The 137,474-nt window shown below is 37.5% G+C and overlaps 1 protein-coding gene across 1 annotated transcript; it reads left to right on the forward strand.

Annotated features, from left to right (window-relative positions):
• Window positions 1-24,245: 24,245 nt before the first annotated feature.
• On the forward strand, window positions 24,246-118,491 carry NEBL (nebulette). The gene is made up of 27 exons (XM_075728155.1): window positions 24,246-24,311; window positions 24,408-24,479; window positions 30,980-31,084; window positions 33,240-33,350; window positions 39,797-39,907; window positions 47,631-47,732; window positions 49,321-49,422; window positions 56,316-56,423; window positions 58,524-58,628; window positions 61,475-61,579; window positions 62,631-62,738; window positions 63,717-63,827; window positions 69,417-69,527; window positions 70,209-70,319; window positions 70,660-70,770; window positions 71,111-71,221; window positions 72,091-72,195; window positions 75,325-75,417; window positions 80,357-80,449; window positions 80,835-80,918; window positions 82,836-82,928; window positions 85,253-85,357; window positions 86,487-86,658; window positions 91,240-91,332; window positions 92,299-92,427; window positions 112,591-112,706; window positions 118,315-118,491. The coding sequence occupies exons 1-27, from the start codon at window positions 24,246-24,248 to the stop codon at window positions 118,489-118,491; spliced, it is 2,910 nt and encodes a 969-aa protein (XP_075584270.1).
• The last annotated feature ends 18,983 nt before the right edge of the window (window positions 118,492-137,474 follow it).

Below are 137,474 nucleotides of genomic sequence, written 5' to 3' on the forward strand. Positions count from 1 at the left end.
CAAGAGTAAAGATAAATGACCATGTGGATTGTCAGAAAAAGTTCCTATTTGTTGTTGCTAAGGCTAAGTCATGCTTATTTTCCTCTGAGCAAAAGCTCATCTTTTACAGCAGTTTGGGCATTCATGGCAAGAAAACTGGTCAAAATGTTACAGAGCAGATAGATTCAAGAAGGGTTTGCCTACACTTGCCAGGAGTTAGGTGTGGCAAACCCCAAAATTTATAGAAGTGCAACACTTGCTGTTCTGCAGGGGTCATTGTGCATATAGGGCTGGTGGCTGACCAGAAGGATGCATTTCAGGCTGTGGTGTGACAGTCATCTTGAGCTGATCTAACGTTACGTTGCTGTTTAAAGAGGCGCTACTGCGGTCCGGTGTGATGGTGCCAGATACATTCCTATCCATCTGTGCTGTTAACAAGTTAACACTTGTGAGTTGAGTGACAAGACAGGGAGAGGACCGGATCGCTCTTTTAAGTGACAACCAGGTTCGGAATTGGTTTAAGAGAATTGTGAATCTTCATTCATACGTTTAATATTAGCTAGGAGGAGCTAGGAAGCTTACTGGAGCTGGGTAGCAAAAGTACTTCTCATACTGCTGAAAGTGATTTAAAAGCCTCCATGCAAAAGGTTTAGTGGATCTAATTAAATAATAATACAGTTGCTGTGTATCTGGAGACAGTTTCACCAAAGGCGAGGTTGAAGAAGATGATCTAGTCCCTTTTTGTAAGACGTTGGGAGGCCTACAAGGCATATCAGACAAATAATTAAAAGTTTACAGCCTTTAGTGCTCCTCCACCCTTAATGTTCATCCTTGATTCTACGGGTGTAAGAAATTGTATTAGTGCCTTGAGAATTTTTGTTCAAACTGTGCCAAAGGTGTGGTGCATCACCGTGTGCAGAATTAATGCTGACAGAAAGAAATGTGTCCCTCACATAGGGTACTCAGCAAATTCTCCTGAAATATGGCCTGGTCCTTTTTCATTGGTCTGTACATAGGCTAAATGTGGATCCTGCTTATAAGGACTGTGAACCCCTAAGAGTTTTCTAGTGACCTTTCTCCTGCCTTGCTCATGTAGGTAGAATTCTGCCCCAGTGTGGAACTGGAGTTCTCTGATAACTCACTGAAAGCACCTTGAAGTTACAGAAAACTTTCAGTTCTGGACATTTCTGCAACTTCAAAAGGCTTTCTGGCTTCCAAGCACCTGCTTTGTGGTGGGGATGATCAGTATATCGGTGAAATTGCTTCTGATGGCTACAGGGGATATAGAGCTGTACAGGTGCTTGAGGCTGGAGTTCTTCAGGCAATGGAGACTGAGACATGGGAGAGTAGACGTGTCACTTAGGAGAAAATTGTTCTCTGTAGCAAAGTTATTAAGAATTTCAAAGGGCGCTAAAGGTCTAAGTGCATTTTCAAAACAATTCCTAGTTCGTCATGTTCAGAAAAAAAAATCACATATATTTGCTGATTGCTCAATGTCAAGGATGATGCTTCTAGTAAAGTTAAGGATATTCAAATGTTACCTTCATTGTGTTACATCTGTCATTTGTGCCTTTATTCACTTGTCTTTAGTATTGGATTCTTCCATTCTCTTTGCAGAAAATGCTTCCATTTTTCTACTTGAGTTTTTAAAACTGCCTTTATAAGAAAAAAGTAAAATTTAGGGAAGAGTGTCCCTTTTTCCCCCCCTTTTCATGAATGGTGAAAATAAGGGAGATAAAAGACAACGGAAATAGAAGCTGAGTGTTTTTCCATATCTTTAAGTGGTAAAAATGGAAATAAAAAAAAAAAAGTTTGCCAAAGACTGTATTCACACAGTTCCTTCTTGCACTTTGGTTTGGTGCCAGTTACAATAAAGAATAAAATTTAGAAGAATTTTCGTGTTTAATTGGTCAGTTCAAAGACAATATGTGAGATAATACTGGAACTGTATTAAACTTCTTAAATGAAAGTTATGCTGCAATTTTAGTGCATTTCACTACAGAGAAATATTGTCCTATTATAATTTGGTTTTATGTAGATAATGGATGAAATTCATTTTGCAGAGACTTCTAATTTTGTTTTGGTATATGAAATACCACTTTGTATATGCCTTTTGGCATTTTTAATGCAAATTACCTTTTCATCAAATGTGTTTTTTTGTAGTACGAGCTCTGATTTTCAAAATATTAACATTCAGAATAAATGAATGCATAAGTATTGAATTTGTGCAATTAAAATGTTCTCCAAGAAGAGAGAGGAAGTGGTTTAAGAGTGTTCTGAGATGCTTATTGTGCTTATAACTGTTGCAATGACAATAGATGCTTGTGTTGACCCTCTGTTACAAATTTAATTGCTCATAGGGATATAAATTTTCCCTTAGAAAGCAATAAAGAAAATGTTTTTATAGAATCAGAGGCAAACATTGAGACATCCATTGCATTTTGCACATAATGTAAAACATTCTCTTGTAGAGATGAATAAAAATCAATTAAATTCCACATGGTAGTGGCTGGGGTTATTTGTTTCTTGTGAGCCAGAATCAGAAGTGGGCATCAGGCTTTTATTTTCGGCACTGTTAGAGGATGCCTCTAAAGTCCCTGCTGGTTGGCACTCTGGCTGTTTCATGCATAACTGTTGCAAAATGCAAGTCATTACTTTGTGAATCGTGTATAACCTGCTAGTAGTTTAAGTAAGTAGAATATGAGTCTTATATTTTTAGAGAGGCTTAAACCAGGTCTGTTTCTATGCATGGAGCAATCTCTGGATTATTCAAAATTGTAGAGACAATTTCTAGTAAATACCAATTATAGACATGTGTTTTTTTCATTCAAATTAGGTAATTTGCGTTTATAATTTCCTGTTGCATACAATTTTGATCATAGTGTTAAGCATTGCTCCTATGAGGAAGTTCATATGGGTGCACGATTTTTCCTATATTGTGAGATCTTTAGCACTTTGCATAAAGGCAGATCTTTACCTGTGTGGAGCTCATTGCAGGACCGTAGCTGTAAAGACTACATAAAAAAACCTGGCAACTATGAAAACAGAAGTCTGTATAATTCCTATGAGAAAATCATATTTTGCCACCTTCTAAAGATAAAGCAAAGTAGTTACCTTCTTTGAGTTACTTGAAAGATGCTTGGGCTGTATTCTGTTCCTGCATAGTTGTTGATATGATTACGGTTAAATAGAAATCCCTGTAATTAAAGGTAACTTGATCTCTGCTGATGCATACACTTCTATATAAGAATATAGACTTATACTGTGCTCTACTGACAGTGGTGGAAATCCCTAGGGATGTGAAAAGTTGTTACACAGAATTCCAAGCAGAATTAGAGCCATAAGTTCAGCTTCCTCTTTATGAAATATTTTTTTTGTAAAGAAAATACTGGAAAATGAATGGAAATAGATTGAGATTGCTGGAAAATATGAGGACCATGCCACAAGAAGTAAATTTCTCTTGTTCTTCCCCCAAGCAAAAACTCTGTAGTAATTGGAATGGACAGAATGAATATAAATTCCTCAGCCCTAGTATTTTGTCTAGCAATGCCATGGCCCCTGTCACTGCCAGGTCAAAATTTATTAAATGATAACAAAATAAGCATAGATTAAGGCTTTTCATTTTTAGATGTAGTTACAGAAAAATGCATTTGTGTATTTATGCTATATACTGTGATGCAGGAATTACTATATGAAATTTTATGAGTTTTCATAGGCCAAAATTTAAGATTATGTATCACAGTGGCCTCTTGGCTGAAAATTCATGATTTCAGGATTGGTTTCTTTTAAGTTTAACTGTAACTCTGAATATTCTATGTTTGTATTTTATTTTGGGATAATTAGAACTATTATTATTGGTTTTTTTTTTTTTTTTTTGCCTAAGCTTCCTGAGAAATGCAGACCAGGCACAGCCCTGGCTGTTTGTTGCTTGAGGTGTGGATGGGATATGGGAAAGGCTGGCTTAGGTCCAGAGGTGTGGGGATGGCGTGGAGGTCTTTGGAGAACTGACTTCGCAGCTGGCAGGGATTGCATGTCTGAAGAACAAAAGTCAGTGGGAAATAAGACCTTATCTTTTCTGTGACTGGTGAAAAAAACAGTTAAGTCCTAGGTTACCAATACAAACTTTCAGTCATAACTCCAGTTTAATCCAGCTTTGCCTGGGAACCTGAGGTTTTCGGTACTATGTTTTCTTCACTTTTAAGGAGTTCTAGTATTTTGCACTCCAGTTAGGTACATTGACAGGGGACTGCGAAAATGTAGTAATGTCATTTCCATTACTGGCTGAAGCTTCAGTAGTCAGTAGAACAGCCCCCACATAAGTATTTCTTTAATTTTACTAATGCATGTTTACAATGTCCGTTTATTATGCCTACTACCTGAGCCCAGGTTTAAGACAGTTTCTTTTCTATTGCTCTTGTAGAGGTTTTCAAAAAGTCTTTGTTTAACAGCACAGTGAAGGAAAAGCAATTACCTTAAGGTGCATCTAAACCAACTCAAGTAAACATTAAAAAAAAGGAAAGTATAATTTATATTTGCCTTTTCAATAGTGTTAGTGTTCATGTTTTTCTAATCTTTTGAATTATGATTGAAATGGAACACATCTTTTGCAGTATTTAGTGACTTGAATGACCTTTCAGTTGAGTTTGGCAGTCTGTGGTTATGTATTCAGTGTCATTTTGGCATTGGTTGGCATTTCTATAGAAAATATCATTACCAGTGGCTCTCTTCCTTTAGAGAGATGCCTAGAGGGGAAAATAAGCCTGCATTATAACTTAAAGAAATTACAGTGATCAATACAGAGTTCTAGTATCAGTGTGCAGTAGTGAATATTGTATATGGTCCAAATTTGTTTTTCTTGGAGAAAGCTTGAAACAGGTCCTGTTACTAAGGGGAAGGACTAGACTGCTTTTGGGCAACGTATGTTACTTATGTGTAACCCGTTCTGTGGAATATTAATAAAACTGCACCTCCTACTTGGGTGTTCCAAAACTGCTGATATGATAGTTTCTGAAATTAAACAGCACTTTTGAGACCCGCAGTTTACAGATCTTCATTTTGAATTTAACTTTTGTGACATTTCTCTGTTTGAGTTGGGAGATTTTTTTTTTTATATATACTTCATGGGGGGAAAAAATGTAGTGTTATATGGAATTATGAAAGAAGGAATTGGTTTCATATGCCACTGCTTGTATGGAAAAATGTTTCAAAAATTGGAACCTAGTCAGCAGAGACATGAGATTTATTCTGACATTAGTACGTTGAGATTATCTTCCTTTTGCCTTGTTTTCTCAAGGACACCAGTAAAATGCTGAGAAGGCAGAGAGCTCACAGTCATTTTGTTCCATCCTCTTTTTTTTTTTTTTTTTTTCTTTCTGTAGGCTTTATAGAAGTTTAGAAGTGTAAAAGGAGTGTAAGTCGGAGCAAATTTGCTTCTAATCCAAATCAGAGTTAGGACAATAAATTAAAAAAAGATCCCAAACTGGTAGGTAATGGGAAGAATACAGATAGACTTTGTGCTCTGGGATGTCTTGAATACAGCTGTAACTTTGAATTTCATATACTGTTGGCCAGAAAGAATACACTGGGAAGGAGGAAGCGCAGTCCTGTGTTCAAGGAGTTGGATATGTTTGCTGGTCTTCCATGGACTTTTCTGTGACCTCAGACAACTCGTAATCTTAGAATCATAGACTCATAGAATGCTTTGGGTTGGAAGGGACCTTTAGAGGTCATCTAGCCCAACCCCCCTGCAGTGAGCAGGGACAGCTTTAACTAGATCAGGTTGCTCAGAGCCCCATCCAACCTGACCTTGAATGTTTCCAGGGATGGGGCCTCCACCACCTCTCTGGGCAGGTGACAGTCTTCTAGGTGAGGAAGAAACCCTATCTGATACAGAGGCTGCCATTCACATCTAAGATGAGTTGGCATCCTATGATGAGAAATGCTATAGAAATGTAAATGGATTATTACGCTTTCATGTTTATTCTTAGCAGAACCCAAATTGTGCAATACAATTACAGAGCACAGAAGATAAACAGTGGTGGAGTTCAGGATTTGATAACGGCTGACATCAACTTGTATTTAGAATATAAGCTGCTCAGGGGGAAGGGAGTTTTGGCAGCTTTTAGGACCTAGCGCAGTGGAGACCTAATTGCAGATCAGAACCACTCAGCAATGTCTCAATAAAATCTGAAAGCATAGTTTGCAATTCAGCCAGATAGTATGATATCAATTAAGAAGAATATAAACATAATTAGAGAAATGGGGGTGCCAAAGTAGGAAAATTAACCATATCCAGAGGTACCGTGGTGATGTGGTGACACTGAAGTATTCTTGATTCATAGTTTTCAGACTTGATTTTTTTTTTTTTTTAATGGACAGAAAGAAAAAGGAGAGTAGTTAATGAAAGATTCAGAGAGGAAACAGGGAGAGAGAGCTGGAGGAAGACAAAAGCTATTGGGTTAGAATTAGATTAACGTGACTCTGGTCTCTTCCTGTCCTAATGCTGCATTTGTGCATTGTAATAGGATGTACCCAGGAAGGACTAAATGTGACCAGAAGTACAGTCTTCATTTTCTTTGTTTAAATTGAGAGCAAGCATGTTGTTAACAAGAGAAGGCACCTTCTGGGGTTCTTTTTGTTTAAGAGTACAGCATGATAAACGAAATACCCCTAAATCACAGTGTCAGTCTTACTTATTATATTTTAATATACCCAGTGATGACAGGGTTTACTTTTATCCTCTCCAAGATTTCATGTGATTTACTAAAAGACCTTGAATGAAGTCATAGTACTTGCCAAGATTATATTTTCATTGGAAAGAATGATGGTCAGCCAAAACAACATGTATTGCTGTTCGATATACTGGTTTGGATAGGAATAGGCTATAGTTATCATGTCTGTGACTCAGTGAGAATTGAAAACAAATACTATTTTTATTTATTTGTTTGTTTGTTTTACTGGATGTAAAGTAATAAAATCTATTAAGTAGTATGTTTGTTCAAAACAATGGTAAGCAAGTTCTTTTCTAAAACCATCGATACAGATGCAAGCAGTATAGCTCTTCAGTCATGGTGGCTCCATACCTTTTCCATGTCGAAAGTTACCATTAGTTTGTAATTTCTTATCTTCAGTCTAGTTTTGCTACAGTTATTTGTTCCCACTGCTGGTAACTCTCCCTTATTTCATTGCGTAGAGAGTTTCTCTACCAAATACAGTAGCTTTTCAGCTGTACTTAGCAGGGAGTTCAAAGGTGAACACTGAGGCACAGGTTTTACTATTAGACCTTATGGAGCTGTCCGTTGCATTGTTTGTCCAATACTTTCTATTCAAAGTGCCTACTTTTGTCTATCTTTGCTAATTGGAACTGAAAACTTCCATGTCAGTTGTCATCCTGGAACAGCTCTTCCAAAGGCTAAGGAAAATACATATAACGTTGCTTATGTTTTAAAAAATTATCCTTTTTTTTTTTTTCTTTGAATAACTTCGTTTTATTTTCTGCTGTATTTGCTAGTGTTGTCAAAAAAATGAAATGAGGCAGGAGAGGAGGATGATTTATATGATAGATGAGTGTTTGTCTATTGATCTCTGTGTAACTTGCTTTAGTATTATAGCATGGCTAGAATTTTCTATCTGACAACTATTCAGGATTGCCTCTGCGTTTGCTGCTGGATGTTAGGCTGCTGCATATTGGACCAAGCTGAAACATCTGAAATATAAATAGGGAATTTCTCTCTTCTGTACCATCAGTGCCTTAACAGCCTACAGGCTGCAGGTGATTCCTGTGTAAAGGAGACAGAAAACAAACTTGTGGGAAGATGTAAAGAGAGGACTGAAGAAAGCTGAGAAGGAAGAACATTAAAATTGGGACTAGCTATTGTTCAGTGGAGATGGAGGAAAGTAGAACAATCTGGACAAGGAAATTGGGACAAATCAGTTTGGAAAGAACTGTTAGTGTTTGGGGAAAGATACAGCAGTAATGTTAATTTTGACAGGGAGCTATTTTGAGCCTGGCAGGACTGGCAGGCTGAGATGTATGGCAAAGGACATGACAGTCCATTCTTAGTTTGGCAGAGATCTGTATGATGGGTTTAAACGCTGCAACCTGGGTAGAAACCACATGAGTGTCAGTACAATGCTAACTAATGGAATTCCTGCTTTCTCAGTTTTTTTGAAAATAAACTGGAAAACTGCATACAAAATACTGTAGAAAACATTGCTGCTGTGAGTGCAATGCCAAACACTCGTAAGGTTAGGTAGAAAATGACAAATTTCAGTTTGTCTTGGTATCCTCAGTTAAGACCATATGTATGGTAATGTAATCCTAAATTACATAAAACAATATTTTTGTCTATAATATTTTAATGTTTTTAATAACCTAACTACTGTATCTGCTGCATTTTCATTGTCAAACACTTGTCTTACCACACCATGATTATATATCCAAGACTGACCTTCCATTATAAATATGAAACATGAAGTTCATTCCAGCTTCTAACAAACATATCTTGGCTCAGCTTGGCACATCAAACTTATCAGTCATAAACTTTCTGCTCTTGGCCCATAATTGTTCCTGTGACTCCTTACCTGGAAGACTGTTTTTTTCTTAACTCTTATTATTGATTTTGTGTTACTTCATATGAACTGATTTAAAGTTGACCTAGACCTTTTAAAGTTCTTCAAAATGTGTAAATTTTCTGGAGAAGTATGTTTTCTTTTCACACTGCTTTTGTGAAGGGTGTTTTCTTTGTGCTAAAAGTAGAGCTCTCATCTGAGGAGTGACAATGTAAAACTGATGTCTTGAGATTGAACACATCTGCTTTTTGTGTACTCACAATCATGTGTTGATTTAATTTGGAAATGAATGTTCACTGCTTTCACCAATGTCTTTCTTGGTGCTGTTGCCTCTGTTTTATGAGGTAGAAAAGTATGAACTCAGCTGAGCTCACAGAGTATGTTTTTCGTAAGATAGCCTGCTCTGGTCATGGTCATACATTCTTTGTAGGAATAGTTGTCTTATTGTATGCCAGCATCTGCTTGTTAGGGACAGTCTGCACAAGGTCATTGACCAGAAAACAGTGGAATTAAACTACCCTGGTTGACTTTGCACTCGAGCATATTTGGTATATAAAGAAATATTAAAGATTGTAGTCTTTAAACTCTCACGTGCCCAGAGAGAGTGTGCTCCAGCTCAGATGTAAGGAGACTTGCACATGCGTCACCAGTGGAAGGACGATAGCAGTGGGAGAGGAATGAGGATGATGCAGGAACAGACAAGAGGTTAGCCTGTGCAAGCACTGGAAAACTAGTTTGCAGTTTTCACAGTGGCTGTCTTCATCTTGGCAGTTTTGTGAGAGCTGACCCTTCTTCCCCTTCCCCTTCACCCTCCTTGGCTCCTTGTCATAGAAACTCTGCATTGGTGCAGGCAGCATGCTTGTGATATTACCATTCTGATGCGTTAGACTAGCTCTGATTTTCACAGTATCATGGGATATGCTGTATGTTTTCTGTGTAGGTGGTCTCACCAAAATTACCTCTGAACTGGTGTATGGAGCTGCGGTAATGTCTGAGAATGGGCTAGTATGGCATAGCCCATGAGTTATGTTCAGACTAAATGAACTTGGGGAAGGGAAGCATGAAGTTGGTGATTCTTGAGGTTCCTTCAGTCTGGCCAGGAGGAACTTCACATTGTTTAGGGTATCCAGAGACTGGAGGCAGGATGAGAGTGCAGAGGCAGAGGAAGTGTAACAGTCACTCTGATATCTTGAATTGCTTTTGTACCATGTCCTGTGCAAAGCTGAGTATGTGGCAGCAGTCTTCAGTAAATAAGATCTGGCTGTAGGATTTAAGTAAAAAACATTTTTAACTGCACCGTACAGTACAAGAACATGTTATTGAGAGTATGAAAGAGTGCTGTATTTTCACAAATGTTTTCAGCTTTAGATTTTGGAAAAAGAATGGATGTTCTGTGCTGCCAGCTTTTCCTTCTGTTTGTTTCTTCCATAAATCTGAAACGATAGTGGGGACTTTGTGCAGCCAAGCACTGCTGTTGAATGGATGTTGGAAAGAAGAATGAGAAGCCACAGTGGTATGGAGGAAATCATGTGGCTACAGCTATCTGTAGGAAAAATAAACATCCTTTTTACCACTTCCCCACAAAAATGTTTTTGTATCTGGAAAAAGTATGGAGCTAAGGCGGATAGAATACTGAAAGGAATTAACATCTATACACAAAAGACATTGCTTCATGTAAATACAGCATTTAACAAATCGTTTCACCTGAGAGGAAAAATCAGCCATTACAGATGAATTTGGGAATTAAAACAAGTCCATGGAAGGGAATATAACAATATGGTTGAAAATTAAATTTAAGTTAAATTTCTTACAGTACTGTGTGCAGTCTAAAAAATATTGACAATAAAGGTAAAAGGAAAAAGAATACATAAACTTACTGAAACAAAACTGTAAATGGTGTATGGCTGAGCTAAGGACTGTCCCTGGTTATGAAATATTTTCTTAGGTTTTCGTATCTGTGCTTGCTTTTTTTTTTTCTTCTTAGGCAACATTTTGTTTGCCATCCACAATAATCCTTGTCTTAAACTGTCATTATATTGTATTTTTCCAGTTGAGTTTTGAGAGTAGAGGTGCAAAGAGACATTTTCAAAATCACAAGGCTTGGTCATGGAAAGCATGTTATTTAAGCTTGCCATATGAAAGACTTATTCAGTAGACAAAGATGCGCTTTAGAAATGTGTATTGTTGTAGCTGTTGCCAGCTTCTGATTCAGCAATGACATGAGTACATCTCTCCAAGAGGAGCATTTTTTCCAACAACACAGCATTCTGAATGAATTTTTGATGAAAGACTGAGCAGGAGTCATTAATATTCACTCGGAACAAAAGAAGAGCTTTGCTAATGTCAACTCTCACTCCATTTTTCTCTTTATTCCAAACACCGTCCATCATTCTGAACACTCATTCCACTGGACTGCCAGGGTAAATGCAGAATAAATTCTTCATGCTGATATGTTTTGAACAAACACTTCTTAGTTATTTAAAAAGACAAAGCTTTATTTATTTATTTATTTATTTATTAATTAATAGGTGTCCTGAAAGGAGGTGATGGGAAACTGAGAAACCATGTAGAAAAACACAGGGCTGTCCAATTAAACCCAGGATATACAGTCTCTTTGGTTCTTCAAACGAGTGATGTAGAGGAAGAAACTTCTGCATCCTTATGAATCTTAAACATCAGCAGAAAATATTTAGCATACTTTGATTCGAACCCTATACATTCTCTTTCATAATGAGCAAAGATGTAAAAACCTTTTGTCTTTTTCTGTTTAGATTTGAATCGACAAATAATGCATATTTCAGTATATAGCAGGTGATAGAGGAACATTGTTCCATTCTAAATTATTTTTTCCCATGGATGAGGAATATATGAATAGACTTTTTCCATACCAATGAGTACATTTACTGTTTTTGGCAGGATGTAATCTGCAATTCAGAGTGCAATAAACTGAACCATACTGTGGATAATACATCCTGTAAAAGAAGGAAACCTGGGTTTTAGTTGTAAACTGAGACTTAATGAGCTCATCTTCTATTTATACCTAACTGATTTTAAAGTTTAGCTAACTTTAGCCTTTTTTCCAAAAAGCCAGCGCCAAAAAAATGAAAACAAACCCATTTTTTGGACTCTGGAATACCTATATTGATTGCATTGGTAATCAGTACATATCAGCTACTCTATCTTTCTTTACAGTGTGCCTGAAAAGATCTCATCTCAAGCGGTTCTGAAAATAAGAATTACCATGATAGTGATTTCAGCAGTTTCTTGTCTCAATGGCTTAGAGAAATGGACTAAATAAGCAGATACTTTCTGAACTTAAACAAAACTTTCTGAAGTCTTGTGTTCTTCAGATTGTTGTAATCTGAATGTGAGTTGTTTCAAAGCTTGTCTGAAGTTAACCTGTTAATAATGAGAATTATTTTTCACAGATAAGATTATTTTTTAATGAATTATTGAAAGCATTTATCTTGAATTCAAGACAGTCTATAGAATAGGTCAGGTAATGTTAAACTATGTGCTGAATTTGTGCTAAACTTTAATCTTAACACTACCTTTGCATTGTACAAGTAAATATTCATGCTTTTGACTAAAACAGAGATACTGAAAGACAGAAAACAACTAAGCTATTGCTTCTCCGAACATAATGTTGCAGATGCATAGCCAATTATGCTATTTTACGTTGCTTGGGAATAGTTACATAGTGAGTGCTGAGCACCTGTAATTTTTTCTACCGGTTATGGATTCTGCCATTTTCATATGGATTCTGCCATTTTCATACATGAGAATTGTAAATAGCAGAGAATTTGGTCTTAAACATAACTCTGATTTGGCAGAACTGGACCCTTAGGGATTACTTTTGTGTGGTCCTTATTAATGGAAAGATGATGGCTATCTACATGAGACAAAAATTGTTGGTAGTGGGTTTTTTAGAACATAGAGGATGTTTATTTTTAAACACTCTGTTTTCTTTTGTGGCTAGAATGGAAGGGATGAGTAGTGGATTAATGTACATTATTAATTTCAGTCTCCAGCAGAATGAATTGTAATTTGTAGCGGACAGAAAATCTATGAGGAAGGTCTGTATTCTTGCATTGTCTGGAAGTCATTTTACACTAGAGGCAACGCATCACAGCAGAAATTCTGCTTTTCAAATGAAAGCAAAGCAGCAAAGACTGATAGACTTGAGCAGGAAGTAGAGACAAACCAAATTTTATGTAACAAAACTTGATTTTGATTAAATTGGACAAATTGCAGATTCATCTAGGTTTCTACATACAGACAAAATTCACTTATCTGGTTGCATAACTTGTATCTGTATCTGTATCTATTAAGTCATAGCCAGGCTAAAGATGACATATTTGCAGTTAAAATGCAGATAGGATAGAAGCAGCCTTCAAAGAAAAAGCTAATTGAAGTTTATGAAGTTAAATTTTAATATATTGTTTGACTCAGGATGCGACAGAGAGCGTATCTTTCAGGATCATTAAACCTGAGTGCAGACATAGTCTTTTTCTCTGTTTACTTATCTTTTTTAAGTCTTATGTTTGTATTTAAGGATTTTTTAAAATTCTGTGAGATTCAGGAGTTCTGTCCTTGAAGTGAGACTATGCTTCTTAAGAATTGTGTTTCAGAAATTAAGTGTTTCTTCCAGAGGGGCGTCTCACTTGTCTGGATTTGGTCTTGACAAAATGTTAATTATTTATGCTTCATTTTAAGATTGTTAGAAGTTTCATGTAAGGTGGTTTGTGTTGTCCTTTCTGAAAGTGACTAACAACTATGTGAATCTTTCATTTGGCAAATAACTGCTTTTATTTTTAGAATTTTTATCCAGAATGTTCATGAGCGCCTAACTTATACTTTTTAAATTTTAGTCTCTTAATTTGATTTTAAATCCTGATAGTCTCATAAGTGATATCTCCATCTGCCTCTGTGTCATTATGAAGTTACCCAAATACTATTCAGAAAAGCTACTGAGGGTGGTCCACGGGTCCATCATTGTAAAAGTTTTGATATTAAAAAGTTTCCGTCTCCAGTTACGTTGTAAGGTAAAGTCCTGTAATATGATTCTTAAATTAAGAAGTTGAAGATTGTGGCATCCACAAAAGATTTGGCCACTGAGGTGAGACTTGCACTGAATGTCGTCTTTAAAACTCTGTCTCATGACCTGTATGAGCAGAGAGCAGAGTCTGCAGATTCGTTACAGCATCGTGCAGGTACTCAGCATCCTCCCTCCCTTGTGTGGTTATCACGCAGTAGGGACAGGGTGGCTGGGTTCTGGCTACTGCTCCAAAGCCTGTTTGTATGTTTAATGATGGTAAAACAATAAGATTAAACTCATTATTAGCCTTACAGCCAACATGAGATTAACATGTCTTGTGCTCCAATATTAATTTTTTTTACTTCAGCTTGATTTTTAGCTGTAGAAAGTTCTAACATCTTAAAAAACCCCTGTGGGTAGCATTAGTCAAATACTGTGCTGTACTGGGTGTTAATATCCTAGGATTTAAATATAAGCTTGGGGAAGCTGAGTCTGACATATTTTGAATGTCTACACAGAGCATATTATAGCTGCATCTTCATCTTGCAGAAAGATGGTTTAAAAAAATTAAAAGGAAGTGAAGAGTGTAGTTATTTCTGAGGCTGTAGAATAGCATCCATGTATGTAAGATTAGGCACTTCCCACCCCAAGGGTTTGCAGTTTTGTATTACAGATTATCGTTATTGCGTACACTTTTCTGATGAGATTGAGAAATTTCTTTAGCTGTAGCGTAAAGCTGCCAAAATACATTTACTGCAGACCTGAAGGCGAATATAATTCTTGCAGAGGCAGCCTCAGGCTTTGGAGGTTTTTTTGCTGAAAGGCAGGCTCAGACTTCCCATGAGATCATCAGAGAGATAAAAAGACTAAAAGCTCTTCAAAGCTGGGCCTTAGGCCCTAACATAAATTAATTCTCTGGTGATGGTTTATGTATGTAAAAAAATGAATAAATATTTGCAAAAATGCAGTTTAAATAGAACCTTACCCATAGGCTTGGAGTTAACTTTTTAATATCACCTATTCTTTTGAATTCAACATTAAAACATCTTAATATAACTTCAATTTAGATTTCAGAAGGCAAGGAAGGAACATGGTATTTTCTCTCTATATGCCAGGTTTCGGAGAGGTTATCTTGCTTGTTTCATGCCAAATAGTTACTACCCATAACTCAATAGACACTGAAATGAATTTGCATAACAAATACCTACACTGTTATTCTAACTCTATGCTGCACGTTATCCCAGTTGCTTACTAATTATAATTTAGTATAAGGTCCTAGATGAAAGACTGCTCTGTGTTCTGTTCTCCTCCCACTTTTCCCTTTCTTAAGTTATATTAACACTAAAATTTGTTTAACAGATAGCAAAATGTTCTAGAAAAAACCCCTCATCTTCAGTGCTGTAAGTAGAGTATTATAAGTTAAGAGTTAGTTTATGCTGGAAATGGCTTAACAGAAATATCACTGAAAAAGAGCCAGGAAAAATCCTGCTGAGAAGCTCTATGATATCAGCACTAAAACTGTAGGGCTGGGAGTCAAGAAATCTTGATTCATCACAGGCTTCCCTTCTTACTGTGGAGATGCTGCTTTACTTCATGGCCCCTTGTTCTCCACCTTGTAAAACAGAATTATAGGATGATCATATATCTTCAGGTATATAGCAAGGAGCAGTTCTATAGGGTAGTTATTTATCCTGGTCTGAATTCTCTTTACGAAATTCCAGATGTTCAAAGGAGACTTAAGACAGCTTGTTCCCCGAATCAAGTCTGCTGCACCTCCCAAACCTCTGGCCGTACTATGACTGTTAAGTAGCCGTCAGCCAGCAACATGATCAGGAGCAGGCTTTTTGGTTAGGCTTAATTAGAGCTACCCATGGCTGTTCTTACTTAAGCCTGACTGCAGCCTAGTCCTCGAATGCCTGAAGACAGGGGGAGGACTTGGCTTGCTCTGTGTCAGTATCCTCCATCAAAGGCTCTAGCCCTGTATTTATAAAATTCTTTAAAATCTTATCCACAAGAAGCTGTATGAGTATAAAGTAGTTATTGCTCTTTAATGTTATTATAGCAACAAGCGATCATGCCCAAAGGCGGTATTTCTGGATAATTTGTAGTGTACAAAACGTTGCTATATTATTTCTTTTGCCTTCCTCCTCTCAGAAGGTACTTGCTGCATTATTTCACGTGGTGCAGGCATTAGCCTTCCTTGACTTGAAGAACAGTGATTCAGTGTGCTTTTAATGTGGTAATTTAGGTGTACTGTGTTATATGAAAAGCACTGTAAGGCTAAATTTTTATTATTAATTTATAGGAACAATTTTTTCCTATAGTAAAATGTGAGAACTGACATTTTAAATAAGTATTATGATGGTACTTTATAGATTAAGAGATTGAGACATATGCTCACCTAGAAGTACCAGTATCAAGATAACTGCAAGTTTAAATTCCACTGATGTCACTGGAATTGCTTGTTTTCAAGGGTAACCAGGTCCCAGGAATGACTATAAAGTAGCTGGAGCAAGAAATGCCAGTTTTGTGTCCACTACTGTTCTGAAGAAAACAATTCAGACTAGAAGTAAGATGATGCTGTAATGTGAAAGCAAATTATGTAAATGATAAAGCAGAACTGCTTTATGTATTTCTTCTTATTTTTTGTGAATGACGGAGCAAAACGAAGCCAATTTAAAAATAAGGCATTCTTCTGCTAAAATCTGCACCGTTTCTTTGGGAAATGCTAGATCAGCTTTTAATTGATCCATACAAAAGAGATTTCCATGGGGCTAAAACATTTTTAAGCTGAAATTTTGCAGCTAGACTGTGGAGCAAAAGGTAAAGTTTTATGTAACTTGATTTAAAAGACTAAAAAAATCAGATCGTGAATAATTTTAATCTGCTTCAGATATTCAATGAAATCCTTTCAAAATATGATGTGCATTTCTCTGAATATAAAAATATGTTACTAAATACAAGTCGACATTTCTAAATTAGGTGCTTGCCACTTCATCAATGATATAAGCAGAAATGTATTTTTCAGTGGATGATGGAAGAAGATGTTTTTATCATCTTGTCACTGTTGTCATGGAAACTTGTGTATATCATTGTTAAACAGAGTGTACGTAAGGATCTAACATTCCTGTGACTTATTATTGCTAGCTATTGTATTTTTAGTGTATTTTCTTCAACACTGTAGTCAATGCTTAAGAACTTGTAAGTTGCTCTCCTGAATTACAACCACGAACTCAATTACAGGATTAGGCTGTCCAGAGAGCCCTTAGTATAGGGTTCTTTGCTATAAGGTTCTTTTCAATACAGGGTTATTAACAGTTGTATTTCCAAATCCATTGTAGCCTAATACAAGCACTTCAAAAATAATATTTACTCTGTTCAAGCAGACTATTTTGACACAGCAGCCTTTCAGAAAGAATGAGCTATCCATCAGTCATTATAAACTCTCTGTCTTGAAAATTATGGATATTTTCTGAATGTGCATTTAATATATTAAGTGCTTTGTCTTCGAATACACTGCTAAATTCATGTTACAGCTCTTGTGTATAGTTGTCTTAACCTGTCATGCACGGAATGGTAGTCTGAGAGGGAAGCTTGACTATGACAATCCGGATTTAAAATCTCCTGGACACAAAGTATGTGTAACTTGTTTTCTTGTTTAAATCTTATGATGGGCACAATTCACAAAGTAGAAAAAAAAGGTAAACTAGGTTTTTTTTGGTTTTTTTTTTTTTTTTTTCCAAATGAGAACTATTTAAGAATCAGTAATTTTAAGCACAATAAGGGTGTTGTATGTTTTACATAATTACGGTTTTATTTTCGTGTTTTTGTGTCTGAAGGTATTTCAAAATATACCTATTCCATCAATTATTTGTGACTTGAAATTATTTGCCTTGATTGAAAAATGAAGTTACTTGAATAAATTTTTCATCATTGAACAAGTGACTTCTGTTACTTCAAATGTGTTCATTAAATTTCCTTTTTTATCCTGACCTGTTTGGTTTAATCTTTTCTCTTTTGGGGAGTTTTCTGAAGCCTGTTTTGAAATGTAAAAGCTATGATTTTAAATAATTGTCAATGAAGAACTTAGTTTTCCTTTTAGCGTTAACTGTCTGTAGCAATTGGATGCAAACTGAACTTACTTAAGAATCATAGTAACATGAAATGTTCCAGAACAGTAAAGTTACAAAGGTTTTTTTTTTAAAGGTGTGTGTTACTTATGGTATTGTTCCTTCCAGAGAGAGTATGATTGAAGTTCCAGTATTAGGTCTATCAAAACACAAGAAATGCAGAAATATGAAGGAGAAAAAACTCAATTAAATAGAAGTAAAATAAACCTCTGTGGTTTTAGTTTCTAGAAAAATGCATTCATTAAGTGAGGGTTATAGGCTGGTGGATGTAATTACAACTGAAATTAAATTTATAGGAAAGGTCCAATTTTCTCTTCCTGCTCTGGGAGATTCTGTCAGTTTAGCCAGTTGAATTCAAAGTAAGGCCACAAGAAAAATTCCTGGTAAATACATATGCCAGTCTATATGGCTAAGAAAATGCGTGCAAGAGTCTGTATATAAGCCAAATATATCTTTCTATTATTTCAGATTACAGTAAGCTGTATATGGATATATAGTCACTGAAAGTAGAAAGGGCGTATCTTTAGCTTTTTAGGATTTATTGAGGCAAAATAAAACTTTTTTATTACTGGCTTCATATCTTTTACTTACAATCATTGATAATTTCAGCTGTGATTTATAGCAAGGTGAAATTTCCAAATTCTTGTTATGTAGTCCTGGCTCTTTCTTCCATAGGATTTACGTTTGGGTAAAATGAAAATTTTGTGAATGGAAAACTTTGATCTATTGTCTAAACTTTTCTGCATTTGAGGTGTCCTAAGAGAAAAGCTGTAGTTTCCCTGTTGAATCCCTCTTCTGCTGAATGTGATTTTGCTTTTATGGATACCTCACACAGTAACCCAGTCCGCTGGGTTTTTTTCTAGCCATCTTCTGTAGAACAGCCTTATGAAATCTGAGCCACAAGCTGCAGGGCAGAGGGGTAGCTTCGATGTGTGCTGCTCTCCACCGGCTACAGGGGACTAGCGTGCAGGTCTCTCAACTACTAGCATACAGGACGAGCATGAGGGCTCCGGTTTTGTAGGTCGAATAAATATCTTGTCTATTCATTGGTGTAGTGGCACTAGTAAGAGGTGGGGAGTGCTGAAGAGTCTCAGCTGCTGTGCCCTAGAGCTGTTAGCTTTGGTGAACTCTCATACCTAGTTGGACACTTGACCAAGGGGAAAGGGGCTTTATTACACTTGCCAAGAATGGGAAATGCCACAGCTATGTCAGGTAGAGTGGATTAAACAGTTGCAATGCAGTCAAACGTGGCATCTCAGCTCCTGATGCATCCAATTGTGAAGAGAGCTGTAGGAGCGATAGATTTTTCAGGCTTCTGGTCAAACTGAAAATATTGCAGGGGGTGGAAGCACCAAATTCCTCCATTGGATTTAATTTCTTGACAAATGAAAAATTGGGGGGGGGGGGGGGGGGGAAGATGAAACTGTATATCCCATTTAGGAAATACCATCACTGAGGGTTAAAAACTATTGTGCAAACGTAGTAGGCAATTATGAATATTGTCAGAAAAATGAAGCTGAGGTTTTGGGTTTTTTAAGAATACATTAGTCTTTGAAAAAGATTTATGCTAGTTTATTTCAATGTATTGTTGCTGAACACAGCTAAGGTTACATCCGCGTGGCACAGTCTTGTGCCCTGATAAATACTCCCACTTCTGAATGGCTTCACTTCTCAGGATAATTAGCTGTGTGGGAGAGTTTATTAATTCAGGCAGTGTCATGCTAGCATAGCTACACTGCTTCTAGTAACTAGATAAGAGTGGGTATTACGATGTGAAACCAGTTGTACCATACATATGGAAATCTTAAATGCTCTGTCATCAAGATCCTTTTGGGTGAGACAACATCTCCATGAGTATGGGTTTGCAAAAAATGTCTATATTTATGTATTTATTAGGCATTGAAAATTCATTGTTTTCTGGGATTCACAAATCAGTATTCTAACATCTCGTTTGTATTCGTCTTTAAATATACCATTGCCACTCTCTGCTTTACCAAAACCTTAAATAACTTTAATTGAATGAAAATCTTAGCTTAGAACCATAAGATATTTGCAGGTTTTGAAGTGTTGTTGATAAATGTAGTGTTAATGATCTGACAGATACAAGCTTCTGGGTAAGCTTTTTCTCTAAATAGAACCATCTCTTGAATTTCTTTTGTTAATGTTAATTGGTATTTCATGCTCAGGGGAGGTTATAATTGGCAGGCTGGGATCCCTCGCTTTCTTTCTGTTTGTGATTGTGGTGCTGATAGCCTAACTATGAACTTCCTTGTGCAGGGCTGCTAGTAACTTCCAGTCTGATAGATGAGTATTTCTAGAAATGAGAAGTAATTGAATCTCAGCACTTACAAATGCCTTGTGTGCTTTTTGAAAAGAGACCACCAGCTGCGTTGTGTTGAATTAATTGTACTTATTTCAGTGATGTGTGTGCCTGTCCAGTGAGAACAGAAAATAACATTTTCATTTCAGGGATGTCTGTGGGTTGATTTTCAGCTCCTTGGAAGCAGGATAGTTAAAGCACTAAAACTCTGCCTCTGTTCTTACTAGGTTTTCAGTCCAGAATTGAAAGAAGTATATTCATAATGTGCATATACCTCTTACTATAATGCTGTGCAGATTTTCCAGATGAAATACCTTGGTCCTTAACTTGCAACGTATGTTCAAGTACCTCATGAGGAACTCTGCATTAAATAGGTTTGAGATTGTGATGTTTCTGGTACCTTTTCTAGGACAAGCACAGTTTCTGCTGTTCTGTGAAGTGAAGAAGTTCTTTCAGCTCAGCCCGACATATCGATATTGCAAATTTCAGAAGGCTTTTGGGGATTATGACAAAAAAGTCCAATGGTATTGTTTGTTCAGTGACAGAACTGAGCATCACTGCTAAATTGTTATGTGTATCAGGGCCAAAATGAGATGAAGGCCTTTAACTTTCTGGGCTAACATCTTCCAAATGTATTTCTTAAAAGATTGATAAAGGGACAAGGAGATGGTGGGGCTTTGGCCAGATGTGGACATAGCTGTGTGTGATTAAAGCAGGAAAGCTGCACAGCTGTGCATCTGAACCATTCGCATGCTGGACCAACCTGTACTCATGGGGACTTGGGCTCCTTTATACCCCAGGTTTCTTCCCCTTCTGCCTCCTCAGCAGAGATGTGTTTAGACCAAGTTCTTAAGTAATGTTCTGTGTCAAAACATAGTACATTTGACCAATCGAATAATGGCTCTAAGTGTAGGGAGATTTGGCTGCCTGCTTTCATAGGATAAACTATATGGGTTGCTTCTAGAAGGCTTGTCTTCTCTATCAACATTTCATACAGTGAAGGTTGTGTACTGCAAGTACTGTGCTTCTGTAAACAATCTAGACAACATACAGTTATTTTGATTTTGTTGCAGCTTCTTCAACAAAATAGCCTCATTCTTAAGGCTAAATTTGAACTGAGATGTGAAACGTCCATGCACGGTGGCTGGAAGTAGAAATGTGGAGCTATGCAACATTCCTTTACAAAATTTGAATGAGTTCATATTGGATACTTCCCTGAAGAACCCATTTCTCCCATTTGTGTGCATATTAAGATATCTATAATGCAATAATAAATTCTAATTTTGCCATGCCCTGTATGCATACAAATATTGTGTATGCACAGCTTAGCAGTTCATTACAGTGTTTTCTTAAAATTCTGTGCAATTGGATTTTGTTTAATCTGTGCTGTGTCATGCCAGAACAAATGACTGTGGATTATTCCATTATATACAGTGGAAAATGGTTCAGAAGTGTCAGTCTGGAGGTATTGGTAAAAATGCAGGTTTCGCAGGTGAAAAGTAATCTTTAATACAACATACTTCATAACTGTTTTGGGGACGTAAAGCTCAGCATTTTATCTAGGTCTTTATTCAGATTAGATTTAGTATTTTTAGAGTAGTTTTAAAAATATTTGTAAACATACACAAACATTTGCAATGCCAGACATGCCTGCTGATCCTAGATTATTTATTGCCTCTTAGGGAAGTAACCTAAGCTTGTTCTTGACCTGCAGGCTGCTAATAGAATCATAATGCACTTCTAAACTGTGCAAATCTTAAATGGTTGTAACAAATTCTTCCCTGAATTATATCTGGATATATTTAATTTTCAGGCTTGCTTTATTGAACAGTGAATATTATCTGACAGTATTCAGCGTTTTGAGGAGGGTGAAAAAAAGGGAGGCAGGTTTCTGTGACATATAGTCTCTTACTGCATCTGTTATGTGAAGGGTGCCATTTTGAATAACTTATGTATGGTTAGTTGATACTGTGATATTTTTTCCCTTACTCCCTTTGTGCATATTATTACATTTTTCTTTAATATGATGAGTTATAGCAGCTGTCTTGCAATCCTTGTATTATGGAAGTTACAAGGGACATAACATATTGAACGTTCTGACCCAGAGCATGCCAAAATGGGAAAAAATTAATTCTGTCAAAGTAGTTAAAGATCATAGAATAGAATATTTCAGTTGGAAGAGATCTACAGTGATCACATAGTCCAACTGCCTGACCACTTCAGGGCTGACCAAAAGTGATCATGCTAAAGAGAAAGCAGATCTTTATTATGAAGAAACCATTGCAGGAAACCCACAATTAATATAAAAATTCTGGTATGTCCAGCTGCTGAAAAACCACCAGATATAATGTAAGCATGTTAAAAGGCTGAACACCCCCCTTCTCCTCCAAAACCTGAACAGTTTTGACTTTGTCATTTTGACAATATTTGCTTTCCGGTGCAAAAAATAGCAAGAGATTTCCCCGTATTCAGCAAGCTTTGCAGCTACTAATAGCTCTTCTCTAGTCTCTTAAATATTTTTCAATGTCTCCACTTAAAAAATTTATTAAATGTAGAAAGGAAAGGGAAATTAACTGCACTGGAAGAATATAGTATTTGCAATATTATCACAAAAAAATCCCAAAATGAAGCCTTGGTGCTGCATTTCTGTCTGCACTTTTGTAGGTACTCTGTCTCCTTAAGATGTGATCCTTGAAATCATACATGAGTCTGTTGTTTAGGAATATATTTGCTGTGGCCATAATCTTCAAAAATGACCTGTTACTGTGGATACCCATCTTATAAGAGTAAACCATTTGTTTCCACAAGGATGAAACATCCTGAGCTCCAAAAGTAGTCAGCATAAATTACAAGGTAATTCTCACCTAAACAGATCAAACTTCTAGGTTTCAACCTGAACTTCAGCAATGCCAATCCAGATCTGAGCTTTAGGAGCTTATATTTGAAATAGCAGAATGGAAAATCTTGAAGCTTTCTGTACTATTAACGTACAAAGAATTCTGTCTCTTGATTATTATAGACTGAAAGCAGCTTGTGCCTTTGTTCTTAATATTTTTTTCATATATTCAGACCTTAACTAAGTCAAATGCTGTGTTTTTCCTCTTCTTTGAAATGTTTCTTTTTCTAAGGAAATGTGTGTTTTTAAATAAGGACATTGTGTTTGGGCACAAGTACTTAAAATTCTTTGAAGAGGTTTTTTAAGAGCACACATTCCTTATATCTTTGCCTGATTGCAAAGCTGTGTAGTGGTGAATCACTTTGCTAGATGAGGTTCAAAAGCAGGACCTGTATAAAATGAGACACATAAAAGCTACAGTTTGGAAAGAATAATAATGTTAAAATGCTGGTTACTCCAACTGGTCCTTAAATACCTCCTTGCTTGTTTTACAGAAGCAAACACCTTGACACTATATCCATTGACATAAGGATGTCTTTCAGTTTCATTGCAGCTGGAGTCAGTGACTTCGTGCTGAAAAAGGTTGGTTTTGAGACCACAGATCATGACAGTTTTTAACAGTGAAGGAACACACATGTTTGTGTAAATACATAGCTGTGTATACTTGTAAGTATACAGACATGTTTGTATGCACAGGTTTAACCTGCAGCTGACATGATGTGGAAAGCATTCAAGGAATTTTATAAGCTTTGTGGAAAAACATACTAGCAGTTACATCTACTGGAAAACAAGAATAATGTGGGTTTTTTAATCAAAAAGCTCTATTATTGGACCAACAAAATAAGTTTTTGTGATAACTAGTTTTGGAGCCATTGATGCCTTGATTCTTAGAACTGGGCAGTTTTCCCATAAACTTAGAGTCAATGTTCCCCTATTAAGTCTGTTAATTTTACTAAATTAGTTATGTTATGAATTAACTGCAGCACACTATTCTATTGTGTTCATAGTCATTTTAAAAATAGTTGACTGTGATAGGTCATTTAATTATATTTTATCTGTAAGAAAGCATTAGCTCTGCTGCGACTGATAGCTAGCAAGGCCATCTGCAGTGTCTTTCAGTTCACTCACACTGAATTGTTCAGATAAAGACTGTCAAGTGCTGCCTAAATAAGGAAGGAGCCTTGGTAGCGTTAAGTGCAGTGGAGGACACAAATGAAGCATTGATTCCAGGCATGCTGTAGGGTCTGAGCTGTTTCCTGCAGTGCCGAACCTTTTTAGAGTTTTCATTGTTGTTTTCTGAAAAGTATTAAAATGCGAGTATCTGTCATTCAGGATTTCAGGGAAGATGAAAATGAGGATGGGGAGGAAGAAGAAAAGGTGAGTTAAACCCCAATAGCTTTGAAAAGTACTTATTTCCTTCTATTGTTACCCTTTTAAGACAATAAACCTGGAATGATTGCCTTTCTCTTATAGGTCTTCCTTAAGCCTGTTATTGAGGACAGAAATATGGAACTGGCCCGCAAATGCAGTGAAATAATAAGTGATGTAAGTGACGGTGACTGTTTGCATCCTTACATTTGCATTTCTCTTTCCAGGGGCTTTATATTTACGATACATATTTTTTCAGATATGGACAGTGCAGCATGTGCCCATCCAAGGATCAGATATAAAAGCACACAAAATAATAGAAAAACACAGCCTACTCTGGTGCCTTAAATCATCAGCCACAGAAGGATGAGCTTTTCAGAGCACTTGGATGGTACAAAGCATAGGCCCTAGGAAGGAGGATGTTCCAATAGTGTGTCTCATGTGGAGGGTGTCTCCCATGAGAACACCTTCGCTGATTTCATCAGGAAAATGCAGTATTTTTTCTAATTATAGCCTAATCCTATGAAGTTTGATTGGTTAGAATAGAACTGGGTGCCAATATATATAGCTGTAAGGAGGGAGGACAAAAATAAAACGGATGAATTTTGAGTGTTATCTATTGGTCTGTGGTGATAGATGCTCAAAACTGCTTAGCATATTATTATTGACTTGAACTTATAGGAAGAATCCACTGAAATGATAGAATATCTTTAAAAATTATTTAGCTAGCCAATTCTTGACTTAGTTACTACAGATTTTTAAAACTGTCAATCAGGTATAGACATATAAACATCACAGATCGGATCCAAGACATTTTAAATTGGAGTAGGTCCAATTGCATCAATGTAACAGCATCAGATTTACCTTGGTAGAAGTTTATTTCTGTGTCCCTCTGGGAAGATGTGTCTGAGTAACTTTGTCCCTGAAGAGTAACTTTGTGAATGGGAGTTGAGTGATATTTCTCCTGCGAGGATGGTGGCTGGCAGCAGAGGAGACATTACTGAGGAGAGAGTGACTTGCTTTAACAAGTGTTCTTCTAAAGAAACTGAAAAATGACATCTGGCTCATGCTGTGTTTTAATCTGATATTTAGATTTGGGCTGTTACTGTTCAAGGTGAATGAGTATGTTGATTTTATGAGAACAGAACATACAGAATCTACACTTAAGGTATAAATTATTAGGGGTTACAGATCAGAAAAGAATAGGTAACTCAGAAAAACAGTATCTGGGATGTGTAGGTGTTACAGTGCTGGCTTGAAAGTGTGACTTGACAAGGTAAAAATTTCCTCTTTGGCCATACATTGTCTGGTAATACTTTAATTTTCACAGAAGGAGTGCTGAAAATTGGATAGATCCTTAAGAGAAGCTACCAAGATGGCTCCCTTGTAATCACGAGCTAATTTAGGATGTAGTAGAGTTTATTACTGTTTTTACTGATGGATATCTATGTGCTTTCTTTGGGAAAAGAATGGCATATGGTACAATAAGTGCCTGTCAACTCATGTAAAGGCCAAAATGAAAATGGACCTGGAGCACTTATCCGACCCAAAATGCATTTATTGCTTCCATGCAACTTGTTTCTAAAGATAGTTGCTGTTCTTAAAGGCAAAAACTCCGTGAAAAATGCTCAAGAAATATTTTCTTTAATTGAAAAGGGATTATTACTGTGCTGTATACCCATTAGGAGTAGTGTTGGCTGTGGTTGTTAACCAGTAAATGGAGTGGCTGTATTTTTTCTGATTTTTCTGCAGGGGCTTGGGAGCTAAGGTGAATAACTAAGTCAAGTTGTGTTCCTGAAGCCTATAATGCTTCAGGGATGTGGGCTGCTGCCGAAAGCTTGCGATGCGTTTAGCTTGTAAGTGTGTTAGATATTCCTTGAGATATGTAAGGCATAATGGTAAAGTGTCATGAATGCTTTCAAAGCAGTATTAATATGCAATGGTCCAGACCAATTTAATTTCAAAGAAGAGACTGTGTCTAAAAATGGCATCCAGTTTTGGGGCCCTATTCAGCCTCTGCTGAAATTAGTAGGTGTTTCTTCATTGGCTTGAATGGAATATGCGTATGTATAGGGAGTGAATCTTGTTTCCCAGAATTTTTGCTATAATTGGAATTTCTTATGACCAGTGTGCTGGGGGGTAAGTTCCTCACCCCGAACACTTCATTGTGGAGGCCAGTAAACTGCAAGGAGTTTACATTCTTGCCTTTGATTTTTCACTCATTAATGTTCAGAACTTTTGATATATTCTTTATCCTTTTTAGCACGAATCTTTGCACTAACTGCTGTTTGTGTGGATGTATTCTTCGTGTACATCTGTACATTTTATGTGTACAGTGGTTTAATGGGGCTTGCAGTTTGGCCCCATGATGACCTTGGGACAGCAGCCTGTGTCCTTGCTGACCACGAGACTGGGTGACTGTCCTTTTCTGCCGGTGGAGCTGTCAGCACAGTTCCTCCATCAGAACGCAGCACCAGGAGTGCTCATGACTGAGATAGTGGCCGTTGCATTACATTCGCCCTGCATTCTTTGCAGGCTGACTTTAATTTGGCAATATGGTTTTAAAAAAGTGTTGTGATGGCAGTCCTTAGTGCATGCGTAACTGTCAGCCTTGAACTGTACGTAGGGGAAGTTCTGAAGTGTTTATGTGCTCCGGTTCTTGAGGAAATCCCCATTTTCATTTGAGGTTGGCAGATGTTTGTTCTGTGGCTGTGATACCCCCTGGATTGTTTCTCCCTAAAGCCATTTCATTTAGTCTCCCTCCATTATGCAATTTTATTCCACAGATGTTTTCAAAACTGTCATGTGTGTTTGATTTATATGAATTACCTTCCTTTCCAGGCCTTTTCTCTTCCATATTGAAATTGAGTCTGTCCATTTGCTTATATTACTTATATTTTGGTATATTTTAATCTCTTTGTTTTGATTGTGTGGTGTGATGTTGTGAATAGTGTTATAAGCAGAGAGGGGAATTGTTATACGAATAAAATGGTCATTGACCAAACTATCATAATCCTTTTTGGGTGGGAGGCAGACACTCTGCTCCCTGAAGATTCTGTTGAATTTTTGTAATGTACGGTACCAGTAGCAAAAAGTAATAGTACTGGCCATTGAATGCTCCTTGTACGGAGTCCAATGTTGCTTTAGCATGTCTCTGTTATAAAGCAAAGGCCAGAGACCTAGAGTCAAGTGCAGAAACAGAGTGCCTTTCCACTCATACCAATAAGGTTGTGACCACCTAATTCATGGTGGAGCTGTTCCTCTGGACACACCGTTACTAGTCACAGCCTCTTACTCAGGAGGACTTTGAGGTCCAAATTGCTGGAGACTAGTAAAATACTGTGGGGCAATAATACTGTATGCTTGCCCTGTTTTCCTGCTTTTCTCCAGGTTTCTGTGGATACAGAGAAAGGATTTGTATTAGATGGATCTGTCGTCTGACATAGCTCTTAGTCTTATGAGAGATTATAAATGAAGAAATGTAGGGTTGGAAAGGGAATCCTTAGTGGAAAAAAGTTCTCATTTGGTCTAACATAAGAGCTAGATAAGAAGGTTCAGACCTTTTTGTGGCTTTTCTAAGCTTAAATGGGTCTTTGAGAGATGACAGTTCTATAATGGATCTCGGCATGATGACTGTCAACATGGTTACTTCATTGATGTTAAGATCTTAAGAACAGTTTTTTGAGTATGTTCATATTAAAGTTAGATTAATATGTGCCCCTGCATACAAAGGAAAGGTGGCTGCTTGGATTAAGCTGTTACCGTCAGAGCCTTTCCTTTAGCCCGCAGTCTCCTCCTGTGTTTCCCCCGTGATAAAGGCTGATGGAACAGGCCACTGGTGAGCCAGGAAGCTTCAGCCTAAAGGTTGGATGTCCTTGTTTTTATAAAGTTGATCTTGCCATATAACATCCATTAAAAAAAAAATGCAATTTGAGCTTACTATTTTGGTGGTTGTCTAGGAATTTTAATCCACTTTTACTGGATGGCTGTGCTGCTGGTCAGAGTAGTTTTATGATGAGTCAGGAAGAAGAAAGGGATCAGGAGAGAGCTATTAAAAATTGGGCCTTTAGTGAGCTATTGGACTTCAAAAATGTATCAAAGGAGCAGTGGTGGCTCCAGGCCATCATTTGCAAATTTTTCCTATTATTTCGTTTTTTTGCAAGTCTTAGTAGATCTACTCAACCTAAACAGTGTATTTTGTGGTGAAGGGTAGGTCATTCACAGGCAAAATTTCCTATTCAGTATTTTAGACATTTGAATTTGTAACCCCAAACTTTGAAGAGGAATATTAGCTTCTCTGCCTATTCCTTCCAGCCGTTGGTTATGTTCAGTCATAGACAACCTCTTAAGCCTCTTGCTTACATCATTTACAATAAATAAGCTTTTTAAGTGCAGATGTCATGACTTCATTATACTTGTTGCATTTCATCTTCCATCTTTCTGATTCCAAGCGATGCAGACACTTCTGTAGCAGAGTGGAGTGGGTTGGATCAGAGTTGGACCACACATTTTGTTATGTTTTCTCTCTAAATTGCTCATTTGAGCCTGCATGCATTTTATGGCCTCTATGGGTTACTATAATAAATATGAATAATAAAGGAGTAAGGAGGTGGCATTAGTCCTTTTCTGCTTTTGGTTATTTTGAAAGCATGACTTCTACAGCAGAATAGCTTTGATTGTTGTCTCTAGTCATATCGTGTCATCCCCCCTCAATTAAGAGATACCTTAGGAAGCTTTCATGTTTGATTTTTTAATGTAATTATTGCTCTATAATTAAAATGGATGTAATTACAGTCAGCTCTCAGATATCTGTGGGTGATTTATCTAAGTTGCAAGCAGTAAGACTCTCCATCTCCTCTACCGGAGTCTCAGCTTTACAGGAGTTTCTACTGAGAATGCCATCAAACCTAACCAGTAGACAGTCAGCTCTGCAGATTTCCCATGTCCCTTCTCAGCCGTATCACTGTGAATGAACATAATTCCATGAAGCCTTTTTTTTAAGCTGTTCATATGCACATACATACACATACTTGCAAGTATATGCACGCATGTTTGCCCATTGGACAGTAAGTGCCTGCTCACGTTTTATCATAAAACTGCCCTTTTTGTGTACTGCTCTGTGATTACCTAGGAGTATGGTGTCACACACAGGTTACATGAACCATTGGATTTGTGGGTCCCTGAGTAAAATTATGACACATGGCAATTTTACACCTGTTTTTCACCAAGCAGTTTTTGTTTAGAATACACTGTAATCCACAAAGGCAGACAATATGATTCGGTAATGAGATGTAGATTTCTTCAGTAGTCAAAATGTGGATGAGCTCAGTAATGACCAAAATTATTTCCTGTGTGAGGATTATGTAGCCATCAGTTTGAGATGAATTTGGCATTATCTAATCCATTTTGCGGTGGACAAAAAGTTTGCATCAGAAGGTACAGGAACTGATTCTGTGTAAGCTGCCATCCTTCTCATGAATTTTCCAAGTCCCTGTAGAGGAGTGTAGACTAGAACTTGTGATATCCATTAAGGATTCAGAGAAAGAGGAAATTAAGACTGCATATTTCTGTAATGCTCAGATGCAGATCATATTGCTTCTGTCAGTGCTTGTCAGCAAGTCTAGAGTGCATAAATGCAAGCTGCTGTTATGCAGAATGTGAAAATGAGGTTAGAGAAATGGTAGCAGATAATAACCGTGAAAGCTTAATACTAAATAATTCAATTTGCATTGAACTAAACTATTCTATGTACAAAGAAAGAAATGTCACTAAAAACATTTAAGGCTATCCATGTAAAGTGTCTATCTTTAAAACTTATTTAGTCCATCTCATCATAATTCACTGTCTTTCTTCATGTAGTTCTTACATAATAAAGGTCCCTACACATTCACCATGTCTGTAGATTTTATCCTTCTCGCAGTCTGACTAATACAAACAGTAACTCTGACTTCATCAACAGTCATGTGGTTATTATACCTGCCCGTATTGTTTGCCCCACGGTAAGAAAAAGGTTGGTTGTTTAAAAAAAAGACTTGTGCTTTGGCTTTTTTGCAAAATATGTCATGGTTTTTTGCTACAAAAATGGTTTCCTTTGTGCATAAACATGATTTAAAAAATGGCTCAGTTTAAAATTTGTTTGTTCTTAAAGAGGTTCTGTTATTACTTGCATGTCATGACTTGGGGTGCTTTGTAGGCAACGATTTGGCAGTGGCCTTCTGAATTTATTTATGTAACTCTTGCATTCATAATGGGGCATTTGATGATGTTATACAGATTCTGTGCTTCCTCGGTCTGTGTTAGAAGTTAGTTTAACAATTTTATCTTTGAGATCAAGGAACAAGGAGATGAATTACTCAATTCTCCTTTCTTCAGAAATACTGGAACATCTGAAACAGTGGTGAAAATGTGCTCTAGATGTAGAGAAAAATAATCTCTTTTTCATCTTTATTATTAAAGAGTTCTGTGACTTTTACGTAGCTCTGGTACTACTGTGTGTGAGAACTGGGTGTTTCCCTTTTATGGCTTAATTTGATTCAGCCTGAGGTATTTACAAGCCACCCAGCATAGTATCCATAAATAAAATACTACTACTACTACTAATACTACTACATAGCCATTGTTTATTTTTCTGTTCTTTTTTTTAAGAAAATTAAACTTCTTTTTTCTCCTCTTTGTAGATACACTATAAAGAAGAGTTTAAAAAATCTAAAGGCAAGTGCATATTTGTACCTGACACCCCACAGCTAAAACATGTAAAAAGTCTTGGTGCTTTTATTTCTGAGGTAAGACCTAAAAGAGTGAAGAATTCTCTTTGCTTCTTATGCTTCCTAAAAACTCTCTCAATTGAATATGGTGTTTTTTAGCAGGGGAAGGATGACTTACTTCAAATAACGATTCTGTTTAAAGCTGAAGTGACTCAAAGCACTGTAATTAGTGTGTACTGTATATGTGAGTAATAATAATTTGGAATGATGCAACACTTTTATTTTGGTATTCCAAGATATTTTATTAATGGTTCTGAGGCAGTCCTAGCTATCCCATTTTATGTATGGATAAATGGAGGAATAGGAAAAGGATTTCTTGTTGCTTTTTCTGCAGTGACGAGGTTTGCAAATTATACCTGTGCATAGTTTCCCTGCTGTGGAGAATTCACAGCCTGATATCAAACAGAAGGAGACAAGGAAACTGTTACCATGTTGTCACCTCTGTCCTCCTTCAGCAAGGGGACTGGGGCAGACATCAGGTCAAAGCCATCGGCAGGTCGCCTGAGCGCTTGCATGCATGTATATGCATACCCATGCCAGAGTTTTTAGGTCTTCGCCTACACACAGACACGGACACGCAGCTGTAGTGGCAAAGAAAGAATGGCAGTTTCCAAAATGCCAGAGCGGAGTTTACTGCCAGCTCTTCATGTCCCAGGTACAAGGTGTCATAGGATTGCATCTCTGATTATTTTCCACAGGTGAGAACAGCAGCAGGAGTTTTACTTGGCAGAGAGTTGCTTTTGCTAAGGAACTGCGGGTTCTGAGTGATTTTTCTGTCACTGTGATCCTTGGAAGACTTAAATTTTTGGTGCCTCATTTTTTGTGCTTCCTTTATGATTATGATATAGAACATCCCCATATCCCTGTCTGGAGTTATGTAATTTATAGACCTTCTATTTTCTGTTTCTGATCTACATCAGTTTGCTGTGTGGCTACATTCAATATAAATGCATCTGATGAATATTTTTGTTATATTTATCTTTATATTTTCTGAGAAAGAGTGGCATGTCCCAAGGGGCATAAATGTGATGAAATTATATGTTCTGAGAGACTATTGTAGTCTACAAAAACACAATATAGAGGGAGTATTTATCGAATCCATCTGTCTGATTCCAAGGAAAAGCTGCTAATTATTAGTCAAAGATTTAGAGATACAAAGATATTTCAAAATTTTAAACCCCGTATGTTTTATGTTATCCCGCTGTTGAGGACTCTGTTTGCTTATTGCAGCGTTACCTGAAGCCAATGATGTGATGGATGGTTTATCTTGTAAATTAGTGACCTCTAGTGTCCCATAACCTGTTTCTGCAAAACTTGAACACTGAAATTCTTAACGGCATGTCTACTGCAGTGAAAAAGAGCCCTCTGTTTTGGGAAACAGCAACAAATGTTACAGCAAATTATTGATATAGATATAAAATACATATGGGCAACGGGTCTTTAATGAACAGCTGTATATTACACAGTAAATTAATGACATTAGACAGTATCATTTAAGGTATCTTTGATAGTTAACGATTCCTTTCGCAGCAATACTTGACATTATTGTTTTATGAATTTGAAAAACTTAGATTTGAAGGAAAAGCCTCCCAGATTTTGAGCTATTATTCTGGCCTGTCTCATAAAGCCCTTTTGTGAGGTATTGCTAGTACTGAACACTGGAGAAAGTACATGATAAATAAAAAAGAATTTAAAAATTAGTCTGTTATATTAAGTAGAAATGATGGCAGAGATGCTAACTTCAATGTTCCTGTCCTTTCCAGTTATGTTTAATTACTGCTACTAATTAATTGGTAAGATATTTTTTGTTGGCCTCTTATTGCTCCCGTTGTGTAAAACCTGGGAAAACGGAAAGAAAAAAGATAGTTTTGGCTCTTGGAAATGATTTGAAAAAGGATAGAAAAATAACTGCCTTGTTTACCTTATTTTATACTTCCCCCCAAATTATTGAATTTAATTAGGAGATACTTTGCATTGCTTTGTGAATTAGACACATCCACCTGAAGTATTTTAAAGTTATTATTTAAAGATCTGCTTTTGCTTGAAAGTTTATGACAGCATTAGATTTTTCCTGTTTGAATGGTCTATGCCATTTCGTTTAATAGAAAAAATAGGTAGTATGATTACTGTATCTTAATTTTTGCATTATACGTCACATTTTTCTCCCCTCTAGGTGAAGTATAAAGGAGCTGCTAAGAAAGACCTTTCCAACTCTCTCTATCAGCAGATGCCAGCCACAATTGACAGTGTATTTGCAAAAGAATTAACGCAACTTCAGAGCAAGGTACAATTTTAGAGTCACAAAAATGATTTTTAGATGAATTGTGTGACAGAATATGACCAATTTGAACAATATATTTGAACGGCTACTTGATTGCCTGCTTGATTTATTTGGGTGAGTTTGTCATCTAGAGTTTATCACCGGAACTTCTTAACTTCAAGAACTACTCACTTTTAAAATGTTAACAATCTGACTTGTTATGTTTGTTAAATATAAATTTAAAAACTGCTAGTGCATTCATCAATCCAATGAAATCCATTAGAAATCCATGAATGCAATAAGCAATTAATGAATTCAGTGACATTGCACTGTTTTTATAGAATAGATGAATCTTATATTACAACCATTTCAATTTAGGGGTTGTATTAGCTTTATAAAATGTTTAATGCTGAAGGAAAAAAACCCGAAACTTTAATGACTTTTAAAGGCACTTACTGGTAGCAGTAAATGTATCTCTGATGGTCTCTATACTAACACTCACACCAAATTTTATAGAATTAAAAATATGAAAGCAAGTATATTGAATGTAGTGTAAAACATGCAAACAAACAGCAAAATAGTAAATTACAGTTCAATTGCCTCCAGGGGCTTAAAAATATAAGACCCTTAATGTAGGCAGGTGACCCTTCACTTCCATTGATCTCAGTGGAATTGTGAGTGTTAAGTATGTGTAATATGAATGAAGTTACAGATTTTCATTTTTACTCATGAGAGTTACAACTGATAGATGGTCAGGGCTTTCTGTCCAAGCATTCCCACATTTTTCTTGTTTTGCCTTTCTCCTCTCTTAAAGATATTAACTACATATAGTTTAATCCAGCCAATCTCTGAAGTGAACAGAGTCCTAAATCCATATTGTTGATTGTATCTCAATATGCATTCTTCTAATGCAGTGATTTTTTTTTTTTTCAAACAAAGGAAAATATTCGTAACAAAAGAAAGCACTGAAATCTCAGGACATCTCGTGGAGAAATGTTTTGATTTAAAACAATGTGTTAATCAAGGCTATATTAAGCAAATATAATAACAAAGTATATTTTAGTTTTCATAGTTTGAAATGGAACATAAATACACTCAAGTTAAAGCAGCACAGTAGCTGAAATGATATTAATGTAACATTTCATTGTAAAGTGAGTGATTAGAAGAATTACAGTAGAAATAAATTGGGAATGAAACTTGTATAACATTTTTAAACCGTTAGCTTGATTTATAAAACATTAGTTAACTAGTTTGCCACAGATTTACTCCTGGATTCATTCCAAATGAGTACATTCTACATTAGTTTACGCAAATGAGGTTAATTAATGTCGGTGATATGGCAGAAAAGATAAATAACTGAGACTATAAATGAAACCATTTGATTCATCAGAAAAAACCTTTTAAGGAAAAGACTGACGTTTTGATTTGATATTTTTTGAAGGTTTTCTTCAATCATCCAACAGTCGTAGAGAAACAAATATGCATATGGGATGAGTTATATTTAAGCAGAAACTTTTCCTGTAAAATTCATACCAACCCCTTAGGAGTAGATGCATTATAAATCATAATCTGCCATAAAACTTAGAGATACACTGACACATTTTTCCAACTTGTGGTTACTGTTGCAGTGGACCTGAATTTAATGCTACTTTGAGAGAGATCCTAGGGGATTTTCTAGTGGAAAATCTTCTCTACAGTATTCAAATCTAATCCATATTGTGTCTATCACTGCGGTACCTAAGTAGCTAATACAAGGATTTCAGATTTCAGCTGGGTCAGGATATGGCAGAGAGGATTTCTGCTGCATCTGTCTAGTGGGGATTGTGAATTTACAGGTCATCGCTTCAGCAAGAGGAGACCAAGGGCATGCCATAGAAAGGAGAGGGAACAGCACCGTCTGGCCATTGTGCCAACTCTCCTGCAAAAAGGCTGTTGCAAGCACAGAACTGCAGTCTATTTCTCAATTATAGTAGGCTGATTTTAAATAGGTGCTGATTTCCTGAGACGTGGAAAATAGGAGTACATGTCCTCCTCACCATCCACATTAGAACAAATTTACACCTTTGACTCCTTTTTCATGCTTCTTGGATGCAAGGCCGGGCGTGAATGCTTTTATAGCCAGATCAAGCAGGTGCTTTCTCGCCCTGTGATGCCATGTTCCTGGCAGGACCCTTAGCCTCATCAGCCAAGCAGGTGTGTTGGGACTAGGGGATCACGGTGCGGAAGAGAGCGAGCCACTGACTCTCCCCGCTACTGCCTGCTGGCACAGGACTGCTGAGGTTGATATGCCTCTGCCGGGTGATCTCCTTACACAGGTGTGTCCTCGGCAAATGGTCTCTTCCACGATTTGATGTTTGATGCTGAAATGGTGCTGCCGCACTGCTGCCGCCCAGCAGCTCCATTTTCAGTCTACCTAGATGTAGCCCAATTTATTAATTTGATACACGGTTTCAGATCACAGTCATGACTTAAGAACTTGGAGGCAACTAGGGGAAATTTCCTTTTTCTCATAAGAAATTATTCCCCGCCTACAGCTACCCTTCACTGTCCTCTCCAGAGCAAACAGGCTGCCATAGCACCGTCTACCGCTTTTGCATGCTCTGATATGGCAATTGTCACTGACTTCTGCAGAGCCACGACTTTGTTGTGCAGGGTTCCAGCCATACAATGTCAGCACTGACAGGATCTTGCCATAATGGAGAGTACAACACCCTGACAGTTGTTCTCCTGTGGAGCTTTCTCCCCATATTGGCTGTATTGATTTATGCTCAGTTCCCTCTTCAAGATACGCAAGAAAGACTAAACCAAGACCACCTCTGCTGGCTTTTGCATGAAGCCCACATTTGCTCTTTGTGTTTTATGTAGAACTGGCATGAAGATGTAAATAAATGCCCACAGAGAAGGAAATGCATCTGAGATTTCGACAAAAAATCATGACACTATTTATGGGACAAAAATGTTTCAGGAGAATGAAAAAGAAGTTTCATAGCGCCACATACTTAGGTGGCTTTTATAAATTTCATTTTTTTCTCTACGCAGAAAATTTGACTGTCGCCTTCTAAATAGATTTCTTTAGGGTAAGCAACCAGATTTTCCTCCCTCCCTCTCTTTTGTCATAGCTGTCCCCAGGGTAAGCTAGAGAGAGCAGAAGTCCCTGTCCCCACTGTGTAACTTCACCCTCCTTGCCAGCCTAAAAAGCTCTCACCAATTTCTCTGCTCTCTGCAATGAGAAAATAAAGTTGATGACAGTAGTCTAGGTAGGAAGCCCTCATTTTGATTTTCCTGCGAGGAAATGGACATTTTCTGGAAAAATTGCAATTTTCCTGTGGAGAATATTTCTGAAGGAAAATTCCTGATCATTCCTAGCTTTGTGTCAAATCTTTTTCTTGTCTGAAGACCAGTATACTGAATTCTTCCTTGCGCAAAACATTTTTTTTAATAAGGTGTCACAAACAGTGATAAAGGTATTTAAAATTGCTTGAGGGGGAAACAATGTTGCAAAAAAAAGTATGCATTTCATCACTTTTTTCATCACTTTATTTCTGCCATAAGAAGAGATTGCACTGTTTTTCTTCTTATCTGAAAGGCATAATCTAAAGCAAACTGAAGGCAGTTTAATTTTCTCCTTTGCGCAGGGCAATATCTCAAATAGTAACTATATGTCAATGCTCAACAGTATTTTCTGTTTGTTTTTAAAGATGATGAACCAAGTGAATCTTAAGCAATGTTTTCAACTTCTAGAGAGTGTTTCAGAGTTTTTCTTACTTGTGGACAGAATCGTCCTTTTACTTTCATATGTATTTTTTTTACTATAATAAAGTGATTTTTGTGGTTTACTGCATCATTTACAATCATATTACACCTTTTCAGACTGTTTTATGTAATTCTTCGTAGTTTTTTGTGGTATCAAATCTCATGTTCAAGATTTCCTCTTTTTTTATGGTAGCAGGTATTAGTCTCCCAGACTTCTCCAGTTTTGTTTTACACAAATACATTGGATAATCTAATTCTGTATCTAAAGATTAAAATGGCATTTTCTGTGTTCTTGAACATTTCCTCCTACAAAATCCTACATTGCGGATTTTAAGTTCAGAGCTCAGCTTACTGATTATAAAGGGAAATATAAAAATAAAAATTTAATAGTGTTTAAAGTATTCCAAAACAGAGGGTCAGTCAGAGTTAAGTTAAAAGAGCACAAAGCCTTCCTTAATGCAGCTTCCTATTGACACACTGGTGTACAAGAGAGATAAGAAAAATAAAAAATGAGTACTTACAAATTAGTTCAATCTGAAGTCATACCTACTTAAATAATTGCCTTGTATTTCTGGAGTTAATAAATGGTGCCACTACAGAGTAGAGGTTATGTCAGTGACCTATAATACTTGATCTCTCTGTAGAGTAGTTTCATGTGTAGATTTGATAAAATTCAGTTTAGCTAAAACTTGAAAATTAACATGAAATGACAAATAAATGTACATATGCTAACATGTAAAATAATGGTTCTAAGAATATTAATGCTTCATGCTTCCTTGGGACTGATCCAAATCTGGGGATACTTCTGCACTAAACTGTCCAAAACTAAACTAGACAGCTATTGAACTCCTCCTAGCATATGATTGCTTCAAGGTTACTTAAGTCAGTTAAAAGAATAATGTGAAGAGATAGGAAGAACACAGCTGTCAAATAGCAAGTCAAATATTCCTACATTAATCTAAAGAAACAGTCAACTTTTCCCAAGATAGTGGACACTCAGTTGTAATTTCTGTTAGTTTTCTCATGTTGGGAGTTGATGTGCTTTGTTTTTTTGATGTCTGGGTTGCATAGCCCATTCACCAACAGAAAAACATAGGTGTTGAACCAGCAAAGCGGCAACATAATGAAATATCTGTAAGTTAGTAGATTTTGGAAGTAACTGGACGGGTCTGCTTCTCAGAATGGTATGAAGCGGGGAGCATCTTAAAAGTGACAATGTGAAGCAGGAGAAGTAGCGAAATAGGTTTTGTGGCATATGTTTATGTAGTAATTACACTTTTGCAGGGCATCATTTGTTAGTGATGCTTCAGTCTTATTAAAGATTATTTGCTTTGCCAGTTGCAAGATGTAATCAGTCTGAGGAGGTTATAGAAGTTTTTTTTGTTTCAGTTTAAGTTGTGTTTGTTTCCCCAGAAACCTGATCATGATGGATTTACACTGTATAAGGAGATGGCACGTTTTGAGTTTCCTAATTTGATACTTTCATGCATGTAGTAGCAGTGAAAAAAAAAAACCAAAAACTAAAACCAAAACCCCACCCTTTTGGTCTTAATCTCTCAGCCTATATATCACTTTGTAATTTGAGATAGTCAGAGCAGATACTAATGCATTGCCTTGGGCACCCTGATCTGTGACTCAGATGCAATCTTGCTGCCTTAAACACAAACAGATACAACGTTTTCTCACAGTTCTGGTATCCTGTCCTAAAAGAGTCCGAATCACCATAATCAACAGTTCCCATCTCAAAACTTTCACAGTATTCTTTTATTGCTATTGAGGGGTTTAGTTTCAAATCCTTCTCCTCCTGATCAGCTTTCAATCTTATTTGGTAATTGCTGTTTTCTTGGGGATTATTTTAATGCTTGCCTCTGAGAGCTATTAGAAAATGAATTTTCTTGATGCTTGCTGCTTCTTCAGGCATCAAAACCTGGTGAATTTTCTTAATGTAAGCCTAAAAGCTTCTGACAAGGATAAGTGCAAGATCAGCTTTTCAGGCAGTTTTAATATGTGAGTGTGTGTATACGTAAGTATAACACAGTACAGTGAAAGTTGGATGAATGCCCAACATTGAGCTCAGTTTCTATTATAAAAATAAATTTGTTTATAAACTCACAATCCAATTCCATTTTCCTTTATCATGATGACAATTGAATGTAAATATTATTTTTCTTTGTGAACCTGGGGGCTAGTCAAATTGTGTATTGTGCTAGTAATTTCCTAACAGTGGAAGAAATAGATGTTTGAGCTATGAGTATTTCATGTAACCTGTTTGTTTATGAGGAATGCACAAAATCTTTTCTTTTTTTTCCTGAAAACAGGGGGAAAAAAAAAAAGAAACCTGAGGAAATATTTACTTCGCTGATAGATTCAAGTGTGTTTTGAGCAAAGAAAGCTTTCCCTTATGCTTTTCCCTGGGCTGTCTTCTCACCTTGTTAAGTCAATTTTCTGTTTCTGCGTATTTCTTTTTCTTCCTCCTGTCTCCTCATACCTCTGCTGTAATAACAGACTCAGAGAAATCTCTCTGCTGACTGTGCCTCATATGTCTCTGTTTTGGGCAGAAGCTGCTCTCATTACAGGGTTCTGATTCCATTAAGGAGCTTAATTATTTATTATATTTCTTCCTGAATACAAGCACACTATGATGCTAGGTTTAACCCAGCTCATATTATTATACCTGCTCTGCAGAGGTCACAGAAATATAATGCTGCTCTTTTCAGGTTCTCTATAAACAAAAACATGATGCTGAGAAAGGAACTTCAGATTATGCACATATGAAGGAGCCTCCAGATATTAAGCATGCCATGGAAGTCAATAAATACCAGAGTGATGTAAGTACTCTTCCATCTGAAATTAGTTCACTTGTTTTGGGTAGATACATCTATTATAGCTAACTGAAGTGAAGTGGGCATGGAATATTTTCGTATTTCATTAATTGGTATTTTTTTACATTATTTGCTCTGAAATAATTTGCGACACGTGTTTAAAGTATGCTATGAGTAATGGTATGTGACTTTTATTTTAAACTGCAGTGGAAAGCGATTGTTATTGTTTATTAGTAGTAGTTGTTATTAAGTGCTATCAGTTTGAAATAAAATTACAAAGACAGGTTCTCTGAATTCACGTGTACCTACTTGTACTTTAAAAGTGTATAAAGCTCTTTGTTTACATGAACACCAGCATGGTTTCAGTGTCTTACACTGTCAACAGTTGGGTAGTTCTTCAAGGGTTCTGTTTAGAGGAGAGAGGGGGGCTGTTTCTGCCCTGCTCTTGCACATTTTTATGTACATGCATAACTTTGTTCCCATCTCATGAGTATGTATCAAATGAGTTCCAAGGAACAATTTATGACTTATTTTACAGAATCTGAGCCATAGAGTTCAATTTGATGCCTGGCACTAGTTTATGCCATTGACCAAAGTATTTGTTCTTGTAGTATTACTAAATAATTTTCAAATAAATTAGACTATTTAGCAATATTTTTAAAGTTTGTGTGGTTTTTTTTTTTACAGCTGCTTTAGGTTTTCACAATATAAAAAGCCTAATAATAGTATTTACATTTTTTATTAGTTTCAAGTCAGGTTTGATTTCATGATTGAGCTAGTTTATACTAGCTCAATGCACCATTGCTAGGGGTGAAAATGCTACCAAGATTAGTGTCTTGAATTATACGAACACAACTTTGAAGAAAAATGTTTTAGGTCTTGTAAAAGCTTACTTATGAGAAAAGTAAATTTTAGGAGAAGATTGACTAAAATAGTAAGGTCATTTTAAAGGGTACACGAAACCAGTAAGAGCAGCTGACATACCTTTGAAGTTATGATCCATTTCCATTCTTCTTAGGTAAGCAAGACAAGTCAGGTAGGTATGTGATTTTATAACTCTTGTTTCTCAGGTAAATGGGATATTTGTTTGCTGCTAACAATACAGAAAATGAAGCTTGGGTGTTCATTTTGAATTAACTTAAGTTTACCCTATCTTCCCCAGTGACAGTGTAACAAACACTCTTAGGTTATGTAGGCTGAAAGTTAAATGTCAGTGTTAGATGTATGTCCATGTGTGCAGAATCTTGACAGCTGGCTGCTGATTAAAAGGCTGCTGGAGAACTTCAAGGAAGCATTATGTTTGAAGAATAACTTTTTCTTCTGCTGGGAAATACCTGTGTTGGAACTCCCAGCAGTAATTTGCAACCTGCCTTGATTACAGAATTCCCTCTTCCTGTCAAACTCTGTCCATCTCTGCTGCTGGAAGCATCAGGATGTCAGATTGATGGAGGGTAGGAGCTGGGAAGATGAACTTCTCTCCCCATAAGTAAGGCTTTTTTTATCTAGCAATAGGAATGATGGTGGACTACTAGGGAAGGAAAAAATGTTGCGAAGAGAGATGGGAATCCCTCTCAGAGAAGGTGGTGGGACCAGGAGGAATGAGAGACGAGTTTTTGAATCAAGTTCATCATGGTCTGAGGATTAGTATGCTAGTGCAAAACCCATTCCCCTTCTACAGCTGTACATTACCTGCTATCAGAATTAAGGAGAGCAGGGTACAGATGTAAAAGAAATTCAGTTGTTTCATCTTCTTTCACCCTTAAAGCAAGCAAAAAAAAGGAAACGAGGGCAAACATAGGAGGGAAGGATGTTTTGATAAATGAGAACTTTTAACAGCATGTTAAAAATAATGAAAAAATATGAAGGAAATTATTTTCAGCCTGAGCAAACTTCAAAAGATCAAACAAACCCTCCATATCCAACACAAAACTCTAACCAGTTGGTTTCATCTGTTTAAGAACAGATTCTTTTTGGTTGCTCATGGGGAGCTGCAGTGCAATGGGGGTATATCTTTATCACACATAAAGGAGCAAGTTATGTAAGTCCAGTTATTGTTCAGCAGAGTTACACTGCTCCTGTGGGTAATTGTTTGGGCACCATGGTGAATAGGTGCAGATTTCTTGTTTTGTAAGTACAGGTTTAATTAAGAGCCACGTGAGTTTTCATCTTTGAGTCAGAGTGTGGAAATAGTGAGCATCCCAAATGTGGAGCATTTGTCTTTCCGAACTATTGCAGGCTATTTGTAGAATCACAGCTTTGAAAGTGCAAGGAAAAAGGAGGGAAACTACTGGGGGAATAGAAGGACAAAGCTCTTTTATCCGCCACTCAGTACAGTATACCTATGGGAGCAGAATGCATGTTTACCTACAATGCTCTGCCAACTCAATTCAACCTTTACATGCAGGGTTTGCATCTAATAGGATTAGGTTGTGTTTAAGACTATTTACTCAGCCTTAAAATAAGGCTGACATTTATACTCAACTCTGTGAAAAGTGCAATTTCCTTTAAAAATTAAGACTGTATTCAACTTACAATACGTTTGTGCTGACATTTTGAAACTGTCATGTGCTGTAGGCCTTCACACCACTTTGAATATCATTAACACGCTGTATAAGTGTGGGCTGAAGCTGCATAATAGGGAAATACTGTAAAATCTCCTGAACAATGTGATCATGTATAGGAAAAACATTTTTCTCTTCTTCATACTTAGACCGAAGAAAATTGCTCTCAAAAGAACAAAAGTGATTTTTTTAACGATAGGGAATTTATTTGAAAAATAATTTAAATACTACATAATGCTTGAACAAACACATGTTTATCCAAACCAGAGTACTTTTCTCTATAAATTGTGTTTGTGTTTTGTGAAGTGACTGTTAATGATGTGACTTTGGCACACAAAGACATTTGGAGAAAAGTGAAGTAGGGACCATCAGCCTACTTTATGCCTGCCATTTAGCTGATGTCATTTAGCTCCATTTCCAAATTTAGGACCAAAATTAGGTGGTGGCCCTTAGAAAACCGTCAGGTCACAAAATAGTGGTTCACCTTATGTGTAGCTGAGGATCAAATGGATGGAAGAATGTAACTGAACAGTGAAATGACATGACAATTAAGTTTCTAAAGCAAAGAAAACATTTTCCGCATTGTGCCTGGGTAGAAGCTGCACATAGCATTTAATGAAGGTACTCAAATCTGTGGATCACAGTTTTGTCTGTTCCATGACCGGGTCCGTCACCGGGCATTATGAATGGCAAACCAGTGTTAAGTATTTGTACAGCAATTTCTATGTTCTGCTTGGTTAAAATTATTGATTCTCCTCACAGCATTACGTTGTATGAAATAAGGAAGTGGTGTTGTGATTTTACAAATAAGAAAACTGCAATAGACTCATCTGTGGACAATTAAAAGGCAGTTTGCAGATCTGAGGTTGGAGCCCTGGTGTCTTTTCTCATACACTTATGTATAAAACAGTGCTGCTTTTAAAATGTTAGTTGACAGTTGGGCAAACTTTTAATGTGTATGTATTCTCTTTGCAGTCCATATGATGTCAGTAATGGTAATTTATAATGTTTCACTGACCATTTACATTTGAATATTTAAGAAGTCTATATTGTCTTAGGAGTAAGCTTTTTTTCATGTTCAGGATATTGTGCAGTCACAATCCGCACAAAAAAAATTACATTCTTTCTGATAAGACCAAATCGGCAGATCTTAAACGTGATGTGCTTAAACACCATCAATAACATACCAAAATGTCGATGTTTGTTTTGATGCAGATCATGTTAAAGTCCAGCTTCTCCTGGCTCTCTGTTCAGCATCTGCATTAGAAAAAATCACCTTTCACTGACTAACTTTCTGCTGACAGTGGTTGTCAACAGCAGGTCCCCCTGGACTACTTCCAACTGGTGCTGAAAATGGTGTGTTTACTCCTGATGTAATTGGGACCAATCAATTTTCAAGCCCATTACTGCAAAGGATGACTGCATCAATCTGTAATGGGCCAGAAATGTGTTTGTCTCTTCTACACGAGCCTGGAAACAGTTTTCAACACCATTTGAGTGGGGATCAGAAAAGCTGTTGCCAATGATGATTGTCACCAGCTAGTCATTTTCTTAGCGCTGATGGACCCCAAAGTGCAGATGAGAGAAAAGGGGGCAGAGACACAGCTGACAGCCCATTAGTTAGTGGACTTGCAGCTCCTAGAAAATACTAAGCAGGGACAAAGAGTAAGAGACAAATTCTCTTGCAGATAGGTGTGCCTCGCTCCTTGCTGACTTCTGTGTTTGCATCTGAAGAGGGCAAAATGTATTCATAGCTGCTTGTGCATATTTTAGTAATTTATTACCTGTAGCTTGGAATAGTTTTGGAGTTGGAGGGAGAGAAGACAACAGGGGAGAAGACAAAAGACTGCAGGAAAGGTCCGAGTCCTTTAAACCTAGGCGCGCTTGGCTCACCACGTAGCAGAAGTTTCTGTTTATTGATTGACAACCTGAGATGTTGCAGCCTTGTTAGAAATTTGTTTACTCTGCAGCATCGCAGTGCATTCCAGTGCACTGGCACCATCATGAAGGGTGAAGCATCTTCAGGACCCTCAGCTGGAGTAAATAGACTGGCAGGTTTATCCTCAGTGGACCTTATGCCTCTTTATAAGAGCTGGGAGGTTTGGCCCTATTACAGTTAGTCTACTAATTATGAGCAAGCCCTGAATATTTTCTATGCTTTGCAAAAGCGACTGGCAATTCAGAGTATGCAATCACAAATCACAAAGACAAGAAATGGCTTTTGTTCAGATTATCATTCCTTTTTAAAAATATTCAAAAATGTAGCCACTTTTTATTGTAATTTCAAATTGGGGTAGAAAAACACTTTAAATTTAGTTAGTATTTGTAATTTACTATTTGCAACTTCAAAACTAGAGATGGTACAATTTTTTCCCCTGTTTTCCCCAGTTCCTTTCTTGCTCGCATTTCCAACTGGTCTGCTATAACTAACTCTCCATTTAGGTCTTTCACTGTGGCTCTTAAGTTGTCAGTATCTCAGTTACTTTTTCCTATGCAAAGGCCAGTTCGTGCAGATGTTTTGTAGACCTGTGGTCCTCATAAAAAGGAATAATTCTTGAGCCTTTGGTGATGGATTTTGGTAAAGCCTGAGCAATCCTTTGAATGCAGGTTGAGTAAGGGCATCGTGTAATGCCTGGAGGTTCCAGTCAGGGTTTGAGCCTCTTGGTAAGGGGCTGAACCAACTCAGGAGAAAAGATGTCCCCTTCCTTGGGTGCTTCTGCTGTTTCCTTTTGTTGCCTGACCAGGCTTCATTTTCTCTTCTCCTCTCTCATAGGCTTCTCCACTTTCTGTCTTCTCGGTGTCCATGGGTGCACACACCAAGCTGGTTGCTTTGCCCTGTCTACATCTGTTCCCCTGCTCTCCCAGAATAGCTCTGGTTTTACTGTTCTAACATAGCACTATAAAAAAAAATCACTAGGTGGAACAGAATAGCAGCTGTGTAATAGAGGCCAGCACACTGTCCCAATGGGAAAGGGTCAGCATCCAGGGATTGAGGTTATTCAGGAAATGGGAAACATATTTTTTCTTTCTTTGGCCTACCTCTGACAAACTACTGTTCTGCTGCATAACATTTTTATTCTCACCGGAGTATGACAAGCTGCAGAATGGAGCAAATATATATTGCAGACATTTGTAAAATGCTAGATGACTTTCCCTCAGACATAAGTAATAGGTATACTGGTTTAGGTGCAGGAAGAATAATAATTCACTCAGGGAAAGCTATAGCAATTGGCCTTGCATCTAATATAATTGAAAATGGTGAAATATAAAGGACTGTCACTGTCTTATTCCCCTCCCCTTTCCCCCTGAAATTAACCACAATCCATTATTTCATGTACTATATGATCATGTCATTTGGGAGCAATAAGTGACCACATTTCCTCAACTTTATCACCACTATTCTTGATTCTCTGTTGTTAAATTCACTCCATTCCTAATTTCTATTTTGAGCACATATGCTGGCCTTTAATTTGCAATTTACATGGATGATAGGGTACTATTCAGAAACCTGTTTCTGCTGCCTTTGTGGTTTTCACCTCACCTCATGTGGTCATTAGGATGAACAGCATATAATTAACTAAATTCATGTAAAGCCCTGAATTGCAAATGCTTGTCTGTACATCTAGTTTCTTTAAAAAAAAAACAGAGAAAATCTAAACCTAACCAAACCAAAACTTCCAGGGGATTTAACAAGCTGTAAGAAACAGTTTTTATTTTCTTGGTAGGTGATACTTTGGGCTGTATTCATCTAAGCTATTTATTTATTTATTTTATCAGTGATTACACTTGTGTGTCACTCATTGTAGGTTAAAAATCGTAAGATCTGTTTGTGGGCAAGTGGCCAACAGTGAAGCCTATTTAGCTTGTCTACTTAGCTGAAGCCATATGGACGCAAAATTACTTTCCTGTTGCCTGTAAAATATTTGCCAAAAAGTAAGATATTTTTCTTTTCTTTTTACAATATCATTTCTATAAATTATATTTGTCGTTGGGTGCTGCAGTGTATGAGTGTTGCGTTGTACCCAGAGTAAAACTTTACATTGGAAATAGCAGCTAGATATGGAGGTTATAAGTGAAGCTTTAAGCTGAGGACTTTCTTGATGGTGGAATATAATCTTGAGAGGTTGATTAACTTTATGTTAAACAACAGAAGAAAATCTAAAAGGCTGTCCAGTAAAGCAGGAATTATTCTGATACTTTCTATTTCCTGTAGACTTTATTTTGTGTTTTCTAACTTCTGCCTGAAACTTCAATTGCTCAGACACTTTTGAATACCAGGGACGATTTTCTTAATCATTCAGAATAATTCAGTAAGACAGCTCTTGGAAATTGACTTAGATTGGCACATGTGCTACAGCAAGGGAGAGGAAAAAGTCTACAGACCCTGGAGAGGGAGAAGAAGGATAACTTGTGGTCTCGGAGCTCTGTAACGTCCCTGAGGTCTATGCTGTTCCTGTGATTGCTTTGCTAAATGGAGAATGTTTGGACTCTCCTACCTGTGGTTTAGCCTTCTGGCCAAAGTTTTCTGAGCCCGTTCATTATAGTAGTGGCTTTTGCACAAACAGAAAGATTCAGTCTTGTACTCCACATGCTGGAACACTCAGCCTTCTTGTTCCCATGATTGTGTAAAGGAGCAGATAAGTGGAGTTGCGGGGAGTGGGGGATGCTGGCGTGGAATTGTGTCATTGAATTACATACCAGCTACATGGCTGCCTATTGCTGAGAAAGACGTTCACCATGGTAGAATTACAGTTTCTGTTTAGCGTAGCTGCAATCTGCTAGGCTGCGGTGCTCAGTATCGTAGGGGGGTAGTTTATATTAAAAAAGGGTACAGCATAGAAAGAATGCTGTACTCTTAGAAGTTCTCTGAAATTTAATCAAAAAACCTAATATTTGGGTCTTTGCAGTGCTTTCATTTTCTTCTACACATCTAAGCAAACCCATTTTTCATTTTAGTATTGTATTTTATGCTTCTGAATTTCTTCCTTATCCTGTTAAGCTGTGTGTGGGTCTTACTAAATAATCCCTGTCAAGCAGGACTGTGTTGGAATAAATTAGGCAGCGTTCTGTTGAATTTGATGGCTGAGTTGATAGGTCATTCAGAGATTGTTTATAAACTTAAAATGTTTTTGTTTGTTTGTTTTAAACAAAACTTTTTTGTTTGACAGGTATCCTATAAGAAGGATGTGCAAGATACTCATAGATACACTGAAGTGCTGAACAGGCCAGACATAAAGATGGCAACTGAGATAACAAAGATAATAAGTGATGTATGTTCTCCTGTTACTCTATTTGTATTTCTTAGACATGTTTATTCCAATTGCAGTCAGATTATTTAGAATGCTGCTGAAATTCTCAAACGTCACGAGCAGAAAACCTGCAACCCCAAATCTGATATGGAGGTTTGATTAAAAAAAAAAACCCAAACCCAACAAAAAAAATAAACACCTTGCCTGATATGTTACAAAATTATGGGTTTCTTCTGTTTTGATGTTGACAGTATGACCTTTGCAATTACTGGTCATTGATCTAAAGACAACGTTTAAGCTTACTAAAGTTGGTTTTGTTTCAGCTTTATGCATGATAACCATTCTCAAAATCAGTCATATGCCCCTATGCTATATTGCATTTCAGAAGACATACCAAGCCTTTTTTCACCTCAGTACAAGAGAAGCTCGCATCCCAGGGCACCCCTTCCTCCTCCCATCTCTGCCAGCAGTGACAGGGAAATGCAATTCCCTGCTGTCCTTCTGAGAGCTGTGCAAACGTGCCGCCTCTTGCATGGGGGCTCTCCTCCCTGAACTCCCCTCTCAAATTCTTTTCCCTCCCACCGTGACATCTGCTAATGGATAGGTCAAGGAGCAGTTTGAGAAGCAGCAACGTATGATGCAGTTTAATATTTTATTGTAGACAACTCAAACAATATATATATTGAAGGCCCTGAGCCAAGATTTTAAGTAACTGCTAATAGTTTCATGTGAGACTGACTGGGCACCTATGGAGACACAGTTTTAAGAGACCTGAGATTCACCTTTTGAATATTCAGGATTTTCTGAAAACCAAGAACTTCTACTAAGTCTTACATTCAACACCCAAATTTACTAATTGCTCTTCAAGTCCCCTTTGAGTTAGAATGACTTTGGAACTTCTATTTCTCTCAGTCTGTTGTTATGACATGTCTTTGCTGATTCACAGTGCCTGAGTAATACAAGAAGCCTATTTTAGGCAATGGGTAATTTAGTTTGTGATATTGCAAAGCACCTATTGTCAATTCATCTGTGCTGTTTTCTAATGCACTGTGGAAAAAAATTGCTGCAATTTGCATGGGAGGCAGTTCAGCTGGAAAGATCACGTAACACCAGCCCTGCGGGACTAATTCCGCTCTGTTACACCAATGCAACCTCACTGACATCCAGCAAGATTGCAGTGGTAAAACTCAGTGGAATTTGACCTTACATTTCAAAAAAGCTGCCCCTCAGCTTAGTTTTGTTTCAAGACTAGTTTCAGCTGCTACAAATAATCTTGTGTAAACTGCAGACCCTGTCGTAAGAAATGCTGAGCCACTGTAACTCATTCTGCCTTGATTGGGAGAACAATATTTCTCAGGCTTAAGCTATGCTTTTGGTTGAAGTTGAATTTTGTGAATGCTGTGCATTGTGTTTTACAATAAATAAATATTATGTTGTTAAGGAGCTGACGCCTGAGAAGGGCTTTTTTTGGAGCTGATTAGAACAGCTCTGAAAGTAGTGTCAATGCAGATCACTAAATGAGACTTTTTCTGCTAGCTTTAAAGCTTGCATTTCTCTTGATAAAACAAAAGCAAACAATTTAATAGTGATTCGTATTCTTTTTTTTAAGGCTGAGTACAAGAAAGGAAGGAGAGAGATGAATAAGGAGCCTGCTGTACTTGGAAGACCAGATTTTGAACATGCTAAAGAAGTTTCAAAACTGTTAAGCCAAGTAAGATTCTCTGTCATTTTACAATGACTTCATTCAGATATCTCGTTCCTAGTAATGCCAGAAAATATTTAGATTTTTAGATTATTATCTCTAATTGCATGAAGATTATGTTCTCAAACTCTTTTCATACAGTATTGCAATGACTGGTAAATTTAAGATTCTTAGGAAACAGAATATACATTTTTATGCAAAAATACAATGAACTTTAATGTTACAACTCATCTTTTGTGGAGATGGTGTATATTTATACAGATTATCTAGGAATTCTGAAATATTAACTGTATGTAATTTAGAGGCAAATTTTGCTACTCATTCAGTTTGAGTGGAACCTTACCCTGTGATTAATCCCACTGAAGTAACTGGGGTCTTTTGTGTAACTGCTTGCTAATGTGAGTAATGGGATCTGAATTTGGCCTGACATGTAAACCACCTGCCTTCCCTCCCCCTGAAACTGAACCTTTTATGTACTACTTTCTGTTATATATTAACCTAAAAAAAAAAAAAAAAAAAAAAAAAAAAAAAAAAAAAAAGAAGAAGAAGAAGAAGAAGAAAAATTGAGGGATTACTTTAGTCCATAACTAAAAAGAAAGCTGAAAACACAAATATTCCCTCTTTTCCTCTTATGAGTCATCTACTCGTAAGACTTTACTACAGATCATCCTGACATCGTGAGAAGGGATTTTTGACTACTGACCTGGGTTTTTTTTTTTTTTTTTCCTTTTTTTTTTTTCCTTTTTTCTGGACTAGTTCTTTAACAGTGCCTTGCATAATCCTCGCTAGTAATCCTGTCAGGCTACACTTAGAGCTTTTGTAAACCCAGGAACAAATTCTGCCCTCCTGTAGGAGGAGGATAATGTCCTTTGATTGGAGAAGGTCGTGTCAGACTTCCCAGAACTAGAAAAAACCCCCAAGTGTAGTCGTGTATACACTAGAACATTCTTAAAATCAGTGTTATGTAACAAATACTTGTGATTTGGCTAGAGAGTAAACATCTTCCCTAGAACTAGGATCAAATGAGAATAACGTGTCATAGAGAACAAGCTGCATAACAGTGTAGCATCCGCTTGCCAGAGGTTGAGCTCCTTTTGCTCACCAAACGTTGTCCTTAGATATCTGCTACATGATTTCCTGTTTCACACTGGACCATCATTAACTTTGAAGCATGAATACTGCACAGAGGGAAAAAAGAAGAAAATACATGTTTTTTTACTGCTTTGTTAATGATGTGTTCAGAATCAAAATTAGTTTGTGTTTTCCAGATAGATTTCTTTCTTCCATTTTGTAATGGATCATGTGCTCATTCCTCTGCCGATGGGCAAGTGTGATAAGAGATTCTTTTGTGTTTAGCATCCTGCAGGCTTGGAAGTCAACCTGTGCTTTCTAGGAAGAGCTAGAGCTATGCTGCTGTCACTTATATGAAAAGGAGCTGTCTGTCATTTAGCAAACATCTTTAGTGATTTTTAAAAGGGTTCATACCTAAATTTAGTGTGTGGTATCCTTTGTTTCTACTCAGTGGCTTTCTAGACGCTCTCTTTCTTGCAGCCTATTTCAGAATCTAGTGGGCTTGCAGCTGCCTGTTGTCACAAATGGGACCAAAGCAGATCCCTTTCCAATAGCCCGCTCCATCTCCCTAAGCTTGGTACCCCTGAGGTTGTGGCCAACAATCGCAATAATCAAAAACTACCAGCTGGATCATGGGGTCCTGCAGACTGGTGCTGAGCCAGCTGCATCATAGGCTTCATCAATGAACTTTTAATCTCATTTTTGTTAGATGTGCTTTTCCCCTTGGACAATGCATGCTGCATCTGCAAAAGCTTGATAAAAGAGTCTCTTCACTGCCAGGGACTGGAATGGCAGCGGTTCCAGTTGAGATCCTTCTGCAGAAGAGAGCAATTTGTGCAATTTTAACTTCTTTAGGGAGTCGAAATAGTGCAGAAGGTGTGGCAGGAAGAGAAGGGCAGTTGACAAAATGTAGCTTGCTTACAGTTTATTTGTAAAGAAGATTCTTACTAAACCTTGGTGGTCCAAACTCTGCAGCCGCTGGGCCTGGATCCAGGTTTTGGGTTTTTCCTTCTCATGTCCTCTCCTCAGTCTACGCTGTTGTGGCTGCTTGCAGTATGTGTGATGGGCCATGTACTTCTAGAAAGGGAGGCAGTGCTTCAGCCTGACACTCCTCTGCCAGCCATCTGTGTACGGCAGCATGGAGGCTGTAAATACCAGGCTGCTTTCAGCACTGGGGAGGTGCACTCATCAATTCCCCACCTCCTCTGAACGAAAGGCGGTGGCCATGAGTTGTCTAATGTTTTTATATATTATTTGAATCATCATAACACTTAGACACACTGATCATAAATCAAGAGCACAGAAAAATGAAGATGACCTCTGTGTCCAAAGAGCAGGGTGGTGGGGCAGGATGAGGAATGCACCTGTGCTGTAGGAGAGGAAGAGCCCTCAGTGTGGGTCAGTCATGTCAGTCCTCTTCATGCAAGGATCGTGAAGCAGGCTTGTAACAATTACAAGATTGAAAAAATAGTAAAGTTAATGATTTCTGTTTTGTCTCCAGACTTTCTGGCTTTTAGGGTTTCCATTCGTTTCTCAGCAGATGGGAGCATTATAAACTTTTTGTGCTGAAAGTTGATAATCTCCCTTAATAGCATGAATCTATAAGCTGCGACATGCAGAGAAATATTAGTTATTTGACCCTCACAGCAAATTTGCAAAGTTGACAACTCTGATGGATGTAATGGGAAGAGAAGATGATAACATGTTTTAATGTGGTGCATATGGGTAGGTAATTTAGGGAGTATAGAGAACAGGAGCAAGAAGAGGTCAGGCAGTGTGGGTGTAACGAAGGGAGAAAGCAATCAAGGCAAGCAGGAAGGCAAACAAAGTGAAGAAAATAGTGTTAATGTTTGACTGGCGTGCAAGGCTCTACAAAATCAGTGTACCCCCTCCTCCTTTTTTTTCTTCTTTTTTAAAAAATTAACAAAGCTTTTGACAACAGCAGCAGCAAAAATAATAGCTCCCAGGACTAGTATATTTACCCACAGCACGTGGTACCCCTTTCTGTTGATTTTAAACCAAATTTAAAACAGAAACTGTGTTAGCCCTTGTGAAAACATGAAGCTTGTCAATTTGCTGAATGTACATTGTATAATTTGGGTTACTTTTTGTGTTTTTTATAAAAACAAGCTCTTGTTTATGTCTTCTTTATGTCTTCTAATGCATTTTATTAGCTTTTTCAAAGAGCTGCTGATATGAAGTATTCCCCTTATGGTGTTGAATAATTGGTTTTATGATGAATAATTTTGGATATTTGTATTTTATGCTGGATCTGGTGCTTATTGTTTCAGGGATAAAATTGTTAGAGGTAGAATGTTTTTCAAAATGTTTTTTCTCTGAGATTATCAGTAACAACACAAAGAGCCTAGGATTTTCTCAGTCGTTCTTTGCTTTAAACTCTGCTAGTGCTTTTAGTGACCAATATTTTAATTTAGCTCTTTGTTTATGTTTCGTTTCCTTCAATATGTATGTGCTCTGACGGGTTTTTCATTTTTTTTAAACATGTTTTCATACAGTCATGAGGAAATGCTTTAGCTGCAAGTGTCTGCTGCATCCTGGGATCCCAGTGGTTGAAGGATTCAATTTTTGTAGTTTCTTTGTAAATCTGAACAGTGGGTGATGTCATCCACTTCTGAAACTGAACACTCCCTGTGTGAACAGCTTTGAACTGCAGATTTGATTTAGGAATGTTGCTGCAAAGCTTCAAAAGACACTGCTCTGTCCAGCTGCAGTTCTGACTTTTATAGGTTTTGTGCAAGGCCGATGAGAAGTTTGTTTATCCAGGCTTTATTTAATTCCAGTTTGGTTTTTCAGGGATGTTGTTGTGTTAAAAGCCTGCAAAGTCTGCTCTTTCTTCAGCAGCAATTAGAGAGCAGCCTACAAGCATTTCTTTTAAATTAACCCCCCACTACATACTCTCTAAAAAAATAAACAAGCTTAAGACTTTAATTAAGATGGTAAATAAATAGTCATCATTTTAAACCCTTGTTAAAGTAAAGCTTTTGGTTAACGATGAAATTTGTAGATAAGCTTCCACTAACAACTGTCATTTCTACTCTTTGTTTGCTTTTCTACCATGTTATAGCATTGCTAAGACCTCCCCCCTTCAGAAGTTTTAGAGGACACTGATGAAGTATTTTTCTTCCTTGTTTTTAATCAGAACTCTTTCCCTCAGGAGTATTTTTCCCCTTTAAACTGCATTCATAACTTTCTCCTGTTCAAAAGAAGGATAAATACCGTGCGTGTTACTTCACAGTGACTCATCCATGGGCTTGCTCTTCTCTCTTCTCCCTCTCCCATCCCACACTTGCTTTCAAAAGGGAGAAGGAAACAGGAAAATACCGATAAAAGAGAAAGTGAATGCGTGTGTTGCTTTCAATGAGATGAATCCCCTATGACAAGTCAGAGTTAAATTACTGCTGGAGGTGCTCTTGAGATACTGCCAGGGTCATCTGATATTATTGTGTGGCCTCCATTTTGCCCCAGAGCGACATGTGTGGTGGTGTTGGGGAGGAGAGCGAAGGCAGTAAGCAGAGCAGCCAGACGAGGCAGCAGGGCCTAGAGGTACGGAGACTTCCCTCACTGCAACGGGAACGTTTACAGCTGGATTAGTGGGCAGTCTCTGTAAATTTGGGACCCTCCTGCACTTCGGCATCAGGATACACAGCCCTGTGAAGGCTGGGTTCACTGGCTCCCCCTCTTCCCTTCAGTAGCAGTGATGTGATCTGAAGTGACACTAATGACGATTTATTACTGGAATTTCTAGATTGAAATGTATTGCTAAAAAAATCTTTAAAAATGGCATGAAATGGCTGCAGCTGGAAGATGGCAAGCCAGTTGTGAGGAGAGGTCCCTTTGGCACTGGCATTTTCACACTTAACAAAAATATCAAGGACCGTGTTGTGCGTTTGGTCCATGTGCACAGTTTGAAGCCATTTGTTGGCTGGGCAGAAGACAGCCTGCAGTAGTCGGATATTTAAACTCTTGTGCACAATGTTGTTATGATGTGAGCTGATGCCCAAGGACTAAAAGACAATGTGGCTCACCATGCTGACTAGATCCCTGGTTTTGGAGGCGTTTTGAATCACATATTCCAGCTCTGCCTGTTTTTTATTAGAAGGCAAGTTTTGGATACACCTTTTAAAAGAGAAAACCCCTCTGATTTATTCCTTCACTGCTCGTACAGAATGTGGATTTGCCTTTGACAAAGGCAGTGTCTTTGTGTTCAGATATATGCTTTTGCACTTGATCCAAAGCCAAGGCAAATATCAAACAATATGAAACAGATGAATCTACCAGAAGGCAATAGATATTCTTTTCTAGAGTTAGTGTGAAAGATTATGAAGTTCATCATGTGTTCAGATAAAGTTTCTCTTTAAAAGTAACGATGTTTTAGAATTTCCTTCCTTTGAAAAATTAACATAAGTGCTGGAATCATAACGTAGTTCTTGCACACATACGGTTAGGTTCTGTTTGGGTGGCTTAGTTTTGGTTTCCTGTTATCCAGATTAATGAAATTTTGGGCATCATGGCTAAACATAACGAGGTTGTATAAGCTAAACCATGTTGAGAGTCTCTTGAGGCAAGGAAGAACTAAAAAAGGAAAAAGAAAATTCTTCCCACAACTAAAGCTGAGAAAAAAATAATTTTTGAAGGAGATTGTTTGAGGTGGTTTAACCACTTTATCAGACATTCATGTGGGAATAGAAAAAAAAGGAGTAAGGAGAAAGACACGTATTTATTTAATGCAGAGCGTGGTAAATTATAATGGATGTTGCATAGGCTCAAATATCAGGTGTCTGACTAACATTCATGAAAGCAGCATAATTCAGACTGAACCTTATTCTCCTCCATTATGCCCAGCTGTTGGAAAGAAGCAAGGCATGTATGCAAAGTCTCCAGATGTTTGATGATCATGCACAACAAGGGGGGCAAAGGAGGGAGATTTACTATTTGCTCGATTTCATATTTTCAGATTCTGAATTCAGTTCTTCAGCATGTTTTATGGAATTTTTGTGATTTATTTACTTTTAATGCCATTGCCTCAACATTTGTGTATTGCTCATTTCCTCTTACATGTCTCGTCATTCCCCCCTTTTTCTTTTGAACAAGAAGAAAAGAGAGGGAAAGTGATAGCAGACAGTCATTTAATTATGCTTTCTAACATTGTAATGATGTGGGCATTGTCCCCAAGAAGGGACTGTGCTACAGAGAGATTCCTCAGGGTCTCCTGGGAAATTTCTGGCAGAATTAAAAATAGACCTGGGGGCTCTGGTGACAGCCTAGCACAGTGCGAATGACACATGGACCTGGAGGTGGGATAGACGGCCGAGTGGGAAGTTTGATTCTGACTTCTCACTTTCAAGTGGTTGAAAAATTTGAAAGTGATTTGTTTTACAATTTCTACAATTTGTTCATCTTATAAATTGATTTTTTGTTAAAAACATGTTTTTGATGTTAATTATGAATTGAATGATTCTCAGCTAGTAGATTATTATTGCTAGTCAAACAGTTCTGGTTTATTTGATTACACAGGTGAATCATATGGTTTTGTTTGTTTCCTTTTTATAAATGCTTCAGCACCAGTAATTCCATATGACAATCTTAAAATTATTTTTTTATTTTAGTAAAATTCAGGTACATAAAAATTACTTTGAAACCAGCACAAGACAGTCACAGGTGTGGCTAAACTGAGCTTCTTTAAACATCTTCATTGTTTAAAGATTTAGGGATAAGGCAATTGCCTTTAATAAGCTCCTTTGTAGTCTGAATTGTCTGTGCCTTCTTTAAGTGCTACATGTTAATATTAGATATGTTTGTTCTGGTGGAAGGTGAAATACAAAGAGCAGTTCAGTAAGGAAATGAAGAGCCACCAGTACAATCCTCTTGACAGTGCTTCCTTCAAGCAAGCACAGATTGCATCCACCTTGGCAAGTGATGTAAGTGAATTTGCTTTGTATTTTACATGCATTTACATCCTGAATAACCTAACATTTGTTCTCAAGCAGAATTTCTTTTTCCATCTTACGATTACTCTGAGCAGCAGAGTAATATATATATACAGTGTGTCTGTGTTGTGGTTTAACCCCAGTCAGCAACTATGCATTACACAGCTGCTCACTCACCCTGCCCGCCCCCACTCCCTGGTGGGATGGGGGAGAGAATAGGAAAAAAAAAAGTAAAACCTGAGGGTTGAGATAAAGGCAGTTTAATAGGACAGCAGAGGAAGAGGAAATAATAATAATAATAATGCTAAAAGAATATACAAACCAAGTGATGCACAGTGCAATTGCTCACCACCTGCTGCTCGATGCCCAGCCAGTCCCAGAGCAGCAATCGCTGCCCCCTAGCCAACTGCCCCCAGTTTCTATACTGAGCATGACGTCATATGGTATGGAATAGCCCTTTGGGCAGTTTGGATCAGCTGTCCTGGCTGTGCCCCCTCCCAGTTTGTTGTGCACCTGGCAGAGCATGGGAAGCTGAAAAGTCCTTGACTAGTATAAACACTACTTAGCAACAACTAAAACTTCCAGTGTGTTATCAACCTTATTCTCATACTAAATCCAAAACACAGCACTATACCAGCACGGTCTGTATAGCAGGTACCGCATGTTATCCATTTCTTCCTTTGCTTCTGACAAAGTCCTTCTCCAAGGACCTGCAGAGTTTTTCATAACCATTTTAGATGAGATTCATCTCGCTTAACTTTGTGTGTCAAAAGGTATGACTGCTTACTCTGAGCTAATTGCCTTGTATTTGGTCCCTTTGTATTTGGAAAAGAAATAAATGGGTCTAGAGGGCAGTTCTTCTGAGCTGTTGTAGATGCCTGTCTTTAGAGGAGCAAAGTGCTGGCATCTCTCCAGCGATTGTAGAAGGAGGTTGCATGAGCAGCTCAGATTTGGATGTCTATCTTTTAGACTTCATTCTGCTGGCTGATCATCTAAATGGTATTACAAAGTACAGCAGTCACTACATTCAGCAATGAGTGCCTGCTGCTGGAGCCAGATTGCAGAAAACATCTATACTGACTGATAATGCTGCTGGGATGATATATTTAACAGGATGTCCAGTGCTAAAAATGTGAGCTCTTCTTTGAGGCTGTGATCCCAGATAGCCCAGAGACAAGCCTTCATTCTGTAGTCTGGCATTTCCAAAGTGTGGGGCACCACCCAACAGGAACAGGACCCTCTGGGAAGGGTCCAACAGAATATGTAATTGTTTTCAAAATATAAATCTTTAGTAAAAAATTCATTGAAGTAATTATTATTATGAGATATGCAAATTGAGTATTGTTGATTTGAAGTATGCCTAAATCACTGAAGAACAGGATACATATGTGGAGGTGACTAAAGGTATTAGTTTAAAATATTTGTCATCCAAGATAGGTAAAGTTGCTAGTCTTCTTCCTGTAAAATGCTTCCTGTAAAAATGGACATCTAGCTACCAGAAGTATGGAAAATCCTACTGTAGGCTGATAGGAAGTTATCTTCTGCCATGAAGTGATTATCTTTTGTCTTAGGTGACTATATTGCTTATCTTTACTGAAAGCAGTCTGCATTAAATAAAATATCCAGGAACACTTCCCTTTGACTGTTCTATATACAATTTTTTTATTTGGACAGTTAGTGTAACTCCTGAATCAAGAGAAAAAGAACAAGAATCAACAGTGTTTAAAATGAGTAAACTCAAAGTGTTGCAGAAGATGCTTTTGATTTAAGTTTTCTGGGGGGTAAAAAAAGAATAAAAAGAAATAATAATGATTCCTTTCTGGCCTGAAAAGTCATACAAAGTGTGATTTTGTTGTAAGTGTCCTTTCTGAGGAAAAGTTTGAGTAGTTCCCAAATATTTGCTCAGTAGAATGAATCCTTTATTGATTGTTCCTTTCCCTCCAAATAATAGTAAATGACCACCATCTAGTGGCAGGTAGATTGTTCAGGCAAGTACTTAATGCTTCCTGTTTCTGGATGGCCACACTGTAATACGAAGCTGTGAATTATTTTGCTAATCTTTATTTTACATAACCTGAATTCTCTTTCCAGGTGAATTACAAGAAAGATTTGGAAAGCCTACATGATCCAGCCTCTGATCTACCAAACCTGCTATATTTAAACCATGCTTTAAATATCAGCAAAACGCATAGCGGTGTAAGTTGCCTTTATAAGAATCATCTGAAAAATATATGTAGTAAAGAATGTAGTATGTATAGTCACTGTAGAATACATAAATTTTTGGTACTTGCTTCATGGCCTCATATGTAGTGTTGTGGCTGTAGTGTTGTAACCATGATAGTTGGGGGATGTAGTGAAGAAAAAAGGGCTTTTAGGGAGAGCTGTTTCAGTTATTAGAACGACTAATATACTGGGTAAGAGTCCCACAGACTTCTGGTACTCGAGCATTTCTTCTTACATGTTTGAAACCTTGTCTGTTTTTTCCTTTGTTGATCTAAGATACCTCTTTCCTTGCAAATCTCATTTTGCCTAAGATCTTACTTATTGCTTTCATCTGCAAGTCTCTGTACAGAAGTGACCATTACGCTAGTTTAATATTTGGACTTCTGCCATCAACAGCCTCTCAAATGCTAGCTTCCTTTAGAGCTTCTCTGTCAAAGCGTTTTTTCCCTCATCAGTGTCAGAGGCTTCCTACACTGGGTCAGGTAATAGGCACATATTCCATTCTGCCACATAACAAGACATGCCCCTTGATGGGGCTGGTGGTCTGACATAGGATAGTGATGGGAGTTGAAATGGGGAGGAAGAGTTAGGAAACCACTGGCTTCTGTGCGATGCTGAAGCTTCTCTCCCACTCCAAGAGCACCTATGCTACATGCGCAGTGTAGCTGGTTAGCTGCATTTGTTGTCTTTACTCCAGAAACCACAGAAGAGTTGCAGAACTGCTGTGGAAAGGTGTGAGCGGGTGGTGTTGGGAAGGAAGATTGCTCATGGTCGGCAGGAGGCGAGCGCTTCACACACAAAGGGTTAGCCATAAAGACTAGGAGCATACTGGGTCATCTTCTGAGTCAGTGGCTGCTTATGGAAGCTTTTGTCTAAAATAATCAAAATAATCCAGCCTTCCTGTCTGTACTTGATTTTTGTGTTGCTCTTTGGTGAATTGAACCTTGCTTTTTATCTGTCTCACTCCGATATGTGAAGCTAACACTGACCATCCCCTTTTGTATGGGTAATAAATGAGCTGATAGCTTTCGCTTCCTGCATTCTGCGTGTGCATTTTGGCCTAATTCTAGTTTCCTTCAGTGTAAGGTAAGGTTGGCATTCTTTTTGCTGATTAAACGACCACCCTCAGAATGAACTTCGTCAATTTGTTCACCTTATCTCTAATGGGATAGAAACCTGGACTTTCCCTTAAGGCAGCTCACTTCTTGCAAAATTTATTTCTTTCTGTTGCCCAGGAAGGTTGATTCATATTGTCTGTGCCCTCTTCTGAGGACTCCATAAATACTAAATCGCTGATTTTTGCATTGTCCAGATGCTGGTGGATATTTTTTCTTGCTGTGAGCAGGAAGAAGAATGCTTCGTCAATCCCTAAGGTCTCCACTAGCTATTTGTCTTCTACAGAAATCCCATTTTCAAAATCCTTCTCAGATTTGACCTCCCCATGTCATCTCTTTGATTTTAACATGGCTTACTCTCCTACCTTTTGCCATGCTTTTCCAATACCTTCTTTGTGTTCTCATCTCTCCACAGCTCATACCAAATATTGAAGTCTGCTTCCACTGTATGAAACAATCTTCCTGACTGTGCCATTAACTGATTTCCAAAGAATGATTGCATGGTCTGGTTTTTTTTCCCTCTGAAACACAGAGACTCTTGCTAATTGCCCAGTGTGGCTGTTTCCCTGTGGTATACCTTTCTCCCTTGAACATCACGCTTCTCTTCATCTTTTGCATAACATAGCTACACCTGCCCCTGTGTGATACATTGTAACCTGTATGGTTAATTAAACTACTAAACTAATATGGTTGATTGACCTGATTTGCTGATTGACCTCAAGCATAGAAGTGTGTGCAACTTTATGTAACACATACACTATAATACCAATGCAAAACTGTTACACAAGTCAGCTTCCATCGGAATAAATTCCAGCACTTAAGAGGAAAGCTTGACGGACATGTTTGGACACAAATAGACTGATTCTGACAGGTCAAATGTATCCTATTTTCTTAATTTTGATGAGGAAGAGAGTTCACAAGGTGGAACTTTCTCCTCATATGGTTGTCCTGGTTTCGGTGGTGTACATGTAGATCTCTTTGTCATGAACTACAGAGGCATAAAATTTAAACCTTTGATATATGTACAACAGCTAGTTTATTGTTTTGCATATTTTAAATCTGTTCCTATTGTAGAGACTTTGAGATGCTAATGAACTACAGGCTAAAAAAAAGGAACCTAGATGTGTTTCATTTCGTGGAACAGGGTGAATAAATAGAACTTGAGAGACTGAGTCTGGTGTCTGTAGTTTAGTGTAGCGAAAGGTTGCACTATTTACTTCATTTGATCTTATAGAATTTTTTTTTTTTTTAAATTTTGTTCCATTAGTTGAGGAATGGAGTAAAAGTATATGAAGTGTGTATCTGTAGCTGGAGGTAATTTTTGTTTCCACTACAGAAGTGATTTTATTGTGACATTTATAATTATTTCCACTAGGAGGCAAACCCAGACCATCATATGTGTTCCTTTGCACTTCAAATGTAAATAATAACGGTTATTTTCTAGCACACATAAACATTTGACTTTTCGATGAGCAGGGCAAGCATTTTCTCTAGGAACTAACATAAGTTATTTTTTATCATATCCTTTTTTCATTTCATCACAATATTTTAAATTCAAATTTAGCAGTAGAACTCCTGGGTTAGGAGGCCTAAAATATAGTTTCTTTTATGCAGTTTCTCCCATAGTTATTTTAAATGGTATTTAAATTGCAAAACCTTCTGGATTTTGTTTGTGAAAACATTCTTGGATATTTTTTGTTTCAGTATGAATATAAGAAATCATTTAAGCAAAGCAAGGGCTTCTATCATTTCACCCTGGATACAGCTGAACAAATCCATCACAAAGAAAATGCAGTGCTTCAAAGTCAGGTATATGCAATCATAAATATATATTGCAAAGAGAAAAATGCAGCATTCTAACAGTGATTAAATCAGGCATTAAACTGCATGACAAATTACAGTGATGTACAGTGCATATTCAATCAGAAGCACCCCATGAGGAGAGAGGAGAGTGTTTTCGCAGGACCCGAACCTCGTGCAGAAACTTGACAGGGAAAGAGATTAATACTTTTCTCAAATTCAGACGTTTCTAGTTTTGAAGAGACAAATAAATTACAGTATTACTCATTCTGAATATCATACTTTGATTTGTAGCTATTTGCTTTCCTTTATGGCTTGTGTAGAATATTCCACCATATCACAGCCTGATTGATTGAGCTAAATAATGTGTTTGCCCATCCTAATCAAAAGAGTGGGAATGAATGAGTTCAGAAGACTTCACCAGGTTTCCAAACAAAGTGTATTTACTTTGTGAGTTAGCAAAAAATTGTATGTTGGTGTCTTAACCCTTTGTCCTTCAAAGTGATTTTGCTGCTAGCTTAAAGGTCATGGTCATTGGTAGCTGTGAGAGGAATGTTGGTGCAAGACCAGGCTCCACTGAGGCACTAGTTCTCCTTCCTACAGGTACAAACAAAAGTGCATTTCAGAATAGTGCTCCTGAGCCTGAAAGAGACACCTGCGGGGCCTGGCTGTGAAACAGATTTTTTTGTTACAGGAAATATGTTGTTTAATGGAAACATGATAGGGGATCCTACTGAAAGGCTCCCAACTGTTCAGACATAGGTCATTCAGCCAAAAATCGTGCAATTAGTTTAAGGACTGTGACTGATGCTCCTCACTCCTGCTGTCTTTAAAGTTCACCATTTTTAGGTCCCACATTTTGAAGCAAAGGAATAAATGACTCCAGAAAAGGTTTCCTTGTCTAGCTGCCCTATTTCTCCAACAGGTTAAATTTGGGAGGAGTCTTCCAAGTCAAAACCTCTAAGGAACATCGCTAAGACAGGATTTGTCTGTCACCACAGCAAGCAATCAGATTTCACATTCTCTTAGCTGTTAACAGCATTTATTTTCATTTTCCTAGGTCAAGTACAAAGAGAATTATGAAAAATCTAAAGGCAGATCGATGCTGGAGTTTGTGGATACACCAATGTATCAAATTTCAAAGGAGGCTCAAAAGATGCAAAGTGAGGTTAGTAAAACTGTGTGCTTGAACTAGCAAAATATTCATCAACAGAGAAGTTAATAGACATCTTGTACTCAGGTTAAGAAAATGGATGAAGCAGATTGTAAAGGTTTTATAAATTGAGGATATGGTAGAATTAGTACTGAGTAGTGCTCTTTGCTATTCTGTAGCTCAGTTCTTCAAATTTTTTTTTTTCTCAAAAGTTCATTGGTGCTAACACTAGACAGAGACTGTATGTAGCATCATTTAATTGAGAAGAAGCTCAAGAGGTCTTCTAGATCAGAGATTACTAACTTTTTTACTTTTTGCCTTTAATTCCATCTTTAATGAGGGAGGATTCTCAGGTTGGAGCAAGTGAAGCTGCAAAGCCCAGTCCGACCCAATGCCTTAACTGAAACGTGCTGCTGCCTGTTCAGCCCTGGGAAGCTCAGCAAGGGGGAGGGATTGTTCCTGGGCTCCAGAACAGCACTGGCTATCCTAAGTCAGGCATATTTTTCTAACTTTTTATTAAAAACTTTCAATGGTGGAGGTTTTACGACCTCCCAGACAATCTCGTCCAGTGTTTCACCATCCATCCTGAGAGAGAGTATTTCCCTGTGTCTCCCTTGCTGCAGTTTGATTCCAGTATTTTTGCTGTGTGTCATGGCAAACAGATGATTTCATCCTCTTGGTAGAAACTTCTACGTGTTTAAAACCATTACCTGGTGTGCCATTTGTCCTCTCTTTTCTCTAGCAAGCAAATTGTTTCTTTCATAGATTAGGTTAAACATTTCTTTGGAACTATCATACATAACGTATTTTTGCCTAAATGATACGTGTCTTGTATGGATAATCTAGGTAATGAAATGAGAAATAAAGTTGCTTATTAATGTAATAAGTAATTTATAGCACAGCTCATTTCTGGGTCTGCTTACAGTGTTCTTTCTGAAATATGCTTGGAAATGCACATGCATGTACCACTAATTGTTGTTTTTGCTTCAATAGAAAACGTATCGCAAAGATTTTGAAGAAGGGATCAAGGGAAGACCCTCAATGGATTTAGACAAGACCCCAGAGTTCTTGCATATAAAACAAGTCACTAACCTTCTGAAAGAGGTAGAGGATTTTTATTTCTTTGTTTTGTTGTTAAGATGTAAATGAGCAATAAGCAGCATCACTACAAGCTGAACAACTTACAGTTAACTTGGTAGCTAAATACAAAAGTGAATTAATGAGTAAAAATTGCAGCATGTCATTTTATATTCTGAATAGTCCTGTAGTAAGAATTGATACTTTTTGAAGTTTACTTATGAATATAAGGAAATGATAAAGCTCAGCACACCTGAGCCAGTAAAACAGAGTTAAATGAACAAATCGGATGACTCCATAGAAAATGGATCGTTGGCAGGACATTCCTTCTGAGGGCCTCAGTTTTGGAATTTGTTCCTCCCCTGGGCTCAAATAGCCCAAATTTGGTGACTGTCCAGGCATGCTGCAAAAGACATCTGTTTGATAGGGTTTTGGAGAGGGCCTGGAGTTTGCTTTCCAGATAGATTAAGGGGTGGAAAGGAGGATTTCTGTCGGTGTCCAGATGGCAGTTTTTTCTTTTGAATAATTATTTCAGGTTTATGATAGTCTGTGTGGTTGTATGGATGCCTTGAGCTGTGTGTAGTCACTTTTAACTAATTTAATTGAAAAAATTATCTATCATACATGTTATGGATGAAAATAAAGAAGACTGAAATTCCATAATATTCCATATTACATAATATGCTTTAGGCAAATTTTGTTAGAAGGTGCAGGTGTTCTGTATGCCCACTGTTTCTTTAATATTTGTCCAATGTTCTGCAGTTGTATGTGGAATTATAAATTAAATCGCTTTTTTTCCATAACTGAGAATCCTTCTGTCTTTATTCTTTTTATATTGTTATTCAAAACTGTTTTCATGTTAGGTTTTGAGTATTGGTTGGTTCTATAGATTAGGCTTACTATTTGACCAAATTTAGAAATGAATGTATCAGCAAAATTCATAGTTGGAAATATCAGAGCTGCTAGGTATCCTCTATTTGAATTTAGGTGGCAACAGTACCTTGTTTATATTTATTGGATTAAGAATTGATGTTTTTGCTGTGGCCTAGATGAATGAATTGAGGATGCTAGAATTAAAAACCCTGGTACCTTGTTCCTTTCCTTGTTCTTTAAACAACTTATCCCAGTCTATGCTAGATTTCATATCGGTAAAGAAAAGATTTTCTTTTCCATTATTTCTTTATTATTCATCCTCTAATAAATAATTTATTCTGATAAGCTTGGCTGTCAGGTAGACAAGTCTCAAGCTAGGTCTGGTTTGTGCAGTACATTCTGTGCCGCTCCTTCCTCCTCAGGGGAGGACTCCTCACACTCTCACCCTGCTCCAGCGTGGGGTCCCTCCCACGGCAGACAGTCCTCCACGAACTTCTCCAACGTGGGTCCTTCCCACGGGCTGCAGTTCTTCACGAACTGCTCCAGCGTGGGTCCCTCCCACGGGGTGCAGCCCTTCAGGAGCAGCCTGCTCCAGCGTGGGTCCCCCACGGGGTCACAAGCCCTGCCAGCAAACCTGCTCCAGCATGGGCTCCTCTCGCTCCACGGGCCCACAGGTCCTGCCAGGAGCCTGCTCCAGCATGGGCTTCCCATGGGGTCACAGCCTCCTTGGGGCACATCCCCCTGCTGCGGCGTGGGGTCCTCCCCGGGTGCAGGTGGATCTCTGCTCCCCTGTGGGCCTCCATGGGTGCAGGGGCACAGCTGCCTCACCAGGGGCTGCGCCAGGGGTGCAGGGGAATCTCTGCTCCAGTGCCTGGAGCACCTCCTGCCCTCCTGCTGCACTGGCCTTGGGGTCTGCATGGTTGTTTCTCTTAGATATTCTCACTCCTCACTCCAGCTACAGTTTTGTGTCTCGTTTTTTTTCCCCCTTCTTAAATACGTTATCCCAGAGGTGCTACCACCGTCGCTGATTGGCTCGGCCTTGGGCAGCAGTGGGTCCGTCTTGGAGCTGGCTGGCATTGGCTCTGTCGGACACAGGGGAAGCTTCTGCCATGTTCTCACAGAAGCCCCCCCTGTAGCCTCCCCGCTACTGAAACCTTGCCACACAAACCCAATACAGCATACATGTCTCATGTATGCCTCTCGATTAGGGAAAAATGCAAATGCTTGCATTTCATTGAGTTAATTTTGCTGCATGCTGAAAGTCCACAGAAGTGGTTAATGCATGCATACTTGCAGATGTGCTGTAAATGTTTATCTTTGAAAATTTTGATGTAACTTCCCTCCATAGTGCTATATGCATTAAGATGTTCCCTAATTCTTACCTCCTTAAGTCTTATGACTCATTACTTAAGGAGTAAACCATGCTTGTAAGCCAGAGGGGAGGAATTTGAGAAAAATGACAATTGTATTTTAATGCATAACTGCATGAATTTCAGATGATTTTATATCCACATTTGAGGAACAGATTCCAAAACCAAAGACTACATAGGTCAAACTAATTATTATCTTTCAAGATTGAGCAAAATGATGTATTTCTTCATAGTCAAGGATGTAGCTCAGTAGTTTTGCATGAAGGTTCATAACAAACGTTAGAGAGATACTGCATGAAACAAGAAGGAGAACATGGAGTTATTAAGAAATGAATTATTTGTTCAATTACTTTTTTTGTTTTTTTAGAATGTGAGTTGTGTTTCAGCTTATTCTGTTGCCTTCCCTCTATAGAGAATTTTGTAACAATAAGAACTTTCTTCTCTGGAGCCACACTGACAACTCCTTCAGAGGAGATAGCTGAATGTAGTAATTCTAAATTAATAGAAATTGTTTCCTGCTTGTTGTGGGACATGCTTCTGATGATAAAAAGAAGCTTCTTTAAAAATACCTGGTTTCCTTTGGTTTAAATAAAGAGCTTATACAGAGATAAAGGTGGTCACTACTACTTATGAAATTCAATACGTGATTAGGAGTGTTAATTCATGTCTATATAAATCCTTGCAAAAATTATTTTCTTTAAATTTTTTTCTAGTTTTCTTGCTTAAAAAAACCTAACCCAAACCTGGAGGTGGAAAAAGCAATTAAAAATCCTTACAAAACTTTAACTTCAGTGGGCTTACATCAGCTCTCTAGGAACAGGGAAGAAAAAGAACCAAATGTCCATGGGCACATTCTAGTGTGCTTTTAATTTTATACTGAACATTTGAGTACTCTGGAGGCTGCAGTTGCCTAATGTTGATAGATCATATCAGTGCATGTCTGAGGGGCACAGAAGTGATATGGTAGGAATATTACTTCTACATTATAATTTATCAAGCAGTCATCTTAACAGGTCCTAGCATAGTGTTCAGGGCATCCATCCTGATTGTGATACCCTTAGTGGAACCGAGGTAAAAACTGCAGCACAGCATATGTTGGTCTGTAAAAGCAAATGCTATTGCAGTTAAAATGGCTGTAGAGAGGCAGCTGAGGCCCCTAAACAATGCGCTAGTGCTGTATAGGAGAAGACTATTTTTCAAGAGCACAACAGGACAATACATGACTACATTAAAACCTTTTCACTTTTTCAGCATTGTACCTTTTGATTTCATAATTTCCAATTCCATTTTAACTCTGAAACCTGTACTTCAGCTAATTCATATTTCATAGAAATTTCAAAGACACCTTTCAGACATTTAATAAGTGGTATTTCTTTTCAAGATCTTGTGCACAATATTAAGTGAAGAAATCTCTCTCTCTTTTTTTTTTTTTTTTTTTTAAATCCTTAGAAAGAGTATAGAAAAGATTTGGAAGAAGGGATGAAAGGAAAAGGAATGACAGTGTTTGAAGATACACCAGATTTGATTAGAGTGAAAAACGCAGCTCAGATACTAAATGAGGTATGTTATGCTAGTCAAGGTTATTGATGTCACAGAAAGTTCACTCTCTATGTTATACTCCATTGAAAATATTCCAATTTGTTTTTATATAATCTACAATGAAATACATAAGAATTAAAACTAAGGCTATGTCTGTTTTGCTTTAAGAATATAGAAAAGCTCTGGAAAAAAACCAGCTTATGACAAATATTTCAGATTTTCAGGCAATTAAAAGGTCAATGGAAATTGTTGGTGGGGTCAGTAGACAGTGAAGGGCTGGGAGTGGAAGTGGAAGACTCCTTGGTCTGTGTACTGTCTCCTGAAGACCACCCTGAGGAACTCATGTGCTTGGCAAGCCTGTGTGCTCAGCAGAGCTGCAAGCTCCAAAGCTGGCATGGCTGCAGCTCCTGTGGATGAGCTTGCACAGGCTGCCTGGGAAGCAACAGTGGGGCTGGAAGGTGTGGGGAGGGAAGAGGGAAGGCAAAGCTCATGCTGCACTTAACAGCTTCAAGGAGTCATTCTTTCAGAGCAATACATATTTTATATATTTTATATTAATTTAATATGTATAGATATGTTTATTTGCACGCATGTACATACATAGGCATAAGAACCAAAGGGAATGCCATGCATAGGGCCAACCTTAACACTGTAAACAAGTGCAGGAATATATAGCTGTAACTCCCAGGTTTATCTTTTCCTTGGTGTTTTACACAGTAGGAGGCTAGGAGGAAACATCTGCCATTCCACCTTTAGCAGAGAGGAGGAGAGAGGTGATGTCTTCTCACACATTAACTTACACTTTTTGAAAAAAATGGTGGTTTGGGAAGTAGAGAGTTGTTTCATCACTTTTATTTGCATCAGAGTGAGACAGTGATGGAAGAATGAGTCTTTGCTCTTGTTCTTGTAACTTTATGCTACAATTGATCAGACCTTTGCACTGAATAGAAGGATTTTCTTCTTCTACTAAGTAATGTACAACCTAAAAAATAGTTAACAAACAATAAGGAAAAGTAGGAAGAAAATATTTTAATTATATATGTTTATTTTGGAAAAAAACCCATTTTCCACAGGCGGAGGTAAACTATAATAGAAAAGAATGATTACTACTAGAAATAGCACTGCCTGAGAATCTTTTAATTTTTTATTAAAAAAAAAAGTACAACTGTTGTATACAATGTTTCAGTATTATATTTTAATATCATTTGCTGATGAACAAAAACTATATCCTTGCTTGGATAAACTGAAGATGAAATATTTATTTGTTTCCTGGTTATTGGTTATTTATAATTTATGTTGTGGGGAAAAAGTAGCAATCATGGATGAGTACTGCCACTTGCCTAATGGCTGTGGTTCAGGAAAGACCTATTAAATGAATAAATTACAACTTCCTGCTCTGAAAGTTCACTGGAAACAATTCTGTATGGTATTAAATTTCTAACATGTAGTCTTTTCATAAATAAAATATTTTCCTAAAAGTGAAATGTGTTTCAATTAGGCTGGCACCAAGTACCAGCTTATTACACTACATTCTGCAGAGCTAAACTTCCCCTTTACGTTACAGGATAATTGTAGCAAGCTGTATGGACTAATTTCCCTCCACCCTCTGCCAAATTAGAAATTCAGTGGTAGAGTTTTGTACATTCATATTTCCTCAAGTTTTCCTCCTGTAGTTTGTTATGTGTTTTCCTGACAAAAGCTTGCCAAGACTCTTGAGTCGGTTAACTTGAGATTTTTGATTGACTCTAAATCTCAAATTGGATCTCTTGTGCAAAAATCTAGCTGTAACTCTCTGGCTATTGTGAATATAAGGTATGAAGTTTTATCTTCACAGAAACAATACAAGAAAGACCTGGAAACTGAAATTAAAGGAAGGGGCATGCAAGTTGGTCCAGATACTCCTGAGATAAGACGAGCCAAGAAAGCTTCTGAAATTGCAAGCGCGGTCAGTACCGTATCTGGTGCAAGCTTTCCATTTGACAGAATGCAACAAATTATTGTCACTGAGAATTCCAGGTAGTGACCAATCAAGGCAGTAGCAATACAAATTTCACTGAATACCTAATCCATTTAGCTGCACAGAGTCTAAAAGTTGCATAATCAACATACAGGGGAAAGTTAAGACCTCCCAGAACTTTGACCTTTTCGTCATCTTTTGCAGGTGGTGCTTGTTCTTCACGAACCATGCCTGGCCTGGGCTGGGCTGTGTTCAGTAGCTGCAGGCCATACTGCTTTTAGGTCTAAATAGCTGCTTGTTTAGTTAGGGCCAAATAATAAGAGTTAGAGAAATGCTAAACCCTTATGACCCCAGTCTTGCAAAGCACAGCTAAGGGAGAAAGTCTCATCTACATGTCTCTGTGATTGTGGCTGCCAAAGCTGGAAAGACAGGTAGATCTGAAAGTCTATGTCAGATTTGAAGTAAGCAGTCTGTTAAAAGAATTTTTTAACTGGTCAGCAGCTATACACCATAGGTGTCTCGTAGATATAACCTATAAAGCTAATGCTGTTGAATCAAAAGTTATTTGGTGTTTAAGAATGCTGTTGGGTAGACTCCCACAGATTAATGTAGGAACAATCCAATAATTTGGCTCAGACATGTGAGTATTTCCAATGCTGTTCTTCTCAGAAAGAATACAAGAAAGACTTGGAGAATGAAATTAAAGGAAAGGGAATGGGAGTGGGCATGGATACCCCTGATATACAACGCGCCAAAAAAGCTTCTGAAATTGTAAGTCAGGTGAGTACAGAATGAATCTCTGAAGATTACTTTGGAAGTAAAACACAGTCAGGTGTTAAAAATACAAAATCTTCGTGAACATACTTGGGCTAAAAGGAATCAGCAATGCACAATAAAAAAAATTCATTTAAAGAAGTCGAAGTATTTATTTTGAAGTCTGACCAGTGCTGTCAGAATAGCTTTGAAGATAGCATGTAGATAGATCCTATAAAGCTAATGCTGTTGAATCAAAAGTTATTTGGTGTTTAAGAATGCTGTTCAGTAGACTCCTGCAGATTAATGTAGGAACAATTTAAGAATTTGGCTGTCAGACATGTATTTCCAATGCTGTTCTTTTCAGAAGGAATACAGGAAAGACTTGGAGAATGAGATTAAAGGAAAGGGAATGGGAGTGGGCATGGATACCCCTGATATACAACGCGCCAAAAAAGCTTCTGAAATTGTAAGTCAGGTGAGTACAGAATGAATCTCTGAAGATTACTTTGGAAGTAAAACACAATGAGGTGTTAAAAATACAAAATCTTCGTGAACATACTTGGGCTAAAAGGAATCAACAATGCACAATAAAAAAAAATCATTTAAAGAAGTTGAAGTATTTATTTTGAAATCTGACCAGTGCTGTCAGAATAGCTTTGAAGACAGCATGTAGATAGATCCTATAAAGCTAATGCTGTTAAATCAAAAGTTATTTGGTGTTTAAGAATGCTGTTCAGTAGACTCCCACAGATTAATGTAGGAACAATTTAAGAATTTGGCTGTCAGACATGTATTTCCAATGCTGTTCTTTTCAGAAGGAATACAGGAAAGACTTGGAGAATGAGATTAAAGGAAAGGGAATGGGAGTGGGCATGGATACCCCTGATATACAACGCGCCAAAAAAGCTTCTGAAATTGTAAGTCAGGTGAGTACAGAATGAATCTCTGAAGGTTACTTTGGAAGTAAAACACAGTCAGGTGTTAAAAATACAAAATCTTCGTGAACATACTTGGGCTAAAAGGAATCAGCAATGCACAATAAAAAAAAAAAAAAAAGAATTAAAGAAATTGAAGTATTTATTTTAAAGTCTGACCAGTGCTGTCAGAATAGCTTTGAAGATACCATGTACAAATAACTGTAGAATTAGTTATGGGTTTTTTTTCCTTCTTTTTTTCTTCAGAAAGAATATAAAAAGGATCTGGAGACTGAAATTATAGGAAAAGGGATTCAAGTTGGCCCATATACTCCTGAAATACAACGGGTCAAAAGGGCTTCAGAAATAGCAAGCCAGGTAGGCATAGTTCAAAGGCTGAGTCTTTTAATTCTGTGTAACAATGAGGGCTTGACATACGTTGCTCAAAATACTTCTCTAGCTCTGTAGAGGCTTTCATACCCATTTTAAATTAATTTACATGTAGTATAAAATCTTACTGCCCGATCCGTATTTGTATCTAGGCCTGTCATGCCATGTAAATTGACTTTAATTGTTTACATCTACTTGCAGGTCTTTTTACATTACCTAATGAGAAGGATATATATATCCTGACAGTGAAGGGAAAATATATAATATACATGAGAATATATTTTTTTATATATATATATTATATATTTTCAGTTTGGGACGCAGTGTCAGTGTCCCACACAGACAGTGATAACAAAAATGTGGAGGAGAGAGATTGAAACAAATACTGTACAATGATGTTGAGGCTCATCAGCAATAAGCATCTTCTGTTGCAGTTTGGATATTCTGAGCCCAAGAAAGCAGGAAATAGACGTTTTCAAATTCTTTTTCAGAAAATGTACAAAGATGAAGCAGATAAGATGCTCTGTAACTATTCTGCTGTCCCAGACACTCCAGAGATGGAGAGGATAAAAAGTACTCAGAAAAACATCAGTTCAGTGAGTAATAGTGCTTCTCTCTTTGCTTGCAACTTTTCAGATATTTTTCAGTTTAAATAGGCTCTCTTGTGCTGCAGCATGAAATAGGGAACTTATGAGTAGATGTCCTTTGAACGATTTGCATAATTTTCCTGGCAAAAGCTGTATCACTCATTTCTTTCAGTAAAAAAATACGCAGCTTTTCTAGGTGTGACACTGTTATTTTGAATCGCTAAACCACTTATACCACCTTGCCAAGCCACAGTTATTTTTAAATGAAGAGCTTTTTTCTTTTTCCATCAAGCCCCAGGAAGCACTTTATTTAAAAGGACAAAAAAATCTAAGGCTTGTTACTATGCGTATAAGATTTTTCATCTGTTTCCTATCATATGTACAGAACGTCAAGATTTGGGTATAAAATTAGAACAGATCAGGTTTCATAAATAAATATGTCTAATGATTTTATGTTATACTGGATATATTTTTTAATTTTATGCTCAACTTAAGTTTCAGTTTATCCCTAAATATAAATTATGAGCTTAGATTTCTAAAATTGCCCAGTTTGGGATGCATTCATTTCCATTTCCTTTTTGGGCCCATTAGTTCTCCTGTTTGTAATTCTGGCTTTGCTTGTAATATAACAGAGAAGAGGAGTAAATATAGCTTCCGGAACCAAAGGTTGTCCAGTTAGTGTCTGTTTTTTATGGCAGACTGAGTAATCCTAATAAAGCCAATGATTTGAGAGAAAGGAATATGAGTTACTTAAATATTTCAGTATTATCCAACACAGATGTTCTTTAACTTCGAGATGCTCTCAGCTTCTCCAGCTCTGCACGAGTACAAGGTCAGTTTGTCTCAGAGGTGTTCACCTGCAGCTATCCCGTATCACTGCAGCTTCACTAGGGCAGTAAGAGCCTGTGGGGAGAGGGGAGAAGAAAAGTCTCTGAGCCTGCTCTAGGCAGCGGTCTCTCCTGTAACGTCTTCCAGCCATTACCTGCCCCTTTTCTTCCTTCAGATGCGAGCAGCTGAAAGCTACATCTTTCTAATAGGAGCTGTTGACAGGCCCGCTGGCCCCAATTTTATTTCTTGTAATCTGTTGCCTCTTGATTTTGAAAGGTGCCCTGCTGCACGGCGTAATGGTGATTAGCACCATATCTCGTGTCACTGGCATCCTAACATGCTACGCCAAAACTCTGTGTAACAGAGGGGATCCAAGCTAGCATCTACTGATCTGCTTTCCTCCCTGCTCCAGTCTTTGATAGCTTTGGAGTACTCAGATAGGTCAGCGGGTCTGGCAGTATGGACTCACTAACAGTTAGATACCAGGCACGTAATAACCTTCCGCACCTTAATTAAGCCTTGACAAGCCTCTGATGCATCTGAACCCCTTGCAGCCCTGTAGGCCAGTCTGAGCTTTCAGTGCCAAGGCTGGCAGTTATTCTTTTTGTTAGTGTAGTAGATAATATGAAATAAAAATATTTTGTCTTTGACGTGATTTGTGTTTGCTTTATTTTGCGATCATTCTTTTTCTGTTTCTGAGCTGGATCCTCCAAATGTAGGAAAGCAGTTTATAGCTGTGATTAAATTACCTTTTCTCTTTCTCTACATTTTAATCTTTCATCGTTCTGTGCAATTTAGATTATAAATGTAGATTACTTTTTACTAAGTTAAGATATACCTGGGAGCAGCCTGAATATAAAAAAAATTAATGACCCCTGATAGGCTTCTGATTTTTGGATTTTGTCTCAAGTATTTTCCTGCCTTAAGGGATAAAAAAAGTGGCTAGCTCTGCAGATAAGATCAGTGCTGCTTTTAGCTCACTAGTTCATTTGGCAGATGATTTACAATAGGATATTTACTGCACAGTCATCTCTTTCATAGAAAAATTCCCAGCTCCAACATTTTTTACCACTCCCTCCTTGATAGAGGAGAAAAGTATATTTTAGTTCAGTCCACTATGTAAATCATTCTACCTTGTACTGACATGTTGGTGCAGAAGAATTTTCAAGTTCTTACTCATAAACTGGTAAAACAAAATTCTAAATTGTTAAAGGTTTTCCAAATATTTAAAAAATGAGTTATGGACATAAATAATTCACTCTCCTCTAGAATATTTGGCAGTACTGGTCACCCTAGGTTACAGAGGACTTCAAGAAAGTAGAAGTGCACCAAGAATGATGTTTTGTTGTTTAAGGTTTATTGATAGGAAAAAAAAAAGTTAAATAAATCTTGGTTTAAGAAAGGAAGAAATACTAAATGGTAAAGATGTATTTTATGAACTCCAGGGTCAGACCTGTTTTTACACTACCAGCCTGGAAATACTTACTGGAATGGCAACAGCTGTGACACCAAATACTGAAATTCAAATACAACTTCTTTAGGAGTTTTGCGGCATGAACTGGTGCTCCATGGTTATTTAAATTATAGCCACATTTGGAATTAGTGGAGCAGTTATTTACTGTCTCTTTCAGTAACTTTGAATGATTGATTCTACTGACGCGCTTTGAGTTTTGTGCTTTACTGAAACAATTGAAATAGAGAGAAGAATTACATGAACAGCATGTGTATCTTTTCAGAAGTGAGCTTTGTTTTTAGATGCAGTCCTTAGCTTTCTGGCTTGAACCCAGAAATCAAAAAATTGCATGACTTGGATTGTAGGTCCGGCTGTTCTGGTTATTTTGTGATGAATATGACAATTTTCTAGTTTGCTAAATTAGAAATAATAATATATGTTCACTTCTCAGAATATTTTAAGATCTGAAGATTAAAAAAACAATTCAAATCTTGCATGTACATGCACGTTCAAATACATCGAAATGAGTGAGATTACTCAAGCATAGAGTTGCATTTGTAAACGTTTATAGATTATGAATTAAATTTTAATATTATTTCCAAAGTTAAAACTATCATTACAAATAGTTACAAATGTTTGAGGTCAGTCTAAAGGACAATAATAGATTATCTGGGTTACAGTTGAAAACAAACAGAATGTTAGTATTTTTATTGATAATTGGTCTGATTTATGAAAAATTGAAGTAATCGCTTTCTTAGTGAGACTTATAGTCAGACCAATTTGGAACTTGAAAAATTTCCCAACTTGTACTTGCATTGCTAACAGTCTCACAATTACTTTCTTTTGGGGAAATGAAGGTGTTTTATAAGAAGGAAGTAGGAGCTGGCACAGCTGTAAAAGAGACTCCAGAGATTGAAAGAGTAAAGAAAAATCAACAGAATATTAGTTCGGTAAGTGTTATTAGCATTAATTATTCTTATGTGAGTAAATGGTAGTCAATTTTTTTCCATCCTGTTTACTAAAAATTCTACATTTTCATATCACACATCTCATTCAAATACCGCTCCACTGGATTTTGCATATAGAGCTCCATTCTAGCAGAGTTAGAGCTCCACTTAGTTCTTCTCTGTTCAAAGGTAAAGTTTCATATTGAAGCATCATGAAAAATAGGAAAAACTTTTAACTAAATATTTGAGGAAAGAGTTTTGTTTTTCAAGAGTGAGAAACATGAAATGTATTTCCCAATATGACAGACTGAACACCAGTTCTAATTTGCAATTTAGAAAAATATCACAAAAAAGAAAATCTGTCAAGTTTCTGTAGAGTCCGCATGTATTACATAGGGGTTGGTACAGTTTGCATTTCAAGAAGAGGAAAATTATGTCCAGACTCAAGCTATGTGAAAAGCTGGAGGGTTTGTGCCTCTTTACATGCTGATGACAAGTTGATCTGTGGATCTGATGAGACTGTTTCTGAATTGATATAGTTTATCTGTGGATGCTCAATGTCTTTGGCACTTTAATGGGCAACTAAAAATAAAATATCAAAATGAGAGTTTTCTACAAGTAGAACATGCTCTTCTGATAAAACCGTGGCGTTTTGGAAAAACGTGGTGAAGTGACTGCCAAGCAAGAAAACATTTGTAGCTGCATTGTTCACTTGTTTGGAATTTTTGGTGCAGAGTCCTCTGGGACCATTTTTATGTTTGTGACATGACTTTTCTGATGATCAGATGCTGTTTTAAAAATAAGGTTTGAAAGTAATGCATAGACGTGGCACTAGCTTGTGTTTAAATATTAGTTGAAATCCAAATTAGAGACTCTGGACATCTATTTTACTGGAATTTCCTTATGTACCAAGTAGTGTTAAATACTGCGTTTCCCACCAAAGTAAGGTCAGGTAGGGAATTTCCATACAATTTTGAAAAACTCATATTTTCCCTGGAATGTTTCCCTGCTCCATCCATCACTTTTCATCTTGTCATTTTGAGTCACAGTGCAATTTGAAGATTCGGTACAAGCTATCATGTGTCCTAAATCCTGAAATAGTGTTTCTGGTTGGGAAGCTGTAGGTTTTCTTGGTTTGAGGGTGGGGTATTTTTGTTGTTGTTTTTTGCTTTTTTTTGTTTATTCCCCACCCCCCATTATATTTTTGGGTGTTTTTTTTAGCCGGATTGGTACTGGTGTTCTAGAAACAAAAATCTAATCTCGTTACCTATTTGATTTTCAGTTACCATAGACATCTATTTTGAGAGTAGTCACACACACAGAGGCTTAATAGGAGTACTCTTACTCTAATGCTTTTTCTCAATACCTTTCAAAATGAAATGGAAAAATAGTGTACCGTGCTCTTGCTGGTTTAGAAATCCTAAATAGTGGTGAAGAGGGGAAAATGAAAGGTGGATCAGTATGCTAGTAAACACACTTGAACAAAAGCATATCAAGAGAAACACAAAATGCATTAGTGGTTTAGTGGTTTGATATATCATGGCCTTTACCTTGCTAGTCTGTGTATAGAGTTAAAATTTTACAAAAGGTATTTTATTATATGTAGTGTATTTGAGATTACTTAAGTCTTGTATAATATTTATTAAAAGTGTAGAATGCCAAATTTGAAACCAAAGTGCAGGAAAGTTTTAAATTATATGTCAGTAAGAGAGAAATTATATTGTGCAGTAAGAGGGAAATTATATTGTCTAATTTACAGGAGTCCCAAAGGAAGGGTAAATTACACCAATTTTGATGCCATTAGATTTAAACATTTTACACATATCTTTGAATTTATCCAGAAGGACTTAGGACAGCTTTAAAACTATTTGCTGAGCTAAATGAAACTATGGAATATGAAGCACATCTGCAGTGCAAAAAACCCCAGAATACCAAACCAAAATAACACTCACTGTAAAACCAAACCATGCAAAAAAGTCTGTTGCATCATGTTCTGAGAGTGATGAGATTCTTCCAAATGACATATATTGGAGACAAAGATCAGAACAGTCTGTTTTCAAATCCTAAAAACCAATGTGGTGACAGCCAAGGGGTTGAGCTCATCTCACCTGTTGTGATGATTGGTTTGGAAGAAGCAGCCTCCTAAATAGTTGGAGTCAAGATCTCACAGAACTTTAAAAGCAAACACCAGGCCCATGGACTGTAACTGAATCTGAACTGAGAAGCTACAAATAACTAAGGATTTTTTAAAAGCTTGTTTGTACTGGGGGACAGGCAGGGCTGGACACAGCGCCGGGAAGAAGGCTTTTGGGCGAAGATTGTAATCGTGTTTTTGTTTGTGTGAAATCCATGAGGAAACCCCTGTGATATGTCAGTCAACACCACAAAGCTGGGGTCTGATTAAAACTCAAGCAACGGACATTTTGAAGCATTTTAAGGACTAGTAGCACTGCCAATTCTTAAGCTTACCTAATAGTCTCTATTAAAAGAACCTTTTTTTCCAGTGGTTTAGTACTTCTGCCAGTCCTAAACTGTCTGGACTGAAATTTTCCATTCCTGGTCTGTGCTTTGGGCTGGTTTGGGTTTATTTATTTATTTATTTCTAAATTTCAGCCAAAGCAGCTTCCAAGTATGAACTTAGAGAAAAACAAGTTGTTTTGTCTGTGTTAAAAAATTTGGCACTCTGCAGAAGTGCCATGTCTTGGAGAAGAGAGTTGAAAATTATCTACTAAGTGACATTTGGTACAGTGGATTTGGGAAAAAAGAGGCCAGGGGTGAGGAACTGAAGGTGTAGAAGGGCTTGGTCAAAGTGGAAAGGCCACATGTGGGGAAAGATGGGCAGACTGGTGTGTTCCTGTGCATAGGTGCTTCCTTCCAGAAGAGCTGAGACAGAACCCAAGGTCGTTTAGACTCATCACTCCCTCACTGTCAGCGTGTATCTGAGGTACCCTTGGTCAAATATTTTCCCTTTAATGATGGTGTCTACAGAGGTAGCAAACTATGATTGTTCTCATGGGTTTGTGCAGTCGATCTAAACAAACCACAAGGGGCTTAAGATGAAGGCACACAAAGGGATGTACATTTGTAGTTTTTTAAATCATGAGAAATTGCCTCCCCAAGAGGTACCTTTAGGGAGTATTAGTAAGGTCACTAAGTCAATGCTCAAAAGCAAGCACCTGAATTCAAGTGCCTGTGTCTAGACCTGATGATCCATTGCCAAAGTGTATGATTTTATACTTTGCCATGGAGGCGGATCTGCTCTGGTTTTCTGTTTTGCAAACTACAGTTCAATGGGAATACTCATTTGAATGCAGGTGCTGTATAATCCTATGTTTTTTACAATTATGTAGCCAGATTAGCTGTTACTTGTCTATGCTCTCTAGTAAAAATAGTACTTTTCCTTGTCACAATTCCTTTTTTCCTCATTTCACAGCAAAATTAGTGAATTAATGTGTGTGAAAAACTCAGATGCTTTAGCGAGGAGCAACACAGAAAACTTCCTGAAGAAATCAGTAATTCTGTCATCAAAGCAGGACCTTAGAGCAGTTAAAGAAATAAAAAAAGCAGTCACGGTCTGCATGCAAACGACTCACTAAGTAAGGGTCATTGATTATGTGTAATGAGTGAGGCAGAATTCTCTTGAGAAAAACAGCTTTTGATAATAGATAAAGAAGATTGTAAAGCACTTAAAGGAAAAGAATGAAGTAGTGTAAGATATATTAAAAGCTGTATATGGAGCATATTTGTGCAAGGGGCAAAACTAAGGTTACATTTAAGTTAATTGTGTCATTTTCTGATTTTTGAGTCCTTGATTTTACAGCCTTGAAATGTATTTAACAGAAGTTTTGTATGCCACATTAATATGACTGTACAAATTGATTCATTATGATGTTCCCTTGTTCTTAAAGTACTTTTCCTTCCTTGAGTCTTGCTAATGAAAAATATTTCCAACTGTTATGTATCACTGCACGCACAATTTTGAATGTTTTTGTGAATTTTGCTGTTTTATTACCATTGTAAAGAAAAAGAAAGCATGCCATATCACTGTAAAGGATGGCATGGTCTACAGGTATTGTTTATTTTATGGTGGCATAAGTGATTTGAAGCTGAACGTGCTGAATACTGGACAGGTATTTAGTAACAGACGTTGAGACAAAGACAATGCACAGATTTTTCCTAGATGACCCTTTTGGATAGCATATGGAAAACCAGAAAATATGATGCCTTCCTTTTTAGTACCACATCCACTTAACCTTACAGTTCTTTCTCATTTAGTTGAATTCCAGTTTTGGTACATATGGTGTATAATTGAAGAAATTCTAGTTCTGTGCATCTTTCAAATTATGGAGTCTACCATATCCAAACATACTGCTCTTTAGAAAAGATTAAACGTGGCAAAAGCAACAGTAAATATCTGACAGCATCTTCAAAAGCATCATCCATCCAAACATCTGCATTCTCCCTGATGTGTCTGTGTGAGTTTTTAGAGAACTTGAACGAGACTTTGAAGTCATCCACCCTTTTAAGAACACATCTGTGAAATGTTTGGTTTCTGAAATGGACTGGTAGACTCCGTAGCAAGATAATAGCAAGACCAAGTCATTGTCAGAGTGATGCAGATCTCCAAGTAGTATATGGAGCATCCCAATTATCATGAAGATAGCCACAATCTCATGTGATGCATATTCCTTCTGTAAGAGTCTTAGGATATTAGGCTTGTTATATGCACACTGCTGCATTGTATCAAACAAGATGCATTGGAGACCCTAGCATCCTGTTTCAAATATTAAATATAACTGTTTCTTTTCAGGTCAATAGTGTTGATAGGTGTGGCCTAGCTGTGCAGTATGTGTAAGGGAGAGATTACAAAATGTTTGTTGTGTTTTAGTGCTTGTCTGTATCTTCTTTAAATTGCTAATATTTTGTAATATTTATTGTGCAGATTAAATACAAGGAAGAAATTCAGCATGCAACTATTATTTCTGACCCACCCGAATTAAGGAGAGTTAAGGAAAACCAGAAGAATATTAGCAATGTGTGACCCATTTTCATTGTTTGCACACTTCTCTCTGCTGTATTAACTGTGTTTGTGCCTCACTGAATATCTGTGGTGTTTGTGCTAGTTCCTGTTTGTCCACAAAGCCTAATTTAATCAATTAACAGTAAAATGATAACTCCTTAGCCTTGCACTTTGATTAGCATCAATGAGAGTGAAGTATTCCTGTTGTATCAGTTGTCTGTGTCTGAAATAGAACTGCAAGAGGGTGAGTACTAAGTATTGTGTGGAAACATGTGGGTGTTTATTAAGGAATGGTATTTTCCATCCAAATGCAATGTGCTTTTTAATGATGTCTAACATACTGTGGTATTTCTGTTACTCGGAAGTCTCTGTGTAATATCTTCTACCATGTTTGCTATAGGTTCAGTACAAAGAACAGCTCTGCAAAGCTACACCTGTGAGCGTCACCCCTGAGATCGAAAGAGTCAAGAGGAATCAAGAGAATGTCAGCATGGGAAGTTGCTCTCATTTAATCCTTTGTATAATTTTTGGGTGCAGAGGATGAGTACAAAGTTCTGCCTCCAGAAGCTGTGCCTTTTCTTTAGTTAGGTGCAGGCTCAGTAATGGAATTCCTTGAAAACCCTCTTTTAGGAAGCAGTCATGAATAACCATTGCTTGGTATGGGAAATGGCACGTGATTTTTTTTTTTTTTTCACTCAGCAGAGTATCCTTTTCCAGCTTTTTATTTTCCTTTGCTTTGTAAAAAACTGGCTACAGTTGTACTCAAACTCCAGCTCTCTTACTTGTCTCTTTCTGGTTCCTCAGTAACCTTCTTATCAGAGTTTAGTATTTAATGGCTGACATTACCATTAGAAAGTCATACTGTTTGCAGGAACCCAGGGAAGAAGGCAAGGACTTTTGGAGCACGCTGCTGCCTTCCTGCATTGTTGAAATTGTACCCCATTAATGAGTCTTTGAGAAACCAGCCCTTCTCCTCGCTGGGAACTTCCATCAACAGCTGTATTTCATGGGGCTACAAATAGCTACAATGGGGGGTTTTCTGCCATGTTCCCCAAATTAATTTAGGGTTACAATTTAAAAGAATACTGTCCCTCTAACTTAAGTGTATGCTATTTATTCCTGGATTTATGTTGATAAATCTAACTCTCCTAAAATGCATGCTGTTCCAACAAACCAGTCTGTGTAGTTGTTCTACTCACATCATTGTTTACCTTTCACCAATTTTTGTGTTGTGCAAATTTCATTGGAAAGTTTAAATTCTCTTTCAGGTCACTGGAATAGCTTTGCATGAAGATTCTTTAACTTCAATGTTTCTAGAAACATTAAGTCTTGAATAATCATTTTACCTTTACAAATGTCAGTTTGCAAGTTTAATCCATTTGATAACTTACCATAATTTTTATAAGATGTTAATTTTTCAATTGGAATATGTTGATGTGGACAGACCAAAACTGTGTTGTGTGGGAAGACAATTGCTTGAACAATATGTATGTTACTGCTGCAGTGCACTGCAGTTATGAGCATAATGTATCAACACAGTTATCCTTATCACACAAACCCAAGAGCTTATTTAAAAAAGGGAAAAAAAAAAGTTTTGTATGGAAACATTTATTTTACATAAAACTATACGGATTGGCATAAATCATGCAAGAATCTCTAATTATTTATTAAATGTTTACCGTATCTGACTTCCCAGTATTTGGGGCCAGGGTTAACATTAGACTGATTGGTTTGTCAATGCCACGTCCTATCCTTTATCTACTTTAGATACTGATCCTGCCTTGAGTGTGCATTTGGTTAATGCATCATTGCTACAAGTGTATTTTGTTAAAAAGCAATAGAGGGGATATTCCTACAGTATATTTAAATAAACACATGGTGAAATTTAGGCAGTTGGATTCAATTGGCAGTTGTCTGATATATTGCACCCACTGTGTTTAATCACCTTTGAATATATAGAGTATAAAAGTTAGAACATTGATGGTATTCTTATGGAATCTCCGTGTCTGGACAAATACACGTTTACAGTGGACATTGCTGTTTTTCATGGTTTTTTTTTCATGAGTTTTTCATGTGCATGCTTGAATTTACTGCATTATTTGTGGCTTACCCCATTCCAAACATAAGATATTTCTCTATAGAGCCAAGCACCAGTGTGGTAAATGTCAAGGTGTTGTGTGCATATATGTGTATATATCAACACAAATGCGTCAATAAGACTATACAGAAAGAATTCAAGGTTATGCTTCAAAAATCAAGTTTTATAAGCTTTAATAAACTTCAGATGCATTTTAGCTTTCCAGTTGTTTCCTGAATGACCTTTTAAATCATACATTTTAATGTAAAACAATGTAATATTGCTTTAGCTGAAATAGTATGTACCATTTTATTCTGTTAATAGGTTCACTACAGAGAGCAGCCTGGCAAAGCTACCGCTGTGAGTGTCACTCCTGAGATAGAGAGAGTCAAGAAGAATCAAGACAATATCAGCTCGGCAAGTTATTTGAATCTTTTTGTCATTTAGATTTTCAGTCATTGTAGAAATATAACAAGGATATGCTTTTCCATTTAGATTTGATGTGTCAAATCCAACTGCATCATACACTGAATGGATTTTTTTTTTTTTTTTTTTAATCCTTTGAGTACATGCGCTGCACATATGGGCAACAAAAATATTCAGACTTGCCTGGTTATTCTTGCAAAAAAAGTAAGTGGTTGTGTTGGCACCAGTATTTTTTGAGGAGAGAGTCAGTAGAGGTCAGTAATTCTTTAGTTTTAGTTGCTGGATTGCAGCAGTAAATTACAGTAAAGAACAAAGGAAATGAGAATTTAACATTATTGCAAATTTCATTTTTTTTAATGATTCAAAGCATGAAAGTGTGTAGTCATCCATTCCACTCTGCGACATGCCACCTTTGTTAGAGCTGAGTAGTCCTAAATAGATCCTGTTACTAAACACTAAAGAGTAAAATACTATATTTTTCTTGGCTTTTATGATATTACTTACCCTTTTTTTTTTTTTTTTTCTTTTTTAATTGCCACTACAGTGGTGTAAGAAGCAGCAGACAGTTCTAATAAGGAGCAAGGAAGAAGTCAAAACAGCGTGGTGAAGTAAAGGACCAGACTAGTTACATTATAGTCTGTGTCTTCAAGAGTGAAACAAAATCAGTGACAAAGCCCCTGCAGATCGTAAATAGAACAGGTTTCATGCAGAGCCACTGTTTCAAGGTGGCAGAAGAGAATTAATAGTAGTGAACACTTTAGAACTGAGTGCAGGAGTGAAAAGTAAAGTAGGTTGGATTTGTCAGAGGATTTGTCTAAGGACAAAGGAACAGAATCTGACCTTGTAACTACATATGTCTTAAGTACGTTCTTAAAATGCTCATGCATATTTACTGAAGTTTTTAGGTGCATAGTTAAAAATAAGAGGAAAACTTCCTAATAATTCTAGGCTTTACATAATTGGTTTTATTTCTGAAAATTAAGCTTTTTTTTCCAAGTGCGTCCTTCACTTTGTTTCTCAAGATTTACAGGGATAAATACTCCTCTATGTTAATGAACAGTAGATTAAAACCAAACTATGTTGGCTGTAATTATTCTGTCCAGAAGATGCCTTATATTCAAAAGCATATGTAGCTGAATATATTTGCTAAGAAAATTTATTATTTAATTAAGAAGGGTTTGAAGAATATGCGGTACCATATATTTCTGTCTCTCTGTACATTAACTCAAACTTACTTATGAAACATAAACACCAAATCTCATATTTTCAAAGGTGTGTTGTGCTTAGCTAATATGTAATTTTAAGAAGGGTTAGACAATTTCAGTACTTGGTTTCTGTCATCACAAATGTGTGTTGAAATAGATTTGCACAACTGATTTGAGAGGTAATACCTTGAGTGTGGATATATAGCTAAATCTAAAATATTTACTAACACTCAGTGCACAGGTTACAATGCAATGTAGGAGCTAAGAGAGTCCATTAGTAGAAGAATTCAACCAGCCAGAAGAAACGGTAAGAATACTCACTCTAGAACCAACAAGTAGGACCAACTACTTTTCCTGTTTTAGAATTCTGTGTGGGGTTTTTTGCTTTTTCTTTTTTTTTAAAGACAGATAATTAACCTTGCATCTTTACAAGTCTGTAAAATGCCACAAAAGCAGCTAATTAGGAGAATTGTGACACAACAGGTTCTGTACTTGCTGATGCACAAAACACAGAGCCCAAATGTTCTATTTGAAAACAGCGTATTCAGATTTGTCCCAGACATGTTGCTTTTGTGCTGCTAGCAAAGACTAGCTACTGAACAGGACTAAGGCGGCTGCCGAAGGACTAATCTGCTTGCAATAGTTGAATTCCCTGGGGACCCAGGGGTTCTCAGCTAATCCCAACCTGGAAGCAGACTGAGGACAGAATCTGGGTCTGTCTGGGTAGTAAGAAGGTAGCTTATCATCAGCCATACAAATATGTTTTAAGGATGTCCAAGTCACAAGTCAAGTTATTTATCTTATTTTTCAGTTCATAAATGAATTATTTCGCTTATGCCATTTAACCAGCCAAGAGTTTCAGCTTTCAGGTAAATACTATTTCTTTGGGTAAGTGATCAATGGAATAAACATGCCCTTTGGCCTTACCAGTATACTAGCTCATCTGTATCCTCCCTCTGAAATAAGTTACTATAAAATGAGTGTAAAGAAAGAAACAAGAAAAAAGTTGGTCATTGTGATTTGGAAGGGGTACCGTTACATGGTGTGATTCTCACCATCCTTTCTACTGTAAACAAAAACCTCATGTGTGCTGTTGTTGCTGTTTTGCAGGTCAAGTACAGCAGTGATCAGAGGCAGATGAAAGGTAGACGTAGTGTGCTTCTAGACACACCTGAGCTAAGGCATGTCAAAGAAACACAAAACAACATCTCAATGGTAGGGTACTTTCTTCCTATAACTAGAGCATACTAGAGAATGGCACTTGACTTCCACTGGATTTTGCCTTCCATTAATATAGGTAACTAATGAAACTCTCTGCTCAAGTATGGAAGGAATATTTTCTTCTTATGCCTGTTGAGGGAGTGTTTGCTAACTGCATATGACTGTAATGAACATTTTCAAAGTACTAATAAACAGTTTTCTAACAGTTAAATGTCTGTTCTTTTGTTTGGGTTTTTTTTTTTCTTTCAAACGTACACACCCTCATTTGGGCATCACACAGTTTGACTGGATTAGGTGACACACTTCACCTTGTGCCTGTGCACGTTCCTGGTTTCTGCGTGACTTTTTTTCTTGGAATGAGTTGTTTTGTGTGCATTTGCTTGTGTGAGAATGTTTGTCAATTTAAGTCTTTGATGATTAAGACTATTTAGAAAGTAAATATGCATAATCAGGGGTACTACCTTTATAACTCTTACTAATACTGGTTTTGTTCCAACACTTGGTTATATAACACTTTCTACCCTAATGTCCTTGGTTTTAATTTTTTGTTTTGTTTTATTTTGGAAAGCAGGCTGCTTAGAATAACTGCAATTCTTTCTAAAAACCTATGTTTAAAGCCAGCTGGCATATGATAAAACAAAAGAGGGAAAGACTACCTTTTGTATGAAACTGTGCGTACAATCAAAATTCTCGGTGAATGAAAATACTTGAGTTCTTTAGAACTATTACTGCTGGAACATTTTTTGCTGACAGATGTAGTTGTCTACATCAGTAGAGAGCTATCCTATCTTAGAGAAGAAGGGAATGGACCAGATGACCTCCTGAGGGCTTTTCCTGTCCTATGTGACTGTAAGATAATGCTTTGCTGCTTAAGTTAATGCTTAATTCAGTGGCAATGGAAAACAAATGCAAAAATGGTAATAAAATATCAGGAAGTCAAGTTAGGGAGATAGGCTGGATGGCCGGCCAAGTCTTTTCTATCTCATGTATGTAACAATTCTATTATGGTGCAAAACCCAAAGATATAAGTGCCTCATAAAACAAACATGTATGCATTCCTGCGTAGAATAATCATTTGCTGTCAATTACAGCTTGTGGAAAAATGTAATTCTTGTTTTCCTAGGTAAAATACCATGAAGATTTTGAGAAGACAAAGGGCAGAGGCTTCACCCCAGTCGTAGATGATCCTGTAACAGAGCGTGTGCGGAAAAACACCCAAATTGTGAGTGATGCAGCATATAAAGGTGTGCATCCACATATCGTTGAAATGGATAGAAGACCTGGAATAATTGTTGGTAAGCTGTTAAATACTGTTGCTATTGAAAACACTCTGGGGAAGATGAAAGCCTCTGCTTGTGTTCTCCATTATAACCAAGAAAAAGTACTCCCAGATTTCATTTTCACTCTTTTCTCAGCCTGAAACTTGTGTTGAACTACTGGTTCAATGCCAGCTTCTAGCAAAATAAGAATGGGAATGAATGGAAGATACACTATCATTTGCTCTGTAATTTTTTTTTAAAATATGGATAGTCGTTGCTATTACTTTAAGTTTGAATTTTAACTTGACTCTTCAAGAAAGGCCAGAGTATCTGCTATAATCTTCATTTTGCACGGAAGAGAGATTATTAAAGCTGTGAGTCTCCAAGATTTCAATGTTTAAATATTGCAGACCAGTTTGAGATTTCCCCTTCTGTCAGTCAGCAATTTCTCCAGAGCTGCACATGCTCTATTTTCCTCTTGCTTTAGAATTTCACACAGCTTTCAAAATACCTCAAGCTGTAATTCATCAATAACTCATTAGATCTCTGGTAAGCCAAACACCAGAGTTCACAAGTGATGTTCTAAAAGATGGTCCAAGATAAGACCAGGTGTTCAGGGGGTAGAATACAGATTGGTTTTGTATGTAGAGACAGACTATTTCATTAGGGTGTCATACTGAACACTATTTCAAAATCAAAATGGATATTTGAAATCTTTTAAAAGTTAGCAAGTCTACTATGGTGTCCTGGTTTCGGCTGGGATGGAGTTAATTTTCTTCCTAGTAGCTGGCATAGTGCTGTGTTTTGGATTTAGTAGGAGAAGAATGTTGATAACACACTGATGTTCTAGTTGTTGCTAAGTACTGCTTATGCTAGTCAAGGACTTTCTCAGCTTCCCATGCTCTGCCAGGTGCACAAGAAACTGGGAGGGGGCACAGCCAAGATAGCAGATCCAAACTGACCAAAGGGCTATTCCATACCATATGATGTCATCCTCAGTATATAAACTGGGGGGAGTTAGCCAGGGGGCAGCGATTGCTGCTCGGGGACTGACTGGGCGTCAGTCGGTGGGTGGTGGGTGGTTGCATCACTTGCTTTTTTTCCCCTGGGTTTTGTTTCTCTCTCTCGTTGTTCTCCTTTTCATTACAATTTTTATTTTTTAAAAATTATTACTATTATTATCATTATTTTATTTCAATTATTAAACTGTTCTTATCTCAACCCACAAATTTTCTTACTGCCCTTCAAATTCTGCCCCCCATCCCACCGGGGAGGGGAGGGTGAGCGAGCAGCTCTGTGGTGCTTGGTTGTTGACAGGGGCTAAACCACAACGTATGGCAAAGGAAATGGTAACCTGACGTTTTTATTTTTTTCTCCCTTCTTTTTCTTTTTGGGTGTCCTTTTTCTGTTTTTCTGTGCTTTACAACAGTGTAGACCCCAGAGGGTCTACATAGAGGAAAACATGCTGAGATAGCACTCTAAAATCCTTCATACATAGTAATAATAGCAAGGGTTGAATTTAAGTCTACCTCTCAAAAATCAGAGAAATTGCAGGTCAAATGGACTAATTGGTGCGTCCTATAGTCCATCCTCCTGCCTAAGGCAAGGTTATCTATATCATTCCTGGCAGATGCTTCTTCAGTCTTTTCCTTAAAGTCTCCAAATGAGTCTCCACCACATAAAGAAGTGTATTTTTTAACTTTTGTGCAGCCACCTTTTGCATGTCTGTAGCTACAGCCTTATGTCAGAAGGGATTTCTCAAAACTGAGTGTTTAGAGAGCTCTGCCTGGGGAAGGTACTGATGCTTTTAAGACCATGCAAGCCTCAGAGGGTCACACATTCTGGATCTAGGGCAACCAACTTGTTCAGAAAACCATTGTCTGTAGAGACCCAGGCACTTAAACTCACTTCCATAGCTAGAAGTGGTGCAGCCAAAGAGAGAGAGAAAAGCTCCTGCAAAATGCACTTTAATATACAGTTTGCGATATGCTGTTTAGCGTGCACTTCAAACCTCCTACTCTGTACTGCATTGCACATGTGCTGTAGCTCTATGTAAGAATCATGTGTGCAATCCTGTGTTCAGTAACTGAAGGTTTGCTAGCACAAACAGATTAGGATTAAGACCGTCCCTGAGATAAATTCTTGAGCTGTAACTAACTGAACTATTAGTACTGTTTATCACCTTAAAATACTCCAGTATCAAAACACACAGGAATTCTTAGCCCCCCATGCCTGCCAAACAGCAAAAATAGTGCAACTGTTTAAAGGAAAGAGGCCATGACAAACCTGTGAGCCTAATATTCAGTGATATTTCACCTAATGCTTTTTCAGAGTGAACTGCAATTATAGTATCTGCTTGTTTAAAAAGAAGCAGTGAGCTCCCTGCTCATGGAATGTCCTTGGCAGCTAGAAAAAAAAATCGCAGACTGAAGAAAACAACTGTAACTCTCTTGAGTTTTTTCCTGGCTGATAATTGTTCAGCCAGTTAGGAAAAGTACCCCTGTGTTCAGAGTCCATCTGGTTGGTTTTTAAATTATTATTGGTGAAGCTGTAACAACATTTTCAAATACCCAATTGCTAAAATTAATGCCTCTGCTTTGGAAAATAGGCATTAGTTTTAACCATGCTAAAGCCATTTTAAACCCATCAAGATAAATTATCTAACTGAGCTTTGGATCTGTGACTAAAGAGGCTCCATGATTCTCATGTGAGCATAAGGATATTTTAAATTGGCAAAAGTTACCAGGAAGTTAAAATTGATCGGTGCTATAAATTGCCAAGTTTCTGATTCTATGTATGTTATTTCAGATTACAGAGATGGATAAAATCAATACAAATCAACAGCTGCTGCACTGATGCTGCCATAAAGCTGTACTTATTGTGTTTTTACTTATTAAAGCATGATCAAACAGGAAAAATTGGGCATTTGCAAGTTCCCCCACCCTCCTCATGCCTGTCACTGCTTTATGTAGTTGCATAATTTATCACTGTTAGGACCAACACATAGTTTATCAAAAGATTTTGCATTGGCTTTTATTTATCTTGTCAATAGGGCGTTAGCACTATGCCTCACCTGATGGGAATTGCAGTAGATAACACATAATGTACATACACACTGAATGCATTCTAAAGCCATGGAATTTATTTTATTAGCTCTGTCTGTTCTTTCCATTGCCTCTAGGCTATTAATCATTTGAAACGTGACATATTTGGGGTCCCCACAGTCCTACTTTACCTACCAACCCATTATTTAGCTTGGTACTAATCAAACCAGCAAAAGGACCAAGTTGAGAAAACCATTATTTTTCCCACTTGCAATGCATTGAGTAAATCTTGCAGACAGGTCTGCCCAAGAAGCAAACCACTAGTAAAAAGGTGTGATGTGGTAGATTTGTGCTTTAACTGATTATACTTTACATCAAGGTTTTATTTTAAACTGGTTTGGAGAGATTAAATGATTATTATATTTTTAGACATAGCAGATATGAGTTGTATATATATTAGATTGATGTGAAGTAGATTAAGAATTTATACTGTAGCTGCTTCTGCATTTGTTATAAGCCTCCTCGTGTACAACTATTTATTTAACTTTTTTAAACTTATTTAACTAATTATTTGTTAAAAGTTTATTAAAAAGATGGTTCATTCTGTATTCACTTTTCTGCTGTGATGATAACTTAAGCTCAGATACGAAATTAATTATTTCTTATGGACTCTTTTTTCTTTCAATATCCAGTTCAGATGTGAATTGAAGAGATATTAATAACTTATTTGTATGAATGAAAGCTGCAGATCTAATGATTACTACTGTTATTGAATACATACATTGAAGTCCAAAAATGCTTTTTGATAGTGGGGTAGTGGATCAACAGTAAGTCTGTGTCCCAGGAAACTTACATATTGGGAAGACTAGTTAAGATCAAGAGTGGGCTTCATTTTACCCAACTGTAGATGTCTACAGTGTAGGTTTCTGCAGCTGAATTTGTCACCCTAGTCCATTTTTTTTACTAATTAAGAAAGATGGACACTTTTGAGTTTATATGAATTGAGCAACTTGTAGAAATTTATTTTGGATAAGATGAACTATGCCTCTGATTCTGCTTATTAAGCTGACATAATCTCTACTGCATGCAAAAGAGGGCTTGTAGTGCCTCTGTAGTGCTCTGTCAGCTGTAGAGATGTATACTGCCAACTGTCAGCTATAGGGATATATACTGCAGCATCTCCATGGAGTAAGGATGCTGTTGGTGGACTGGGGAAATAATCTTGTAGCTCTGATGATTTTGGTTCTCCTAGTGGAAAAGAGTTCTGGTATGTGATATTTAACTTGTTTCCATTTATTTAGACTTAAGAAAATACTAGGGTCATATTTAGAAAAAGAAAACAAAAATTGGGAGGAAAAAGTCTGCTTAAAATAATGTCAGTGCTTAAAATGAATGCACTAAGTTCTTTTAAGCAGGAAAGTAATGCTTTCCTGTCCTTTCAGGTGAATATCTAGATCTTTTGGTTAATTTCTAGATGAAAGAAATTGGTTGCTGATTGTTAAAACTCATTCCTTTCATGCTTTTACTTCCTTTGTTGTTTGTCTGTCTTATAATTTCTGTGCTTTGGGAAAAGATCTTAAAGTTTGGCGCACAGATCCTGGCTCCATCTTCGACATTGATCCTCTGGAGGACAATATTCAGTCTAGGAGTCTGCATATGCTTTCTGGTATTGCTTATATCCTGACTTTTCCCCAGTTTGGCTTTTTATGTTTATGAAACTAAGTTGATAGAGTAAATTTTCAGGTCAATGTGCCATCCATATGTTTTATAAGTATGTTTTCATACAACTATAGTATTGTAAAAGCAGTGTTTTATAGGAACTTCAGCAGTAATCACATGTGCAGATAAGAAATAGTGAAATAAATCTTATCCTAATCAACAGTTATTCATACCACTTACAAATAGTCACTTAAAAAGCATTGACCTAATTTATCCTCGCTATAAGCAGAATTTTCTAATAGTTGGTCCTTGCTAAGATTTCAGAGATATAGAAGGTGGCCTATTTATGAAATTGATTTCTTTTCTATGCACATTTTGCTTATATGGCACATGTTATTATGCGTTGTGCTATTATTTGCAGCTCCAAGGTGTTCATAATTGAAGGGTAGATGGAAAAGGAGAGAAGATAATGTAATAATATGCAGCAGTGTTTTGGCTCTACAAGTTTTTTGATTTTTTCTCCCTAGAAGTGTTTATTTTGAATGTTTAATTTTGCACATGTATTTTCTTTGCTACTCATAGTGGAACTTTAAATATTCTTTTGAATGTCACACGGCAGTATTTCCACATGCACTTGTATGCATGCTGGGATAAAGGAACATTTTGATTTTCCACTGGAAATTTTCATATGCTTCATCTTCATCCCTTTTTTTCCCAGTATCTCAATCCTCTCTTCCATTTCTGCTATTCTTTTAAAGCAGAGAACAAGCTTAGTAGTGTCTGATTTTGAAGCAACCTTTTGAACTATTGGTGTTCAAAATGGATACAAAATCATGAACAGTTCACTTTTCTCTAATTTTAATGCCATCAGTGTATGAATATCAATGTTAGCAGTGTTGGGGTTTTTGTTGGTGCTTGTCTTTGCACTTCTGTCATCTATTTACTGTGATATTCTTTCTTTCTACCTTTGTAGAAAGAGCAAGCCGTTACAGTAAGCAGTATTTACATTCTACCAGTTTGGGAGATTATAAATCAGATGGCTCTGACACGAACCCTACCTTTTCTTACTGCAGTGAGATAACAAGGCCATCTGATGAAGAAGGTACCCCTTGTTCCCACCTTTTTCACTAATGACACTACCACAGTGTGTTGAGACCTCACAGGCCTGTATTAACTCCATATCCTTGTATAGTCACAAATCGTTAGAAACTGTGTAAGCTATTGCCTGATTGATTGAGGAAGCAAAGCAAAATCTCGAGACTGCAGAGTTTCTTGCATGCCATATTGCTTTATTGTGTATTCTCTTTTACCATTTTGGTAACACTCTCAGTTTGAAAGCCCTGTTAACTCCTGTTTACAGTGGTTAAGAGAAGGTGTGTTGTGTTTTTGCAAAACGTACATGAATCTGGCTTTTTTTCTCTTGAAAGAGAAAATCTTGTTCTTTTTTCTCTGAACTGAAAAAAAAAGCCCAAAACCTTGTGCTTTTCAGTGGGCAAATCAAGTATATAATAGTATTTTAGTGACTGAAGTACTTCTCATATTAAACTATGCAGGTGCTTGTGGCTCTCTGTTTCCATCCTGAAAAAAAAAAAGTGTATCAAATGACAACTTTCTCATGTGTGAAAGTTTTCTTATACTCTCAGCATTTTGGGAGCCAGGGTTAATATTCAGCTGGGAAGCTTATATGGTCTGATATTGTTTAACATGGATTAATATTAGAATACTTTGATGAACCTGCATTCCCAGGTTCACAACTGTATCTTGCATCTGTTTGATGCCATAGATTAGAACAAAATTTATGAAAATGACGAATAAGGGTCTGGTCATCCTAGTGGCATTACAGTGTGTACTAGACTTGACTGGTGAATTGTAAATATTCAGAAACATTGCATTCTAAATATATATTTTAAAAAAATAGTGATTTTTACTTCTCAGTTGTGAAAGAAGGTGCATTGAAAAGGTTATTCACAGGGTTACTATTTTTTTTTTTTTTTTTGAAGAAGAAGGTGTTAGAGTAAAGATATTGCTACCATTTAGTTGCCTGGCATCCTTGAATTACCCGTGCTTTTAGAAGATTTTAAGGCATCTTAATTGTTGACTGCACCTGATTATGTTCTCCCACCCAGAGTAATATGTTATTATAGTAGCCAGTGTTTAGGGATTCTGTGTTGTGTTAGGTGCCATGTAAATACATTCAAGCAGCTCTGATTAAGAACAGGAGAGGAAGAAAGTGTTCAGACTGAAGAACTAACTGAACAAAGAAACAAACACAAGTCTTTGACAGAACTGTAATGCCTTCTATCATGTCTGTCCATCTTTATTTGATATTTAACTATATGCCCAACTCTTTTAATAGATGATAGCAATAATGCATATCATGCTGGTTTTTATGTCTCTTCGTGTGATGATGTGAAGTGGGCTTCATAGTCCAGTGCATCTTGTCTCTCTATGGCTGTCCTGATCTTTTTTGGCTCTATTCCAAGCCATTTTAACATTGCTTTGTCAGCTTCATTTGATTGTTAACAGATATTTTTTATTACTTGCCATATTGAGAATAGGAAATGAGCTTTATTTTCCCAGTTGTTCTGGCACTAGCAAGCTTGCTTTTTGTGTGTCTATTTAAATCTATTGTTGTGGTGATATGTTGAATAGATCCTTGCCAAGATCAACATATTTTAGAAAGATATTGTTTCTGCTTTTGACCCAGCTGGGTAGCCAGGGTTTGAGCACTTACAGACAGTTCCCATTGCAGGGGAGAAATAAATGCCAGAGCTAAGTAATTTGACATAATCCTAACGATTTACAAGAAAATGCCATTTCTGTGAACACACTCAGAAAAAAACAGCATCTTTGGGCAAAAATACCAGCCTTTTTCATGGCAGCATCCCATCCAAAATGTCGTTTAGCACGTAGCCACAACGTGAATTTGCCCTTGACCTTTATACAGTATTTCTTATGGCATACCACAGTAAATGAGAACCAAATCCATTTTGCTAAGATTTTGTGGCTGTTTCTCATGGAGTCTGTACTTTTAGATCTAGTACTGTTTCTCACTGGCAATTGTTCAATTTGATGTTCAACACCAACATGAAAGACAGTTGGAGACCTGGGACCAATTTTACAACGTCTAAGTGTCTTTGGCCTTGTCTCAATCTTTCAGATATTTCTATGTTGTTCAATTGCTAATTTATTCTAGATACCTTCACTGATATTTGACCTGTAATTCAGGTCTTCCACTGCCACTGCTGATGGATTTGTTCCTTAACCACCTCTCCCAGCCCTTAGCTGGGTCCCTGGCTTCGTACCAGATGTTAAAGGCTTATTCAGATCTAAAGAACTCTCTCTCTTGTCTTTGGGGAATTTCAGTAACAACATCACAGGGAGGCTACTAACTTTGTTCACTGGAATGACTTTTTCCTGTTTGATTCCCTGACCATTATTTTAGATGATGAGCTTGAGTTGAGCCAAGTGTGCCTCCCAGGGATCAGTAGATTTTTGCATGGTCTAAGTTCAGGAAAATCCCTGTTCTCCCTTTTAGACTGCTGGAGGTAAAACTGGATAGGAAACAATTGTTAATGCTTTCCAGCAAGCCTGATGCAGGTGATGAACTTTCATTTTGATGTTCCTTTTGAAATTACTTTTCAGTTTTGTCCTTTTTGCAGCTTCTCTCTGTTAGTGTTTTTCAAGGTTGACTTTATTACTTCATGGTATCATTGAATTTTTTTGCCATACCGGACAGAAGGCATGGCACTAGAGCTTCTCAGTCTGCTTAAATGCTTTGTAATTAATTACTGCCCTAACAAAGATTTCCTTTTTACCTGCAAGCCATTCTGTAGCACTTCCCGGAAGCAGCTGGGTGTCACATTAGTTCTTGCAAAATTCTCAGCTGTTTTTCAAGTAGTTATTTTCAGCTTGGCTAAAGAGGAACAGAAGCTAACGATTTCTCTCTTTCAATGCTGCTTTTAACACTGGTGTTGCAACTTCTCAGACATGGAGCTAGTCATGTGTTTTTGGGAAGGTTTTTCAGATTATTTTTGTCAGAAAGAGAAGTTGAGATACATGGATGTCAGATTTATTTTTGTTTATAATGACAGACCAGAAAGTTCCTTCTTCACAGAACACTGTAGGAAAAAAAACAAAGAGATAGTTTCTTTGCTTTCAGTTCAGGTCTTTCTAGACAGCATTGTGTCTGACAAATTTCTCAACTGGGTGGTTTTTTTTTTAGTTTCTTTAGAAAGTATTTTCTGTCTGTCCTGATTTTCTGTGCAGTCTTACGCACTGTTTTTCTCCCAATTCTTTTCACACTTACTCTCTTGCTCCCCTTCCTCCCCTACAAGTAAGGTCCCATCCTGTTAGTTTGCATTCAGGCACCAGGAGAAGATGATCTGGTTCATGTGGCTCAAGACCTATTCCAGTCTTGCATTATTTTGGACAGTTGTATTTGTATTTCAACTATCCACTCTATGAAGGAGATGAATTACTTTTACATGTAACTCCCATTTACATGTAATGATGGAGTTTTTGGTGTCTGATGACAGAAAAGAACACAGGTATCACCTAATTGGACTTCTTGTATTCACAGTCTCTACAGTGTTTCTCAGAAGTTGTGCTAAAGCATGTATTTTTATAAAGATATCTTCTCCTATGTTAAGGTTTCCATATAAAATTCATCTACCATCTTTTGCCAGTAACTTACTTCAGCAAGTGAAAATGGCACTTAGCTCACACCGTCATGGCTCGAGGCTGTTGTGTTTAGTTCTGTTCCCCCAAAGGCAAGAGTAAAAATGCTTGAAAATAGTACAAGTTCACAATACTGGAGACTTTTTTGGTTTTAAAGGCTTGTTATTTTAGAACACTTTCTATATATATTCTTCTCAGTAGTTCCATCTCCGGAGACTGGGGTGGGGTAAGGACTTTTTAACACGAGTGTTAATATGTGGTGTAATGTAAGATAGGGAAATGGTGTGGTGTATGATCCAGTGCCAGTCACAGAAACCAAGTTCCGTTCCTCAAAGCCGTGTGTGTGCAGGTATAGACAAAGAGTGCCAAGATAAAGTGAAGGCTGCAAGTAAACCTTTAAGGTTGGTTAATATTTTTCTTCAGGCCCATCGTTTGTAGTAAGCAAAGAAACAAAATACTACAACTGGAGGAAATTCTGGTTTAGGATTGAAATGTAAAACAATTTAAGTCTTTGAGAGCACAGAAACTTGTCCTTAGGGGAGTTGACCTTGTGTCTACAGGGGTCATTCAGCTACTACTGGAACAAATTCCAGGCTTTGCTATGATGGCAGGGAAGTGACTGTGCACATTTGTGTACTGCTAGAACAGAGTGTCCTGATGGCTGGCCAGATGATAGCAGATGAGCCATGGCATGGCTACTAAGGCTACCGTTTCTGTCACTTCTGTTTTGCATCGGTGTTTGACTCATTTTGTGGTGAAGAATTCCTCTTAATGTGTTTGGAATTAAAAGATCCATCTGCACTGAAAAAGTATCACTGTTGTTCTCATTTCACTGTTATTTATTCGTTCTCTCTCTCGCTGTCTTTTATTATGCCACAATTTGCGTGCACATTTTGTTTTCATTATACTTGCATGAAAGTGTTTTCCTTAGGGTTCCTCCTTTTGTTTTAGTTATCAAAGTCCTTTTATGCTGCTTTCCTTCAATCCTGTTTCAACTGCAGGATGTTTTCATTTCACTTTCTAATATTCTCCCTTCTCTTGGTTTTTACTTTAATTATTGTTCAATTTATTGTACCTCTGTGGGGCTTTCTGTTTAGCTCTCTCCTGTTTTTCTTTGATTTAAATCAGCAGGATTTTATTTAATATTACCAAGTTTTGCTTTCAGTCTGAAGGTTTCTACTTTAAAATTATCTTAATGAACATCCTGCAATAGATGAATTTAACTTTTTTTGTCCCCAATACACGCTTTTTTTCTTTTTAGTTGGAAACTGTTAGGTTGTTTTTTTCCCCTTTTGCTTTTGACCTTCCCTTTTTTTGTCTTCTATTTCCTCTTAATTTCTAGTTTAATTGGTATGCATCAGCATATAGACATGATATATACATTTTCCCTTACCATATGTTCAGATTTTTTCAGTGTATTAAAGTGTCTCTTTATTCTTATTTTAAATTGTGTGTATAGTCTGTAGATGGAGAAAAGTCAGATGTGAGTATGAGTTCCTTTCAGTCATGGATATATTATTACTCTGCTGGGAAAAAACTTGATTTCTTGGTTATTTTCTAAGTCATCATCATATTATCTTAAAACCTGTATAGAAGTCAGCCTGTAGGAGACAGAAATCAGGTTCGCTGTATTCCCAAAAGCTTATGTTATGTAGCAAACCTTAGTGGATATTAGGACAGAATTTTCAAGTGCCTTTTGTTGCATTTTAAAAATGAGTACTAAAATTTCATGTATTTGGTTGGAGCCAGTGTGTTACTGATTGGTTGTGTGTTCACTATTTACACTTGTCTCCTTCAGACTAAGCTCTTCAGATTCAGTTCACCTGATGCCACTAGACAAGTAGTGAGAATTAACATAAAGAGGCCTTGATATGAGGTTTAAGGTCTTCCTTTCTTTATTCCGATGAAAGGGTCTGCTGCCAACTCAAGTCTCTCACTTTGCCTTTGCCTGGGAAGCTATCTTTTACTCACACTGCCAATCCAAATAGACAAATTTCAACAAACCATGAAATTTCACTTATATCTTGATAGTCTCTTAATTTTTGTTATCAACCTTAAAAGTAACCTGTAGGTTGCTGTGAAAAAACTGAAAATTCATATTAGATACTTCATTGATACTACATAATAATTGGACAGATCCAGAAAAGATTAGTGCAAATAACCTTTGAGGAATAAATACAGCAAATGGGCATGCTGGCAATTTGACTCCAAAGCCTGTGAAGACTGCAGAACACACAGTACCGCAGCATCTTCCTGTGGGATATGGGTACTTACAGTTTTGAAGTCTTTATATAGCTTGGAGTGGAAGTAAAGTCAATGAGAAACAGTAAGTCAGTCCTTTCATCTCTCTCCCTAGTGGCATGTCCTCCTTGTGTGATGTGAGTCTTCTGAAGAAGAAAGGCTCCAAAGTAGCTGAGACTGCTCCCCTCCCTTTCTCCAAACTCCAGGTCTTTCTCTTTGCCTCACTAAGGCAGGAATGTGTTGTAGGCCATTAGAAGTACTATTGTTTGAACTGCAGTCTGAACACAGCCCTGCAAAGAGGAAATATAGGTTTGTAGAAATATTGTATATCACTGGAAACAGTCTTGCACTGTGTACCAGCTCGTGGAGAGGGCTTTTGTTTCTTAGCCCGACACTGACATTTTAAACATTGGTTTCAGGGATGTCTCCTTCTCTCCCCCTAGCACACACCGATATCTGTGGCTCTGTATGTAAAATGTTTATTTGTAGGATTTGCTTGAGGCTTTGACACCCACTGAAATTCAGAACAAGAAAATCCTAGAACAAGAACTGTGCTGCTGCTTCTGCTCCTGGTTAGTCTGGTCAGAAGACAAACTTGTCAGATGAAATGGAGAAAAACCCTCTTCATTTCACATGCTGGAATTGCAGAGACGCTCCCTGGTATGTGGGCCAAGGAATCTGCTTGCATTGGGACAGTGGTAATACTCTGCTCTTGTGCCGATGGATGGACAAAGAAGAGGAAAGGAAACAGGATTTGGTTCCCTTCCTTGCTCTATCCTTCCCATCATTTTTTATAAAAAACCCTCTGGTTTTGAGGATGGAAACAATCACCATTAGTAAAAGACAAGTCAAAGAAAAAAAGAGGGAATAATACCTGACTGCTCATTATATTGTAATGTAGAGATCTATCTTCCATCTCCAGGTGCAGCTGTCGGGAATACAGGACAGAAATCCTTCACCCCTGTTTGTATTCATGTTCAGTTGCTAAGCTCTGTCATTTTAAGGAGGTCAAGCAGAATGACACAGCAGCTATATTTTCTTCTCTGGCAGCCAAGGAAGAATGGTTCTTTTATGCTAGGTAGCTGAACTCTGTTTCCGTAACGTTGTTCCCTAGAGTCCAGTAATCAAACATGGCATTTGGAGGGAGAGGAATTGTAGATTTCACAGGAAGAACTATAGGCTTTTGTGGGTTTCTTGTCCCCTTTCAAGTGTATCAGCAGGCTGCACTGCCACAGAAGGCTGAACACATCAAAATAACGCTCTGTGTACTCCCTCTTGGTGAGGGTCACATCCACACTTCTCTTGGGCACCAGACTCTTACATCTGTTTCTGACTGTTTTTTTATTTCAGACTAGATGGTGCTTTGGTTTTGCTTCTTTTACATGCAAGCCCCCAGCAGGTTTGCCAACCTGAAAGCTAATGTGTGGGAAAAAAAATAGTCATCTTCTACTCAACAGCATCATGGTAAAACTGTGCTTTTCCATCTTGGTAATAAGATGATTTTCTGTTCTTAAGCATATAATGTAGTACAAATGCTTGCAGTCAAATAATAAATACCTCACCCATAAACCTCTTTTAATATTTTTAAACTTGGCTAAGCACTTTGTGTATGTAATATGGGCACAAGTGTATGCATGTGTTTGGTATATATCTGATACCACAAATTATTTAGCATGAACAGTTTTCATTGTTAGAGAGCGACTCCTGGTCTTCCGTTCTCAAATAGATTTTTGCTGAAATGATAGAGTTTCCTTTGTAAAGGTTTGCTGTAACCACACTGTACCCCAAAAGGACAGTGCTTGTTCAGGCAGCAAGGCAGAGCTCTCTCCCTTCTGAAAACTGCAGCTTTCATTTGAAGGAGGTGTATTTGGTGTTTTCAGCTTCTGCCTCCTGTTTTGCATTGATTCCTGATGTTCAAAAGGACTTTTTTTTTTTTTCTCCTCTGATTAAAGATAATGACATTACAGATAGAGGGATTTTTGAAAACAGTGGGAGAAATGTTAGAAAGGTGTTAACCTTTTCACTTCTAGATTTGAGGTAAGAAGGAAAATTAGATGCAAGCTTAGTTGTGAGAGTTCAGATTTCAGCTAGAAACAGGTTGGGTGTGTTCCTTATACATGTGCTAAGTTCTGTTTAAGTTTCTGTGAAAAGAAGATTTCTGACTCCTTAATATATAATTTGTTCTCATCTGAATAATCCATTTCAGCCTTTCAAGCCATGTAAATCTAGGAATCCAGAATGGCAATGGGACCATATTTTTGCACTATCTTGAGCATTATTGAATCTATGTGTCCCAGTCTGGACTATCAGCCTTTTAGTGTCCTCTGCTGAGTGCATTGTTAATGCAGAACATGAGAGAAATTAGTCCAGAAGATTAGATTTCATTCTCTTCCATTACAAAGAGGTATGAAGTATCTGTAAAATCTTATTTTTTAATGTAAAACTTGAAGCTTCATATGACACTCCAAGTGAGGGCTAAGTTAAGTTTTGATTCAGGTTTGATTTAGAGCTCTGGGAATAAAAAAAAATATCCCACATTGCTTGTAATACATTAAGGTATAAATTGTGATTCATCTGAAAGCATATTTTCATTTAGTGTGTGTTCACTGAGGATGAGGTAATGTTCCAGGGAGAGCTTTAGATTTCACACTTCCAAAATATTTTTGCTAAGATTCCATCTGCCTGTCTTTGATTCCCGTGCTTCTCTCCCACACCCTTGACATCTGGTGGCATCAAAAGGCACTTCCCACACGTCCAGGTGGAGGAGAATCCAGAATAGATCCCATTTTCAATTTCGGTAGCATGGCAGCGGTTCAGGGGATCCTTCTATTTGCCCTGCCAGCTGTTTGAGTTTGATGTTCCTTTTTTCTTTAAACAGTGAGCAGAAAGTGGAAGGGAAATTTCCAAGTGACTCAGCAGTTGGAAGCGTTAATGGCTCCCTTGGCAAGCAGTTGTTTCAGTTGTTCAGTGTGGTCCCCTAGAGCAGCTTTTGATACACTTCAGAGGATGTTATATTGAGCAGACAATAAATATCATTAGTAAAATTATGTGCAGTCACGTACTTGATCCTGGTTGATGCTATCCTTCCACCATTGCTCAAATTGGTTATACCCACTATGCACATAAATAGCTGCACAGAAATCAAAGCACACCTTCCGTGAGAAGAACATGCAGGCTCCTCTCTTTAATGCAAATGGGCAACAGTTGATGTTCAGCGAATGTAAGGGAGTTCAAATTGTAATTGAAGGCGTGTGGGTAGTATAGCATGTTAACATAACCTTCATTTTACTAACTCTTCCCATCTGTGAGGAAGCCTAGAGCAAAAACCTGCCTATTCACGGTTTAAGAAGGAATTGCAGCTTCCTGTGGTACACCGTGGCCCCACTAGGACCGAGGATGCCTCAGGCTGTCTTTCAGACGTTTTGTGCCTTCATAAACAAAAAAGTGTGGTGCAGTGTGTGAGGAAAGGAAAGGCATATTGTACTCTGTTTTCTCAGCTGAGACGTGCTGCAGCTTAGGTGGAATGTCAGGCAAAAAAAAGTCAGCTGGCAATAAGGTTTGTTTGTCCGTGGCACCAAATCCTGAGTGCAGTTCATATTCAGAACTCCAGAGCAGGATGCACTGTGATTTGGTTATGTCCAGTTACAATACCAGTCAGGGAAATGAGGATACATACAAATATTATGACATACCAGCTGTTAATAGATACATAGGCTAAACACTTTGGACTGTACGGCTACCGTTGAATACTAATTCCAAAACAATATTCATAGTGGTTTCTGCTATAATTCATATAAAATGGGTGGGAGTAGTCTTTTTATATTTGAACTGCTAGAACAATTCCTAAGACATAATATAATGTAGAATATATATGTGTAAATACATGCATTGGAGGTTGTAGAGATGAGTTGAAGACTTTGTCTTTTAGAAACTATAGTAAAAAAAAAAAAAAAATTTCACAGCCCACACAGGTCAATGGGTCTGCCAAAGCAAAACAACCAGCCAAGACCCTCCACGCTCCCATAGCATCTGTATAAACTGTGCTCCAAATATACAATCCATTCTCCTCTAGTCCCAGTTAGTAATTCTTTTGTCCTTAGGTTGCAATAGAGTATTTAATGTATTACGTCTGCTTTTGTAAGGAAAATGAGTGAATTAAACATCTAGAAAATATTTTGCAGTTGAATATTCAAAACATAATTTTTTATCATTTGCACTACATTTATCTGCTTTAGAATATTCTGCGTTAATCATAATGACCCTAAAATGACATTTTAGGATGCAAAACTGGGGACAAATAGGACTCCAGTTTTAGGGTTAGAAGCCAAATCGTTGAGCTAGTTTTACTTTCACAGTGCTGTAGTAAGAACTTGTCAGTGGGATCTGGAAGGGCAATAAATGGTTTGTATTTTAAGTGAATTAAATTATAAGTGAAGTAGATTGTTGTAACTGCCCATAAAATTCTAAATGTCAGATACAGGATTCATACAGTTTTTAAAATCCCCAAAACAACTGTTCATAGAATTTGGCTGAAGACAATAATTGTTGTCATTCATTCTGAATTGTAATTTTGTGTTGTGTTCACTTCCATTTTTCTCCTGTTCTTTAGCAAAAAAAACATAAAAACATGTCAGTATGAACAAACACTACAAACAGCCTCTTCCCATATTTTTAAAGGCTGGTAACCTTTTGAAACACTTATTGAATTTCCTGGGAGATCATTTACCACCTTATTTTATAAGAAATACCTTTAGCTTTTGTGTGAAAAAGCTTATGTTTTAAGGGGCTGCTGTGGAATTATATTTATCAGATCTGTTCTTCTCAGTGTTTATGGTCTTACAGTCCTAAATGGCCTTTCCAAAGCAGTCTGGGGAAGCTGATGGCATTTTCTGTTTATCAAATTGTCTGCTCTGCCAGGACAGGACTAGCGCTTGCTCTTTGCAGGCTGTGAGGCTGCCGCTCACCACCTCACTGCTCCACAGTCAGACACAGTCACAGGTGGGGACTCTAGTGGTGGTTGGGGTCCAGCTTCTCCTTTCCTGTTGGCAGAGCACAAGATTACCTGTATTGAATACTTTCAATACTATTTCAATACTATTGAATACTCTGTGATGCTTTACAACAACAATAATGTGTTAATGATCACAAAGGCTTTTGAGCTGTGACTCAGTGTCCTCCACTCCCTATTCCTCAGTAGATATGATGCTCTAAGGAGTACCCACAAGCACTTCCTGGCAAAAATATTCCCTGTGTTATTGTCTTTTAGTGAAGAGGGTGGATGTTCTGTTGACTGTCCTCTTTCTTTTAATGTAGTAGAAAACAGGACATCCTGGATTCCTTTCATTTTTCTCTGGACTATAACATTTAATACCTGCTTGCATACATGGCTTCTGGAGACTCTGCTAGCCTGGACTTTCTCTGAATATAGCCCTTTTGTGCAGTTCCTCTGAAGGGGAATGAAAGCTGTACTACTTTTATTTAAAGGAAAAAATGTCCATGAGAGACTGGCTTTTTGCAGCACAAAGATGTAGACCCTTCAGAGAGGCCAGAATGGACCTCAGGATATAGATTGCCCTGAAAAAGATTAGAATGGAATTTGACTGATCCAATATGAAGAATTAATGAAAAGGCTGGAATGACCAGACACATAAACCATGACGTACTAGAGAGGCAGTTTGCCAACCGTTCTTCCACTAGACTAGCTAGTACTCCCAAATTCCCACTCCGTGTGCTATTGGGTGTGTGATGGACTTATACAACAAAGACCAGCATAACCAGTATTAATGATATTGGCTGTTCATACAAATTAGGAATTTTGGAACAGGTGAATTTTTTGTGCGTTTGCTCTCAGGAGTAACTGAAGTATGAGATAGTCCCTCTCTAAAAGGATAACAAATTACTAATAAAATACAGGATTCCATGTGGCATGAGCACATTAGATGTTCCTTTTGTCATTCCTTTCAAAATTTCTTTGTTTTCTTTGACATATGCTAAACAGCTATGTGTGATCTTCTGTTGTAATTTCATTCAAAATCAAGTTTTAATTTCTTATATTGAAACTGCTTTTAAGAGTTATAATTGTGTGATTCTGCCTTTCCCATAATAATCTACTTCAGCTCACATGGTGGGTACATACAGTTAGGCTTAATTATTGGTAGCTGATAAAATGGTGTTATAAAATAATGGTGCTTAAAACGGCCTTAGTCTAATCATGACACTAATGAAGTTTAGTTTAAAACATTTTATTTTATCCATTGTAGTATGGCAGTAAGTATTCTTGAGAGTAGATACATTTTGATTTTTTGCATCATGAATAATTGATGTCAGTTATTTTAAATACAAGGTTAATCATTTTGTTGACCTCCCCCCCTAATTTTTTTTTCCAAGTATTTGAAGATTGCAAGGTTTATTTCTTACATCTTTGTAATTTAGGTTATGGAAACTTCCTAAGCTTGTAATGTTCTGAATTTGCCACTCTCCAAGTAGTTCAGAGCTTCAATTCTAATGAGGTCAGTGAGCATGGCAGATATTTATTAGCACCCTGTGTGAATTAGGCCATACTTTCAGGTTGTTATTTCAACAGCCTAATTATATCTGGGTTTGATATTCCAATTTACTAACTAATACTGACTCCTGTAATGGATAGTATGCAGAAAACTGCTGCTTCTGACAGCACCGCTGAGAGCAACAAGCCTGGTAGCTCAGACATCCATGAAAGCAGCCTGACTGACGAGTAAAGGGCAAGAAAAAGAGGGGGAAAAAAAAGAAAGAAAAGAAATGAAGGGAAAGTTACTGTTACAAGAAAAAATGCCAAGATGCCTTACCATGTTGTTTTCTACTGTTCTAAAAACAGCACTGTTCTGTATCAGGTCTCACCATCTGCAGTCTTCAGGTTAGTGCTTTTTATATGCTTATGCAGTCTGACCTATTCCCAGTAAATTTGACTGTGCTGTGCTACTCTTTCTGACTAGAAAATAATAAAACTCTATAATAGATAAGAGTTATAATCAGTTTAGAGTATGTGTTTCCATTTTCTAGCTTATTTGAAAAGTTAATGCTGAGCAATTTAACTTTAGAGATGGTTGGGAATTTTTCAATATTGTTCATTAGAAGATAGCAGTTTAATGCCAAACTTCTTTATAGGAGTGGATCACTTGTGATTCATGTCTCAATGCCAAAATCATCAGTTTCGAGATTTTTAAGGCCATAACTTGACATTTTTGAGACAAAGAATCCTGCTTTATGTTGAAATATGTTTAGTTTTGAAGAGTTATACTAAACATTGAAAATTATCAAAATTAAACCTAGATTGAAATAATTGGCATAAAATTGTTTCTTTACCTGATTTTTAAAATTTCTTTTTGCATGAACCTTTGAGATTGTTTTTCTTTTCATCCCAATTTGGGACAGGAGCATTCTTGGCAATCAGTTCCGCACTGGAAAATTACTACTGAGGTTTTCATAATGTTATCTGTATCTAACATATCTGTACTCTTCTGTTTGTTCTCTATAATCCTGTAGACTGCTTTTTTATCACGTCCTTTAGAGACTATCCCTTTGCTCTGTGCCATGGGGATGCTGCAGAGTTCTGTACCTCATCTCAACCTCTTCAGCATCTCTCTCTCTGGGCAGTCCTTGCACACTCATTACAGTCCTTAAGGTCTCTGATACCTGTTTTTACTCTCAAGTAAACAGCTCTTGCTGGCTGCATTAGGCTTAATCTTCTCTTAACTTCCGCTATGACTTTTTTCAAATACTGTGGAGACCTAGTAGTTGAGCAGTGTATGCCATGTGCTAGCACACAGGAGTATTCTGCATTACACGGGATGCATTGTTTGGAGCTGGATGCTGGGATATCTGGAGGGAAGCATCTGTGAGAGGCTCAGCTCTTTTGTGGTTTGAACTCAGAGGGAGCTTGCACAGAAGTGAGGTGCTTGGGGGGGCATACCTCAGGACAGCTGAGCTGATCTAGCACTTTGCCGCCTACTGCTGCCTGTGGCCTTGGGTACCTGGTCCTGCCTTCCTTGCACTGCATCTGTCGCTGGTCTGATGCCTTGCTGAGCTGACTTATCTCACCAAGCCAGCAGAAAAACAGCCCAGCTGAGAGGAAGAGAAAAGGTGGTAGAAGTGTTAGATTGCCTCAGCCAACTCATGGAACATTGACCTCAGATATGCAGTGGGCATCAGGGATGGACTGCCTATAGCTTCTTTGAGAGGTATCACCTCAAGGCTCCTGCTGAGTTCTTCCAAAACTGTTAACTTTAGCAGAGGATTATGTTTAACACATCATCTTTAAAAGCCTGCTAAAAGCTCATCTGTCACAGCAATCAAGCAACTTTTCGTCTCTTTTTATGTCTTTCACATCCTATCCTCATTGTATCTATCCTGCCTGACTTGCTGCCAAAGCATCAAGATTCTTGTTTCTGATTAGCCTGTGATATGGGCCTTCTTTTAAACTCTAATTAAATTCTTGGTTGACCACAGTTATGTTCTCTTTATCCTGCTCTTCATGCTTGGGCAGGATGTAACTTCTGCAAAATGAATGCATTAGCCTTCTTCAAATGTCTCCTTAGAATTGTTTCTCAAGATACTTGTATGGTTAACACAGTGCTGGGCTGAGTTTATCTCAGGAGCTTAAACAGGAATATACACAGCATGGGAAATAAACAGGAGGAATTAGAGGGTGTGTGGTTGCCCAAAGAAGTGTACTGAAATCTCCCTCCTGAACTGAAAATTGACTGGACAAGGCCCTAAGCAACCTAACCTGACTGCAGATTTGGCTCTGATTTTAATAGGGAGGCAAACTATATTACCTCTAGAGGTCTCTTCCAACCTTAATTGTTCTATCATGACCCTTCTTTTTTTTATTGTGTGTTCTTTTGTACTGTGTTGTCTCTTGTTTATCACTTTATTTCCTTTCTTTGAATTGAAGCTCTTTGAAACTGTGTCTGTTAGTTACATACAGTACTTTTACATATTTTATATGTAAATATATTTTAAATATAACTTTAAATATATATTTAAATAAATGATATTTTTCATATAGTCTACTTTTGGGGGGGGGGGGGGTGTTGTTTTTTTGTTGTTTGTTTTTTTTTTTTTTCCCCAGATCTGTTTGGCGTTCATTTTTCCTGTCCTTACTCAGGTTGATTAGTACATTTTCATCAAAAGTCTTGCTGCCAATTTTGATGGGACAAGTCCTGGAGGGGAAGTACTACTTCAGCACATAAGGATAGCTGAATCAGACCGAGTGATGTCAGGTGCATTACCGTGGAAGTAATTTTGTTGTTACAAACACTGAATTCAGTTAGATTCAGGAAAGAGGGGAAAACTGTTGATACTATTCAAGTATGCTAGTCTTGGTAAGTGATGATAATGTACCACTTTGTTCAAGGATGTGATTGGCAATACAAATTTTAGCTCAAAACACTTTAAATATTTTAATGATGGGGAGCAGAAGCCAACATTGGGGGAAAGTGATAAAAAACAAAAAAGTAAAGTACTGAGCCAGAGTTTGTAAGCAAAGTTACCTCCGTGACACTTTCTGGAGAAGACTTTAAAAAGGTATCAGTTGTTATTATCCACCAGCTTCAACACAGCAATAATAGCTTACCCTAAGGCTGTATCTCCTTAGCTATGCAGTCTTGTAACTTGGACTGGGAAGTGGTCAAGGGGGTTGTGCAGTTCAGGCAGTGACCCATCCACATGAACAACCTGTGGGGTGTACCCGAGTACCCCAGAAGTGTACTCTAGACCTACACTTCCCCATGTGTGATTGCATCGCTGCTTTGACAATGTTTTCTGCTGCATGGGACATAGCTGAGTAATTTCTAAGGGAAGGCCAAGAGAAAGAAGGAACTGAAAGCTATGGGAGAGACTTTTTAAGACCATGAGGGCTACTCTAGATGCTGCAACCTGTGGAAGATAAGGCAGCAGCAAGGCAAAACAGGAGAAGGACTTCAACGTATGTGGAGCAACATGGTTCCCATAAGCAGCTTCATCTATTTTCAGGAAGCTAGTCATAGTGTCAGTAACACAAAGATGTATGATTCTAGCTCTATTGCAACTTTTGTTCTCCTCAGAAAATCTACAGCTTGATCATGCTCTTACAGATGCTAGAATTAAGCACGTAATAGTAATTGTCTGTCTTTTTACTTCCTGCTCTCTTATGTTGTTATTACAAAATGTTGCACTATTCTTAGTGAGTTCTCTGAAGTCTTAGTAGCCTAGTAGTGAGAACATGAATTAACATCAACACATAAAGTGAAATAAATGCTTAAAACTGCATGATGTCTGTAGGAGTAAATGAAGGGATTATTACTTTACATCTGGTTTAGTAAGTGGCATATAAAGTAGTAATCACTTCACGCGGGGATACATTGAGGGTCTGCTGTACGAAAGAATGAAAGAGAGTTTAAGTATGGTTTTGATAAAACATTATCTCTTGGAACCTGCCCTTTAAATGATTTTTCTTTTCGGCATAAACTTTTTTTTACTACAACGCTCTCTTAATTATTCCTTTACTGTTGCCACAGTCTGATCTTTTTCTTTCCCAATCCTTCTTAAAGCATGTCCTGATGGGTACACACTCTGCAGACCCCATTGTCTGCTGCAGCCAGTTGATACCCGCTATTATTCTTTCAGCTGCTTCTTTTTCTTGGAGGCTTCCTCTCTGTTTGCCTTTATCATGTTTGTTCATTTTTCTCTTTCTTTTCTCTGAGGAAGCCTATAAAGATATAGTAAGAGAAATATGATAAATTCCTTCAAATAGATAATTTAAAATGAATATCTGGCTTGCTTGGTAAGTGCAACAAGAAAATAAGTTTTGATACATCAGAATGCATCTGGTAAAGTCTTAACGCAACAAGAAAAAACATCCACCTGTACTTCTGGGAGCAATGGTCAGCCCTCAGCTCCCTCAGCAATAAATCTGGCTTCAGCTAAATGAATTTCGTGTTCCACCACTGTGTTTTATTGTTCCCTTAGGTTAACTAAAACCATTGCTTTTGCTGCTGCTGCAGTCAATGTTATAGAACTTTATATTTTGGTCTGAGCCAAAAGATTGCGGTTAACTATGGGTGATGATGATGATGATGAAAAAAAGTCAAACTCTTTTTTAATCACACCTTAAATTACCTGTATGTCACCAGAAACACAGCTCAGATCTATTGCCTCTTCACTAATCTGCTTATTTATGTGATTCCTAAATTACCTTCCAAATAGACAACCATCTGGAAAGTTATTAAATATTTTTGTAAAAAATGGTTAAAAACTATTGATCATTGTTTGCAGCCCTACTACAGTATTCTTTTAATGGAAGAAAAGGGTGAAATTACTCAGTCAACTGTCTTCAACACTGATAAGTGCCGATATATATGATACCTAAATAAATGACTGGAAGATAATTAGCACCTAGAAATTACTTCTTTTTGTTTGTATGGAATCTTTTTCTAATACTTCAGCTTCTAATTCTTCCCAAAATTTCTTCTGCTTTGGAAGAAATACTTTGTTTCCCTGGGCTTATGGTTTCCATTGTTGCAGGTAAATTAGCAAACAGGTTCACTGAGACAGTTTGACAGAATTCTCTCAGCTTGTGAGAAGCTGATTGCAAAAGAGGAAAGCACGTCTCAGACCTGCTGCTGACAGTTGTTGCAGAGGCGGGAGGTATGGGTTATCCTCCCCAAAACAAGCCTGTCGATTTGGAGGCTGTAATGAAGCTGACCATCAGTAGGCTTGCTGCCTTACACTGACAAGGGGTGATTGGTAGGAATTGAGAAAGATCTGTTTTGGGGAGAAGGAATCAAGAGTAAAAAGCTTCTACCAGCGTCTTCACTTCTCTTAGGAAGAAGAAAGGGACTCTCAGGGTGTCATCTTCTGCCAGGGACCAGGGAAAAGCTACCAGCCCTTTGTTGCTGCAGAGCAGGCAGGGTGCTGACTGATCAGCGGCCAGTGTCGGCTTAAGATACTACTTCCTATTAAGATAAAAAGTTCAAGCTGTGCTCAGTTTTCAACCCCCATGACCAATTTACTACTGGTATGAGGAGGTGAGACTCCATTTGCTTCTATGGACTGACCTACGTTTATGCTGGTGGTGAATTAGGCAAAATATATTCATTCTGGCTTGATCGCAGAACCTTTGATTAAATTATGTTTTTCTCTATTTTCTCATGAAGGGCTACATCTGGTCATGTTGGAATAGCTTGTAACAACACTGAAACATAAATTATTTGATGAATTACTTAGGACTATTCACTTAATGCATGATAATCCTGTGAACATGTTAACAAGCAGCAATTCTCTGATGATTAAACTGCCTTAAAAATGTCTTTGTACTCATATGTCATTAGAATGAACTTGGCACTTCTAAGACATCCATTATTCATCATGTTCCAGTGTTGCATCTGACTGCGTATCACTTTAATTTCACTCACTTAACGAAACAATTACAATAGTTTGAAACGTGTTTTCTAAATCAGAAAACCCCTAGTTAAATATACAGCATTACTTATCTTTACAAGTATAGTAGAGCAAAAAAATAACATCCCAAATTGTAGTTACATATTTGGTGCATTTAAATGTGCTAACTAAAACTAAATGGATGTTTTAAGGAAAAACTTTGTTGAAATCAATGATATTGTTATTTGGGGAAGCAGGATAGGTAAAACACCTTGTTGAAAGCACAAGGTTGACCTTTCTTTCTGAAATAGTTCAGCAAACATTTTCTCGGTAATCTTTTTCACGTGCATGTATTGTCCTGATGACTCAAGAAGCAGAGGAGGACAGAGTATTATTACTGCAAATATGAATATTACTTATATATTTTATTGGTTTTTATGGTTTCCTGCTTCTCCTGTGTCTTTTCATTTTACAAGGCCTGGGTCCTTCCACACATTGTGAACCCAATTAAATCCTACATTAGCTTTGCTCCTTTCTGAATCTGTGTGTGATGGGTGTTCCAGAAGTGTTTTTTCACTTCCTAACAAGCCCATGAGATGTATCTTGGAAAGTATCAGACTGCTGATTGACTCCATGGTTGAAGATTTTTGACTCGTGGGCTGCAGAGGCTCCATCTCCTGTAAGCGAAAGACAGCTTTTGTCAGAGGAGTTAGACAGAATACTGGCTAAATGGATCACTTAAAGAAGTATCAACAGAAATGCATTTTGTTTTCAGCGTAGCTAAATGACTTTCCAGTTGAACTAGTAAAAATTCTGGTAAATAACAATGGGAGATGGGCTAATAACCTCCATACAAGCAAGAAATCTTTATTCGCAGAGTGCACGAGAGTCTTGCAAAACATGAACAGAGATGTGGTGACTAAACTTTTAGTTGTTAGATTTTGAAAAGCACTTCAGTCTCTTAATTTTGCTTTATAAATGCTTCTTGGGCTTGTGGGAAAACAGTGGATAGTCACCCATGCTGTGCTTTTTTTTCTCACAGATCTTTGATCAAACATGTTTTTAACACATTCTGATTCGGTCTGTTGCCAAAGTAGGATGTTTGAACAGCTATGGAAGGTTTACAAATGCTTTCCTAGTAAGCATTAGAGGTAGAGAGTCCCTGTTGATTATATTAACTCTTTCAACAGCTCTTGGTACAATAAAAGTCAACATATTAATAATTAGTCTATGGAATTGTTAAAATAATGTTATTGTTAAAATATTGTGAATAAAATATTTGTGAAAGAGGTGGAACAATTGTGTGGTAAGAGGAAGGTATTGAAAGAGGTGGACTCGGAAAGATTTCAGTAACCATTGATCCCTCTCTGTTCGACTAAGAATGTTGATAGAATCAGAATAAATTAAGAAACCCAACTGTGGGCTCACTTTTTTATATTTCTGTCTCTTCCTGTGAATCACGGTCCTTCTTTGTTCATAGCCCAATAAATAAGAGCTACTTTAAAATGAGTTAAGAACTAATTGCAGAGAATTTCTACTGAAACATTTCAAAACTGTATTAGTATGTAGCTTTTTTCATCAATCTTTCCTTAAAAATGTCAGTTTATGGCACATGATATTTAGAGCGTCATCTATGGCAGTATCAAAATTGAGTTAGTGATGTCTCAAGCTTTCGTACGCCTTTCTATGGTCAGAGGTCTTAAGGTATGTTAAGCTTTTCCTTCTAACTAACCTTGATGTGGTTGTGGATATATTACTATAGCTTTGGCTACATTTATGTGTAATTCAACCTATGAAAACCCTTATGTTGTATATAGAAATCATTCTGAACTGTTTCATACTGAGGAATTGTTATTTACAATGCAAGTAATCTACAGTTTCTACAAAATGCTAGAGAAGGACTTTTTTTTAAACTTAATTAATGTGTCTGTATTTCTTTAACACACAGCCCCTGTTCTCCCTGGGGCATATCAGCAAAGCCAGTCCCAAGGATATGGATACATGCACCAGACCAGTATGTCATCCATGAGGTCCATGCATTCACAGCCTCATTCAGCAGGTCTGGTGAGTACTGGATTTAAAGAACAATTTTATTTGATAAGCAACATCATCAGCTGTTGTGAAATCTCTTAAACATGAGTGAATTGGTCCCCTTGAATTGTATAGTTGGACTATTTGACTGTCCTAGTCCTAAATGTAAGTAATAGTCCTCATGTATAAAAAAGATTAAGTGACTGAGGACAGTGGCAAGAACTTTTCTGTCAGAATGCATTAAAAAAAATCATTTATGATCTCCAGAATGCAGAAAATAACTCAATCTTCTACCTGCTAAAACAAATAGTAAACGCTTGGACAGTATTTCACAGGCTGAGCTTTGACGCTATGCTCTGTGATGAATTCAGGCTCCCTAGTGCTGGATGAAAACCACTGATCTCTTAAGATCACGCTGTTGGTTTAAATTTGTTTAAAATTTTTTTACTTGCTGATGTTGTACTAGCAGGCTTTGTGCCTATCCATATTACTCATCTTTTATACAAAGGCTTGTATAAAACTAGCTCAGACTCCATATTGGTGTGCCATTTCTAATTCAGCAGAACAGTCATGCACCCACTCGTGCCTGGTCCAAATTGAGTTATACTGCTGGGTGACTGAGAAGCTTTATCATGAAACCATGGCCACAGTCATGAAGTTCTTAATTGTGGTGGATGGGAATGTGAAGCTGGAGTGAATTTTCATTTTAGAAGTAACTGGTCATGGAAGGAGAGCTGAATAGGTATTCAGCTGGGGTTTTTAAGAAATTGAGCTTCTTTTTTCTTTTTGAACTCTTTAAAGTTCAGTTTTAATGGTTATCATTTTTTTTTTATCATATCACTGCCTAGAGATTTCATAGTTCAGATTCAGTCACCTTTTACCTTAAAAATATTGACTTGTAATTTTGAATTTTAAACTGTTTTGAATTGATGTTAATTTACTACCTCTATCACCTTTTTTAGAGAGGAAGTATTTAATTATGAACCAAACTTAGAGCTTGCTGAGCTGAAAAAAACTGTTTTCAAGATTAGCAAAAACTTGTATTTTTCTTTAAGACTGAAACTCCGTGGCATTTTATATTGTAAAGATCATGGCATTCTGGGAGGCTTGGGTGCTTTCAGGCTTGCCAGTTTTTCAGCTGCTTGGGGGCTGGGGGGGCTAACTTGCTCAGAAGTCTGGGATCCAGATACCTGCATCTTTGGGTGAGCCAATAACCTGGGAAACTCCTTGGACACCTGCATGGCAGCTGTGAAGCAGCTGATACTGGAATCAACCATGAATTTCCAAGGATATCGCTAGGCACTTGGGGAACTGGATGCTTTCCAGAAGGGCCAGAGTCCAAAAAGTGGGAGACCTGGAAGCTTGGGCTTTGCCAGCAGATTTACTAGTCAGTGGGGAGCAAAGCAGCTTCCAGTCCAGCAGATAGAGGATGGAGATGCCTGCAAATTTTGAAATGCATTTAGCAGCATTCATAGCTATATGGGCAGTAGATGGCTACTATTTCTCTGGTATCTCTGTCTCTCAGTGACTTACCTGGTGGGCTGCCTGTTGAAATAATACCGTTTCAATCACCTTGAGAATCCTCACTTGTCTTTCCTTCCAGAAATGGGAATGCAAAGGTAATAGGAAAAGGAAGGGAGTGAAGTTAAAGCATTTAAAAAATAAAGGGTTGACTTTTTTGTGAAACTGTTGTCATTTGACATTCTTTTAAGTGGTAATAGCTGTTTATCATGGGGAAAAAGGAAACAGCAAAAGTCAGAATTTGAATGGATCTTGTTGCCGTTAAAAACAGAGTGGGTTTCCTTAAAGACGATAAACCCCAAACATTTCCAGAAGGAGAAAATCAAGGACTGCTGGCCTGATGCTGACGGCTAACTTGCTAGTCTAGTGAGGAAGACAGAGTGTGATCTTATCACCCTCCAGGGTGATGATTCTGCTCCAAAAGAAGCATCTCAGATGCAGCTAGAAACTTGGCATACCCCCTTGTCTTTCAACCTTCACATCAAAAACTATCTTTTCTTTAGCTTGTGCAGCTTATCGAGGTGTGCTGGACATGTCACACTCAGCTACTGGGATGGCACCCAGTGTGTGCTGGGGGAAACTTCTGGTTGGGGATGTGTTTAAGTGTAGCGATTTGCACAGACTGAAGATGGAATGCAGCCTTTGAGTGCTTTTCCAATGCAGTGTGGACACACCCTAGGAAATCTTGACAAACTTACACAACGTTAGTATTTTCCTTCAAGACTGAAACTCCATGGCATTTTATATTGTAAAGATCATGGCATTCATTGCTTTCAGCTGTAGGTTCAGTTCTGGGCTTGGAGCAGTACTGCCAGAGATGCAGCCTTGTCTGACTAAGCCAGACAGAGGGAAGAAAGAAGTAAGAGGGGGAAGAAATGGGAGGAAAGAAATCCCAGCCTGAATACTGGTCTCAAAGCACAAGCAGTTTTTGAGACTTGACTAAAAGCAGTGAAGGTGACAAAGTCACCCATCAGTGCCTGAGCTTGGCCAGACATCTCTAGGGTGAGATTGATTAAGATCCCATGGGTTATATCAGGGCGGGGATGATTGGAGAGTTAGCTGCTGTAGTAAAACCTACTCATTTCAGCTGGTTTGTTGCACTGTTATCAAATCAGGGTCCCCAAAAGACAAAAGTTCATTTTATAATCATGTCCGCCAATCTCCTATACTGAGGAATGGAAATTTTCTAATTTCTAAATTTTCAAATTCTGATTTACTTAATTTTGAACATGATCCTAACACAGTCTCTGGGTATTTTTTTTTTCCCTAGATAAATTCTCTTATTCTCTGATTCTTAACTTTTTCTCACTTTCTATGAGCAGTTCTGCATAATGGGCTGAATTAAATTGTTGCTCGGAGTATAGAATGTTTTGTAAGAGACCCCTGAAGGCTGTTTGCCTCTTTGGAAGATAACAGACGGCGTTCTCGTGTCTTTAGATAACTAAAAGCAGTAAGAAAACAAAACTTAGGTTGCAAATTAGCTTTCCTTGATAGCTGTTCTATGTGAAGGACCCTGCAACAGGAACTTTTCCTTGCAAGAAACAATCCATAGAATAAGTATAAGCTGGTGGATGAAGTGGAAATATGCATCTGTCAGTTCACATCTGTCTGGGGAACTGGGAACATAGGACCTGGCTTCAATACTTACATGCACAAGAGTTACTGTTCTGTCTAAGCAGTAGCTGCAAGTTAGACCTTTGAGGAGGTGGGAGATAAGTGGGTATTTGACTGTTTTACAAAACCCCAACCTTTTCTTATACCCTCTTGTGCTCTTAGTACCTGCTAAACTCACTACTGACAGAGGAATAATTCACTAAAATGCATTTTAAAAAACCCTTCTTTGAGTCCTTTAAGCATTGTAATTCTCAATTATATAGCCCAGACTACACTCTGAAGTGATAATTAGGCATTAAATGCTAACAGGATTATTATGGAGATTTCTCCTGACAGCCATTAAGCACCTAATTAGGTGTTAAGGCCATAAATTTAGGTTTCTCAGCAGCATTTAGGGCCCTAATAAATTTTTTTAAAGTTTGAAATTACCAGCTTGTCTTCACAACTGTGCCACCACAGTGATGTAGTCAAGCTGCCTTAAAGGAGACAGCAGTAGTATGTCCTATACCATGATGTTCTAAGGATGAGTGAGCATCCCTTGGGGTGGGCAAAAACTTCTCTGTTTTTTTCCAATTTTATGTTAGTTTAATAAAACATTTAATCTCTTCCCCAGTCTTTGCCCATTTAAGGGAAACATATACGCATGGCTCAAAGGCAAATCTGTTCTCTGCCTTGTGCCAGATAGGGACTTACTGCTATTTTTTTTAATGGACTTTTTTTTTAAATAAATTGTTTAAAGGACTAACTGCTGCTGACCTTGTTGTAATAGCATATTTTTCACTGTTTTTTTGGAGTTAGTTTCATGGCTCAGTAGAGAGATCTGTTGAAATAGTTGGAAAAAATAAGATTGTCAAAGGCAGAGACCATTCCTTAGGGTCTTCTGACTGCTAGTTTTCTAGTTTGTGAATCTTTAAGGAATTTTTGGTGACAATAGAACCCTCCCAATTAGTTGCTTTGATGTACTGCATAAGCAATGATGCTTTTTTTCACCATGAACCCTTGGAAGACATTAAGAAACCACGTACTTCTGGTTGAAAATCGCTCTTGGTCACAGCCTGTAGGGCAGCAACATTACAAGGCATGGCAGAGGACAATTATACAGAGCAAGACTCAAATATTGTTCAGAGTAGGCTTGTCAGGAAAGGTAGTGGTCTCCAGTGTTTAAGCAGGAGTTGATTTCTCTGTGGTGTTTAATCTGCGTTACCAATGATAAAGGCAGAATCAAGACAGAAAGTGCATTTCTAGCATGGGAACAGCAATAATGAGTTGCTCCATAGTGTTTGGATTAGATGATCCCACATTTCCAACATGAGACAAATGGCCTACTCACTGTGTGTGGAGGAATCTCCATCTTTTCTGAAAATAATTTCATTAAAAACAAAAAATGCATATGAGATGGACTAAAACTAATTCAGAGCTGTTTTCGTCAGCTGGGAAGCAGAACAAAGTTTGCTGTCTCTTAAAAGGTTCAGACAAGAGTACTAGGCATTAACTTAAACATTGGCTGTTTTTACCTTTTTTCTCTTTAAATCATTGTACCAGAAAAATAACATTTTTCTAGATATGGTGACATATCAAAAATTGCTGGTATGGAAATTGAATATTATCACTGATGCTTGAACTGCTCTTGACTTCTGTTGAGAGACAGGGTAAGGAAAAGAAAGTAGTCCTGGGAATTTTAAAATGAAGTAGTTTTGTTCTGTTGTTAAGATACAAGGGGAGACTCTTCCCTCTGAGTTTGAAAATCCACTTTGAATTCCAATAAATGATAGCATTTTATTGGTTTTGAGTGGAAATACATAGTCTATTTAGAAAGAAAATTGAAATCTTGGCTTACAGCAGGCAGAGGTGTAGAGAAATTTGGCTTAGCTAATGATAGGACTTTGTGTTCTGTTTAGATCACTCTTTTATATGAATATGCAAAAATGAGTATTCATAAAAATTATTTTTGCAGACTTTTAAAAATCTTGTTTGTCTTTTTTTTTTCATTAGATAATAATAGATTCCTAATTCTTAATTTGGAGTGAAATCCTAATGAAAAGAAAGACATTCAGTGAGATGGCAAAGTTAATGACCTGGATGAAGACTGTTTCTTTTCTGTAGTGAAGACACAGGAGAAGCTATTTGGGAGTCATGCAAATAGGGAGCAGAAGCAGAGCTAGCCATGGCTGGATGTAATGAACTGTTACTAGTGAATATATGAAACAACAGTTGGAATATTTCAAGAGGCAGTGAATGGTTTGAATCTGTTTGTATGAGGACTTTGGACAGTCTAGGTTCACAAAAATAATTATTCTGGTACTCAGAAAAAGGGGCTGTATTCACTGTGTATTTGATAGGGTGGAAGGTGTACGGTTTCTTTTCAACAGGTAACATGATTTCTCTCTCTGCCTTGCTCCCTTTGTTGTTTTTCCTGTTCTTTTCATTTTCTTTGTGCAAAGAAGAAAAGGAATCCATCTCTGTTTAGGCTTGAGACTTTACAGCCTTGTTTTCTTTCCTTCAACAGAGAACATACAGAGCTATGTATGACTACAGTGCTCAAGATGAAGATGAAGTTTCCTTCAGGGATGGTGATTATATCATCAATGTGCAACCAATTGATGATGGCTGGATGTATGGTACTGTTCAGAGAACTGGGAAAACAGGAATGCTTCCAGCAAATTATATTGAGTTTGTTAACTAATTTTTGTCTCTAGTCCTTTGAGCTTTATTATGATTTACTCAGAATCTAACCTTTTAGAAAAAGTCAGAAAAATCTTTTAAGAGTACATGTTCATTACTTTATCACTGCTATAACAGTCTGCATTCTCACTCAGAATCCAATTTAGAGTCCTTTAAAGACAAATAATCAACAAGAAGCTCAGAGCTTTGAAAACAGCATTGCTTATAATAGTGCTCCCTCAAAATGAAAAACATATATGGAAGCCTGGTGCTGCCAATCCTATAAAGACTTCAGGCAATTAGCTGTAAAGGGGAAATAACCTTTTCCCTGCACCTCGAAGACATTATTTCTCTCTATAATAACAGTCATAAAATCGATTCACTTCTTATGGCACTCTGAAGTCACAGGAGGTTAACACACTGAGTTTGAATACATCTTCAAATTATTAGGGAGGTGTTTGATGTTTGAGCAGTTAGCATCCTAATAAAAATAAAAATGTTGTGTAGATAATTCAATCTTTTGAAATAATGACAAGTAATGTGCTGCTAAAAAAACAAATAAAAACCCCTACCGCCCAGCAGCCTTACAGTAAACAGGTCTATTTTGACAGCAAAAATTTCCTGACTCTTGCATACCCACATTTATTCCTGGATTACCATTTTCTCTTATTTCCAAGTGACCTCTTCTATCAGCTTTGCTTGCATCCCAGTCCATCAGTTAGATCCATGCCTGGATTCATGGTTCTTTGGTATCTTTTCCACAGAAAATTCCTTGCAAAGACTATCTAGAGTATAAAACCTGTCAACTCTTCTGTTTCCTTCTAATAATACTTAGCATTTAAATAGAAACTTCCATTAGGGCAATGTACAACCAATACTTCATGTTAGTTCCTTTACCTTCACCTGTACTGCTGTAAATAAATAGCCGGTATGAGGCCCCTGTGCTGTGCAGTCACACAAAAGCCTGCAGTCACATCCCTCCTTCTTACCACAGGTAACTCGCTTAATGGCTGCTTTGCTGATGAGCTAATGTACCTCCCCCTGCTGCAGAAATACTTGCACCTCCATTGAGGAGTGGAGGAGAGCTCTGGTTATTGTAGTGCATTTCAGCTCAATGGCCTGTTGCTTCAGTTTCTTCCAAAAATCTTGGTGATCCAACAGTGGGTTGTACGCTTGCCAAATGATTAATGATGGAGAAATATTATGCTTTCTTTTACTGATTTAATCTTTCTCATGACTGGCACTGAAGGGAAAACTAACCAAACAGAAGTCCAACATACTCTATGCCATCATGCTTCAGTTTAGCCATCCGTAGAAAAGAGAAAAACCATTTTGCTGACAAACCTTCACATATGCTACTTGGTGTCCATTAACTTGTGATCAGAACTGAGAGATCCAGGTCTCAGTCTGTGAGGCTGAGGAGAGGGTCAAATAACTGGTGACATAATGGACCTGTAAGAGGGGCTGTGTCAGCAGGCTTGGGTCGCAGGGAAGTTGCTTTTGCTTTGACTGGGTGCCAGGAGGGTGCCACGTTCCTTCCCAGAGAGAAACTCTGGGAGAAAGGACAAAAGAGTTAAAGATTCATGGGGGACTTACTCATGTGGATGCACACATGTGTAAGGAGGACAATATTTTTGCTGATAGTATCTTTTGTTCTGTTTAGCCATGTGCTAGAGAAGTTAATTTTGGAGTAGCTCTCAGAATGTTGAGCCTGTGCTGGCTTTCTTCCATTTCTGAAATTTTTAAAGTAGAATTAAATACAGAGTTTATAGACAATTTTGTATTTCTTGCTTCACAAAGTAAGCCAGTCTGCAATATCTATTTGAGGAATAAAGAAGGAAGGCAGTATGGATTCATTATGTCAACTGAAAGTTGTCAATGCAAATACCTGCTAGTTCTATTTTTGCATACAATTAGGAACTGGAAAGCTTATGCAATTTTTTTTACGTGTTGCTAACATGGAGCTGATCCCAGCTGCCAAACAGGGTGGCATGACTGCATTAAAAAAAGAAAAATTAATAGATGTCCATGACTCTGGAACTGCCTGTGCTTTCTTGTCAGCTGCCTAATTTCAAGGCTAAGGCTGACCAGGAGCATCTAACTTCAGAAAATGTGGTTTAAAACCAGGGATGCAATACTGTAAATATGCAGTCTGTATGGGTGACACTGCTGTAATTTAAAATTCTTGAAAGTTTTGCATATAGAGCTGCTGCTGCAACAGACCCTTATGCATTACTGGTGACTTCCACATTCAACTAGCAAGCTTTGCAAGTCAAATAGCTTTTTCAAAAGGCTGATGTGGTAAGCTGAGCTAGAAGCTCTGAAACAAGCAGTCTGCTTCTGTGTTGGTGTTCATCACCAGCCATCAACAGCAAGGAGAGGAATCCCATCTTACAATGGCTGGCAAATTTTTCTGATGATGCCTGAGGCAGAATTGGCTGTCACTTGCTGCTGTGCTGCTCTATTAGCTGTGTAATGTTGACAACAATAAAAACAAGTTGTCAGTTTGTTAACCAGATATGAGTAAAAAGAAATATAAGGAATAGATATATTGCATCAAGTTGCAATTTTTAGTGACTTATAAAAAAGAAAGTCTCCATCTATAAATACACTAGCATTCTTCCTAAGTGAGGAGATGGCTTGCAGTGTTGAAAACTAAATCAGAAAATGAGCATTTGATGACATTAGGGGACTCTGTTATGCTAAACAATGGAAATAAAATTTCCTTTATGAATTTTGAATGTTCATTAGCCTGGCAAAGCAGCTAAAGCAATTTGCAAAATAAAAAAGGTCAAGAAAACAAAACAGTATGTGAATTGTATTTCTCTTGAGAATGGTATGTCAGCAGAATTATTAAGATCTGTTTTAAGTTACTCATTCGTGTAGTCAGGTTTTTATGTTGTATATGCTTAGTAATTTGTGTTCACATGGAATGGTTCCTGCTTTTTGATATAAAACAAACTTTAGTGTCATTATACATCTTTATTCTAAGTAATGCTATCAAAGGCCCAAAATTATCAGAGTGCAATTATAAAAACATTTTTGAGGATCTAAAATTCGTAAGGTAGGGAAAGTAAGTCAGCAGCTAAATTGTGCCAGCACAGGTTTTACAAGGCATATGCTGGAGCCTGTTACATGCAGTGGGATATAGGGGTGAACAGATGTTATATGCTGTCTTGTCACCTTTAAAGTATGTATTCCTTTTTATCACAGCATGTTCCCCTCACTGTACTTTCTTCCTGTAGACAACGTTTTTCTGGGGAAAGAAAAAGACTTTTAAGGAGCCACATTTCCCAAGATGTTCCAAAGTTCAGGTTGGAAGTTCACACATTCAAATTTTAAGCATTTTAGAGATAAAGAAGATACAATGTGCTGTAATTCTTGCTAACACAAGTATAAATGTAGAAAACAACATAGAGCGTATTCATACATATATACAAGAACAAATGGGTGCCTTGCTTTTCATTACTCTTTCTTGCCTGGCTAATCTTCATTTTCTAAACAAAGCTACTTACGGATACTGCAGTTGTAATTTTTCATTATGGAACATTAGCATTTCATCTTGATGAAACAGGGTTTTCTTGATTACATTTGACATACCATAAACCACTTCAGCAGATTGGGATTTGACAGAGAATCACCTCCCATGGATTATATTTTTGACAAATGTGTCCCTACCAAGTGCTCCTCGGGGATATGGAAGGTCTCCAGTACTTGGGAAAGGTAATAATTCTATTTTTTATTGTACAGTGACTGCATGTCATCTTGTACAATGAAAAAGAAATGACAAATACAGAAGTCTTTGGCAGAAAGTGGTACAGGGTATAAAATGTTAGATTTTAATTATGTTGATTAATACTCCATTTAAAATACAGAATATGCTTTAGTTAGTAAAAGTTTAAATAATATACTGAAACAGACAAAAGACGCTGTTGAAAGAAGATCTCCAAACTGATGTGCTGGCAAATGCAAAGTACTGGTGAGCTGTAGAAGAATAAACAATTTTGCAATGCTTTAGTGATTTTCTCCAGCTTTATGCCATAGGAACCCCATCTCTCCTTTTGAAAGAAAACCTGAAAGCTATATTTCCTGAACTTGCCTGCACTACAACAGTATATTCAAAGGAATTTCATATGCTTCTTGTGTCTGATAAATAGAATTTGCATATTGTACTTAAGTTGTAATCCAGTTGTTGTTGACATTTGTTTAATTATTATTATTTTAGGGGGGGAAATAAGCTATACTGTAGCATTTCAATCATGTGTATTTAATATTACTATTAGAAATTGCTAGACCATTGGAAGACAGCAATGACTGTATTGACATTGATTAGCATGATGTGGAAACTCAGCTGTTGGTTTTTGCAGTGTGATATAAAAAGCAAAAATGAACCGCTGTGCAGTTTGGCTTATGTTTGCTTTAAAGTGTGTAAAGTTTTAGTTATTTTGCAAAACTGTACTGTATTTGGGAGTATACAGTTATGAAGGTAACAACTGTTTTTCAAAGGACAGATATACTTACTCTTGGATCATATGATGTATCATCTTAATTTGGCTTTTGTTATGCAGAAAGTTAACACCAGCTATTAAAATATATTTTAGTAGAAATGCTTTAATTCCTGTTTCTTCCTCTACACTGTGAATATTTAAGCCTTGGTGGACTAGAGCAACATCATGCTGCCCAAAGTACTAACCTATGCAAACTAGTTCACATTTTAGTTGATGTCACAGTGGATGTAACATAACAATTTATTTTGCATAACATTAAACATCATTAAAATAAAATATTAAACCCAGCACTATGTATGTATTATATTCATAAACAATACTCTGCAAAGCTACCATACCCATTAATATAAGCTATCAAAGATGTATATTGTTTTAACTAAGGAAGCTTTGAGTTTTCAAACTTAAGTAGAATATTCAGCACTATTATTCTTCAAACTTGATCTGAGAAAATAGTTTCCTAAACCACCATTTTATTTCAGAAGTGCCCTCTCCTCAGAGAGTTAATTTGATTTTTCAGTCTGTATTTGTAACAGTGAGTTACGTTCCATGCCCCTTGGTTTGTTTAAATAAGCAAAGGTAGTAAGTGAAGGAGGTCCACTGATTTGAGTGATACCAGTTTACTGGTCTTTGAATGGGTGTTTGGTTAGGCATGCTCTCAGTGCAACACTAATGAAAACAAATTGGATTACCAGCCTCTTTAATGCAATTTTATATACAAATGTGGTTCTCGGGTTATCTTCATTCACTTACACAAGTAAATTATTTTTACAACATTGTAAGAAAGTTTAAGTTAAAATAAAACTCAGAAGTATTTTGGAACTGCTCTGCCTGTAGTTGAAGAATATTATTACGCTTAGGGACGTGTTTTATTTAATTGAGTGTTAAGCATACAGTCCAATGGACTGCATTAGAATCTTTTAATTTTTATCAAGTGTTAGTTTGAAGAAGGCTGTTAACAATGAATGAGGACAAATGACAGGTACAAATGGAGCTGGTTAGTTCATTCTAGGTAAATGAAGTACAGTTGTTACCACACTAATTTGCTCCTTAAGAAATACATGCTAGCACTTCCTATGAAGTTTAATTAGTTACAGAACTTGATTCCATGTTCTGTGGTGCTTTTATATATTGAAATGCCGCCAATATAGCAAAATCCAATCTTTATATATACTGTAGCAAACAGCAGTTTTCAATAAGGAAAGGATTTAAAAGCTGCCAAAATGGACCTCAAGCACTCGGAATGTGTTTTATTTGTAAATCCTTCCATAATATGCTAGAGCAATTGGAGTACTTGATTTTCTATTTCTATCCTAAATACATATTTCAGGTGAAGTTTCTCCTCCTGAGAGCCACTGATGTGAAGTTGGTAGGAGTTGTGTGTCTGGCATCTGAAGGATCATGTCCTTAATTCAATAGCTGTGTCAAATCCAATAAATGGCTGAAATGAAGAAGGCTTTCCTGTCTTTACTGACCCCATAGAGTATCATTATCAAAAGGGTCTGTGTACTGGCACTTGAAAGTCCAGTTTTTGTGATTGTTCTTTGATTCAAGCTGTAACTTTTCTGTGTCTCTTCTCCATCTTTCCTGTCTTGGCATGCTTACAGCCTCTGGGACTGCATTGCTTTGGACAGCAGCTTTTTCAGGACCCAAAGGCTTCTCAAGGCACTGAGAAGAATTTAAATTGCTTGAAAAATGCTAGTGTTATCTCTTCATTGAGCGTTCCCCGACCCAGCAATTGAACACCAGCTTCACTGTACATCCTGGCCTTTTGGCCTTTTGCCTACTCTTCTTTCAGCCAGGCTCTGACATCTCTGCCACCAAACCAAATGGGCTTGGACCTCTCCAGTCGGCCTTCAGACCACTCTTTGGCCTCTATAGTTTCTACATTCAGGATTGAAACTTTAGCGTGACTCACCTACCTGTTCTCCTGTCAAGACCTTTGAGCAGAACTCAAAGAATATTGACATGTACCCATTTAGCCCAAGGGTTGTTACATTTCTGTTGGCTCAGCTGTGAACAATTCTCTGTGGAGAGTCCTCTTGACTCTTGACCAGAGTAGGTTTAGATTGAATTTTAGGAAAAACTTCTTCACTGAAAGTGTTGTCAGGCATTGGAACAGGCTGCCCAGGAAAGTGGTTGAGTCCCCATCCCTGAAGGTATTTAAAAGACATGTAGACATGGTGCTTAGGGACATAGTTTAGTGGTGGACTTGGCAGTGTCAGGTTTACCATTGGAGTTGATGATCTTAAAGGTCTTTTCTAATCTAAACAATTCTATGATTCTGTGATTCTGTTCTGTGATTCTGGCTGCTTCTGAGCTCAGCTGCTGGTTTTGGAAAAGAGGGTTTTTTCACTGTCTCATCAATACCCAAGTAAGTTCTTGTTTGATCTCTTCTTCAGAGGATTAGCACCTTCATTATGTTATTGCTGATTTTGGGCTGAACTCTTGATTCAGGACTCTTTGCTTCTCCATCAGTGTTAGAGCAAAGGTCTCATGCCACATAGATAGAGTGTATTGCTCACTGTGGAAACTGTGTTGATAGGCACTATCCTGCTTACTGGAACCTTTCAGCTCCTAGCACTGCTTATTCTGAATTCATATGATAGATTCTCTGTGAGACACAATTATCTGTACCAAAATCCAACCTTTCTATAAATAAATATGTCATTATAAAGTAAACACTTTTTCCTGACTTATATTCCCTCTGACTCAAGATGACATTGACATCTTCCAATTTTGTAGCTTGTACTGACCTTAGGAAGCATACATCTAAAATGAGTTACTTGAATTAGGCTCTAAGGGACTGTTTAGGCAGACCTTGATGACTGCAGCTATTATACAGTGTGGATATCTCAAGCTAGATGGGATAAATGGCATATTAGGTCTTGCTGGCAAGTGGTTCAACTGAGAACTGAATTAATGTATTTATTTGAGTGGCCCATCTATTCAAGAGACTGTCATTTTCATTTCTACTCCAGCAGTTGAAAACAAATACAAGAATTAGATGACAATTATTTATAATCAGCTAATTAGCTGTGCAGCTTAAACAATTCCTCCATCAATACAGAAGTGGAGAAAGTGAATCGGATAGTTTTGGCAAACCACGTGCAAGGTGAAGCAAACAAGCAGGCTGCATGTCAGGCTAGGCATTTGGATTGACATTCAGCGTGCTTGCATTTCCAAACTTTATCTTTCCTCCTTACTTTGTCAAATAAGTACTGGGAAAGCTCTGCTCCTCACAGCATGACTTAGTGTGCTGTTAGACAAATTAATCTTTAATGGAAGAATAGATTCAAGGGCAGGGGTGGGATCTTGGAAGACAACATTTCACAGTTATGCTTTCAAATCTTGACGTTTCCAGGGTCCTATTACTACATGAGCTTTTACTTTGGTCCTCTGCATTTTCTGTTGGCCCTCAAAACCCACTAAAATTATTTTACTCTGTTATACCTTCAACGTTGCATTCCTTGTGGCAGTTACCTTTGTGAGAAGGGAAAAAACCCAGAAATGTTGGAGTACTTCAAATAACTTTCTCTTTATACAATTTTTCATTGCTATGCTAAATAACATCTGTGAAATATCCTCCATTCCAAGGCCCTTTATTCCACCCTCAAGCAACATATCAAAACAAGTAACACATTCCCTGTCCGAATGCCACTGGCCGTGATACTCTATTGCATAACTGTTATTATTATGAAAGGGAGGAGATGTGCTCCAATGACAATAGCTACAATCTCGACATTAGAGCAAGCACCTAGCAAAGACTCCTGTGAGAGTTTTCTTAGCTCATCACTCCTTTGAAAAAAGTAGCCATCACTGAGGTACCAGTTCTCTGTGAGGTCAGTAAAGCTGCAATTTTGCAACTTGGTTTATTGTCTGGATACTGTCAAATAAACACAGCTGCAGCTGCTTTTGGACAGTTTGATTTTAAATATTGTTTGGACTAGTTGCTGCTTACGTTTTTGTTGGTGTTCTACTGCCTTCTTTTTCTACTTCTCGTGATATGATGGCCAAGCCAGAAGAATACATCAGACCTGCTCCCGGGAGGGCCTTCTGCCAGTGTAGAGATATATGTTTTCTTATTTTAAGCCTTTCTTCTTTTTCCCAGCACTGTCAAACTGGTTCTCAAAGATCAAGGATATGCGCAGGAATGTACTCACCCTCCTACAAGAAGGCCAGAAGCATGATCTGAGCTGGTACAAAATGACACAAAACAAAGGCACATTTGCTTGTAACAGTCAAAATAATTTGACCAGTATGTTGAGCACATGATCCATGAAGCACACACAGTCCTATGGCCCTAAAAAATGTTCCTTCTCTAAATACTGCTAGTCTAGTGACTATACTGTTTTAGGGTTATACGAATCCTGTCTGAGAAAGGATTCTGTTCTTGTTGAAGTGCAGAGCAAGCTTCCTCTTGTTTCTTCTTTTATTTGGGCAGTTTCCTGATGTGATGGGAGCAAAGGTCTCTTCACCTGGTACAGCTGCAGCGATTGAAGATATTCAGAAACTGCCACTGTCATTTGCTGTGATCCTCCTGATACGGATACCACTGATAGCTATGTATCTATCCATGTTTTTCTAAATCTGTCTGCATTTTTAGAAAAAAAGTGTCCAGGAGCCAAGATGGAGATGTACAACAATATCCCTTTTCCTCTTTTCTATTGTATGCTGAAAGGGAAGCTGAGGAGCAAAATACCTGCATGTGAGCTTAAAATGGCCTTACAGGACTGGGTGAGCCATAGTTCACTACTCCCCTTAACAATAAAAAAGGCAGTCATGTAAAACTGGCACAAGGGGGCAGATGTGCACCATTTAAAAAGTCTTCATAGTTTAAGATTGAAATTGTGTTTATGAATGATCAGAATTAGCAGCAGGACATAGTCTGGTAACTGTCACCTTATGTGCATAAATGGCTACATTAATTAGAATGAAACCTCACATTTCTACATAAAATCAAAAGGCCTTAGCAATACAAATTGATTACAAAATTTGATTTCCAGTGCAGATGAATAGCAGACATAACTAGGGAATAAAAATGCTTCATTAATATTTTTTTTACTGAATCAGATGAGATGAGCCATTCAGCTATCATAATTCAACACTTAAAATAGAAACATATTGACACCAAATATTGTTGTGGTGCTCAAAGATGTCCTAGTACTTAAAAATGCCTACGTGCTCCCCGAACAGTGATAAACTATGTATCTATCAGTATGTATCTATCAACAGTGATAAACTTAGAAACCTGTGGTAGTGCCTATGGTGGTGTCTTACAAGTTCGTAGAGTTAAATGTGTGTACAAAATCCTGTATATGACTGCAAGAAGAAAGCCAGTGCAGGAGGCATAGTCAAGGAAAAGCTGCAGCAAGAGATACTACAGCAGCAGAGGTTTCGTTATGCTATTAAGGCAAATTAATCTGCTGTAGAGACTACTCATGCAGTGACAGGATTTTCCTCCCCAGACCTCTCCTTGCTGTGACGTACACTGCATCTTCATTACCTGATCTGTTCCACATTTCATCCAAAGCAAATTAATATTTTTGATACTTTTTTTTCAATTAAAAGACAAACCTCAAGTGCTAGAGATAAAAGCAGTAATTTTATTTCATGTGATTCCATTAAAAATGAACATTAATTGCTGGCTGGACTTGGACTTACAGCACTTTGTTGCTCAAGCAACACCATCTTCAAAATCGTCTCCTATTTAGGTTAATCTGAAATTTTTCAATATGCAAGACATGGGAATGAAGCTTTGCAAGAGCAGGGGTATTTCATGGGAAATTCACTGTGGCTGTGTTGAAATTAATGGAATTAATACAAGACGATAAGCCATTTACACATATCTATACTGGGTGAGTCTGCAGTGTTCATTTGGGAGACTTTATTTTTCTGTGGAAGGAAAAGGCACTCAAGACTGTTTAAAATCTCACTGTTTTATTGTTATAATAGCATTGTACCAGCAGATGATTAAAACTTGCCTTGAAGCAGTGGGGGCTCTGTTCAGCTGGAGACAATGCAGAGGTGAGTAGATGATGCTTCCCTGCTGCCTTTCACATTTCCAAGCCTATTTCTCAGCCTCACTTGGATTGTTCCAGGTCAAAAATGAGGATGTTCCTTTCCAAACTGTTGATATCTGACTGTCAGAGTCATCCCTGACTGACATTCCCTAAATATTTGATTTCTTCTTTTTACCTACTGACCTGTATTACTGACATGATAAAGCAGTTCCTTTGCTTTTTCTTTATATAGATGCTTGCTACATGAGCATAGCTTTAATCTCTTTTCCACAGTTGAAAAATATATTATTTTCTTAAAATGTCTTTGTATGCCAGTTGCAAATAATTTCAGTTCTCTGAATTTCCTCCATTTTCTCTTTGTTTCTCTCATTGCCTAAAATGAGTACAAGGATTAAGAAAGCTTCAGCAGAAACACAGAAGGACAACTTCCAGCTTGCTCTAAGAAGTGATGCAGTACAGTTATGTAGGGCCTAGCTGAGGTCCGTGGGCGCGATGGGGAGAAGAGCCTGGGCAGCATCTCCTCCATCAGACAGTGCTAAGATTTGGCTTCTGCTCCCCTTGGGCCTCTGTAGGAAATCTGCTGGCTGCTCTTATAGCTCCGCTTGTTTCCTCATATTTATTAGCTCTGTAAAATTACATCTCCTTCACTTGCATTCTTTCACCTTGGGTGCATGTGCCTGGGTGCTCTTCCCCTACACTTGGGTATCCTGGCCTTGGAGATCCAGATGATGTGCTCCAAACTAGAACTGGATAACATGACAATGTAAAAAATAATGTTGATGGTCAGAGCATTTGGGATGAAAGTGAATTCAAACTCAGGCCAGTGTGGAAGTCTAGATGTGGCTGGTGGCTTCACCTCTCTGAGCAGAACCGAAGACTGGCTCCAGCCCTGGGGAATGGGCCTCTGGGAAACTGTGCATTGAAGGCCGCCTTCTAGCTTTCTGTGTGGCACCATACAGGCCCCTCACCTTTATTTGAGAGTGTAATAAAGTGGCTGCTAAGTGATTAGCTGCCATGATTGCCCTTTTCTGAGCTTTGAGTGTAGACGCTACGGTTACTTTTAAGGAATCTCCATGGCCTTGAATTTTCAAAAGTAATTGCCTGTGGTTCATTAAATTCCTTAGTTACGTCCCTAGCTCCTTAGCCTGAATATCACTGGGATGCATTTTTAAAAATTTTTCTAAGCATTCTCTTTTCCAGCCATAACTATATTTCTATATAATTTTACTAGTAAGAGTTCTGAAGCTCCTTTCAGCTTGTATTTTTGTTACGCTTTTTTTTCTCTACAGGCAACAGTTCACCTAATTAATTCTGACTATAGAATTGCTGGGTTCCTCTACTGTGTTTTGTGAATGTAATAAAGAATAGAGAAGAAGATGTGAGAGCTTGAGTTTAATTCCAGATTTTTTATTTTGTTTATAGATAGGTCATTGCCAAGATGTTATAGAGACACTTTGATTAAAATAAAAAAATACCTTAATGAAAGCAGGAAGACTGGGTACTAAAATAAGGCTATTTAGCATGTCATAATCTTTTAAATTCCTGTTACCTGCTGTGTAAACCTGGGCTAAAAGGAGTTTCTTTACAACGTGATCCAGTCCCACAGGAAACATGGTAACATTATAAAAGTAATTTTAAACTTTGTACGTTATTTACACAATATGATCAAGACCATTTCCAACTACTTTGATGAAGACTTAACTTATGGTCTGCGAAGAGGAAATGTCTGTCATTGAAGTAATTCTCCTGCTTCATCTTTCAAGCCTAGTTTGTTTTCTTTCTCAGCTTTTAGTTGTTGGTATTTATTGACCTACGTTTGACAAGATTGAGAGCTAGTTTTAGCCAATCCATTCTTGTAGGTTGATCATCTTTGCCCTGGCATATTGTACAAGTTGTTTCTGACCTCAGTCTTCTGAAACCATGGAAAACAGTCTTTCCTAAGTTTTAGTGGAAGATTTGTGATAAACATTACCGTATTTACTTAGTGTTTGTAAAGCACCAAATTATGTTCAGCTAATGACTGTTTAGTGCTGAAGTTCAGCACATCTCACAGCTGGACTTTGGCTAATGAACACAAGCTGGTCTAAATGTAATAGCTGTTTATCCTCTCAAGAAAAAAACAAGTTTTGTTCCAGAAAGCCTGGGTGAAGCTTTTAAACCAGACAGTATTACAGACATTTTGTCGTTCCTCAAATTATGAATATTTCTTCATCGCTTGTCCATGCTGTAGGAGCTATGAATGGTGACTCACTAAAGGACCAACTTCTGTGGCTGGTTTGTTCAAAGGTTCTGACACAGAGTGCTGTAGAGCAATACTCTGCCATGCATAAAATCAAGTCATTACAATTGTGCACATGGTCTTAAAGGACATTTTAGAACAGGAGGAGTACTATTGCCTGTGTCCTGACCCAATTTCGTTTGCATCATTATTTTCTGTTTTCATAATTCTAGTTATTTTCTATGTTCATAATAATGTATTGGTTTCAGTGGAGAGGACACTGATTCTGTTTGTATACAATTTTGGTATACTAGGTAGGGTCCAGGCTGCTGCAGTGACCACCTTTTTCTGGTACAGAGTTGGGCTGTTTAGTTCCTTATTACACTAGAATTGCTGCTGCTTCCCAAGATGGCTTGTTGGCATATTTTGTAAGCAACAAGTAATTCATAGAGAATTTTTTATGACTTTTGCTTAAATAGTTATCTCTGATGATGCTGTGTTTTAGAAGTCACGCTATGAGAAGCGTATATATGCAATGACTAGAAAATAAGTCTGGATGAAAGAATACCAGATTTTCCAGTGAAAACTTGGACATTTGTTTCCTGAAGATCTAGTGACTATTTCTCCTGTTTTTATATCTGTGCTTTGAAAAGCTCTTCCTGAGCAAGCAGACACGTGATCTGCTCAGTCAGCCCCAGCTTTACACTTTGAGAGAAGTGACAGGTGGAAGAAAGGAGAGAAAACAGGACAATAGAACATGTATCTGTCTTACACAGTTGAGAAGTGCTTTTGACGGTTTTTTCCTTTTTTGCCAGATCTTGAAACATCACCTGTCAAATAATTTAGAGGAATTCATTCTGTAACCCTTGTTGACCTTGTGTGGCAGAATTCAATGAGGATGTGACAGGCATTTTGAAATGGCACCACAAAGCTTGTGTTCCACCTCTTGCTTCCCTGGCTGAAAACATCATCACTGCCAACCAACTATCAGAGATGGTAACTAATTTTCAGGCCCAGAACTGAAAAGAGTATTATGGCCCATAGATATTTCTTCCAGTTCTCGATTCTGAATATTTGGTGCTTCATTTTGCTCATGGAATGAGTTTCTTGTGAAATGAATCATACATTTACATCTCTACATTCTGACTGAGATCTTACTAGTAGCACTATACATCAGATGTTACATACAATATCTACAATGGCATAAAAAGAGATTCCATTGTATATATTGAGGTTCGTGAATCCTTAATTTCTGTCCTATATATAACAAAGAAGGTGATCTTTGTTGTACAAAGTGAAACCTAAAGTAATGCCAAAAAGTAAAAGGCAATGCCAAAATATGTTTGGATACCTAAGATCAGGAGTGTCATTATGTCTTAGAAGTGTCTTATGTCAATTCTCCCTTAGAAGAAATACTGAGAATTGGGAGAAGAATCACAATTTATTAATAGGTTATTGGTGACTGAGTAGCTTTTCTTGGCAGTACGTCATGGATGCAAAATAAATTCCTCACTGACTAATGTCTTTTAGCTCTCATTTAAATCAAGTGGTTATTACATGATTGTCTGTTGGAAGAACATTATGGGGTTTTTTACTTTCCTTAGGTTCTTGTTCCTACCAAGAGTTTGTATACAAATTGGGCAAGTTGCTTACTTTTGTATAAACTACTGGAGAATGGCTTCTCAATATTTCCACTTTTAAACAAGTCTTGTAGTAAAGATGCTGCTTTAGTTGCTATTTAGAAGCTCTCACTTCAGCTGTTTTTGAAGTGTATTCCGAAATATATGTGTGTGTATGTATACCTACCTCTCACCATTATAACAGATAAATGAAAAGCTAACTGGGACTTTGCTGTTTAGAATTGAATTTAGTTGTGTAAGACAAAGTGGAAAGCAGAGATAACTGCAGTTCTGTTGTTTTACGTGATCTATGTCAGTGAGAAAAGGAACCAGCCCTGTCCGAGCAGCCACTGGTTCCACCTCGTACCCTCCTCACTATTACACCAGCAGAAATATCTGTACAGCCATACAGTGAACCAAATCCAGCAACTGAGCATGACTACAGCTAACCCACAAACAAAAGAAGTTAGTTTTAACCTTGATCAATTCCCCACCCCAGGACCTGGCATGGCTGATGAATGCAAGCCACTACTCAGTAGTAGAGGTCAGCCAGGAAAGAGCAAAAAATCCGTCAGAGCTTATTAGTAGAAGATAAATATCTGGGTAGAGAATTTTCTTCAGTGACATTATAGTGTTGTTTTCACTGCTGTTTCCCAGAGTGTAGGACACCTTCCTTTTTAAAAAAAAACATAATCTAGTTACATTTGTGTAGTGTGGGGTTTATTTATTTATTTATTTATTTTTTCCTCTCCCAAAAAGGTTTTTTCCCATCTCTTAGAGTGTTTCCAATAAAGAGCAATGATCTTTCAGTCTTGGTAAAGAACTGTAATAGCAACAGGAATAGTAAAACTAGACATCCTACCTTGCTAACACCAGTTTAATTTCATGAGATGTAGACATACAAGAAGCTCTGGTGTGGTGTGGTGTTTCACTGGAGATTGTCATGTTGCTGGCATAGTTGCTGATTCACATAGTTTGATATCAGTAAGAATTTTGAAGTCAAATTTTGTGTGAAAGTAGAAATGTAACCGTTAGAATTTAAATTCCTCTGACAAAGTTTTGAGCTTGTTCCTACTCTATAAGCCAAGCAGCCTACTGTTTGAAGGAAGTTTGCTAAGATTCTTAACCTAAATATGGGATGTTTTGCTATGCAGCTTGGGTAAATGTATTTGAGGTATGTTAAGATAGCTAGCCTGGATCCTTCCAGCTGTGAAGCCATGGTGTGCAAAGTAAAACCTGGTCAAGGAGCTAGGTGAGAGCTTCAGTGTTTTGCTGTGCTGAACTCCACACTACTGTAACTGTCAATACTGAATTAGCTACATCAACACTAACTTGGACATGTTTACCTGAACTGCAAGGGCTCCAGCAGATATGCCCCTTGTGTAATTACAGCAAATATGAGAGAAACTATAATGCAAAGTACTCATTAGAAGATAAGCAACAATTCAGGTTCTGGCGTCAGCAAAACTTAATGGGATTCGTGGGGGTTAGGGAAAGCATTGCAATTTGAGATGACACTGTGCCAGCCAAAGTAGAGACTGTGGGCGGGAAGTTGTGCTTGGCTCTTTCCCTTGATTACATGCAAGGGAAAAAATAGAAACAAAGATCTAATAAGCCCAAAACGTGAGGTAGTCCGGGGCTTGATTTTACTTGAGCTATACCAATGCCAAACACTTGAGAGTGAAGTTCAGACACTATAGAGGAACATTAATTTCTGCCCTTGATTTGCTGGGCAAAGTTGTTATCCTGCATGCTTAGGAGAGGAAGACTGAAGTTTCTGTGAAAAAAAAGCCCACTTTGCTTTGCTTTCTTAAAAAGGAGAAACTTCCTGGGCTACCTGGAAAGTCAGTCAGTACCCTTTCACTTGACAGTCTTCAGCTGTACCTTGAGCAAACTTGTCAGGCTGTTACAGGAAACATGTATGTTTTATTAAGATCTGTCATTACATTTTTATCTATTCTGTATGTGTAGACTAGCAGCAGAAAAATGTTCTGTACCAAAAATATCTGCATCTTGTTTTATATAATCCCTATAATATTAATGGGATAACATTAGATATATCTTTAAAAATAAGTAATGTATCATTTCATGTTAGTGTTCATTGCTTTCAAGGTCTGTATTTTGAAACAAGCATGTAAACCTCTTCTGCTTGGGCCAGCAGAGATGGAACACAAGAAAATTATAAACATTGGGTTGCATGTGTCCTGATTTCCTGTGCAGACCCAAAATAATGCAAATTATAGAGCCAGCTCTGGTTATAGGTGTTGACAAACAGGTAACAAGTTTCCTCTTTCTCTGTTGACAATTATTTATCTTCCTTGTTCCTAACCTGTGGGCATAAACTCATTAGCAATAATAGAGTTGTTACCTTCAGTATTTTATTTTTCTCCATAGGAATCTAAAAATATTTTCTTCATCAAAGAAAAGATCGTGAATGGGAGCGACTCTTTATAAAACAAGACATTATAAAAGGAAAGGAAACAGTGTTTGAATGCCCAAGCTTTCTGCAGGCAAGCCCAATTAGCAATAAAGGAGCTTTGACTTTATGGGAAAACTATGATGGTAACTCTGTTAGAATGAAAAAAAGACAGACTGTTTTCAGTCTTTGTCCCTTTAAAAATCTTATGGCCATTTGCATTTTTTTTACTATTGAATTTCTAACCTATTCATCAAGAGACAGACACTTTACACATTAAATTATGCTTTTGTGTGTGTACATTGAATAGGTCTTTTCACTCCTGTAAATCCACTATTAGCCCTATTACAATGTTTGCTTACGTCTTTTCTGTGTCAGGAAGCTTCTTGCTATTCAAGTCTGCATGAAGTAACAACATTTTCTAATTTCATACCATCCTAGTATATGAGAGCAACCCACTGAGCAGTTGTTCAGCTGGTGAATTAGCTGTATGACTTCGTCGGTCCTTTGCACATTGTACGTGCTCGGGCACTCGGTGCGGGAGAAGTCCCAACTTTCCCATCACAGCAACCCTGGTAGGTGCTCCGCTCCCCCTTCTGCTCAGCAAATGGGCACATAGCTAAAATGTCTTTGGTGATGATGAAGGTTCCCTGTCTTAATTTTAAACCTGACATAACCAGTGTAGTGGTGTAATTCAGGCTTTGTCTATCACACATCCTGCATCCTGGGATACAGGAGGGCAAGACTTTTAAAAGGCATTGGGTTCTACTTCCTTTCCGCTCCCCTCCACCATCCCAGCAAGTAAGTGCCAAGTACTCATGAATCATTTATGTATAAATTTTTTTTTTCCCCCAGTTAAGCTATGGCCACAAGAGCTTGGAAATGCATACATTTAAATATATTTAAAATTAACATAACATACAAAGTCCCTTGAGAGGGTCAGAGTGAGGTTCTTTCTCTGAGAGAGTCTGCAGTTTAATAAAAGCACCAGGACTCCATAATAGATTTTATGTCTGGGATGTAAAGTTTCAAACTTACTGTGCATCCCCGGAATGACCATATGACATTATTAAAACTAGGCAGATAGTGAGAAATTATTTGTAAACGTGACTTAAATGGATGTGCACCACTGAGTCATTCTTTTCTTTTAAAGGTTTCATGAGAAGCAGGCAGAAAAAAGAGACTGAATGAGCTTCGAAGCCTTAATTCTGTCAGCTTTTTCAAATGGAGAAAAAAGAATGAACAGCCTATGCCTTTGCAAACTCAAAACATGTTGTCATACTTCCTCCAATTCATCACTCCAATACTTACCTTATATATAGAAGGGGAGTCTGGCCAAAGTTAGCATCCCTTGTCCTGCTGTCAGTAGCAGCATTTTGTGTTGTATCGGGTGAAGTTTGTTCAACATAACTCTTCACTGGCCGTGGAGCTCAAGCAGCAGCTGGATATTCGAACAGCTATTAGGGGCAGCGTAAAGTTTACAGGCTGCTCTAAAAGTGCAGCCTTGAGTCTTGTGCAGTTTGGAAGCCTGACACAAGGCATAGTATATGAATCACAAAAACCTCTAAACCCTTTTGCAGCAGAATGCAGCTTTTGAGAGATGTTTTAGGCAGCAGAGGGGAAATACTGGCCTGAATTTAAATTTTGTGAAGTCAAAATAATTTTAAATAGCTCTAGAAGGGCAGCATGCTTTAGTAAGATATTGGAACTATTATAATAATAATGCACTTTTAGAGACAGCAGTAGGTAGTAGAGTCTATAGGGTAAACAAGGATAGGACATATCATAACAATCTGAGATTTGATGCTGCAGCTCACTCCAGGGAAACAGAATTTACTGGAGTTCCAAGAGCCTCAGAATCAAGCACAATCTAATGTAGAGAGCATTAAAAAAGAATAAACTCTGAATTCTGTAACTATTTTCTTTTTTCTGCTAGCCAGCGCTTTTGACTTATGGCTAAAACATTAATATTCCAGGAACAGAAGAGGAGGCCTTTTCTGGACAGCTGTTGCCATAGCTTCTGCCTCATTGCATCCTCTTTTGATAGTAAATGGAGATGGCTTTTGAAAGTGTGATAGTTGCCACACTAAATTAAACGTGATAAAATAATAATGAATTTATTTGCAGTCAATTTAAACAGTACTGTACGATGGTCAGGTATCAGGTTTCGCAATGTGCTGTGAAATACAAAAGGACCAACAGCATTATAATGAAAACAGAAAAA

Source organism: Pelecanus crispus, chromosome 2 (genome assembly GCF_030463565.1).
Source record: "Pelecanus crispus isolate bPelCri1 chromosome 2, bPelCri1.pri, whole genome shotgun sequence".
In the NCBI taxonomy this organism is placed as follows: Eukaryota; Metazoa; Chordata; class Aves; order Pelecaniformes; family Pelecanidae; genus Pelecanus; species Pelecanus crispus.

What these genes read in the sequence shown, in the direction of transcription:
- NEBL (XM_075728155.1), top strand. Translation starts at nt 24,246, where the DNA reads ATGCGAGTATCTGTCATTCAGGATTTCAGGGAAGATGAAAATGAGGAT. An exon ending in TCAGCAAAACGCATAGCGGT is followed by an intron (nt 58,629 to 61,474) that starts GTAAGTTGCCTT and finishes TTTTTGTTTCAG; the next exon opens with TATGAATATAAGAAATCATT. An exon ending in ACCAGAAGAATATTAGCAAT is followed by an intron (nt 80,450 to 80,834) that starts GTGTGACCCATT and finishes TGTTTGCTATAG; the next exon opens with GTTCAGTACAAAGAACAGCT.